We start from the raw sequence: 138,107 nt of genomic DNA, 5'->3' as shown, positions 1-138,107 counted from the left end.
AATTTTTAATATCCCATTTTGGATCTAATTCGACGGCAAGAGTATTGCCTGTACTCGTTTTAATATATATGTTTAAAGAGTTGGATATCTTGCGTTTGCCAAACCAAAATAATCGTAACATTCCGAGAAATGCGTTTTTTACGAAATTAAACCAAAAGCTCATAACTCGTACCGGTATCGTTTCGGAGCACGGTTTTAAGGTTTTGAGGTTTGGAATTTAGACATGAGACATGACGCTGCTTGCTGCGCATAGCAGAAAGCAGCCACTGCATATGCATAGTGCATGTGCAATGCATGATATGATATATGCCACTGATGCCAATAGCCAATGGGCGCGTTGCTGAACGCGGCCAATGATCTATCAAAAATTGATTCTTAAATGATCTCGTTATAATCGAAAGAAGAAAAATTTTGGATCGGATGGTATACAGTAGTTATTAAACCGGATTATAAATTATATTAAGCCGTCGGCCGTCGTGTAAACGTAGTTTTATAACGCACATGGCGATGGCGAGCATTTCGGACATTTTGGATTTGTAGGCGATTTCCGATTGGCGGTTATCACGCACTCGCTTTTCTGACTTTTCTGAGAGATGCCATCATCTATCTAGTTACTATCTCGTCGATGCCAAGACTAACCAATAACGAGGAACGAGGACGAGACGAAAACAGAGACGAGAAAAATGGAAACATCGAAAGCTAAAGCTCCAATAATGGCGTCTCCTCGACCCAAGTCACCTCGAGTGCCAGTTTCCACGAAGAAAGAGGACAAAGAGGAAAGCTTCTGGGATAAAATCGGAACGCTCGGACGGAAGAAACGTATTAAGGAAGGTACCGTCCAACTTTCGTACGTTATAACAACGCGAGACTTGCACGAACTTGGTTACGTCATTTTCCGATGAAGCTTATCTTGTATCCTTATATGGAGCGAGACCTTATATGCGGCGTATGAAGGGACGTGGAGTCGTTTGCAGTCGTTTGAAAATAGAAAAGCTTTCCATTTTAATTTCATTTTATATTTCACTTGGATCAACCACCTGTAACGTCCGTAACCGTAAAGCCCCTTGCACAATGCCAGGCAACCGTAGATTCAATTTCCATACCCTACACAGCCCTACATTGCAGCATTGTTTGTGACAAACAAATTTTTTCGATCGTCAATTCAATCATCTTTTATTATGCCGAAGAATAAAGAGTATAACTTGAAGGACTTGTGTAACAAGAACGTTACATTTTTAGTGAAAGATGTGCAGGAAGAAGGAAAATACGCGATTGATTCACCAGGGTATGCCGCTAATCCTGACATGCCACCAGAGGAATATGCTCTCGATGAGAACGAAGAACGTTCCATGATAGAGCCAAAATCTTTGGAAGACTCCAAGCTGCAAGAATTGATATTTGTTTTGATCGAATGGATCAATGACGAATTGGCCGATCAGCGAATTATCGTGAAAGATATCGTAGAAGATCTTTACGACGGACAAGTGCTGCAGAAACTTCTAGGTATGCGTATGGATATACATATATATGTACGAAAGTTCCAGAAAAGTTTGCGGTAGAATGAAAGCTGTCACTTTGTTCAACTTGGCAAAAATTCTACTTTAGAAAAGCTGACTGGGGAGAAATTGGACGTGCCTGAAGTAACTCAATCTGAGGAAGGACAGAAGCAGAAGCTCGCTGTTGTCTTGTCCGCTGCTAATCGTGTCCTAGGTCGATATCCACCTTACAAGTGGAGCGTCGAATCTATACATTCAAAGAATATCGTTGCTATTCTGCACCTGCTCGTTGGCCTAGCACGGCTCTTTCGCGCTCCCGTTAGATTGCCGGAAAGAGTTGCCGTTCAAGTAGTTGTGGTACGTAAAAAGGACGGTCAGTTGATACACAGAACGGTGAGAGAAGAACTAACGACAACGTACGACGATTTGGGAATGCGTTGCGAGCGTGATGCATTTGATACACTTTTCGATCATGCACCCGACAAATTGGCCGTTGTAAAGAAAGTAAGCTTATTAGATGGCCTTGTACTTGCAGTTTTGACTTATCATTCTTCTCACATTTTCGATATAATACATTGTTCATCATCCATCTTTTTTTCAGTCATTGGTAACATTCGTGAATAAGCATTTGAGCAAGGTACATTTGGAAGTGACCGATCTGGATACTCAATTCCACGATGGAGTCTTCTTGATTTTGCTGCTTGGTCTCTTGGAAGGTTTTTTTGTCCCACTAGGTAGCTTTCATTTGACACCAAGGACCATTGACCAAAAAGTTCATAATGTTTCATTTGCATTTGATATTATGCGAGATATTGGGCTACCGAAGCCAAAAGCTCGTCCCGAAGGTTTGTCATTTCTAGATAAATCGCTATCATTCTAATCTTACAATTTTTCCAATCTTTAAACTCAACTGGTTTTTTTTCTCTTACAGATATCGTAAATTTGGATCTGAAATCTACGCTCCGCGTGTTATATAATCTCTTTACGAAATATAAAGGGATAAATTAGTAAAAATGATGTATTTAATCGCTTTTATCGCACGTAGCTTTATGCACAAATGTTGTGTTACTAAAAGTGATAATCTAATTATCCTAACAATCGTACGTCGTGATGTGATTCTGCCATCCTTATTAAGCTGCCATTGGAGAGCTATTTATAGAAATGGATTTAATATATGGATCTCACGTGTTTAGCTATGCTTTTTACATTTCATCAAATTTTATTTTCTTCTTTGAAACCAATAAATAATCGAGAGCAAATTTTACACACACACACGCACACAAACAAAATACATGTGTTTATTTCAATTTTAGACAAACAAAAATGTAAAAAGAAACGTAAAAATGTACAGCTAGATATATACAGAGCAGAGAATAATGTATTAAAAGCTTCATGTAACCTTAAGTGCCTTTTTATATTCGTATAAAGTATATTAAGTATAATATATATATTTTATATAAATAATATTTATCACACAGTTTTTTGAATTATATAGCAATATTTATTAATAAATGTGTTACGTGTCACGTGTTTCCTTATTTATTTCGCTTATAAAGTATATGGCAGTATGCGAAAGAAAAGTCTCACGCGAGATCAATCTCTAATACACGTTAGCATCGCATATTTTCTTTTATTACATACAAGACAGAGGAGACTTAATAAAGAATTAAAAGGTGGCGAAGCAGCAGTTTAAATTTAAAAAACTAAAGAAAAATATCGGACGTGCTCAAAGTATTTGATATATATATACTTATAAGTATAAGGTATGTATAACGTGAACATCAGCCGCTCACTCCTTATTCCTTTAGACGTGTGTCAACACGATCGTACCTGCCGCCGTCGCCGTCGCCGTCGCCGTCGTTCTGAGATGATCGATCGGACACGTACGTGACAGCTGTCTATTGTCTATTGTATTCTTTTTGTCTGATGAAAACGAATAAGTATTCGGTCTCATGCACGAGACCGATGGCGCACGTCGATATTCGGGATCATTGAATATATACATATACATATATATGTATCTACATAAGATGTGGGATAAGTATACATGTATATGGAAAATGGCATCGTGAGCCAGCGCGGCGATCCTTTTAAATTAGATATTCTTTTTCCTCTGTGTCTTTTTATTCTGTCTCTTTTGTATCGATCATAACTTTGACTGTAATGACTATTCGAATCCACACGTTGGTAGCGCGCAGCGCAGCGGTAGCACGGATAGCATACCCTCTTCCAATGCTACTGTTTCCTAATAAAAATATTAAAAATTGATTACGCAATAAAATTAACACGATAATTCGATTACTCGCATCTTGCATCGTCACGTACGCTCGCTTTTCTCATACATGTGTCAAATGTGGGTGTCGCGTGTCGTAGTATAGTATTCGTGACAATCGTGACGATTGACGATACTTTGCTAAGGAGCGAAAGAAGAATATGTATCCACATTTTTGGAGGAAACACGATTTAAATTTTCAATAATTCTCGCTGCAATTAAAAGGTTTCATTTAATTCATTATTCTTCCTTGAATTTAATTTAAATAATCGCTATCATATGTCCGTATAATTTCAACTTTTAACGGTGCCGCGGTTTCGATAATTCAACAATAGATTTACATTTATTAGCAACCCGCATACGGGGCCACGGCCACGGACACGGGCGGGCGGACGGACGGACGAGGAAAAAAAGGTGTAGACTCGAATCGACGATTCGGTGATAACGTGTAATAAGGTAGTCGTTTCGTCCTGATAAGAGTCCAAGATGCAATTTCGTGGGATACGCTTCCGAAGCACGCGATGTCGCGCGACACGGACTTGGTGTCTTCACTGTCTTCAGTCGCTTCAGTCTTCTCTCGACTTTTCGCCCTTGACGATCGCTGCAAGCCAGTGGCAGGCTGCACTGCTGCAGCGGCCACAGCACAGGAGATTCGTGTGGCAATTTAAATGAGCACTCAGAGCATTCGCGTGCTTCCGTCGGGTCGGGATTACCTCTTGATTGACACGCTGTAATTGTGTTTCTCTCACAGCGCGTGCTTCCCGGCTCCCCTCCATTTAATTGTAAATCGCGTATTTAGCGCGGTGATTCGTGCACTTCAGTACTTGAGTTGGTCCTCGGTGTGCGACGTAATAACAAAATAATAGCAATGTCGACATTGTCGACTAGTGATCCGTCGGACGTGCCCGTGCCCGTGCCCGTGCCCGTGCCCGTGCCCGTGTCAACGTCAGCGTCTGACAAGTCTCTCGACGATGTCGATGTCGAGATTCCCGTTGATTCCGAGGCTCGCAAAACTAGTATATTCACGCTCTACGCAAAGATATTTCGACTTCTTCTTACGGCGCAAATACCGAATTTTAGTCTTCTCAGCGATGAGCTACGTAACAGAGAACTCGAGAAATTGATATTGCCAAGCGATGAAGAATGGCGTCACCGAGTTTATCACAGTCTCGTCGAGTTGCAAAGAGAAAGGGACTCTGAAATAACCGAGGACAGAAGGTAAGAATACATAAAAGAGTATTATACATATTATAATACATGATAGAGAGAAAGAGAGACGATAACGTGACGAAACGTCGCATACGTCGTATTATATAAAAGACAAATGTAGGTTTAATGTTTTTCCCGTTTTTCCTTTTCTTTTTGCGACGGGTAGGGTAGCTAGGGCAGATAGTAGCGTATAATACGGACAGACCAGTCGCGTGACGCGTTCGTGAAATCAATCCATAGTAGAATGTATAGAATATACGATAGATCTAACTCGATAGAGGATAGAGTGGATCGATAACTTTTGTTTGAGGATGGAAACTCCGCGCAAGACGTCGACGTCGCAAGATTGGGATTGGCGTCCCAGAGAAAAGGGGCATCTCCCGAAAGGTAGAAGAGACGAGAGCCAGGATATCGACGGTTCCTCGATAGCTATATCGGGAACTGGCGCGGGCGGCTCGATGACGGAGGCTCGCGTCGAACCAGGCTGGCGTATCAACGATCTCCTCTTGGCGGCCAAAGTTTTGCAAAATACACGACCTTCGCCGAATTATGCCAACGAGGCCGAGATGAGACGCGTCTTTGGTTTAGTATACGACGTTCTGAGATGTGAGCATTGAGCAGATCGCTCCAGATCGCGCGTCCTAATAGCCGCATCCTCCGCCGAGTATCGTGTATCTTCATTAAATAATACGTGTAATATCCGCGATCAACTTCCGTTGCAAAATTTGCAGATAAAAACATCTTGAATCGTACTCTAGAGGACGGTGGTTTTTGGTACCGAAACGGTGCTCTGAAACAACGAGAACGGGTAGTCTGGTTGTTACTGTACGATATGCAGGGAAGAAAATTTACCCGGCGCGGCCGACGTGATGGGAGCGCGATCGAAACTCGAAACAAGATATTCGAGGTTTGTTGTAATTCCTTCGTGATTCGTACCTCTTGCTACTATTTGCTGCTATCTTCCCTGATACGTATAACTTGTAAACAACATTTTTTTACTTATTTATTTATGCTGTGTGTTGTACTTTTTTATGTTTGTAATTTTATTCGCCGTAAACTAGCGAATTAAATAAATTAACATTTGCTTTTAAGTAGCTTCAAGCATGAGACAATACCGGCGTGTCGTAAAAATAATGTTTATAGGTATACCAACGCGCGAGTGCGTTGGTATAAAGAGCCGATTCGTTACACGTGCGATAATACTTTTTGCTTTTTGTGTGGCTGTTTCAGACTTTCGGATTAAAAGACATCGAGGATGCTCTTTTGAAAGCAAAGACGCATTTGGCAGCGAGCATCTCGCGCCTTCGTATCGACGGTTCTGCACTCAACCTTGGTTATTTCTATAATTTTTAACTGTAATCTGCATGACGATGTTTCTTACCATCTTAGAACAGTGCGCTTAACAGAGATCACAGAGATATCAATATTATCAATGTTTGTGAAACATTGATCGCGTCAACTATACATTAAATTAATATGTCTTTTATTTATATTCCTTTTGTATCCCTATTTTATGCATATATCCATATGACCATATACCTACTTATGTCCAGACGAACTTCTTCCGACGCACCTGCGTATCGCGGAAGGAATAAGTTGGGCCGACAAAGGCGCGATTGCTTCCGGATGGATTAACACCATGAGAGTATTCAGTAAAAACGAATTCGTTGAGGACATGTCGAAGCTAAAACTCGAGCTTTGCGACGATATCGAAGCGGCAGCGGCGGAGCTCCACGAGAACAAATATGTCTTCGATCCAATTTGCCCAAAAATGATTAATTTACACGATAAGGCGCGAGAGAAACTCGCCGTGTCCGATTTGGTTCGCGACCACCGATTCATCTTTCTGGTAAATGTAATTCTTACTTATGCGCGCGTGCACATTACACAAGTATTGTCCGCGGTGCGAATATAAGAACATCGATAGAATATCGAAGACGGGAAATTGGAGAATGGAGATTTATTTAGGAAAGATCTTTGTGCCTCGGAGCGGCTACGTTGGCGCAGGCGATACGTGTCGCGCGTCTTTGTGGTCCCGTGATTCTCACGCATTCGATCGCCCCTCGTCACACGGGCTACTTGGCGGGTCTCTTGGCTGACATCGAAGATGCTGGGAGACTCTTAGCTTTCGGTGCTGGAGATGATCGTTGCGAACACGAAGCATACCTCACAACCTTAGGCTTCACTCTGCAGCAATGTAGAATATTTTCAGAAAAGTAATACGAAAGACGGTTCTTTTTTACCGATTTACCATTACTTTTATTATTGCTATTATACTACTGTTACTGCTATTGCTGCTATTACTGCTAATACTGTTGCTGCTGCTGCTGCTGCTGTTGCTGCTGCTTTGGAAACGTTACAATTCTTTATCGTTAGATATATTTCGCCACCACCGTCCGTCGAATTGGAAAGAGCGACTGTCGTTCTAGCGACTCCCCCGTGCAGCTACACCGGCGTCCGGGACGTCGTCGATCTTGCTGTTGCTCGCGGTGGCGACACTAATTTATTAGAATCGTTAACTAGCGATACAGCGGGTGGGATCAAGCAGCCCCGCGCTCTTTTGGCCGAACAATTTTCCACGCTCAAATACGCACTAACCAGACCAAATATACAGTTTCTAATATACGAAGTGCATACGATCTTGCCGTCCGAAACTACGGAAATGATTCGACAGGTTGTGGAATATGCCAATCAATTAGCCACGGAGAAATACATTCGCGAGCATCCCGTGAGTGAGATATCTTGTACTATTTAAAATTTGACGATCGCGATCGAACACGCATGTTCCGGCTATATCGTATCTGCATAATCGAGTTATTTTATAAAGAAAACTATGCAATGAAAAGTTAACTTACACTTTGGTTGCTTTGCAGCCGAAGAGAAAGACTCTATCCAAAGATACTAGCGGAAAGACTTCAAAAATAATCAAAACCGATACGTGTAGGCAAGAACAATCGCGGGAATATTGGGAGGACCAATCGCAGACGCAACACGAACAAATGTTTTCGTGCAAGCAGGAGGACGAGGAAGATGAAAAGTTGTTAGATACTACTGATGTTGTTGTAAGATCATTCATAAACATTCATAAACGTCAACGCGTTAAATTATCGCTTATCTCACACGCACACACCCATCATCTTAGAATTTACTAATACTAGTAAAATTATCGTTAGATCCCCGATAGCGATTTGTTCGAAGTGGGAACTATCGATGAAATTTATGGCGAGAATAACGAACATACGTTAGATCCAGGCTGTTTCATCGCTGTAATCAAACGAAAGGAAATGATGCAGTTTGATTCGCTTTTCATGATCAAAGTGGCAGAATCGAAAGGACTGTTTGGTGATCCCAATAAGGAGCGAAATCCAAAGCAAAAAACTGAAATACCGCCAGCAGCGGCACCGCAGACGTCGCGAATCAGTCGCAGATGTTTCAAGCGTGTCAAAGTATGTCAAAGTTATATACTTGAGTATTTGGATACCGGCTTGTCTGCCCGGTATAAAAGAAGGTGCCGCGGACGAGATATAGATATAATTATTTTATTTATTTTTCTCGATTATACAACTGATTTACGACAATTTACAACTTGTCTCGTTGACAACTGCCACGTCGAGATACGTTGGCTCACCCCTAGTAGTCACCGGTAGTCACGATCTAATTTATATATCTTCGAATGCGCAGGTCGAAATAGATCGCGTAGCAGCGCCTACGCATGCTTGGATATTGCGAGCTACGAATAAGCATCAGTTATGTCCTCGTCACAGCCGACGCATCGTTCGAGATGAAAAGTTACTATCGATGCAAGTACGTGAAACGCGAAAGCGAGATGCGCGCCGATGGTGGCGGGATGCAATCGCCTTCCTGATCGATTCGGATAGACACCGAGACACTCGGAAGGATTCCGCTTTCCTGCAGTTTTATGCGACGCGTTCGGATCCGTTTACGCAAAAACCGCTATATCCTTCTCGCGCGAAGAAGATGACGTTGTCGAACGGCTGTCGCCGTTCTCGACAGGAGAATTTGGCAGTCAACTCCATCTAATTATATATAGTTGTAATAATTAATATTCTTAATAAATACTTTTACGATTGGAACGATGTGAAATCGAACCGGCGCGTGACCGTTAAGAGAGAATATCGTAAGCTTTTAACTTCCGTAGCAAGAGATTTATGAAGAATAAAACCCGCATATTTATATCCTAGATCTAGAAGGAAAGAGAAATAGAAATAGAAAAGACTCTGATGGTAGCTCTACTCTTTAATCAGGCGCAAGTAACTGGGACGCTTACTCTGTTGGTTCGATAAGCAAGTGTAATAGCATATATCTCCGTTGTGCATATTTTTTACTTTTTCCGTCTCTTCTTGGATATTCTCAACACCAATGGCATCGTATTCTTTAATTTCGTCACAATTTCTAATTGATACGAAAGCGAGACACTTTTGACGGCTGCTTGAGCAAGATTGTTATCGTGGAAAGATGGATTTTTCCAAGAGCTCGAAAATATGGCAAACATTGGGTCTCGCTTCATAATATCAAATGCGTATGCAACATTGCAACAACGCGATAATCGATGTCAACAAATTGATTTAAGACTATTTACATATTTACAAGACTGTGTTCATATATTAAAATATTTACAAAATACGATTGTCATTTTGCGATCAATCGCAACCATTAATATTTGCGATTTAATTTGACCAGTTATCTTGAAGAAGTGCAAGTTTTTCAAATAATTTCAAATAAACGATAAAGGCTTTCATAAAATAAACTCTTATTCGCGCTACGAATGATAAATAATAGATAGTAGCAAAGAACCAAGAAGTGTAAAGTAAGAAGAAAAGTATGTATGGTGTATGGTAAAATGTCATGTGCTGGTCATGGGAAATAAATTGATAACGATCCATAACGTTAATGATTTGAGGAGACTGACGTCGCGTGAAGCAACTTTCAAGTGTCGAAAAAATTGAGAAAATTTTTATCTTAATAACGTCGGACACGTTGAGCGTCGGACACTTGAAGCATGTATTCAATATGGGCAAAGTCAGGATTGTCATCTTGTCACCGTGGCGTCAAAATGCGATACAACTTGTTATCGCATTATCGCAACGTCACTAAAGAAGCTGCCATAGAATCGGTATTTAAATTGCGACATTTCTCTCTCCTTTTTTCGCTTCCCTCCCCTTTCCCTCCCCTTATCTCCTTTCCTCTCTTTCTCTTTCTCTGCCTTTGTAGTTGAAACTTTTTCTCAGAAATACGATCTGTATCGGCTCGATAAAGGGCCGCTCGAGAAATCGACTTTAAACTTGGAAGATGCTACATATGCGTTGAAGACAATGAACTATATACGTCGGATGGAGAACAAGGCCGCAGAGTTGTACAGACAGCGGCTCATCAATGGCTTTTTACACTTATACGTTGGTCAGGTGGATGAGAAGAATCTAAATAGCAAAACGATGTGCGCGCCGATAATTGTCGTGCGATACATAGCGAATGGAAGATAAAAATGTAATACTTGTTCTAGGAAGCTATAGCCGTAGGTCTGAAAATGGCTCTGGCCGAACAGGACACCGTTATTACAGCATACAGATGCCATGGTTTCGCCGTCGTGTTCGGTATTCCGATTCGCTCGGTTATTGCGGAACTCATGGGTCGTAAGACAGGCGCGGCCAAGGGGAAGGGCGGCTCGATGCACATGTACGCTCCGCGATTTTACGGTGGCGACGGTATTGTCGGTGGACAGGTAAGTATGCGCTCTCTCTCTCTCTCTCGCTTTTGTTACTCTTGGCTCAAATCTCACCTGGTTAAGTCTATTAATCGGCGCTTAGCGTTTACGATTAGGTACCTATCGGCACCGGGATAGCCTTGGCCCACAAGTACAATGGCACAGGCGCCGTGTCTTTTACGTTGTACGGCGACGGTGCAGCCTCGCAGGGCCAGGTTTACGAGGCTTGGAACATGGCAAAGCTGTGGAATCTGCCGGTGGTCTACATCTGCGAAAATAATAGATACGGGATGGGTACGCCCGTACATCGACACTCCGCCAACACACGGCTCTACACGCGCGGAGACCTCATCCCAGGAATAAAGGTAAATGCAGGTACCCCGTTTAACTATCCTCTGTTCTTTCATTAACGCTCCTTCGTGTCCTATAGCTAATCCCATACATTTCGCGTACAGGTCGATGGGATGAAGATCGTGGATGTGCGAGAAGCCATACGCTTTAGTAGGGATTACGCACTTAGAAATGGCCCGATTGTGCTGGAGATGGCAACTTATCGTTATTTCGGACACAGTATGAGCGACCCCGGTTACTCGTATCGTACTAGAGAAGAAATTAAAGCTGTGCAAACCGAACAAGATCCAATCACGATATTTACCAAGCTCATCGTAGAGAAAGGCCTTATGACTGAAAGAGATGTCGAGGTATGACTCGTATGACAGATATTTTCAAACTTGTGTGTGTGTGTGTGTTATGCTTGAAATTTTTATGTACGATGACGGTTGACGTAAAATGATAACTGTGCTTCAACTCCTCGTTGTATGTTCAGAACGTACGAACGTCAGTCTACAAAGAAGTCGATCAGGAAGTGGAGCAAGCCAAGGCCGATCAGTGGCCAGAAATGTCGGAAATCTCGACCAACGTTTATGCTAAACCGTTAGAGAAAATTCGTGGTAAAGTTCCTTGGGAATTACATTGAAAGGCAATTAAAAAAAAAAAGTAATTTCCTACTGTAAAGTTCTTAATTACTCCGTATGATCTCTTATACTCGTAAGATTTAAATTACTCACGTCAGGTTCGACATCGTATTATGTATTTTTGATGAAAATATATCCGGTATAACATAGAAGTAAAACCTTTTTGTGATTTTTATGATTTAACTGTGGAGAAGCAGTCTAAAACTTTTTTGAAAAAGCTGTCACACACAACAAAATACAGATAAAAAAGCATCTATCCATGTAATCCACTTCTTGATCTTTGTCGAGGAAACGTGAGCAGCTTACGTTACATGGGAGAATCCTTTCGCGCGATTTCGTGTGTCATAGGCGCACATATTTTTTATAGTTTTATATAATAAACACACGAATCATCCTTGGTCAACTATGTTTTCCTATCGATCTGCTTGCGACGCGACAAAAGTGCAATTGATTTTCCGTAGAGTTTTCAAGTTTTTGAATCGTTGAACGTATTCAACGACGCGACGCGACATCGAGATTGGCTGAGGGTGCAGAGTAGAGAGTAGAGTAGAGTGAGGCTCGCCATTTCTTTCGTCGACAGAAACGATCAATTAAAACTGGTGATCATTTTAAATGACGAGAGCGAAAGGGCACGAATGGTAGAACGGCGAATTGGCAGCAGGAGAGATGGACGCGAGCTCGATGAATGAGTCAGATCGTGAAAGAGGCGTTGGAGTCGGAGAAGCGCAGCGCGACGGAGCCAAGAGTCGCGGAGGGCGAGACGAGAGAGACGTGGCTGCACGAACGTCTCTGCGGGAGTCGCCTTACGTCGCTCGCACGTGTCACGTCGCGCTAATTGAACGTTCTAACGAGACAGTCGCTCGACGATACATGGACGATATCGCATGTCCGAGGGTCATTTACAACGCGACGCACCTTTACCTACCGACGTTCCTTTCATTTTAACTGCGGGCGCAGATACGCGGTTCCACGACACTCTTCGACTCGTGCGATTGTTTCGATAATAGACTCGAGGAACCAGCACGAATCTGCAGCAAGTAACATACTTTTTCTTTTCCGCAAATATATATATATGAAGAGTTTAGTCTCATTTCGACTTGGTTCTACGTCTCTCGTGAAACAGAGCTTGAGATTTGATTAAAGTTTAAAAAGTAAGTAAGATGATATCCTTCTCGAGCGAAAGCTACGAGGAACGGCGGATTGACCGAAAGGGCGGTGTCTGAGAGTTTGTGAGCGCAGGAAAGACGAGTGATTTAAGGTGGGACCAACGAAAGGCCGATCGTTCCAAGTTAATAAAACTCAACGGGCGACGACAAACCGCGGCCGCGTCATCGCGCAAAGCGCCGCTCGAGAAATTCCTCGCCTAAATCGCCGACGATGATCGAACTCGTGGATGACACCGTTGTTATTATTATTAATACACGCGCGCGCGCGCGTTAAATTATTGAGAGCGATAGATATATATCCTATATCGCGAGATGTATCACTTACTTATATATATATATATATACTTACACATTTTATACGAATGAAAATTTAAAGCCGTTAGTGATAAAGCGTTATCTACAATGGCTATATCTCGCGGTACATCCTGTAGGAACTAAAATACAAGGATACCGTCACTCGTTAATATCAAGCATTACCATTGCTATAAATTCTTTCGATGGAAAATTTCAGGCTTGTCCAAGTTGCCGCAATTGTTTTATAAAAGCAAACACCCGTGACCGCTGGTATAGGACAACAATATGGAAATCGACATCAACATTAACGATATATTGCGAGGTAGGTATTCCAAAGACAAAGAGACCAACTTTTGCCGAAAATATTTAAATCGCTTCACCTATTCTCTCGCGAATAAATGAATTTTGACGCCATTTTCTGTTGACATGCATCATATATGTACCCCGGCACTCCCCCGCGCCATATATGCAATTTCTCTGAACGACGAAATTCTGTTGAATTTGCACAGAAGTGATAACGTTTCTGGAATGCCTTCGCGACGCGCAGCTACCGCTTACGCTCGAGAGCCTGCGGGAAAAGCTGTTGGTACGCTCGAAAAACACCCTGACGAGCGTCACGACGATGTCATCCCCGGAACCTTACTTGGACATGAAGTCCGGCCCGAGAAGCCTATTGCTGACGAGGAGACCTATCGCCGATTCGGAGGAATACGTAGGAATGGAAGAATCTCAAAAGGGTGGCGCGGCCCCCCAGACCCATTCCGCATCTCGCGCGCACACCCATCACCAGGATTACTACGAGACCTTCGAAAACGAGAGCCAGGCCGCGAGCGCGCCGGTCGCGAATGAATATCCCGAGCAGAACGACGAGGGGCAGATGCTGATCGGAATCTACAAAAATCTATCGGCGATGCAAATTAGAAGCAAGTGTTACAAATGCGGCCCGCTCTACAGGAAGGAAGGAAAGAAATTATTTCTATCCGAAAGTCGCGCCTGCTGGATCGCGTTGGTTGGATCGCATCTGCTCGTCTATCGAAGCGAACGGCACAATCGTCCGTACGCGATCTATCCGATTCGGGGTTACATGGCCCGCCCGGCGCCGAATATGATTCCCCGTGATCGACGAAAGAGCGAATCGGCCTTTGAGATGTACAGTCCTGGAAACGAAACGTTGCAGTTTATCGCCAGGACGCCGAAGGACATGGATCAATGGATAGCGAAGATCTGCGAAGTGGGATGCAGTCGCAACGAGAGCGAAGGGAGCAGAGCGGAAGGCCGCGAGAAGAAGAGGCGTGTTACCGTTCCCGAATCCCTCCCGCTAACGGATTGTCGCAAAGGCGACGAGACCGACGAGGCCGACGAAGCAGCGCGGCATCGAGATGCAGGAAAATCAGTTGTCGACAAGTCAATGGCCAAAGTCGAATCGACGAGTAACAACAAGAACGAAGTCGGGCGAAAAGATACAGGCGAGAGAGTGCCTCCGCTACCAGCTCGAATACCGCGGAGGCTCCCCTCTTTACCTCCCGCGAACCCTCTCGCGATACCATCTTACAGAGCGACCGTCGAGGGTGACGATGACGACGACGACGATGACATTTATCATAGAATCGAAGACTTGAGGAATGAAACGCGTTATCAAAATATGGTAGTGTCGAAAAAACAGCAGGCTGATGATAGCGACGAGAGGCAGGAGGAAGCTGTCACGTACGACGACGTTCGTGCGCCTGATGAACGGAACGAGAGAAACGAGAAGGTGGAAGGGCAGATGGAAGAGGAGGACAATTCTCGCGACGCGATATCATTTCAAGAGACGTACGACGATATCGTTACACTCTCGCGAATCAACGCTACGAGCAGCGAAGCGGAACGGAGCCGCAATAACGATGCATTTACCGTCGATGGCGAGAAAGGTGAAGAATTTTACGACGACGTGGAAGTAAGCCTAGTTTTAGTGATTACAATTAACATTTTGCGAAAACGCATGTTACTCCCATCGCTCTTTTGCTCTATCATTAGTTACTCTATTAAACGATAAACTAAAACTTAATTGTCGTGAAAGTAATGCAAGCATACTATTCTTTTCTCTTTCTCTTTAGAACGATCGCGAAGAGATGAAAAGATAATCGCATTCCGAAATTAAGTAACTTTTCGTCCGTTTGTTCGATACAGAGCTTGATTCCAAACAGAAGATTGGCCAAGAATCAGATCGAAATGTCGAGCAAGCTTCAGAAAAAATCCTTTCTGGATAGAGTTTTGAGTAGAAGAGAATCTCCTGGCAAATCGGACAAGAGGCATCGCTACAAGGACAAAGTTTCATCGAATCCATCGTCACTTTTGGATACGGAAGAAATACCTACTTACGACGACGCGTCCGATTTGACGCCGACGCGGGACGTCTCAGCGAACGGAGGGATTGGGGAGGACGTGCCGGAATATACGTGTCCTCCTCCACCCAGGCCAATTTATCAAGTAAAATCTCCCGCAGGAAGCACAAGTCCTGAGCAAACTGAAGACGTTTACGACGACGTTAGCGCCTACAAAAATCATCATCAGGTAAAACGTCTGATCCCCGTACACACGGGGACGTGCATTTATTTCTTGATCAATAGCTGCTTAATTTAATTGATCTTTATATTCGGTATCTGTCTTTGATAGCAAATAATCCCGCACGCGCCAGGATTGGATATATGTGCGAGCGTAAACGAAGCTGTACATAACACGACGCGTAACACAGAATCGGAGACGAACGGCGACTCTACCCGAGAAGAGATGGAGCATTATCAGTTACCGCGAAGCGATTTGCGTGTTCGCGACGCTGTGGAGATGGAACAAAACGAACAATTGTACGACGACATAGCATTGTGGGCCGACTTTACGGCGCGACAAAGAGACATTGCCAAAAAGAGGGAGAGCGAGGATGCTAAATCAGTCTCAGTCGGTTCCGATAAGAAGGCTTGGAATCGATTTGCCGTCAACAGAAAGTCACGAGTCACGAGCGATTTTAACTGCTCTGCCGAGGCAAATAAACGAGGCGGGAACGAGGGGCTCGACGAGATGGAGGATTCGCTCGAGAGTAGTGGGTCGGTTAAAAGGAACACTTTTCAAAAGTTGATCAGCAGAATGGAAAATTCTCTCGCTAAAGTTTCCGCGAGAAGCCCGTCTTCGTTCTCGACGGCCAAGCCAAGTACATCGAGCAACAGCTCGTAAAGCTGGTCATCTATATCTATATCGTAGGTCTATCGACAAATTTGCGCGTCTCAAAAGAATATATATAGCTTTAACTAGACCACACGTCAAGATAAGCGCAGTAATATGCAAATAAGAGTACGCAAAGCAAATGTAACTTTAATAACATGTAATTATAATTCTCTCTCTCTCTCTCTCTCTCTCTCTTTCTCTCTGTTACAAGTGCTTGCTACTCTCGCTAAAGATAAGACGCGAAAAATAAAGTTTCATGAGCGGTTTCCGTATTGCGCAAGATTCCGGCTAAATTCGTTCGACCATAAAGAAATTTGTAAAACGTATTATAGTTGGTCCAGCGATGAAAAAGCGTGACGTTGAAACGCTTTTTGACACGCAAACGTGATTTGTACGCAACGGAATAAAATAAAAGACATGAAATAATTTTTTTAAACCGTCCTATTCTTTGAAATCTACCTTATTGCCCTGAGCTCTGACGTGTCCGTCCGGCGTTCTGTGGTCCGTCAGCTGTCAGCTGTCAGCGCATGGTGAAGTTAGGTGAAGGTGAAGCACTACTGTCAGGGTGTCAGGTCAGGCTGGTCGGGCACTCGACTGACTCATATACTCAAGCACTTACCTTGTACCTTCTACTGTCAACTTGAGTCTTGACTGCTTGACAGTGTCAAGTGTCACGTGTGATGTGTGATGTAATGCGTGCACGTAGCGTGCGCCGTGCGGTTGCGGTAGCGCTAGACTGTGCGTTCCAAAACTCTGCTCGGTCAACATCCGGGCCGGTCCGGGCGGAGGCCCGGAGCAAGGTTTTAGAATGCTGCACAGCTGATGCGTAAAGATGGCCGGTACCGATATCACCGATACAAACGACACGAGCGGATGCGGATAGGCCCGGGCCCGAGGCCGCAGCGTTTGACAGCGGTCGGTGTCGCATTATCTCACTGCACTGACACCGCTAGCACGTCCTGCGTCTTGCGTCCCGCAACAATACCGTAATACCGTGATAGGAAAGTGAGAGCTGAGAGCGAATCGTTTTCGATGAATGTAAGCAACGTCGCCGCGTACTCGACGATGTCAGAGGAACCTTGGTTTCGTCGGAGGTACATCGGAAAAGCGACGAGATGAGCGTGGTAAAAATAATGCGACAGCTCGCGACGATTACCTTTTCTACGATGATCCTGGCCTCGCCGTAAGACATATATATTTTCTCTCAAACAAATTAATCTTTTTCTCTCGCAATCAGTGCACCGCTAGTATTCAATCTACATTAGCTATCGCGATACACTAGCTAGTGTAGATATTACATTAGCGGACGTCGGCGTCGGTCTCTTTAATTTCTCCCCATCTTTTTATTCTTTCAAGGCGACCCTGCAGATATCGCAGACATTGCGGAATTGCGGACATTGCAGATATTGCTGCAGACCCCACAGACGTCGTATGCATCATCGCGATTAGACGATCTCGCGGAATCTGAGAATTTCTCGAGAGTGGATAGATCTCAAGAGCTTAGCTTTCCAAACGCTGAGTTGAGAGTCAGTATAATGGCTTACGAATCGCGTAACGCGAAATATTCACCGCGTGCTCCGCAGCGGCCCAACGTGACTGGATACGGTTATTCTGGCCATTCACCGCGTGCTCCGCAGCATTTCCAACAAACCGACGAAAATCAGAATGAAAACAATTTACGCGGCAGCAAGGAGCTCTGTCCGCAGATCAGCTCGCAACAGTCGTCCGGCACGCAGACCGTGCAAAAGGTGGACGCTGCGACTATGACGGACCCTCTGCAAATTGATTTTAGGCTTACTTCCGAATACCTGGCGCGTTGTTCCAGTACGTTAGGTATACCGTACGTAACCAAATACGAGGATTGTGGCTCCACGTCTACGACTACGTGTCAAGAAGTAAGACCAAAAATTGAATTTGAAATCGAACCGCAGCATATTAATGGTGAGTCAATCGTTTACTCGCTTACCTTTATTTCGTCATCAATCGCCAATTGTAATTGCATGCGGCAAGATATTTGCGGCATGATATACGTTGAAAAATCTACTTGCCTCTATCTCTGTCTCATCATCGACGCGTCTGTTTAACTCGTATAATTCTTTGCCTGTGCAAGGTATGTCGGTTTACCGTTGCCCCGAGTGTGCGTATAGATTTGACGATCGGGAGGCGCTTCACGACCATCTAGAAGATCATAAACAAAGGCCGCACATCTGTGATATTTGCGGGGCAAGCTTGAAACGAAAGGAACACTTGGATCGCCATAAGCAAGGTCATAATAAAGATAGACCGTATCAATGTAACATGTGTTGTAAAGCGTTCAAACGTAACGAGCACTTGGCGCGTCATATGATTACTCACTCAGGTAGCAAAAATCAAATTTGTACCGAGTGTGGTAAAGCTTTCTACAGAAAAGATCACTTGAAGAAACATTTGCAAAGTCATAATAGCGCTCGAGGCAAACATTTGATGAGTATTTCGCAAAGCAACCTCAACGATCAGCAGCCGAGCGACCAAGGACTGAGTAGTTTCGCTATGATGATGAGGCAATCTGGGCCTCCCCCACTTTCAATTCTACGGACATAGTTATTATTAATTACGTGCACTAGCTCATCTCCGTCTATATGAAGCAGAAAGTTTATTTTTACTATTTTACTTTAATTCATTCAGATGATTTTATTTCATAAGCTTTAATGCGAATGAGCTTTATCCGCGACATACCTAACTTTGCGAAATGATCCAAGATAATTTGTTATTGCGATATAAGACCCCATGTTCCTATAAGGGAGTATATCTTATTGCTACGTATTTTAACAATAGGTAGATAAGATTACGATAATGTTATCGATTTTGTAATATCCTTTATAATACACTGTACGTGTAGGAAGTTGTGTCTGTATATTGAGGATTGAGAATGTACCTGTTGGAGGGGGACGGGAGAGAAAGGGCAGATTTTTGTGTGAAACTTGAACAAATGGATATTAAAGCTGAAAATAATTCAGTCTGTATCAGTGACGTATTTTACACTATTGAATTATTTCGTATTTTTCCTCTTGGAAAAAACTCGAGTATCCGGTGATAAAGTTCGCTTCCGAAATACTACGATACCAATAGCTATCACAGTTTATATATTACCGCTAGAGTGTTCTAAACAGAATCGAGTTTGAGGTTTAGTCTTTATTGTTGTTTTTCGCGATATTCTTCGTTCCTTCAAGAGATAAATTAACGAACTAGGTATATTACGAGACAATAGAAATAAATCACAAAATCATATATGAAATACGTCAAATTCTTTTTCTAAACGGAGAAGAAAGGTAATGCCAATACAAATTTGGCTATATAACGCAATAACGTAGTTTCTAAAAGTTTACGACTCTGTCAGTTTCTCTTCTCCTCGTTCGCCTCAATGAGACAGACTAACTAGTTTGTTGTAACTAGACATTGTAACAATGTCTCTAATGTCGTAAATGTATAAATAAAAATCTGCAATTTTTTTACATATTTTTTTCAATCATTAAACATTTGTATCGAGTATTCGGAATAATTTGTACAATAATTTTGCGTAATGATTAATAAGAAAGCGTAATAACATAAGATCTTGGCGACTTGTAGCTGTTAACAATTGTAGAGCGCTCTGCAGCAAAGAATGGAAATATTACCCACGTGAATTTATTGATGCATATCTGTAGATAAAAGTTATCGTTATTTGAGGAAGGTGAAGAAGGTCTATCTGTTTATATAATATCGTTAAAAATAATTTCACGTTTATCAAAACTTTGTTAAATATTGTACGGTGATCCCGTCACCACTTCGCTGTCGTAATTGACGCGAACAGAATATATCTCTGAGTATACCCGAATGCAGACCGTTATTTCGCTCCAAGAGAGAAGCCATAAGATAATGTTAATTCTTCCATTTTCAGGCTCCATAAAAAGATTGCATTTGTATGAAAATTCGTAGTATTTTATTAGCATTTTCTTATTATATCGTTAAGTTGCGCTCTTGTACATTCATACATGCACGCACAGACGCGCGCGCGAAATAAGAGAACAGGATCTAAAACCCTAAAAAGGAAAGGATAGCATTAACGCAATAATCATAATTAAATTAATAAATGATTATTATATAAAAATATCTACCTCATTTATATAATACACAGTCACTGGAAATGCAAAAAACGCATACTCGAGTTGGTCGATAGTTTTATCGTCACTCTCGCGCGCAGGAACAGAAAAAATAGAAAGCGACGCAGGACAGAAAGAGGAATAGAAATAGAAGAGAGAGAGAGAGAGAGAGAGAGCCGATTTTTCTCGGGTAATGGCCCCGAATAAATCTGATGTGACTTTTCTTACAAATTTATATACATAATATATATAACAAATTGTAAGAAAAGATGTAACATATAAGGGGGATATTACATATATATATGAAGCATATTACCTAAAATATCTAAAAAATGTGCTCAAATATTGGACTTGCAGTCTCGCGATCTAAATTTATCCGCATTTAATATATATGTATTATATTATTATATATTATATACTTCAGTATGAGTTTCTCTGAATATTTCTCTTTTTTTATTACCCATGACGTTCTTTCATCTTCTGCGTCTATTCAATTTTCTCGTCTCACGGTCTTAGAATCGACAGACATCTTAAGCGTTCTATATAAAAATAAAACATTGACGTTATATCAGAAGAATCGCTTATTAGTTACACCTCTTTCTTGTTTAATACATTTGTCTTGTCCTTTTCTTTCTTTTCAGTGCCTTTACCGTGCTCGTTCGTCATGTATAAACTTTTGATTTCACATACAACGTACACAATCAGTACTTTTGTACCCTGGAAGACTGCGGTACAAGTATTCAGCCAAGAAGGTAGCAACGTGGAGAATGTAAATTGCAGAATGTAAATTGAGACGGTTTAAACAAAAAAGGATCATAAGGTGTCGATACATTTAGAGTTTAGACGAGATGTCAAGACAAAGCCATCAGGATCATTTTTAACAATTTGCCGGAAGTCCTCGAAGTCGTTTCGCGTTTATATATTCGTGCATAGTATATAAACCACTTGACCGGAGAACTCTTTCAGCATCCTCTTCTTTCCCCGTCTATCGCGTCTATCGACGCTTCTACGAACCGAGTAAGAAAATAAAGAAAATAGCATTAATGGAACGAGATGTAGATAAATAGGAAGACTCGTAGATGACAAGCAAGACGAAAAAATTTATGGAGATTATATTTAAAATTTGTTTCGAAAATACAAACTGAATCGAGCACACTCAGCAGTTCTGAATGTATCGCATTGCGAAGACTCGTTCGGCATCCTATATAATAAGATGTAAGGTATATATGTTGGAAAAAAATCATGCCGTTACTGGACAAAAAGGAATTCGTACTTCGAGGTCAGCCGGTCATTTCACTCGTACGACTTGTACACCTTGTTACGCGTCACGCATCTAATCTATATGAGAGAAATAAGAATTTGTGAGCGTTTGTACTATGTCGAGGAATTTGTATGTCTTTTCGTCAATCGCCTGTTAACATATTTGTTAAAAATTTCGTAATCACGCATACACTCGTAGCACACACTCGTAGAGCGACAAGGCGTCGATTAGATAAGCCAAAAAGACTAAACTACGGTCCGCTGAAGATTCTCCGTTAAACGCATACTTAATATAACAACGACGCGCCTGGGCTTATGCAAAATCTTCCGTTCAACGAGATGCTCTTACACTGTACACTCACATTACGCAGGTGATTTGCGCGTTCCGCGAGAAATGACTGCGTCGAAAATTCTCCGACGAATATGACATTCAATTTAATAAGAAAAAGCAGAGCAACGTACGTTTATCCCTTCAACTTTTGTTTCGCACGAACCAATTGATAAAATTACATTCGCACTTGCGATACTCGCGTCTTGTGATTAAATTCACTTCTTCTTCTTTGCTCTACCTATAGCTCAATACAAATAATTGAAAGTTTTGACATTGCATATAGAAAAATATGATTCTCATTGCTCCTCCATCTCTTCTCCTGTGGAGGCTGTGTACTTACATTCGAATACATCGAAATGGTGTCACGTTTCCTTTTAGATCTTTCCGCTACCCTTGTCGAGTAGTAGTCGGTCGTTATAACGACTGATCAATTTTCAAATAGCCGTCTTTACGCGATCTATATTGTTTAACGACATATTCGCTGTTCGTAATAAATAAATCGATAAAAAAAAAAATAGCAAATCGATATGCCAACAATAAGGAATCTTTGCAAGTATACGTACATTTGCGGCAAAAGAAGCGGAAAGAGACAAATAATGTCGAATTGGAATGTAGAATTATTCTCGCTTACAAAAGGGTACTAAAGGAAACTCGCATAGTACATCTGATAAAATGGTAAATTATCGAATAATTTAAATACAACGTAAAAGAAAAGCTATATATTATACATAATGATTCGCATCGAATGGAAATCGTTGCAGATTTGTTGTCGTTTACAGTTTTCTTATTTTTCTGCGGTTTCGCATAAAACTAGTAAGCGCGTCGCAAGAGAATCGGATCTTGTTTTCTCTATGTTGCTGCTAATCTTACTATTATTTCATTATCGTTATTATTACTAATATTATTATTGTTTTGTTATTATTATTATTATTATTATGATTATTGTTATTACTATGAGTTTTTATTATTATTATTATCATCATCATCATCATCCATCATTTATAAAATCCATATCTTCTTAATTGATCACTTCTAATCGAAATAAAGGAGAATCAAGTTTAACCGACATCTTGAATCAAAACCGAATGAACATGTCTGATACTTCATACAAATGGCATTATAATTCAGTAATTTTTTTATATTTCTACAATTTCTAGAATCAATAAACATTCGATTTGGAAAAAGATTCAGATACATTGCATTCTTTTCCTAGAGAGAAAAAGGTACATAAAGCATTTGATATAACTAAATTGTTCCTTTTGTCTCTTAAATCGGTTTTTGATTTTGTGAAAAAAATTAAGACATTCTGCGACAGGCATCGAGGTATACTTGATAAAATGAAAGACGCAACACGTATAATCCGGAATCAAGTTGTTCAGGACAATTTCTTGACAATCGTAGTCACAAAAAAAGATACGAGATAGGAAAACGAAGAAGACGGTCGCTCGAACCAACGTTATGGAGGCGGACGAGTGTACACGTAGTTCCGAGAACGGAGAGGCACAACGCGCCGCTTTTTCGATCTTAAATCTTACTATGGAAAACTATATGGGTGCGAAAAATCCAGCGCAATATAAAGGCACCGGAAAAGTATTTCTTTTCTTTTTTTGTTTCCTTTTTTTAAAATGCACACACATCAACTATTATCTCTCCTTTTTCTACAGGAACATTACTACATCTATGTAGCTCGACGAAACGATCGGTTCTATATAAAACCATAAGAATCAACTGTTCGCCTCGTCGAGAATGGGAATAGGTTCTTTTAGCTACCCTTCAAAATAGACCTTGAGCCACTCATTTGTTTGAACAGTATGTCGAAGACGTGTGTCGAACTTTGGAAATATTTTCTTCTTTCTCTCATCCGCTCTCCTTTCTCCTCTCCCTCTCTCTCTCTCATAAATCATAAAGCTATTTCTCATTATCTTTTATCATTATTTGTCCGCCTGCAAAAAAACAGGCTTACTTTCCTCAAAAGACTTGTATCGTTTTCTACGTATCGGTTCCTTATATATTCTCGATTCCTCCCACATATAGGACGCATGACAAATCTCGCGCCTTCTTCTCAAAAGCAGCATAATGACGTTAAAGGACGACATAGTGATCAAGATCAAAATGGTAGATCAAATTCTGAGACATCACTGTATCATCTTTTAACGTTGCTCTATTATCTGGATTACAAATCGATTCTCTCGGCGGCATCTTTTTCAATCATCAATCTTTACAATCCGATGGATGATCTTCAAATAAAAAAATCACTCTTCTAAGGTTCATATTACTCTCTAATTAAAACTTGGTTCTTTCTTAAGTTTTCCTTTTTCCTGTTGCTCTTGCATCTTTAGAACTGTCTTTAAGTTATAAGAAAAATTATGTGTACATCCTAAATTTTTCCCTAACATCTGCGTTAAGAAGAAAGCGCGATATTTGACACGCCTCGCGTACGATTCTAAGCTTCTCTTTCGCTGCTCCTTCGCAGATCGTGTGCGAATAATACATTTTGTATATAAACTCTTACTCACTAATTTATAATCTAAGACTAACGCTCTGCCTCGATAGTTACAAGTACGTGGCAATGAAATATCTTAATATAAATTGATCTCCTATGTACGGTTTTTAGTATACACATGTATATATACCAGTGTATGAAATAATTTCAATATATCATTATATTTGAGGTCTGACGAAACCTGAATTTTCGGTGTTTTCTAAACGTTTCATGTTAGAGATATGACGAAAAAGATCGAACAGCGCATTCGAAAGATGTTATTTATCTTGCCATCGCATACACGTAACGATGTATTTGAATATTGAATACTGTAATCAGATTACAAGAACGTATGTTTATAAATATTCTGTAAATTACAAATGTTTTAATCGACTATTTTTTTCAACAATGTTCTCACTAAAATTCGAATCAACAGACACAATTATATTCAAAATTTTTGTTTCTATAATAGTAAATCTCTAATAGTAAATTTTTTTATATTTTTCATCATATTTCTAACATTTCACGTTGCAATATGCATGTTTATACAATATATAGACACGTGTCTATCGTTACTTCAATACAACATGAACATATAAAGAAAAATAATAATAATAATTGTAATAATAACAATGATAATAATGATGATAAGAAATGATAATAATAATGACAATAATAATTTTAAAAAGTGTGTGTGTGTGTGTGTGACACGTGCGTATCTCCACGCACGCAGCAGTACCTATGGTATTACATATGGTATCTGACTACAGAACATACATCTGTTAGTATGGCAAGAAAAAATGAAGATAGATTTAAAATGGATGGCACAAATATTAATACTATAAAAATGGGAATAAGTATAAACTTAAACGCAGTTTGATAATTACAAAAGATGTTTCCTTTGTCGGGAACAATCACAGTTTATGAAGAGATTTGCGATGTGGATAAATATAAAAATTAAAAACTATCTTAAACACACTTTGTTCAAGAGACAGTGTACGCGACACCTATGTGTAGGTAAGTATTTACACACACACACTTATATATGTATGCGCGCGCGCGTGCGCGTGTGTATTACACTTATGAAATAAATCTTACATATATGTATATATATATCTATATATATAATCAGTATTCAACGAATGTAACGAATATAAGAAGTCCAACGAAAAATATGTATAAAAACAACGTAAAAAGTCATAAAAATTATAAAAGATAATTAAGCTTCCATGACAAGTGCTTAGTACTATAAGTCACAAAGGAAAATAAGAGCTCCAAGCATTTGGGCAAATATGTATGGATTTGCATGTAATATACACATACAGATCCTCCACGCAACCCATTACGCATGTACACACACGCACACACACACACACAAATTTTGAAACACAAAAATTTGAAACTATCATAAAAATATAAAATACTTTCTCAACTTTATATATAACAAAAAGTTTTTTAATAAAACAAAATATGATTTTTAATAACGAAATATTGCTATGCTTTTGCTACATTTTTATAAGACATAATCAAAAAATTTTATACTTTATATAAATAATTTTCCTTTTGTGCACTAAAAAATCAAATAGAATTCTATTTAAAATAAAACACACTGTTTTCTAATCGGTGGGTTAACTTGCAACTCACTTATAATGTGTATTAGGAATATGTAAAATTTTTATTCCTTTTACACTATTTGCACTTGTAATGTTGTTCAACAAAAAATAATAAAATATTGACAATTACTGCAAAAATCATTCATATGAATATCAATGCAATAATATAAAAGAAGAAAGTTCTCTTTCTCTCTCACACACTTACACACATTCTCTCTCTCTCTCTCTCTCATCGATTCGCTTAGTTCTTAAGTTACATCGATTTTTCATAAAAATATCTTCTTTTCTTCCTCGTCGTACACGACATATGGCAAGAATTTTTGACTTATAGTCAAATTCCTACTCTAGAATTCCTGTGGAAAATTAGTACTCTTCCCACATATGTACTTTTGTTTGTGCTATAAAAGCATAGACTATGACTGTTTTTTCATCTTTTATATATTATTAAAAAAAAGCGTTTTTTTTTTCTAAAAGATTTGCTTTATACCTCATCGATTTTCTGCTATGTTACGTTTGCGGGATGTCCAATTAATAATTAATGGAGTAAAATTTCTTCGAAACTGTCACAATATATTTGAATAAAATATCTTTTTTATCCTAAATAAAACTGTAATATGTATTTCGCGTTAATTTCATTGTTGATAATCTTACCTTAATACCGTTATACGCAAATTGACTAGAAAAAAATATATATGTATGAAAAAATCATGTTATATACCTAAAAAGAAGTTAAAAAACAAAGCTTCCGTTATGAGGAAGCAAAAAAAAATTATCCCGATAAAAATAATCTTGAATCTGCATTTTGTCTAGTTTTCAGCTAGACAAAATTATCTTTATAAAATAATATTTTATTTGCGAAATAAAATAGTGTGAAAAAAGATATGTCAGATCTAGCTTAGTTTCGAGAAAGATTTATTATAATTGGACATCTTGCATAGTTGCGCAAAATGTTACCCCTTGATTATATAGCATTACTGCGACGAGAACGTTACTGACAATGAAAATTACAGGACGTGTATAACAAATCGTCAAGTCAGGAATAAATTAAGACCTGAAGAAGGAACGACATCACTCCCCTCCCGCCCCTTCCCCTTCACTATTATACTGACGAGACGAAACAAGAGCAAGTTTTGAAGCACACAAAGCAACGCAAATATGTTTATATAAAATTTATTCAATTCAAATCATAGGTCAGTCTCAGAGCTACTCCTCATTCTCATCCTTATCATCACTGTCGTCGTCGACGACGACAATCATAGTGGGTGACAATCGATTAGCGTCTTAGTGTTACCTCTTCGCCGAGGTCTTCTCCTCGTCTCAGAAATCTTTAACGTGTCCCAAAAAGCTGAGCTCGTGCGACTGATAATGACCAGATGCAGCAAGGGGGGTGACGCTCGATTGATGCGCTACGTTTACCGCTGTTAAATGATGATGATGTAGCGAATGATGCGACGTGTGAGTATGAAGAATATTATTTGGGTGGGAAACCTGGAAGTTCCCTGGTGGCGGGGCTCAGGACAGGAGGGGACCCGGATGTCCACCCGGAAGAACAGACGACGCCGAGACGGTTGTGGTTTGCATACTCGAAACGTTATTTTGTTGTTGATTCTGTTGCGTGCCTGTAGAAATCGAAAATCATATTGATTTTGACACGATACGAGAAGAAGAAGAGGGAAGAGTTATCAATGGATTGTTAAGCTCGCGCATTTAATATCTCGCACATAATATACTTCTTACCAGCGTTTTGACTCAGCTCAGCCTTCACTCTTCTCGCAATGTGACTCCTGGTATGTTTTCGTAAATGATCCTTCCGATAAAATCCTTTGCCGCATTCGGTGCACACATGTCGCTTCTCCCCAGAATGTATTACAAAATGTAGAGTTAATTGTTCCTTTCTTTTAAAAGCTTTCAAGCAAACAGTGCAAACGTAAGGTCGCTCAGGATTGTGGCTCTGTTTATGACGCGTAAGATGGTCTTTTCGTTTCAAGCCAGCACCACATATGTCACAAACAAATCTTCTCTCTAAAGTGTGACCTAGAAGGTGCTGCTCCAACAATTCTCGTTCTGGATACGCCATGTGGCATTCCGGGCAACAATACAACGTCGAACCGTCCAACGCTGTGGTCAGGCGAATTTCGCCAGGCTTCGGACGTGGCTTCTTTTCTTTCGGCGTCTTCTTCTTTTTCTTCTTTTTATTATTCGGCGACATCATTATATTGGGCGTTGTCGTAGTCGCCACAGCTACCGAAGTCGTTTGCGCCATCTCCGACTCCTTTTTGATACTTTCGGCAGAATATTTAAGAAAATGGTGTAAACTCAATGGCAGAGTGCTGGCTGGTAAATGGCTGAGATAATCGGCCACGGTGGAACCAGGAGTCGCGAGCGACTGCCACGTTGCGGGCATAGTAGCTGGCGTTTGAGTATGAGCATGCTGTTGGTGATGTTGGTGCATCGTGTAATCCTGCTGAGCGCCATTCGTGGTAGTCTCTCCGTTACGCTGTTGCTCCTCAGCCTTCTTTTCCTTGGTCTTGTCCTTGTCTTGAAGAAGGTTGCAAACATCTTGTTGATTTATCGTTTCCGTGGATTGCTGAGACAGAAGAATATGTGTGTACAGAAAAAATTTTCAAGCTCCCGTCTCTCTCTCGTAGCGACAAATTAAACATTTAACATTGTTCATCACCGACCGTGTCCCTTCCGTTTCATTCTTAACGATTTTGAAATTACAAAAATTTGCTGAGCTCTACGTGACGGAAGGAGAAAGATATGATTGCAAGTAGTTATCTCTTCATGTAAACTGCTAAAGAATGACATGTGAAAAGTATTTGTTAAATTTCTCTAATCGTGCAAGCCTGTTTTATCTCTACGATACGCGCGATCTCTAATCACGTTTATCGATTTCTCGCAACATTTATGGCGAGAAATGTAAACGCTAAAGACAAAGAAGAAAGAGCCGTGCGCGCGTGGTGTGGTTAGGCTAGAAAATACTCAAGTACATTTGTTGAAGAAGGATCGTAAAAGAGTGCTGAGGTTTACCTGATGATACGATCGTTTCTCTTGCATTCCAGGCGAGTTGGTTGGTCGTTGTTGAACCGACTGGGCTTGAGAGTACGGTACATTCGGATAATGGTGAACATTACTGTTAGGATAGCTAGTCTTATTGTTCATCATCACTTGCGATTGAGCGGATTGTACGCCGTTGTTTTCGGGACGGTATTTTCCCACAACCGGCACTCCGATCGGAGGCTGGTTGGGAAAATGATTGGCGTAACGCGCGCCCGCACCGCTGGAACTGTCGGTCGCGAATTGATGGATACTCGGTATAGTGCTAGGGAAGTGACCTCCAAACGGCGGGAAATTCATTGCAGACCGTAAGCGGACGTCGTGTACCTAGAAAGGAAGAAAACGAATAAGCGTCTTCTGAACGAGCAAAATTTTCGGAGGATACGAGAACGTCAAGGTTACTCCATGCCAAGGAGATGTATAGCCTTGAGCGAAGGGCGAGAGAGGTAAACGCGCGTGAAACCGATAAGTTTCTCGTTTTGCGAGCGAGAGAGCGAGCTGAGAGAGGCCGTCGACAGCCGCGTTCCAGCGACCGCATGCCGATGCTACGTGCTACGGCATCGGCTTCTCGGCTCGCTCACTGGCACAACTCCCGAATCTGGTTTATGTAAAGACGCGACGGCGGCAGCGGCGGCGACGACAACGGCGATGGTGGTGACGACACGACGACACGACGATATGACGACGACAATGACGACGACGCACCGACGACGCCGATACCGACACCGACGTCGACATCGCCGCCGCCGCTGACGACGACGACGACGACAACACCGAGCAACGCCCGGCGTTATATTTACTCACAACGATGTCCCTCTCCCCATGTTTCCTCGCCGTACCGGATCCTTTCCTCGGAGGGGGATCTCCGTGATAGAGACGAGAGTGCGAGTGCGGGGGCAGATTTTTCTCGCGCGCAAGAGGACACGCCAGAGAGAGACAGAGTCAGAGAAAGAGAGCGGGAAGGAGACAGCGAGAATGAGAGACAGATTAGACAGAAGCGCGTCGGTAGACACGTATCATCACGCGCGATTCACGCCACACTCGCCACACTGACGAATACCGGAATACGCGGCGGCCGGCGGCGGCGGCGGCAGCCAGCAGACGGGTTGGCTCGTACCCAAGCTTACCCGCCACCTGAACGCTGACACTTGATGGCTTGTGCCAACCTGACGAACGATCGTCGACCGTCGACCGGTGACCAAGGTGACTCGCGGCGTCGGCGTCGCGCGGCCAAGGACGTTCCGGGCTCACCACAGTCACCACCCGTCTCGTTCGCGCAACGTAGCCTACCGAGCCACACTCGAGAACATGCCGACGAAAAAAAAAAGATGCGACTAAAAAAGCCGCCGACGGAAGATAGCCGTGGAAGATGGGGTGTCGGTAGGGGCGCGCGCGCGCGCGCGCGAGGGGAGGAGAAGCCGATTGTCAAGGGGACGGAGTACACGCGTAGGGACGCCACTGCCACCCTTCCCCTTCCCTTCTTCGCCACTCTACACTCTACTCTCTACTCCAACAGTCCAACTCACCCCACCCCATCCCATCCGATACTTAGTCGATACGCAGCGTGGGGCCGTGGGGCCATCACCGTACCAAACTCGAGAGAAAATGGCCGTGCGTGTGACTCGCAGTCGCGCGCACCACGCGCCTAGCCGAAATGTGAAAGACACAGAAATGTCGCTTACCATTCGGTAACTTGCGACCCTCGGTCGAGCTTGCCCGGCGTGCTTTTTTCACGCGACCGGCTGTCACCGGAAAAGCTCCCTCGTTGTACGATGTATAGTTGACACCTGTCCCTCAAGCCGGTGCCCCCATCCCACCCATCCGCCCTCTACTGTACCAGCCTCTTAACTATTTTTTCTCTCCCGAGTCTCCCGACGCGATGCGACGCGACGCACCGCGACGCACCGCGACGCGCCGCGTCGCGCTGCGCCGTATCATGGTATTCGTAGCGAAAATACCCGAATCGAGCTATGAGAATCGGGATTTTAACTTGAAACTTTCCGCCGACATGCCATTACATTCCCCCTCCCCCTTCGACCGACTTACCCTTATTTCATATATATATATACACACACATGCGATATGTATTTCTACACGACACATCGACGAAACTATTTTCAAAAAAATTGCTTTTGAAAGGGAAACGTACGTGAATCTCACTATAGAGAGGCGAGAATAGTTTTGTATTAAATGTATGTTTTATTTCAGTTTTCTCCTCCAATATTTATGTAAGTAACAATGAAAATGACTTATATACTATTTATCCTAACTACGATAATGATATATATATGTATATATATATATATATATCTATATATAATATTATGATAATAAAATAATAATATTTCTTGTACAGTTATACCCATTGCCTTTAATTGTGATACTTACAAATAAAAAGTTTTCCGATGTATACATATATACCTTTATCAAAAAGCTTTGTCAGGTGAATCACGATTGATCGATTTGGTTAACATTCGAGGATTTATATGCTTTCTTGTATCTTTTTACAACTCTTTCACATCTCTCGTCGCGTACCATATGCGGCCAAATGAGGAGACGTAGGAGCCGAAAGTACCTCGCACTTGACCGTAACGATCGATGAGTTTTCGTTTCGTGAAACGATAAATCCTTTGTCGATCGCGGAATAATTATCTATAAATAGATTGTAGAAACGTCGATTTCGGAGCAGCATGCTTTATCGCGCAAATGCGTTTCCGTACGTAATTATTCCCGTCGTTTCCGAAAAAGTGAATTGAAACGTTATGATTTCCTCATATGTGATTCTTCCACCATCTCGTTATTCGTACAGCACGTTTGATCGTCACCAACACTTTGCGCCTTTACACAAAGACAACATATGCAATGATCTAAATTATAAAAAAATGTAAGCATGCTTCCGTCAATATATTTCTACAAAATACAAATTGGACTTGACGATTTACCGGCAGATTCCCTTATAATGTCACGATTGTATTGTATGAGAGGAAATAAATAATAAGATTCACCTCGCGCATACGACACGTACCAATACGACGTCTCCTTCCTCAGGGATGAAAAGTCGCGCATGTATTTACAAACTCTGTTCCATGCCGTATTTGTTTACGCCTCAATTCTTTCATTACGTATTTTATCATCATCGTCGTAAAAGCAAATTATTATTACTATTATTTTTATTATTATTATTATTAGCCCAGAACTCGATCGCCTTATTATCTCGGGCGAATCCAGTTCGCGCTTTCAAAAATATATATTTTTGCTTTTGTGTGTATATTTATTTATATATTTATATATATATATATATCTATTTATATATTTATATAAACTTCATATTTATCTCTAACTTGCGTCATGGAACTGAATCAGCGACAAAAACATCTTGTTCAAGACGAGCGGCGACTATCGCTTCTTTCTCTTTTACGTACGCTACAACGTGTATGTAAAAGAGAAACTCGTGTACACGAACTTTGTTGTCACTTTAGCTCGGCGCGCTTTACAGGATAATTATTATAAACACGTACGCGAGCTTATTGTGCCGTGATTAAAGGTGGATTAAGCCGATGGCGCGAGGATTTCATAATCCCAACAAATCGGTTTTGTGTCGATGGACAGGGACGTACATCTTAAAGAAATGGAGGCGGCGTTTTAAATGCCTTTGAAAGAGGCTGCGAAGTAATCAACTAGCCAACGAAACTTTCGTCCGATAACATGAATTTGCCTATCGAATTTGCAAAATTCAATCAGCGAGTACGCTGTGTCGCGTACGACCTCTGGCGTGCTGATGATTGAAACGAAAGTACCGCCCAAGTTGATTCGGGGCGGTATGCTGTTGCTAATGCTGCTGCTGCTGTTGCGGCTGCTGCTGCTGTTGCTGTGGCTGCTGCTGCTGCTGCGATTGCTGCTGCTGCTGCTGCGACTGCTGCTGTTGTTGCTGCTGTTGCTGTTGATGATGAAGCATAGTCATAGCTCCAGTTTCAGCCGCTGTAGGCAAAACTACGGTAGACTGCTCACTAACGGATATCTGATGAATCTGCGCCTGAGAACCTTGTCCCACTTGTATTTGAATTTGCTGCAACTCGGGCACCGAGGACTGTTGTTGCATTTGTTCCACTTGTTGCTGTTGGTCCGCCTGTTGTTGATTCTGCGTCGTATCACTCGTATTCAATGGATCCTCCTTAGCACGCTTAGTAAGGTGAGATCTCGCGTGCTTTCTAAGATGATCTTTCCGATAGAACGCTTTGCCGCATTCGGTGCAAACTTCGGTCTTTTGTCCAGAGTGTATAACAAAATGAAGATTCAAGTGTTCTTTTCGTTTAAAGCCCTTCATGCAAACGGAACAAATAAAAGGCCTGTCAGGATTGTGACCTAATTTGTGCCGCTCCAAATGTTCCTTCCGTTTAAGACCAGCGCCGCAAATGTCGCATATAAATCTCCTCTCTATTTTGTGCCCGATCAGATGCTGTTCCAAACTTTCCTTCTCAGGGTACGCCATATTACATTGAGGACAGCAAAATAGGGTCGTGCCATCGAGAGCGGTAACTATGCTTACTTGTCCTGGTTTTGGTTTCTTCGGTTTTGGTGGTTTCTTTTTGTATTTCTTTTTTCGCTTCGGTTTCGCTCCTGCCTCCTGTTCTTCGACAACGTCGGGAATGATGGCCGTTTCTCCTCCGGCGACTGTAATCTGCACAGCTTGCTCTCCCGAAGCTGTGCTTCCGGAAGCGTCGAGACCATCCGCGCCAAGGGGACTCGATTCAATGGTAGCTTCCCTTTTAATAGTTTCCGCCGAAAACTTGAGAAAGTGTTGCAGACTAAGGGGTAAAGTACTTGTAGGCAGTCTAGAGAGATAATCCGCGACCGTGGATCCTGGAGCAGCGAGGCTCTGCCAGCTGGCAGGCATAGAAGTAATGAACTCTTCCCCGCTCTGATTACCTTGACTCTTGACACTGCCTCGTTTGATAAGGGCCACGGGGGTCGTACCCTCCTTCACGTCCTCCTTGGACTCCTCTATGCTTTCTCGCAGAATCAAGTCCTGAGGAATCTGGGCGACCACGGTCAAACCTTCGGGCGCTCCCGGAAGTTGCACCGTCTGCTGAATCGTCTGTTGAGACGTAGTGGTCACAGCGGTGGATGTGCTTTGTGTCGTTTGATCGGATCTGCAATCAAGTATCGGACACGCGGATTAAGTTGATCGCTTTGTGCAAGATACGCAAGATGATGTTCGGTGTGCGTCGATGTACTTACGTTTGCGTAGTCGCTACGGTGTTTTGCGGTTGCACTTGAATTTGGACACCGTCCGCGCCTTGCTGGCTGTAGGCAACAGTGAGAACGGTGGCTGCTCCCTGCGGGAACTGACTCAAGGATATCGGTGCCAAATGATACTTTGGCTGATCGCCGCTATTTCCGCTTTGAGACACGCTAGGATTGACCACTTGTATCTGGACAGTTTGCTGTTGCTGCGTGCCATCTTTCCCCGGGACGGTGATGGGCAAGGTAATAATCTGCTGTTGTTGATTATTACCGCTTTGGGCCACGGCGAAACCATTCGGATCGACCGGCCTCAAATAATGAACACCACCTTCACCGCCAGATAATACTCCGACCACCTGTCCTCCAGTGGTAAGGTTCTGCGCGAATTTCGCTGTGGCAAATTGATGAACGGTGCCGGTCGGCAGCGAGCCGGTGAATCCAGGGAAAGGTGTAAAATTCATTTTCGAAACGCGTACGCCTGTAACAGAGAGGAGATTCATTCTTGTTATTTAGCAGGTTGTGTGTGTGGTTACAAAGTTTATTTATCTCTAAAAACTCTTCAACGCGACATTGATCTATTTCTAAGAAAAGGCTCCAACAATCACCATTACGATGCTACTCTTGAGATGATGCAAACGCGAGAGATTACGAGAGAATCGAGTTTGGAGGTTAAAAAGACGCTATCCTCTCTCTCTCTCTCTCTCTCATTAGAAATACGGACAGCTCCAAAATTAACGAATTTTTGTAAAACCATTAGCGCGTACATTTACGTTACAATACACGTTCAATGGACACACGCGCGTGTATATAAAATATTGTGCGAGGTGTACGAGGAAGATTGTGTGTTTAATTACAGCGTGTAAGATCGTTTCCTATAAGTAAGTAATTAAGAACGAATAATTAAGAACGTCAGTTTTTAAGTGACAACCGAGATGTGCGTTTGTAACGGAGAAATGTCTATATTATATATCACATACGTGCTAAGATCGGTGCGCGTTTATCTACTAACGCAACAGGTCTCTGTGGTATCCCCGTCGCGTTTATGGTGCAAGAGATTATCGAAAAGACATGTTCCACTCGAGTCCCACGCGAACGTAATTATTGGAGAAATCTCACAATGTGGAAGGTATCGAAACTCAACCTATATAGATAGAGACGTTCATCCTTTTAAGACCCTTTCGCGTATGGCGATAACAAGAGTGTAATACTCGAGTCACCATCTCCCTCGTCCGCTTCAATTAACAATATAATAATAAAATCAAGACAGACAGCAAAGTGTCGCGCGCGCGCGCAATGAGAGCGAGATTTTTCTCGTTTCTGTCCCGGTCTCGTGCGCCGCGCCTCCATGCACGTGCGTCCATGCGCGAAAAAGTTGGCACCTTATTCCTGCGACTGTAACCGGGACTTGCGAGCTAACCTAACTGAACGTAACTTTCCCATTCTCGCCCCGTGTACTTGTCGCTTTTGCGACAAAATCAAAACTCGACATTCGAGCGAGTGGCGGCAAGACAGAATAGCGGCGCGACGTTTCCGACTCCGGACCGGACCGGAGCCTTGGCGATCGCGTTCCGCGTGCACGAGGGTGGGGTGAGGGCTCCCCCACTTCACCCCCTCCCCCTACCTAAAAGGGATCCGGGAGCAGGGAGGATAGTCGTCAAAGTGGCCCAGGATCCCACCCCACTCCACAGCGCGGCGACGGGCGACGGTGCCCCTACGGGGTAGGAGCGCGATGAGGGTAGAGGAGGGGGAGGTACCATAGGTGGGAACCTGCCGCGAAATAGAGCTCGAGACTCGGTTTCTCTTCCTCCCGCGCGCGCGTTACCACGACTCGACGTAGCGCGTATCGCGAGAATGGGACGAGAAAGAAGGCGAGCTAACAAGGGTAGGGGAACGTCAAGAAAGAAGGGAGTCGAACCTCGGCACGCCGACATTCCCCGGGGAAGGGGAACGCGAAAATGTCAGGGGGCGAAGGTATACCCGTAGCGGGTGGCCAGATGCAGCGCGCGCCAGACGACGTGGGGCACGGATGACAATGATAACGATACTCGAGGCAACGGGAATCCCTACCCCCAGGTACAAGGAACGTTCATAGGATCCGAAGCCGATGACGGAAGGGGAGAGAGAGAGGGAGGGAGAGGTTATAAGATATCGGCGAGCATGGGGGAATCCACCGTCCGTCCGCGTACGCGCGCGTACACCTCTTCCGAGGGCCAAGAGTGTTGCTCCGAAGGGAATAGATAATTAGAGAGAAATAATCCTCGGGTGACGTACGACGGGGCGGCGTCCGGCGACGAAGGGAGGGAGGCGCTACGCTTCACTCGCCGTCGACACCACGCGTGACGCGACGTGTTTTTCGTTGTACGCGGAATGGCGTACGCGACTGATCGGACGGCTCCGTTGTCGCTCGTGCTGACGCTAGACGCTCTCGCAAGACGCGCATGTCGTAATGGCGCACCGCGTCTCCTAAGGTTAGCCGAGGCTAAGTTTATCCTCGTCTCTCGCGACCCGACCGCGACGATCGCTCTCTCTCTCTCTCTCTCTCCTTCCCTCTCACACTCGAACGTGTCCGCTGCGCTAGTCTCTCCGTCTTTTATCTCTCGAATGCTCCGCAAAAGACGCGTACCACGTATCGCACGTATGCGGTACATACGTGGGTTTTTTTTTTCGCAAGAATCGCCTCGACGAGTTTAGGGCGTTTAGGCCTGTCTCTCGATATTACTGCTGCGCGTGGGGCGCTGCACGCCAAACGGATCAGCGACTGTTGCGCAACGACGACGTCCCGTCCCGTCCCGCATCGTTTCCTTTCCGCCTCGCTCCCAGCTCCAAGCTGCGACATTACGACGCGCGACTATCGCGAAGAGCGCTGAGAGTTGAGAACGGGTCTCTCGACAGCACGCGAGCCCGTCGCGACCGTTGCGAGGGAAAACTTGGATGAGTTCGCCTCTCCGGCCCGGCCGCGTCGGACAACGGCCGACGGCCGACGCGCGACGGCGTCGTCGGCGAATGGCTCAAAGCGTGAGCGTGGCTGGTCTATACGCCCGCCATGTTGTAAGAAAAAATGTTTCACGCGCCACGTAAGAGCGCGTGAGAATGAGACGTGCGCGACGCGCTCTTTTTACTTTTTACATTTCCCTCTCTGCTTCTCTCCCGCTCTATGCACATCGCGAAATCCCTTCTTCTAACGCGCGCGGAGAGTAGAGTACTCTTCTCTCGTGCCTGGTGCCTCTCCCTCCCTTCCTCGTTCCCCTGAGCGCGTCGTTTGCCTTCGCGCCGTACCCGGGGCCAAGGACGGAAATAGGAAAGAGATCGACGACGAGACGCGGCACGCGGCGAAAGACGCGTCAGCTGACGGAGAGCAGGGCAGAGGCGAAACGACCGAGGTACACGGGCAGGGCTGTTGTTTACACCCCCACTTCGATGGGTTAGAGGCAGCGAGATGCCACGGAGGGGCCTCCGAGACCTCGACGAACACCCACCACCACGCACGTTCCAACCCCACCAGCCTCTCAACCACTGTCCGCACCTCCAACCACCCCACCAAAGCCAGCTCAAGCCAAGCCGTGAGCCACGACGAGGGCCCCGCGACGATTTTAGTGTCTTGGGGTGGGTGCTCTCTGTGGCCACCGTTTCGCGGTTTCTCTCGTGCATGGGTCTCGTCGTCGTCCGTCCGTCGTTCGTCCGTCGTTCGTCGTCGTTGTCGTTGTCGTTATCGGGAGTCGAGTGCGACATGGCACCCGCGCCGCGGGGCGGTACCGTCGACCGGAACGTCCGTCGCATCGGGAGGACGATCGAGCCAGAGATATAAAGATAGATGTGTGTGCATATATATAATGTGTACATATATATGTATATATTTATATATGATATATATATATATGTATATGTATGTATAGGGGGAGGAGGGGAGAGAGAGAAAAGAGAGAGTGGAGAGAGAGAGGACACGCATATGGTCATTATATCGGCAAAAATGTATACATGTAATAAATGTACTGCATACGGCGTCTAATGTAGAAGAAAGATTGCGAGCGGGCGTGTTCAAGGTGCGAAAAGTATACGCGTCTGTGCTAGTCGGCTTTGTTCTACTTACTCGTAAGTACAGGCAGGTAGATGAGCGGGCGGACGAGCAGCCGCGACTCTCCGTGCACGCTCGGCTCAACGTACCGCTGTTACTGTCGCTGCCTTCGTTCTCCGTACCTCCACCTAGTACGGGAATTGTCCGTCTGGCTGCCTCGCGCCTCGCCGCTCGCGTGCGTCGTCGTTCCCAATCCTCAGCGCAGCGGCAACGACTTTCTCATTTCAACGTGAACACGCCGACCGACCGACGTATCGCCGCGGCTGTCGCTGCGATGCACACGTCATACATATGCGTAGAGACGTCGGGACGGACGCGCGCGCGTCTCTAACGGAAGCTCGAGGAGAGCTCGAGAGTGACTCCGCGATAAATTCGCGCTCGCACACTGCTGCGCTCGCTCGCTCTCGTTCTCTCTCTCTCTCGCTCGTTCACTCGCGCACTCTTTCTCACTCACTCACTCCCTCTCTCTCTCTCTCTCTCTCTCTTTCTATAGCGCGCGACGAGCGACGAGCTCTCGCTGAACGGAGACGCGCACACGCTTCGTTTCCGGGTTTACGACAACCAACCGCGATCGAATATGGCTCGGCCCTCCTCGGTCGGTAGGTAGGTAGACGAGCGTGGACCTCGTTCGAGCCGGCCAACGGGAACAAATTCGCGAACTAACGGTACATAGCTGCCTGACGCCACTACGACCGACCACGACTGGTGGACACTGAGGTGGCCACGCGTAAACTCCGCGAGCCGCGAACGTCAAGCCGTCAAGCGCCACTCGTCCGGAAAGTCCGAGTAATCCGAATAGTCCGAATAGTCCGACGGAATCGCGCTGGCGCGCAACGGTCTCTGCACTTTGCACAGTCCGCACGTCTGCACGCGCGACGCTTAGATTAACGACGCGCCTTGACGCGACGCCCTCGCCACGATCTCACGTCCAGCGTCCAGGCGCGTTCCGCCTGGCATTTAGCGCCTAGCGTACGACGTCTATGCGCGATCTCTCTCGGAGCTCAGATCCACAGATCCTTGTCTCGCGATCGACAAGACACGCGGGGGAACGCGCTCCCTATATAACCGCTGTTAATATTTCAGCGGTTAAAATATTAACTATGGCGGCGGTTTACGTGCAGAGTACGTTGCGAGTGCAATGGTAGGGTGGGAAGATTAGAACGTAGCGCTTGCGCGTACGCACTTGCCGATCGAGTGCTCCCGCGGCGTAAGAAACCAGCTGAAAGCCTTTATTCGCGAACAACGCGCCGCCGCGCCGCCAGATTTTCGCGCCGGATTATCTCACACGTCTACCTAAACACGTCCGTCCGTCACGCCGTTAAATCCTTTTCGACACTCTGTCATGCGTACTCTACATTGCTCAATATTGCTCACGCGACTGCTTACGGGAATACGGGAACGCCGAACGGAAACGGAGCGGAGCGGAGCGAAGCGGCTCGACCCGCGCGCACCTAGCGGCCTACGGACCTACCGCCTACCGCGGACACCGGAGGTCCCGGAGGTTAAGTCGTTGAGCGGAGAATTGGAGACCCGACCCGACATTGACCGTCCTGTCATCTTCCCTCCTTTATTCTCGAACGCGCGCATTTTTACGAAATGTTTATGAAACCACGATTCAACCGCGGGTCTGACGATCCTCGCGATCCTTCCTCCTGCTAACGTCCACGCGAAGGCATCCCTCTCGACATGTACTGCCGATCAGAGAGACTTTGGTTGAGTCTCCCGTCTCTGTACTCCCATCTCTCATAACGCGTGTAAAGACTGTAAAGATGCCTCGCGGTAAACTCCACTCTACGCTTTATTGCGCTTTCTGACAATGAAGTGAAGAAAATAATGTAACAACCAATAGGATGCGTGTGTATGTGTGATGAATGAGAGAAGTAACAGCGTACAAATAAAGGAATGCTACAACTTTTACGATGTCGTGTTAATGATTCGTGTACTCTCATTTACATAAAATTTTATCCACTATTAGAAGATGCTTAAAATTCTAAAGATTGTATAATATATTGAATCTTGAATCTTACATTTATCGCTGCCTCTTAGAAAAGTTTTATATATCGATTTTATTGCCGCAACATGGGACACTTTTTAACATTATCCGAGTGCGTGACCGGGAAAGGATAATGAAAAGAGAAAAGGAACGTGAAACGTGTCAAGTATATCACATAGGAGAATGACAAAAGAAACAGGGAGACGAGCTGGCTAAATCTCGGGAGGACGAGTCCGTTTCGCGAGCCAAATGGAACGTGCGCGTTTCAATCAATACAAATCCGGTCTCCTCTGCACGCGTTCCATGTACAAGGAAAAGAGCAATTTATTGCTCTCGTAATAAAAAGGATTCTCCGTCGCACCTAAATCTGGTCTATAATCACTGGTAAAGTTGCTTTGGCTGGAACCACAGCTGCCTCTGGGCGATGACGTTTGAGACACCTCCGAGCAGCTTGGAGACGACATGAACATGCCACTTTCCCACGCAGTCTCCATGCTCTCCACCGTATTCCCTGCCACTGTATTCAAACCATTGATATGAAGATTGTTGATCCGTTTGCTCAATGGCATAAATTCGCTAGATTCTTCTTCTATGTTGCGACGTCTCTTCCTAAACGATCCAAATGAAAAATGATGATAAAAGCTAACAACACACGACGCTGTTACAGACAGCAGTATTAAACCTACATTTTATAGCTTTGTCGTACTTTTATACTTTTGTGTGCACGCGCCTGTACATATCATATATCAACGTATAATAAAAGCGTTACGTCACCTCGTAAACATTTCAACAACGGACCAACCTGTTCGTCCGTGTCATGGTGTTGTCGGCGTTGTCGCGTTAGTCCGATCTCCACGAGGACTTGACAACTTTAACAAATATATTTTCTCAGCCGATACATGTTGCGATCCTGGTCGACGTTGCTTGTGATATTCCGCGTTCACGTGTATTTCAAAGTTTCCACTACAAAATTTATAATAAAACTATAAACTACAGATGCTTCGGCAAACAAAATGACTTTTGATCGATCCTTAGATCCTTAGATGTAACGAATGACAAAGATCCGAAATCAGAGATAAATCGAAAAACTAACCTCCTTTTCGAAACGCCAGTCGTCAAGAACGTCGCAACGTGTCAACATTGTGGAAACAATTGACTGTACACAACGGATAGAGGGCGGTAGGTTTAACACAGTCTCTTTAAAGCTATATCCACACAACTTGCATAAGCCCATAAACATAAGCATAAGGAAATAGACCACGCCGTTTCTTTATGCATATGGTTATGCACCTATGCAAATAGTAGCGGTTAAATGAGACATATTGCACGTGGCTATTACCGCGTTGGAACCTTCACAAATTTAATATTTAAATGTCGCATGTTATAAGACGACGACTCTTGTTCCGCTGAATCTGGGGGCCTATTAATGCTAGGTCTACAATGCGAGTCGTAAAGTCGTGAGTCGTAAGAACTGACCAATCACAATCGAATTTGAGGAGAATAATCGACTGTGATTGGTCAATTCTTACGACTCACGACTTTACGACTCGCATTGTAGATCTATCATTAGCCATAATTGTAAGGCCGTAAGAAAATAAACCAATCACAGTCGATTGGTTTATTCTCCTCGCGCTCGAGAATAATCGAGTGTGCGTGGTCTATTTTCTTATGGCCTTACGATTACAACCAACAATAAGGGCCGATATCACAGTCTCCGCGTAAACTCACTCTTCGTCTCTTTCTAGATGAGGGACAGTTAGAAAGAGATGCAGAGTGAGTTTAATCGGAGGATCACGTTGGTCGGAGACTGTGATATCGGCCCTAAAACTTTATGTTACGTGCAATGGCTTTTACGGTTCTTGAAACGAGGTAAAAATTACAAAAGTGAGAGAATTCACTAGAGTATCTACGGTTTCATTGGTCGAAATCTAGTAAATCTGTTCACTTTTCGCATTTTTATCTCGTTTCAAGATACACCACGTAATAGGCCCCCTGTTCTTAATCCGATTAGCTGATCCCGTTCCTATTGCCTGTTGCCCGGCCTTATGCAAGGGTTTTTAGTCTTTTGTTACATCCATCGGGGTCTAGTAATTAATCGTCAGTTTGCTTATCGTTTCTTTTTCATTGACAATGTGATCACTAGCGCAATCTTACGGCTAATATTACAGGTCAGACTCGCGGACACCTGAGCGATTACGAGCAATTACGAGTGACATGCACGTCCGTGGAACGAAATGCAGTATAATATGCTCTATCTTTAGTGAGGGATGGATAAGTGTTACGTACGAAATGACCAGAATTCAAAGATTCGCAAATGTATTCAGATAGTATCTCTTGTTATTCGCAGTTATACATATTATACGTGCTAGTTTACATTCGTTGATTCCGTCGTATAGCAACTTGCACGTAGGATAATACAAATTGGTCGAAAAAAGGAATTCACACGGAAACCCTGACACATATTCGTATATGGAGAGATATTGGAGCATGTTCTGTATTTAGTTGGATAGCTTCTGTGTTGGTTGGACGGTACCAAGAGTAGTTACACGACAAAGGAAATCTAATAGCAAATTCAGTTGGACGCACACTATTATAGTGCGAACTCGGTGCGCGTACAAATCGATGTAAAGAGAGATGCGTGTTTACTGTTTAATATATAAATATATAAACACAGGTTAAACCGCGAAATCCTCATCAATAGACTTTAATTGTGTATTATTTTTTGGAAAAATATGTATTTTATTATTCGAGATATTTGCATTTCACTTTACGAATGGTCGAGTTGTAATAATCGTAGCTGACAATGACATAAAATTGCACGCACACCGAAATTATGTGTACATCTTTTATATATCTAGCAAAAGTTCATAGCTCAATCGCATCGACCAAGTCAAGCGGGATAAGTGCGTTGCTTCTTATTGTTAGTGGAACGAAATGATCAGATCGTAAAATGATATCATAAATAAACGGATAAACTGATTTTTGCCTGTGTGCCTGTCGTATGAAGCAAACGGTTTCATACGAAATGATACTTATATTTAGTTATAGAGTATAGTATATGTATGCGATGAGAATTTGCGCTTTTTTAATGTATTAAATCGCAAAGTCATTAAACTAAACGAATCGCTCCACGTGCATCGCGCGTTGCGCGCAAGCCTCTTGACGCGAGCCTACGTATTGCCTAACAAAGTAGCAAATAAAGATACCGCAGTAGCACGAATAAAAGAATCGCATAAAAATCCTATTTAGGCTTTATCACGAAGGATACCGACATCCGGAGGATATCGCCCTGGCGTAACATCCCGCCACAGGAAGGAAAAACTATATATGCTTTGTTTTATCTCGGACTTGAAACCAACGGGGACGTTGCATATTCTTCAAGAATCTCCGTTATTCCGTTATTTAAAATTGATGCTTAATATAATGTTTTATTTGAAACTTTCTCTACAATTCTTTTAACATCTTTAATAATAAACAATTGACAACCAAATCCATGATCAATAACGTCGAGTAGTATATGAAATGTTTACAGTCGATATGAATTAAAAGTACTTTTCAACTTTATCAAATAATGTGACCGTGGCAAAATTCGGTCATTGTCAAAATGTGATTTTATTGATCAAAATCTAAATTTACCCTTCGAACCAATATTAATAAATATCATTATATCAAATATATATTCTTTCTCGAGATTTCTCGAGAAAATGAAATAAATTTCGTTAAAATAAAGTTGGATATTTTCTCACTGAATAAACTAATCTATAGTAATTTGAAAATAGATTTATATTAACTTTTACGATTCCTCCCGAGGCTTTTTGTTTGTCACTTCTTAATTTACACTTACAAAGGGGGGGGAGGGAGGGGAAGCAAAAATAGGAACGCTTGCGTTCACGCGACGCGCTACAGCCAACCTTGTGAAACGTGCGTGTACGTGGCCTTGATTTCTGAAGCCGTGAAAACATTTGCCGTCGCCTCGGGTTTAATTAAACCAAGCCACCAAGTCAGTGACTTTATTGGCGCGGCCAATTTCTCCTCGATGATGTGGGAAATGAAATAAGTTTCTCATTACACTTATTGTTTCTTGTCAGATTAACGTGAAAAGAGAGGAAGGAGGTAATAATATAAACCGTGCGAGATGTGAAAATCGTGGCATTCTGATATTATTATTGATTGAAAAAAGCAAAAGACGCGATATCCGCGGCGTTAAGTTACGAAATATGATTCCGAGATTTTATGTCAGGTTACATCGACGTGATCATACTTGGATTTTATTATTCGAAATGGTAAAACTATAATTTAAGTATTTATAAGAGCATCTCTTAGAGCGCGAAATAGGCAAGGGTACGGTCTCTGTGAAAGCTTGAGAGTCTTGATAGTTGATTGAATTAGGTCTGGAATCATTTATAAAATCGACTACGAGCCGAGGGATGAAGGATGAAGCTACTTGATACATTTTCGATGCGCAACAGCGCCATAGATGAGTGTTTTGTTCTATGTTCTATGAATCTCTAACATGGGGGTTTATCGCGCGTTCAGTGCACCTCCCTCGCTTTGGGCGTGGTGCCCACTGCAGACGTTTCTCATCGATTTCTACACGACCGGCAAACACCATAGAGCTTGGACAAGACGCCCTTCGAATATCTCCTATAATATAATATTGCAAATTTATGAAAATTTATCGTAATATGTAGTTGTCTGTCGACTACAAGGTTACTTTTCTATAAATTGACAAACGATAATCGTGATGGTAACTATTAACTATAATTTTCAAGACATTGAAATACTCGGCACTGTGTGGAGTGTGCCGCCTTACATCATCGTTTTGCATTCCTCTCGGGATGCCCGTGTATATAACGGGAAGACAGGTGTCACGACGGGAGCAGGTTTTCTTCTGGGTCGATTACCCCTGCGATGGCCCCCTTCGTTGCGATCTAAATCCAAGTACCAATCTACTTACTTTTTCGTATCTGCGAGAGAGTAATCGTTCGTCGAGAAATCATCCAAGAGATTATTAATTCGTCAAGGAACTTGTGCTCTCGAGCAAGTTAATGCAGCTAACGATTTCTTCCTTCTGTTTAAACGTTTCTGACGAAAATGACGATAAAGCAAAACGGAAAGAGACACATAAATTTGCGTATAGTATATAAGATATACTATATTTCCTGATTTTGGCCCAACGAGTACCGCGTTCCTTGTGTCAGGGTGTCACACGAAAATCAAAGGCTCGATATTCCGTTTCTTTGTTTTGGACTCAACGCACGTATGCGGCTTTCTGACGATTCACTCGTTATTGCGTAATGCAGCGCGTCCGTAATCTATTCAACATTTACTATCAATTTCCCAACTAGAAATATTTATCGAAAATGGTGAAAAAGTCATAGAAATCTCTCGTTACGCTCCTGTTCGCTATTGTCATTCCTCTCCCTCTCGTTCGCCGGCTTGACGCGCCGCCACCGCGCGCCGATCCGGCGCTTAACCGCCTCGACCGAATCTTTTCTCGCGAGACGTGCACATTAGGTCTATATCTATTCTCATTCCTTCCATCGTGCTATTTGCTTATCTCTATCTGACTTGATTTTAATCACATGACATGCAAAATACATATCATACTTTTCGTAGCGATTACCCACTATAGTTCCAACATTATAAAGAGCTTTTTTGGGGATACAACAGTTGCATAAAATTACACTTATTGTTAGAGAGAATAACATTGAGTCGATCTCTCTAGGCTCTCTTTCAATCTCTCGTTTCAAGTTGTCTTTTTCATTGAGTCGAAAGCGATAAACGTTTCGAGTATGATTCGTTTTTTGAGCAAACAGCGAAAAGCATGTTGGTATTTATAAAAAACTATCCGTTGCCTTTCTACGCACCGTCGCAAGTCTCAATATCTGGCCTACTTTTCGTTACGTGCATCGAGAACGCTGCGTTGACCTAATCTCTGCAAAATCGATGCAAATTTATGTCTGCTCGGCATTCGCGATACAGACATTTGCGAATTTGCAATCAAAAATGTTAGATTGCAAAATGTTCAATTTGTAAATAGCGGAAGAAACGGTTGATAATGACGGAATATAAACAGTAAGGAAGATACAACCGTTTTTGGCTAGAGGCTACACCGACAAAGAAACTGAAAGAAACATGCACACATATATACACATAGAGAGTTCATTGAGTTACGAAGCCATGACCGCGTTTCGAATCCTTGACTGTTTCGCGCGAGCTCGTTGATCGCGCAGTCTCCGAAAGGAGTCAAGAACATGGCTGATAACGTATGCGAGAGCACATTCGCTTGTCAATTGTCTATCGATTTTAGGTCGTGTAAACAAGGTTGAATCTTAAGAATCGAAAACGTTATCCAAACGAAATTTTGAGCTCGTCGACTTTGCGCGCTATCCGATCGCGCTATCATTGAGGCTTTGTTTGTTATATCAAAAAGATAACGATTTAGAATCTAGAATCTGGATTGATAAGACGGACCAAATATGGTTATACTACATATCCAAGAGAGCTTTCCAGTGAAGAATACGCTGTAGCGTCTTTATCTCCTCTCCCCCCCCCCTCTCCACGACTCTTGTCACAAACTCTCTCTCTCTCTCTCTCTCTCTCGCGCGCGCGCGCGCGTTCGTCCTGTGTATAGCGAGCGAGATTAAATTACTCGCTCCAAAATATAAATTACGATATTGAAACTAATATTCTTATCTACATACCTGCACCTACGATTCTTAAACAATTTCGATATATTAATGGGACGTTTTTTATGATAAGCACGAATTATTGAGAAAGACGGCGCGGCGTAACGTTCCACTCGTATGACGCGACATGAGGCGACGAGAAGCAAGACGAAGCGATGTGGGGCTGACGATGACTAATCCATGCGAATGTGTCATGTTGCAAAAACGAATGGGGATATATCTGTGATCGAACGATCGCGTCTGATTCTTTCTCTTACGAGCAGGCATATAAATATTTACTCGCTTTCCATTAATGATCCGAACCCTTAAATCAACTATGCAGGACTATGCAGGATGATCGGAACACTTGGTAGGATAAGTTGGTAGCTCGGATATTTATTATTTATATCTGATTTTTTTTCATGTTACATGAAATTAATTAGCATTGAATATAGCGCAGTCGAATATCATCGCACGCACGGTTGAGATGCCTCGCGTACATATCAAACGATGACGTTAATCGAGTGTACGACGGTACTGTTACGAGATTATATCGGATAGAATCGTTCATCAAGGATCACGTTAAAATCTTGTGCTACATTTTGCACACACACACACACACACAATCGACATTGTTTTCAAATCGTTAAATATTTCGTAATACAAAAAGTGCTTTCGCTATATTTCTTTTTATCGCTAGTTTACGTATATACACGCGAGCGCGCGCGCGCATTTTGACGGCATTGCGAAACAGCAAAGATGGAATGAAATATTGTTATCTCATGATACCAGTACCGATGCCGGTGCAATATACCCGTCTATTCCCCTCCCCCCACGTTCGGTACATCATTTAACAATTAAAAAGTTTCAATTTTTTCGCAGACAATACCAACTTTTCGCTAAAGTTGTCGTTGCGAGTCACGACGCGTCTCGTTGCATCGAATTTCCAAGTATAATACGCTAGCTCAAGTTGTAGGTATCCATCTCGTTTACTCATCCAAAATGACGTGGCCCGATCATGAGTCGTTTCAATCACGGCGATAACTCGCGCGGAGACGCGCGTCGCGTCCGCCAAGGAGAACGCTGATGACGATGACTCGCGGTAACATATCGCGCGACTTACAACTCGAGCTAGGTCCTTACGCGGCGAGTCTCCCAAGACCTTGGCGCGTGATCTTATACGGTGGACAAGGTCGAGATATCTCGGGGTCTCAGGTCATTGGGTCTTTAGGACGCACCAACGCACGTAACAGGGTTACGTACTTATTTTATTCAAAGAGAAACGTATCGGATTAATCGAGATCTCGGATCTCGGATGAGATTGTCGATAGTGTCGAAACGTCGCGTGCTACACGTCATCTGCTCATTTAGCGGACTCGATTAAATTAATAATTAATACATAGGCAGAGTAATCATAATCGTATCACGTCGATCGTCGATCGTCGATCGCGTCACGAAACTGCTATACTACGTTATTTAATAAATGACTCGAGCGTACGCGGGCGTGACATCCTAACAGCGTTCCTCGAAGCACGCGGCCGGTTATCTCGTCTGGATGAATCATCGCTCATCGCGAGCCCACGAGTGTTAAATGGAAATGTATGGAAAATCTAGCGATTCGACGATCTATCGGCGAATGTATCGCCGAAAGTATCCGTTTTTTCACACGTCCGTTGACCGTTGTACGGCCGGTCACGTGCTCGGCTGCGCGACGAGACCGCGAGACGAGACCGCCAGACCGGAGTACCGGAGAAGAAGCGTATCGATTTTACCCGAGGCTCTCTCTCTCTCTCTTCCTCCCACGTAGCCGGACGGAAGAACCTCGCATCGCACCGCGTAGTCTATATTATACAGTGTCCGTCTTGGTCTGTATTCGTCCGTAATTCGTATATATCAACCGGTCCGTATTATATCGACACCGACAGATGAGAGAGCGTATGACGTGGCAAAAGAGTGCAACGCACTCGCATCTCGCATCCTGCACTTGAATCTACCTTTGCCCATCGCCACGTAGCACCTTTCATCTCTCGTTTTTTACGCTACTCGTACTCGGTTCATTAACGCTGCCCTTTTCTCTCTTTCTCGCGAATCGATGCTTGAATTTTATGTCGGTTTGCGTTTGCATTAATCATCTACCATAAAGCGCTTCGTGCACGTAGCGAATTTAACAAATCTTTCTGGCAGACGCGGCTGGTTGCGCGCGGCTGGCATAACGCCGATATATAACACGACCGTCGCGTCTGAATATGATTAGTTTTCCCCTATTCTGGATATACCGAGAATGTATTCTATTTTGTCTTTCTCTCTAAACGCGCTTTTATAATAATCTATTTGGAAATATTTCAAGGGAATACTATCGCCTCTCAACATACGTATAAATGTCACGTACTCGTATATGTACATATGTACGCATGTACGCACGAGTTCGCAGGCAGGTAGCTGCGACAGTTAATCTTAAAGCGAGTCTTTACGCTAGTATTAGTATATGTTTCCAAGAGACACGCTCTCCGCATCGTACGATTTCAAACGGCATTTGGAGAATCTAGCCGCTAGCCGGCCGACGGACCAATCGGCGCGTTGCTTTCGTTTTATGCCCATATATGGCAAGAGCTGTGACGCCGCACGGTGGGAGAAGCTGGATGGACGAGTCGATTGCACGACGAGGGGTATCACGGTAGATTGGCATGTATGTACATACATACGTTCATACGTACCGTATTACCGTATATACCGTATACCGTATGTCCCGAGACGCGATCGAATATCAATACGAAATGCGAATGCGACTGCGACAGCGACAGCGTGTCGAGCGAATACTCGATCGTTTCTCGCGTACCTAATCGCGAATCTCATGCTCGCCAGGATAAACGCAAAAGGGGATGCTTTAGATTCGGATAATATAGTCTAGGAAATGTCGAGAGTCGAGTCGGTAAAAATATCAGAGAGTCAGACGTGTCGGACGTTGCATACGTTGCATGTTGCATGCCGACCACACCTTTGGACGAGTCCACGCGACGTGACGTGCGCGGAGCGGAGCGGAGCGGCGCGCGCGATACCGGCTCACGGCTCACGCTTGTTCGGCCGGACGATCTCGCTCACAGCTTACAGCGTTCGCGGTGCTGCACGGTGTTCGTTCTCTTGCCCCTGGCATATTCGATCAGCACTCTCCTCCGATCCGAGATTCGATCGCTCATAAACACTGTTTTTAACAGCGTGCTAAGAAAGAGGTAAGTACCAGCTATTTCGGTAGCCGGTCACGTCGCATCGCTGCGTTACTTTTTCTTTAAACGGAAACCGTAGACGCGTTCTCGGGTGGGTGGGTGCCGCAACGTTGTTTAGTTTTAACGTGGAAAACGCAGAGAGTATCGCTTCGAATGCAACGAGCGCGTGGTCAAACTGGTGGTCGACGTGGTCAAATCGATTCGCTCTTTTCTTAGATCTTCCGCGCCGCGCTTCCTAGTTCGTGCCGGCTTTCTCGTCTACGAGTCGCAGGTCGCAGTCGCGTAACGTCGAAACACTCGACAGGTTGTCGATGTCAAGTGGTTATAGACGTGGGTACATATATAACGCCACAGGCAGCGAGGCAGGTGGTTGCGTCGCGGCAGGATGGCGATGGCAATGGCGATGCCTTATTAATAGCAACGACGACGCGCGGTAGCGTTCGTTACTAACCTACGACGCTCACGACAGATGTTCGCTCCTGCCTCTCGGCAACGTAAAATTTTATACGCATATTTGTACATATGTGCTTGATCGAATCGATCGATTCACCGCGAGATTGAAGCGCCGGAAGAGATCGCGGTAAGGATGACTCAGCCCAGTGAAATCGTCAAACGAATATTAGCAGACCGGACTGATTGACTCGCGCGCGCTCGATTTTACATATTCGATCGTGAGATCCGCAGAGTTTGACGATTAATTTAACGGATGCGTTCACACCGATAGGCGTAACGTGGAATCGCTCCGCGCTGCTCCGCGCTGCTCCGCGCTCGTCACCGACCGGCTCGTCGTCGCGCCGCGTTGCTCGTTGCGCCGGATGACGCGTGGCGAGGAGGTGAGGTGAAGTGAGGTAGTGACGTGGGGGGGGGGGGACGAGACAACGGGTCGAGTCGGGCGGGGCGGGGGGGGGGGAAGCTGCGGAAACCCCTCTGTGTCAGAGTACTTCCATATATGGTAAAGAAAGCTAGGATTGGTCGAGGGTGTCCCACCCTTGTTGGCCGAGTGTCGACTTGTCGAGCGGTGGGGCCGAGGAACAACGTACGTATCTGTTCATATAATACACCGCGAGCCGATCGTTGACTACACTCTGCGTTTGGTGCTGGATCGTTCGACGGTGCGGCAGTGTCGCTGCTTGAAACTTCTGTACATAACTTGAATTTTTTTACACGAAACGTAAGTCGAAGCGCAAGGTGTAGCCGATTAGCACGTTAATCGCAACGAAGAAACGGGAAGGGCTCGACGAGAAAGTGCGCGCGACGACAATACTGCCGGATATCGTACCAAGTGCAAACGACAAAAACGTGGTGAATGTGCGTTTCACGCGGGTGGTGCGCGTGGGCTTAAAGCGCTTCGAAAGTATTTCGATGTGAAGAGACGTTTATTCGTGGATTCGCGTGGTATAACGCGTAGGTCGCTGCACCGTCAAAAATGCGTCGTGAAAGAAAATCCAAGGATGTACGCGTGTTCGATGCAGCGATAGAAACCGGCTCTAAATTTCTAAACGTTCAAGTTTTGAAAAATGTCACGTTTGATCGAGACGACGCAGGTGGTTTGCCGTTCGTCTCGTCGGCGTCGGCTGCCGTGAAAGGGCGGAGTGGAGGGGCACGGTAGGGTGGGGCACAGGGCAGGGTGCGGTCCCGATGATTAACGATAACGTTGCTCTCGCATCTCGCCTCTCGCATCTGCTTGTTGCCTCGCCATGTCGATTTTGATTATGCTGTACACTTGTATGTACGTTCGATTCTTAAAGCCGGGCGTAATCGCGCTACGAGTTGCGGGCTCGGTTGCCGGTTGGGGTTACGATTAATGGTTGTAGGTTGTAGATTGACCGATCGGAGCAAAGCAGCTTGCCGGCTGATTAAACTCATGTAATATACGGTCTTTACGAAGCGTACTTACCTTTATTGGCGTCTCTCGACGCCACATCTTAAACGTGTTTCAAGAGCGAGTCGTACTACTCGTACTGACCACCGGCTTTCTTCGATATATATATACTTTTTCGTTAGCCTTTCAACGAAAACGAGTTTCTGGGTTTTTTTTTTTCTTTCTTTCTTTCTCGAAAAGCGATGCACGCCGAGATTGCACGTGCCGCATGCTTCTTCGACCGTCGGAAATATCTCTGAAGCGCGATAAAACGGGGCAAAGAGTATAACGTTATAGCCGTATTTTAATTTGACGTTCGTTATTTTATTGATTCGATGTAGGTATGACTGACGACTCGCGAGAAAAAAAAGAAAGGTATTCGCTTCCGTACGCTTGTAACGCTATACGTGTACGTTTTCCTTTGCAGATAACGCAAGAGAGCAAACATGTGCGACGAAGAAGTTGCCGCGCTCGTGGTCGACAATGGATCCGGTATGTGCAAGGCTGGCTTCGCCGGGGACGACGCTCCCCGCGCCGTCTTCCCCTCGATCGTCGGCAGGCCGCGGCACCAGGGTGTCATGGTTGGTATGGGACAGAAGGATTCTTACGTCGGTGACGAGGCCCAATCCAAGAGAGGTATCCTAACGCTCAAGTACCCGATCGAGCACGGTATCGTTACCAACTGGGACGACATGGAGAAGATCTGGCATCACACGTTCTATAACGAGCTGCGAGTAGCACCGGAGGAACATCCGGTTCTTCTCACCGAGGCACCCTTGAATCCCAAGGCTAATCGCGAAAAGATGACACAGATCATGTTCGAGACGTTCAACACTCCCGCCATGTACGTGGCGATCCAGGCCGTCCTGTCGCTGTACGCTTCTGGCCGTACCACCGGTATCGTGTTGGACTCGGGCGATGGCGTCTCCCATACCGTACCGATCTACGAGGGATACGCTCTGCCGCACGCTATCCTCCGCTTGGATCTGGCCGGCCGCGACTTGACCGATTATCTCATGAAGATCCTCACCGAGAGAGGATATTCCTTCACGACCACGGCCGAACGAGAAATTGTTCGCGACATCAAGGAGAAACTTTGCTACGTTGCGCTGGACTTTGAGCAGGAAATGGCCACAGCAGCCTCTTCCTCCAGTTTGGAGAAGAGCTACGAGCTTCCCGACGGTCAAGTCATCACCATAGGTAACGAACGATTCCGTTGCCCCGAGGCTCTCTTCCAACCCTCGTTCCTAGGAATGGAAGCTTGCGGCATTCACGAGACCACGTACAACTCGATCATGAAGTGCGACGTCGACATCCGCAAGGACCTGTACGCCAACACCGTTTTGTCTGGCGGTACCACCATGTACCCCGGCATAGCCGATAGGATGCAAAAGGAGATCACTGCCTTAGCTCCGTCTACCATGAAGATTAAGATTATCGCCCCACCCGAGAGGAAGTACTCCGTATGGATCGGTGGATCGATTCTCGCCTCGCTCTCCACTTTCCAACAGATGTGGATCTCGAAGCAGGAGTACGACGAGTCCGGACCCTCCATCGTCCACAGGAAGTGCTTCTAAATGCGTTCTCGATCGCAATATTATCATTCCCCGATCCCTGAGACTTTGAGAAATGAGAGAGAGAGAGACAGAGAGAGAGAGAAAGAGAGAGGCTTTTGTCTCGTTTCGCAGGCGGACGTAACATCAACTTCCGCGACGATTGTCCTTTGGTTTCTCCGGGGCCAAAGGTAGCTTCTTTCAATTCGGATGTACGTGTTTAAGATACGCGAGTGAGGTAAACGCGTCCGATTAAACGAGAGGAGAGAGAGTGAGTGAGAGAGGGGGGGGAGGGAGGGAGAGGAGCTTACGATGTATCTCGCCCTTCTCCCGCGATTGTTCCTCGGTCTCGGCGGCAACCCAATATAAATCGACGGCTCGTTCTTGCTCGTTTAAACGCGATCATTTTCCATCGTTTTTCATCGATTCGATATAACGATCTTAAACATTGTGCCCCGATTCCCAAATACCTTTTTCTACCTTGTCTTATATCGAGTCCTTTGTATAATATATTTCAACAACTTTGTGTCTAGCAAGTCGGTAGCACGTAGCTAAACATTCCTCGCGAGACACATCCTTCTCTCGATGCGAGAGCAGAACGCTTCTTTTCCGTTAGACTCGTCACTCCCCCGTAAACGTCGTACGCGTAAACCTCGATTGCCACTTTTCTTCAAGAATTCGAGCAAGAAACGGTTACGCGGATAACTCCGAGGTTTTTGTTTCGCGGGAAAGATCGTCGGTTACTCTTCCCGCGGACAGAGACGACGGACACACGATGGCAATCAACGTCGATGCATTCCGATCAATGTGTGATGTTTTTAAGAGATGCTTGCGTCAAAGCTCAACATACGTTGTACGTCATTCCGCGCAGAGAGACAAGCCTCCGACTTCTTACCTGTTTTCTATTATAATTTGCCTATCGTTGAGGGAAAAAATATGGCTTTTGTCTTCTTTCTTTTTCTTTTTTCTTTTTTTTTTACACGATGGGGTAAACCGCTGATCCGGAAAGGTCTTACCAACGTTCGCTCAAACAAACGGAAAAAAGGCACCACGGTTTCGACCCCGTAAGCGTAGCCAAAGTATTATAATTTATTCCCATTGTATTGCGCAAGACATTCACACACACGTACACATCTTAAAGACTACTTTAGACTTATGGGATTATAAAATAAAAGTCTGAAAAACACATGTGATTGTGATTTGTGTCTCTTTTGAATTTTTCCCCGTTCGTCCTCACTCTCTTAGACATTTCGACCCTTTGAAACTAGTATATATATTGACTGCTAATTATATAAACTCCCGTATCCTCGTATTATCTTTTCCTCGTTCAATATGTTGCTCTTTGCACATTTTTCATATTGATATACACGCGCGCACACACATATACATATATATGCATGTATACATTCTTGTGATGGTGTAATGCAAATTGAAATTTTATTCTCTCTTCCTCTGAACTGTCGGAAGACCGTGGTATTGTATGTATACTTGGAATTATCGAAGCTCACTATCAGTTTGCTTAGAAAAAGTTCTTTTTCCCTTTTTTGATCGCTTATAACTCGAAAGTTATCTGAACATTGATATTTTTGCTAAAGAAAGATCACAAATTGGGGAGATTGAGACACCTTATAACAAATTATATTAAGCGAGCCTGTAAAGAACCTTGCCTGTTTATATAAATTTGAAATTCCGAGTTTCAGAATTATTTAATAAAAAACGGAAAGAGACAAAAGTGTAAAAAGTTATATATACATATAGATATAATAGATTAAGTGAAAGACTGTAGCTTACAGTTTCACGGAAAAGAAACGAGGGAATAATGAAAAACTAAAAATAATGGAATAAAATAATCGCGAGTCGAGATCTAACAATAAGCTTGTTCCATCATCAGGTGCAGCATGGTTTTTTCGTCTCTTGAAAGTAGTGAAAATTTAAATTGGAATATGATTATTCAATTATATCAACGATTATCGATCATTTAAGCGAAAATACAGGCGTGTCACGATCGGTCAATTTAGCAACGTCGTTCGTTAACGACGTGTCTTTTATTCTGCCATCGGATATTTCGATGATTGGTGCTCCGTGCTTGCTCCGCAACGAAAACTCGATGATGAAAATTTTCAACTGAACTCAGTTGAAAGTTTGAAAGGGAGAAAATTCTCTTGTTAAGCGCATACTATACGCACATACATATATATTTATTATTTATTTGATTGATTTGGGGAATGAAGCATGTGGGTGCCGCATGTCAGCATTTTCGTGTCAAGCCCGGCCTACTCGCAGTTCGCGAAACGCAAGATACACGCACACATGTCAATATAACCTCTATACACAGAGAGGTTAGATTGACATGTGACTGTGCGTGTCTTGCGTTTCGCGAACTGCGAATTATGTAGACCGGGTTCACCGGGCTTTACAGTCGCGTCATCGTCGTCATCGTCAACGCAAAAGTATGAAACGTTCAATCGGTGATTATCCTTTTTTTCCGTTTGTCCGTGCGATTCGCATTCGCACGTGTGACTGTGAGAGAGAGGAGACGAGACGAGAGGCGACGCGACGCGAGTGACGCGACGCAACACCCTCTAAAATCGCAATCAGATACGTTCTGCGAGTTTAGAGTTTAGAGCTGGCTCGACTCGAGAGAGATGCCCGAACAGAACGTTGGCGATCAGTATCCAACATGGGTAAGGATTAAGGAAAAGTCGGGCTTGAATCGTCTCCGTGCTCCGTTTCGCGATTGACAGCTCGCCAATTTATCGACCATAACCTCAGTTAACCTAACGTAAGTAAACAGTGGATTTGATGGTTCGTTCAAAGGGATCTCATCTCCATCGTAGGTCGGGCTCGTGTACGTCTTCAATCTCATCGTTGGAACAGGCGCTTTGACTTTACCCGCTGTATTCAGTCGAGCAGGATGGGCACTTGGATTAAGCGTTATTTTAGTGTTAGCGTTTATCAGGTACATACGCAGGAGCAACTTTTTCCATCGTTTACATCCAAAGTTGTTTCGTCTCACGCCTCTGAATTTCTTCTTTCGTATAGTTTCATCACGGTTACATTTGTCATAGAAGCAATGGCATCTGCCAATGCTATTGTTACGTGGAGGCATATCCAGCATCGAAAACGAGTAAGTGTTTTCCTTCTTTTACTTGCTAGCTTTCTATAAAAGACAGTCGTTTGACGAGCGTTCTACAGAGACAATTTTAGAAAGATGCAGGTAAAGGTAATGGCAAGGTAACGATAGCTAAAGACACATTTGATTGGCAATATGTGCATGGCGCAGCATCACCTTGTAATACTGCAAATTGAAATACTTTTCAGGTCTTACGGACAGTAGGTGAATCTGGTCCTTCCAATTCAGATTCGGAGGACACTCCGTTGGTAGCTTCTCTCTCGACTAGTCCAGATCGTTTGGATATGACTTGTAGATATTATGTGATTCGGGATAAAATAGAGATGGGCCAGATGGCATCCATTTTTTTCAATAGATTTGGCACTACCCTATTCTACTTGTGTTTCGCCATATATCTGTATGGAGATTTAAGCATTTACGGTGCAGCGGTCGCAAAGTCAATAGCCGATGTCGCCTGCACTTATTTGCCAAAAAATCTTACGTGCAACGACACTATACCAGATACTGAGCTTTGCTGGGAAGGTCCTGCGTTTAATCGACTGGATGCATATAGAATATTCCTGGTACGTCTCTGGTTTGTAGAAAAATTTCACTGCTTTTAATATTCACACACGCACATATTTTGGCACTTTCAATTTTGCGAGAGTAAAGCGTCAAAGTGACTATTAGTGATATTGATTGTTGCGCTGTTTCTATTTTCAGACCATGTTTGTATTATTATTGGGCCCGTTTGTATTTTTCAACGTCCAAAAGACCAAGTATCTTCAACTACTGACTTCTGTAATGCGATGGCTCGCATTCACTATAATGATCGTGTACGCTTTAAAAAATCTCTTTGTGCACGGCGCTCGTGGCGATCCACCTGTCGCGAGTTTAGCCGGTAAGCTATAAGATTGACTAATGAATACATCGTTTATTTACATGATTGCTAAATACACTGCTAAAAAAATTTAGGGCATCACCTTTTGTCAGTAAATTATTGCCTATTTTTTTAACTGTAATTACTCAGCGAATAATTAACGTAAAAAAAGTTTAAGAAAAAGGTTTTACAGGGCAAACTCTCTACTATAAAGTGCTTTTATTCAATTTTCATTCAGGTTAATACTCAAAAGTATATAATCACAGTTTAAAAATTGGCAAAAATTTACTGACAAAAAGTGATCCGGGTGATCCCTTAATTCTTTTGAGCAATGTAGATTAATGCCATTAGATTATAATAAATTACAATTGCGAATAAGTCAAGTAATACTGTTAATCTCCATTTTAGGGATTCCCAGTCTTTTCGGTGCTGGCGTTTACTCCTTCATGTGTCATCATTCATTACCGGCTTTGGTAGCGCCAATAGCGAACAAGTCTAAACTAAATCGATTTCTAGCTCTCGATTACACCCTAATCGCTCTCTTTTATTTATTATTGGCTCTAACTGGCATCTTTGCCTTTGAGCGTTTGGATGATCTTTATACCTTGGATTTCGGACCACGCGGTTTGGGTGATTGTTCCAAGAGTGACAATATTTTTATGCTCCTTATGGAATATTTCCTAGCACTTTTCCCAGTATTTACTCTGAGTACCAGTTTTCCCATTATAGCGATTACCCTCCGAAATAATTTGCAATCACTTTTTTTAAAAGAGGATACATTTTACACTTTATGTCTTCAGAAACTCGTCTTCCCCATCTTGGCAGTAGTACCGCCGTACCTGATCGCGATGACTACCAAAGATCTATCGATATTAGTTGGTATCACAGGCTCGTACGCTGGAGCAGGAATACAGTATTTAATACCTACGTTCCTGGTTTATTACGCCAGGAAAAAGACCAACAAGGTCATCGGCCTCGGGGTTATTAATAAATTCGCAAGTCCCTTCTCGGGCAGGTGTTGGTTAACTTTCGTTGTGGTATGGGCTATTACTTGTATGATTTTAGTGTCGGTCAATTTCATACAAGTGCATTTGCAATCTTGGATCAGTCAATAACAAAATGAAAATTATATATTTATATCGTAATCGAAAGAGATTTTGATTTTTGTACTGTAGGCTCTATCAGAGACAAAATATGCAGGATGTTTATGAAAGGCGACACTATGTATCTTCATTGATACGTTACAAAACTTATCAACAGCAAAACGATGTATGGATCAGTGAATGGACCGCAGAATCACGCAGAATTATTAAAGCAGCAATTGGTCGATCGATATTATCGATTGTATCGGGGTATTGAACCCCGCACGCGAACCGAATAACGACGACTAAATAAGCACGGGATGAGAGCGATGATGCTGTACTGTAACGTGACTGATTCGTGAGCCTGTGGAATCTTCCCCAACATGAGATACCGATAAGTGTAAGGTGTAAGGTGATCGTTATTTGTGGCAGGATACACTCATACGTACGTGTGACAAACCGACAATACTTCGGTAAAAGTCAAATATCGAATAAGTTTAATATTGGGGATATAGCAATGTAGAGATCTGTAGAAAAAAAATGTTTATCTTTATACGTACATATATTTTACTTTTGTAGAGTCGTCCCGGGAGTCGCCGGGACAGATATGCGTGATTTCTTTATCGTATGGAGATTCTATACTAACGAACTGCGTCTTTATATTTAAACTTTTTTTTTTATACGTTAGGGTAATCCCTCATGTTTGTGTATTTATAATAAAATAATGTGTGGTAGCGACGATAGCAAAGGTATGATATTACGATGTTTTTTTTTTTTTAAGATTATATTTTTGTACAAGATACGTATGAAACTGCCAAAAAGGTATTTGCAGCATGTCCGCCACATCTGTGTACCTGTGCAAGTGTAGTGTACAATGAAGAATATTGCGGGTGTTATATGTATATATTCCAAAAGCAATTAAAACGGATAATAATAAATAGTTGATTATACAAGTCTCTCTATCGATTTATTCGCACCAATACGCACACACACACGCACACGCGCGCGCATTTCTACATTCTTACATTTATTTGAAATCGAGATCTGCGTAGCACAGACCTTAACACAGATATATTTCTCTTCAAGATTTCAACGATACCAGATAGCACGATTAAAGCGCGATAAAAGCTATTTTCGACAAAATTTAATGTCCCTGATCGAGTAAATTAGCGTGGAATACATTACATTGCCCTTGTTACATAGGCACAGTATCTGTAAAATCTTGAATATTATGAAGCAATGTTATTTTTACGTATATCTGTGTGACAACGGATTACAGTAATATTATTAAAATAAACAAAGGATGAATCTCGATACTCTTATTCATTTAGAATTGCTCGGTGAAGTTGTAATTGTGCACTTGGTAAAAAATTACATGTTTGATCAATTTTCAGTAATAAAAACAAAAATTTGGCGCGTTGCAATCACTGTAAAAGAAAATTTAAAAAAGTTGTACTGTTCTTGCTGTTTTTTACGTATGTGGAATTACCTCATACGCGTACGAGAATGTGTCGTATGTGTACGAACGTAAGTGAACACTTTGGAGTGAGAATACATGTTATTGATTTATACCCTGCACGATTCGGGTACATATTTACAATAAATAGCATTTTCGTGCACTTGTACGATTTGATTTCTCTTTTTGCTTTCTAGCGGATTTCTCTTTTTGCTTTCGAGCTCCCTACTAGATTGCAAGCTGGTAGGTATCGCAGTGAGATTAGATGACACACATCTCCCTACTCCAACACTGGGTACATTCGAACATTAGCTTGTACTATTATAATTATCCTTTTCTTTCATTCGTCAGTCTTTAACATTGCGAATACTCCAGATGTTTATCTGTTGATATACAACGTTGTCAAAGTCTCGTAAATTTACTTTTTAACTGACAGTGAACTTGATTTGAAATTAGATTTTGAGATATGTCTTCGTGTCTCGGCATTAGCTTAAATCACGAGATAACAATGTGTAACGTATAACATAGGTAATTAACACGAGCGATATATTCTTGTCTCACTTTTTCTTTTTGGTCAATTGAAAAAGTGCTCGAATAGCTTATACAAGAACAAAGATGCATATCACGTATCGTCGCATGTGTAACAACCGAATTTAATCGCATGTAGATCTCAGAGAGCATAATGACTAGACTCGATACATTTTGTAAATGTTAATTTTTGCAGGAAATCCTTCATAGACTGTTGATCAGAGTTTATTGTGAAAAAATCCGTGTAAAGAGATCAAAGACTTATTTAATCTAACAATTCGACGAAACGAGTTAATTCGTATGTCAAGTAATACTGATGAGCTCTCTCTCTCTCTTTTTCTCTCCCCTCCCTTCTTTCTACAAATTAGACTAGGTTACTCGTAATTATTTAAATAAGGACAGTGTGTATCCTCGTGACCCACGCACTCTATTACCGGATCGTGCGCGCTGTCCCACATTCCTGGACCACATTGTCGGCATAGTCCGGCCAATGTGCAAGGTAAGCGCACAAGCTGACGGAAATGATGAAGCAGGCCACGTGCCTTTCGAAGTATAACGTTTCCGTCCATGTACATGGCCAATGAACTGAAATGCAACAACATTTCGTCCGTTCGGAGATCTTGGGCGATTACGTCGTCCGCGTAAACGCACATTATAGCGAGGCAAAGAAATAAGTGGAAATGATCTGTTAAGTAATTGACCCAGCAGGCTTCCCACATGAGTAACGCTGTCTCGGTCGGAAATTCTCTTTTCAAGCATCTGCAACAAGAGAAAAGTAAGCTATATATATATATATAAAGCTATATGAAGTCTACAAGTGTAGTTTCTGCTGTTACGCATATATTGTATGTGTGTGCACACACAGTTGTACGACTACGTACAAGAGTATCCACCGATGACAAAATAAAAGTTCCAAGGCATCCGCGTGATTTTGAAGATGCGCATAAAAATCTGGTACCATAATTCTTACTAATTCTCGAAGATAACAGAGATTTCTGTCCATATCTGTATCGGTCGGAGTGCACACGGCTACCGATCTTTGCATCAAACCCGCGAAACACCAGAAGGCCTCGATTTCAGAGTTGAGTTCGGCTAGTAATGGAGCTAGGAGATCGGACATTCCTTGAGTGTAACCCAAGCGGCAATTGTATACCGCGTAGTTGAGTAAAATGTTCCTGCGTGAAAAAACGGGAGAAAAGGAGAAAATGACAATAAGTAATGACACACGTGATACGATCCACGCAATATTGTAAATTCGGGGATAGGGGAAGAGAGAGGCACTCTGGAGCAACTCGTCTCGATACTCACTTCATTACTTCGACGTTGGGATTACCCTCACCGGCGTAATACGGGTTAGCTCTATCCGTGCGGACAACATCTTTCTCCACTATGCACACCACGTTTCGCCAGAAATGCTCGGCTTGCTCCGGATTCATACTCAGTCTGCGCTTCTGTATCTCCTCGTACTCTTGCCGCCTAATGGCGTCGATCTGCTCTCTATCGTCGTACGTGCTTTGATAAGAATAACAGTGCAATAGGAAGGGCCAAACGATCTTTCGTAGTGCCGGTTCCAAACCCCCGAAAAATATTCCCTTACGAAGAGCAAGGTCATCCTCCACCTGGCCCCGTTCATTCAACAAATCTTTCCAAGCTAACGACGTGATCATCGGCACTTGACCTTCCTCGGGATGCAACTCGTCCCGGCTTACTTCCGGCCGGCATACCATAAAATGCCTGCGCAACGTACAACATATACGCGTCACGGTTGTATCGCAACGCGACGTAAATATCACGACATAAATCGTTATGCGACAGAGAAAGCGAAAATGCGCGATGCAATTTTTTGTATTTTATGCAATTTATCCAGATCTAATTATGCCTGACCTGTACGGCAGAGTCTCCTCCGTATCCGTGCTTAAACGCGGATAAAGCAATTGATGCCATTGATGTAGAGTGGCGGCTAGCCGATCTAAGCCGCCGTGATGGAAATGCAAGATCTTGTACTGGCTCTCTCTGCTCGCCACGACCAGCTGACCGCAGGTGCAAGCAGGATCGGCGAAAAACAGCCTCAAGGATCGCATCTCGCTGAGATCCACCGAGAATCTTCTACATCGATGCGCTCTACGTAGCGTCACTGGTGACGCGGTCGCGCTCTCGGGAAAGACAAGATTGTGCTGTAGCGCTAAGAGCTCCGGAGACCTCATCCACGATGGCATTTCTTCCGCTACAATACAAATAACAACGTCATTGCCTAGTATCATTAATCATACGCGAATATGGGTCGGCTGATGGCCGAGTTATATTCAAAAATCGTTTCTACGTACTGTCGGTAGGTACCGAGATTGACAAGCTACACGTCGACGTTAACGACAAGCTGCGACTCTTGACGCTCGTATCGTCGCGAAGCGAGAAGCGTGGCTCCTCGTCGATGCTCCTGGCGTCGTTGTTAAAGTCCCGCTCCTTCTCATTGCTCGAACCTACTGACGCCGGATTCGGACGTTTCTCGGCCTCGATCTCGGTCTCGGTCTCGGTCTCGACAGTCTTGGCATTTTCATCGTCGTGACCAATCGTGCCTGGGTCTCGACGGCGTAGAAAATTATAGCCGTAACGGTAGCCGGAACCGGAGCAGACGCGTTCACAGTCTCCGCAGTCGACGGGCTCCTTCGCCTCCAAGCACACATCTAGTTTTCCATTTCCGTTATCGTTCTCGCCGTCGTTTTCATTTTCATTCTCGTTCTCATTTTCATTCTCCAGCTCGTGTCTCACGTCCGAAACGTTGAGGGAATCGCCGCAGCGTGTCTTGTCGGAGATTCGGGAACGCGGAGAGATTGGATCGTCGTCACGATGCGCGGTAGCGTTCCTGGCACTCAGATTCTCCAACGCGGTGGGATGCTTGCGCAATGTGCTGTTGGGTATCCAACTTAGGTGCAAAGTCGGCAAATTCGAATTTTTGTTCAGCTTGCAAGTTATAGTCATATATCCAGGATGATGCACCACGTCGGCGTGCTGTCTCATTAACGTAGGAGGGTGCACGCAGACGTTGTTTTTGCAGAACAATGCCTCACCGTCCTGATAAATGACGCGACGGTTGTCTTGGCCGCATTCGCCAAGAATGTAGCTGCTCGCTTTTCTCAAAATGTTTGGGAGAGGCATCGTCGTTGTCGACGTCGTCGAGAGATTACTGACAATTACTCCGTTACGCCGTTAGTTTTTGCTGTAAAAAAAAAAGAGACACGTGAGCAAGAAAAACGCTCTCAGTTGATGAATTTTGTATTCTGAAAAACCCAAGTGTTGGTTAAAATTTAGTAAAATTTAGTTATTTACACTTACTCGCGAGATTCGACTCTTTTGCCTCTGCTAGAGTTCCAGACAGTCCGGAGTCCGGTCCGGCCGGGCTATCCTCGTTCACGAGATTCTGAAATCGCGGGCCATATCGACGTTGCAATCGAACGGAGCCACGCGGCGATGAACGTAGGACGGAGGGTGAGCATAATCGAATAAAAAGCACCGGATCTCTCGGATGGACTCGCCTCAGAGAGTCCACGATGAACCGACTTGTAGTCTCCTTTCTGCTCCTTCCGCCTTCCGCGTAGCGATACACGCGTGCTTATACTTACGCACGCGACGGCGTTATCGCCTCGATTAGCCTCATTACATACGGGGGAACGTCGACAATGCGTATTTGCATCGTGGTAACGTGCGCATCCCGTTGCCGAGTTCTGAATTCTATTCTACGATAACGTAGCCGTGTACTTCGGCCCCGAATCGTAAGACTTTGCCATTCTTCACCGAAGGGGATGGGTATTCTCGAAAACTCCCGATATCTCGATCGAATTAGTACCGCTGAAACATTTTCTCGTGCTGCATAAGTAAAATTGAGATCATCCGCACCAGCAATCAACGTCTCTGCTTCTAAATCGCTGATGTTCAAGCGTCACTGCTTAGTGCGCGAGCGCCGTCGCCGTCGCCGTCGCCGTCGGCGCCGCTTGGCTTGGCCGCTACCGCGCAAGTACGTCGATGTCGATGAAATCCGCTAAAATCTGCAGACGCAGATTTACTTGCTTCTCTACAAGTTTTCCATTTCGGCTTGATCTTCCAACATGCATACACATCTGATTATACGACGATGGGAACAAAGAGCTTAGCTCAGCAACGGATGTATACGAGAAACGCGGGGGGGTATCCTCCTTATCCTAGATCAATACTTGTGTTTGATCGTGGAACCTACCGCCCCTCCTACTACTCGACCCGCTGACATTTCGCTACATTTCTCTCTCATAAGCCTCATAGGCCATTTTTATCGATTCTTCACCGTTTTCATAATTAATACCGTAACGCACAAAACTGTGCACATCACACGTGTTTCGCGTTTATTCATCTTTGATCGAGATAACTTTTCTCCCATATACATATAACTTCTTTCTCTCTCTCTCTCTTTTTTTAATTCAAAGCTAATCTATCAAGTCACATCAATTGTAGAATTATAACGAATCTCAATCATTTTATTTCATTAATTCAGAAAATTTTTTAATTACGTAAATTTTATTGGTTTGATGTATTTATAATGTAATTTTTCAAGTAATGTAAATGCACGATATAGTTTTGTGTCAACACTTGTTCGAAAGAGAGAAAGAAAGAGAGGGAACGGGAGGGAGGGGGGGGGGGAGGAGAAAGAGAGAAAATATATACCAAACGTATCATGGAAAAACAACCACCCGTGATCCATCGTTTCCATGCTGTATGCTGCAACGCCTACAACGATTGGCAAAATTAGCAAAGTTCATAGTTAAAGAGTATCTTGTGATCGTTGCTAAGAACCAGTCCTGACTTAGGTCCGCGTTTAAGATACGATATCGTAGAATATGCTGAAAAATGAAAGTCCTCTTGCAGATAACCGTTTATCAGCAAATGCCCTACGATAGCTTCCGCGGTTTCTCTCGCAAAGTTTGGCACGGGCACGTTAGATACTCGTAACGACGAGGCGCCTTTACCGTACCAAGCGTCTATGAGCTTCAATGCGGTTAATCGTACTTGGTTTTGCACGGCTTTAGTCATAATTTGATACACGTGTCTGCAATATCGCACTATGTCCATCTGCTTTCTAACGTTAGGTTTTCTACAATGATCACACATCTCGGCGCAGTCGTCTTCTTTCCAATTTTCTTCAAAGTGCGTCGCTATTAAACTCCGTCTACAGGACGTTTGATCCAAGCAATACGCCACTACCTTGTACAAGTTCTGCAGCCCGACTTTATCTTGAAATACCATGGTACTCAATTTAAATACGTCCGCTAATCTATAGAGCACGAGACACACCGACTTCTTGCCATCTCTTCCCGCTCGACCACTTTCTTGATAAAAATTCTCCATCGACTTTGAAACGCAATGATGAATCACGAATCGCACGTCCGGCTTGTCGATGCCCAATCCGAAAGCGATAGTGGCGACTACCGCTTGATACTTGCCCGACATCCATTTCGAATAGACTTCTGACCGGTAGTCGGCTTCGAGCATCGCGTGGTAGCATCCGACTTTGATACCTCTGTCTCTCAAATCGGTCGTCAATTGTTCCGCATCTTTAATCGTAGTCGTGTAAATTATACCTGACTTGCCGCTAAATCGATTCTTCAACAGATTCTCTATCATCGCGAGGCACGCCTCTTTGTCCGCCGGTTTGCGACGAACCTCGTAATATAGATTGGGCCTATTGAACGAGGCTCGTAAAACTAGACAACCACTGATGTCCAGCATTTTCTGCACGTCTACAATGATCTTAGCCGGAGCCGTCGCGGTGAGACCTAGAATCGGTATTCCTGGGAACATGGATTTTAGTACTCCCAAAAACTTGTAGTCGGGCCTGAAATCGTGACCCCACTGACTGCAACAATGTACCTCGTCGATCGCAAACCGTTCTAGATGCCCCAATTCGTATGCTTTTTGCAGCTTGCTCATGAAGCGATTGGACTTGGCCATGTATTCCGGCGTCACGTAAATCAGTTTGAGAGGGGAGCTTTTATCCACCAGGGCCGTCATAATCGTCTTGACGCTCTCCTTATCAGCCTTTGCGCACAGCATGTTGGCCTTTATATCGAGTTTACGCAATCCGTGCAGCTGATCCTCCATCAAAGATATCAATGGTGAAACAACCACTGTTACACCTTTACTGATCACAGCCGGCAATTGGTAACATAAACTCTTACCACCGCCCGTAGGCATGATCAATATAACATCTTCCTTGGACATGATCGCGTTCATAGTCGGTAACTGCAACTCTCGTAGTTTCTCTATCTCGAATACGTCCTTTAACGCTTTCGCGAGCCTTGCGGACCAAGCAAAGTCTTCATTGCCCCAATTTCTCTTAGACAGAGAAAAACTTTTCTTTAAAAGAGCATCGTCCCGCAACTTGTCTTTGCGTTGCGTCAACAACTTTTTACGATCTTGCAACTTCTGCAGCTCGTTCTCAACTTGTTGTAGCTCGTAATCAATGGCAGCTATCTCGTCGTCCTCCGTAGCTGAAATTTTTCCGACAAGTTCTTAGTACTCGTAATTCTCATTGACAAAAAATTAAGCTAAATAAACGACTCTATACTCTATTTTGCTGAAACTACCGCTAGAAAGTGGCAGTACTTATCCTGCCTGCCGATCCAGGCGAGTCGCGAGTCTCGAGATTGAATTAAATTAATTAACAACGTTTTTCCATACTCGTGACCGCAATGAGTTTAGTACGTTCTTCTCTTGCAAATTGCAAAAGTAAAGAATGGAGAATGAAATTTTACAATTGTTACAATATCTACGATATATTATATAGAACCAACCTTGACATTCATTCTCGCATTCCTCGTCGTCCAGCGTAATAATCATGTCTCTTGTCGTGTCGCTATTAGACATTTCGATCGATTATATCTCCTCCCGTTGAATATCGAGAATTACGAAATATAATGAATCGTGAAGGCACAACTGTATTTGTGAACATGAAACGATTATTATTAAGTATAGCTTGGCTATGATAGGTGTATATGATGTATCGTATGTATGTATACATATTTTTACGTTACACGTGTGTGAGATCCTAACCTACAAACCTAACTACGCGATCATTGGCCTGCACCGGTCTCGTGCGGCGTGCCCGTTTGTATGTAGTACCTACCCTCCAACTGTAAACTGATAACAGTGATAACTACCGCAACACGCATCCGATGATACCTTGGTTGGTGGGATAGTATTTAGCGCATAGGTGCTGGCTGTTATCAGCTGTACTACATACATATGTATACGTATCGACCGATCGACAACAAGGCGGCTGCTAGGTAGTGAGTATGGGGAATGATCAGCTGTTTTTTATCAGCTCCATCGCGCACGACTCTCTCTATTCTTCCACGATATATCTTGTCAGGACTGGTTAGTTGTTATACATAGATATGTCAGCAGGCAAGTAGAAAATAGCAATTAGCGAGGGGCGAGAAGCTTTGTATGCACAAAATAAATGAAACACAGAGTTTTTTCTTATTTTTGCTTTTGTCATCATGTTTCGTCAAGTTGCACTACGTGTGTGCCCAACATGGCTCGAGAATAAACTCACGTCTATGTATTTCAGGGGTACGTTTTATACATTTGTCCGTTCGCAATATATCGTTATTATCTTGTTATATCGCGCTATCATTCATAGCTCTCTCTATCTATCGCTGTGTCATTCTCGCCACCAGTGGTTACTCCAGCCTTACATCGCCGCGTTATACATCGTTGATTTCTTTAATTTATCTATCTCTACCACTTATTTCTCATTCTACATCTTAATCATTAATATTAATATTTTCACACTTACTAGAGCACGTTGTAGAATGTAGATAAATCACGCTTGCCGTTCAAAAGAATCGCGCGTATAATTGATATATACTAATACTACTTACATATTTAAGTTACACTTTGTACTTTTCTTTAAACGTTTCAGCAAAGAGCGTTTCTTTCAACGGCAGATCGCACAGTCTAAGCGCAACGGTGGATCATTCCAACATGAAAGTACAAATATTACCAGCGCTTCAAGACAATTATATGTACTTGGTACGTATGCTGCTGTTTATCTTAAAACGTTCCTACGATCATCCAACCAGCCTGAATAATGTCGAGAAATGTATATACACAATTCTTTATACATCACCTCCTGTATCTTACGCAGGCAAGATGTATAACTCTAAAAAATGTTTGAAAAATACCTTTCTCTTACTTCCTCCTTTAATATTGTTATAATTTTTGTTTGGAACTTTGTGTAAGATTATCGATGAAGCAACGAAGGAGGCTGCCGTCGTAGATCCTGTCGATCCAGAAGCCGTAATTACAGCCGTTCGACAAAATGATGTCAAACTGACAAAGGTTTTAACTACTCATCATCATTGGGATCATGCTGGAGGAAATGCTAAACTATCGAAAAGCTTCGCTGATCTCGCGATATATGGCGGGGATGATAGAATAGAAGCCATTAATTGTAAAATTACGCACAACGATACGTTCAACATTGGCAATCTGTCGGTCAAGTGTCTCGCGACACCTTGCCATACGCGTGGGCACGTTTGTTACTACATTACGGGAGAAGGAGAAGGAGAAGGAGAAGGAGAACATCCACCATCCGTGTTCACAGGTAAAGCTAAAGAGAGTATGACAAAGAGAAAATACTCAAATAGCAAGTATACTAAATATAATAAACAGATGTTTAACCCATTTAAAAGGAGATACGCTCTTCGCTGGAGGCTGTGGGAGATTTTTCGAGGGTACCGCAAATCAAATGTATAAGGCACTCGTCGAAATTCTAGGCTCTTTACCTGAAGAGACGGTAGGTAGGTTACTCGAGCCAAATTACAATGGGCCAACGTGGTTCTCAAACGTTTATACCTTGCAGAAGGTGTATTGCGGACACGAATATACAGCCAACAACCTCAAGTTCGGCTTACACGTGGAACCCGAGAATCTGGCAATTCGACAAAAATTAGATTTGGTCCATACTCAACGTGCTAATAATCTTCCAACAGTGCCTAGCACTATTAAAGACGAAAAGCTGACAAATCCGTTTATGAGAGTGCACGAATCGTCCGTCATGAAACACGCGCAACAAAATGATCCCGTTCAGACAATGTCGTACCTAAGACGCGAAAAGGACAACTTTAAAGCTTGATTCTCGACAAAACGTCTTCCTTTTTATATTTATCAAGTATTTACATTGCTGATATCGATATGAATTTAAAATGTAAAACATACAGAAGGTGGCTAAATGAATATCGAACGTCTGTCACGCTCGCACGTATGATATAATATAACGCATCCTATAATTATATCCTTAAATAAAAAAAAATATATACCCATAGACTTTTTGCTTATTCTTTTCTCATTAAAATTTGTCGCTTATTCAATTTTCTGAATTCCAATTAGAATTTTACTTCTCTTATGTTCACGATACTGTACAACCCTATCACTGCGTCAAAATTTCCAAGTTATCTCAACTTCTTGGTCTCACATTGTCTATTTGTATCAATCGATATACGTATTTACTGGTACATTCGCGATAGACGTACTCGCGAATCGAGAGGAGATACGCGAGGCTACCTATAAACGGCCATAAAAGTGGTTCCTCTAATTTTACTATCGTGCCAGCCTTACAAAGCTCTGATCACAAGAAGGATAAATCCTTCGTAATCTATATCCATTACAGCTAAATATTACGTTATATTTAGTGACATTTGACATGGCGCATCTTCAGTCTTCTTATTATATATTTGCATCTCGGCAACATATTTCTCCTTGGATCTCTCATACATGTCGTAATATACCTGAAACGCGATACAAGGTATCAACAATGTACTTGACAATAGCGGAAAGTGAGAATGCAAAATATATATCAAAGTCAATATCAGTCAAGTACATAACGTTAAATTTTACTTTTTTATCCTCAGAGCTGAGAGACTTCCAAGTGGTTGCGAGTTGCCTAGTAAGTTCTTGTTTACTAGGCTCCGGTTCTCCAGCTAAACGTTCCATCACACGAGGTCTTTGCTCTTGACAAAATTGAAAGAAAGGATTAGCGGGTCTCTTCGGTGCGTTTGGATCAGCTTTCGTGCCCTTTCTCTTCGTTCCTTTTCTGGGTTTCTCCTCTTTAGCATTGTGAGAGGTACCTTTCCCTCCTTTCTCTGACTTTGGAGTCGTTTGAAACACACTGTTCTCTTCGAGCACACCCATCGGAGCTTCCCGCCAACGATCTCCATGTCGATCCAATCGATCGATCAAGAATCTACGATCAATAACACAGACGATGAAAACATGCGGATTCTTTGACCATTGAACAAACTAATCTAACTTAACCTGCCTGCGAAACTAACTTTTTCTCTTTCCTTGTTCGTCGAAGGAGCTTCCTTACTTTCTGGATTCTGTAGACCAATCTTTCATTTTCCTATCGTTTAAAGAATACTATGTAGTTTGAAGAAAAAAGTAAATAAAAACCGTCGATAATGACTTCGTTCCAGAAGGGAGAGACTTAACCTGTTGTAAGACTTCGCATCTCTCCAACAGTAATTGGTATTTTCTCTTGTAAATATCAAGCTCTTCTGGCTCCACATCATATTCGGACTCATCGGACATCGTAAATATGAAATAATTTACAACGAAACACGCGCGTAAGAGAAACGAAGAGAGAAAAACCAGTTATAGTTAACTACAAACACTTTACACCGTAATATAAACACCACATAATTGGGTGCATGGTGCATGCAGAGATGCAGAGCGGAAAATAACCATTTCAAGGCGCTCCTGCCATGGTGCAATAAAGGAAAGGTGTGCTGGCTGGCCATGTTGATATATCAGCCAATCAGCGTTTTGCCTGAGACAAAGTCCCTAGATATTAGAGAACTCACATTGAAGGAAACCATCTGATTGGCTAACTAAATCACGTGGTTTAACGCCATATTGTTTCTTACTACTACAAAATATAGCTGCACTGCACCGTAGCGCCGTACGCCGCCGCGCCGTAGGAACTCTAGCGAGAGCGGCCGAAGGCGCCTGAAGCCCGAACGTGATTCGGCCGGATTCGGGGGCTCCCGGCAGTCCCGGCTCGACTCGTCGCGCGGCGCGCGCGCAAGTAATTTGAAGTAATACGTTAGTCGTTGAACGTCGGTACGAGTGGCGGGTCGCGGCGAGACGTTGTCGCTCGTGTAATTTTTCTTTCTCGTGTTCTCGCGAACGAAAAGAAATCCTCCGGTTACAGAGTGTGTGTGTGTGTGTGTGTGTGTGTGTGTGTGTGTGGTGTGTGTGTTGCAAGCTGAATATGTACGCCGAATATTCTGTATTCTGTTTCTTCTTGTGTCGACTGATGGATGGATGGATGGATGGATGGATGGCCGAAATGAACGCCCGTACGTATCACCCTCCTGCTTCCTCCTGGCTGTGATTTGACGGGTCTTCTGCAATGTGCCGTGATCGGTAAGTGAATTGTGCATGAGAGACAAATGATTCGAAGCGCGATACATCTGAATCTTTAATAGATCGTTGTCTCGCGTGTCGCAGTGAGACGATAACCTTGGAATTCGTGTCGTGTGTCTCTTGCCTCCGTTTCGATTTCTACTTCGAATGAGTGGCTGCGTTCTGCCGATACTCCGCTAGCCTAGCAATCGTGAGCAGTCGCTCGTTTCCTCTCCTTTGACCCAATGGATTAAAAGGAGAGGAAACGAGCGATTGCTCACGATTGCTAGGCTAGCGGAGTATCGTCAGAACGCAGCCAGTGAATCGCGTGGAAAGACGCTTCTTGTCGCGATCGTGAACGACGCGTGCGGGACAAGTTCTTGCCTCGAAATTCCTGTTATACTTAATAAATCGAAAGTTGATTGAGTGCATTTCCTGTGTTTAAGTATTATAAATTTTGAAGAAAAAGTAAGATCGTATAATAAAAATGAATACGTGCATATACTGCACCTGGAACATACAACAATGAACATCTGTGTTGTGAGCCGTGTTGTCATTACGTACCTATACTTATTGTAAATTTTTCTTTCGATTTTTACCCAAAACAGAAATGTGGCTTTTTATTTCTCGTTGTAGACATTTTATCGTGTATTAATTTATACAATTCTTGTGCGCATCTGTTTTGAAATAAATTTTCCTTTAACTTTTTTATCTTCCTCGAATCTATACACATTTTATTATTATTATTCTCCACATTTTCCATATTCTTCACGTTGGTGATTGATTGAGTCTTTTGAATATACTTTTGCATTATACTTTTTGCAAGTCTGGACGGTCTGGACAGATCTTTAATTCCATTGCTTTAAAAGATACTTATTCTACTTATTTCACATATAAGCGCCAAAACTATTAGAGATTCACACTTATTTAGAGTAAAACGATATCGATGAAGTAAATGATATCTGATTTACAAGTAAAAAATATATTATGATTGATATTAAAGACAAATCTTGTAAAATTACTCTTATATATTCTTTAGAAATTTTTTATGTGACAAGATCCGCGATTTTTCCGTGATTTTTCAAGAAAGATAGAAAAAACGAACAACGATCGATTTATATAATGTATCGGACACAAAATTAATTGCCCTTTAAATCAGATTAATTTTGTGAATTTATAAATAGATTTAACAACATAAAAATTTCGAATGGCCACATAGTTCTTATTAAAAAAAAAAGTAAAGTTGAATTGAATCTCAAGTTTTCAGCAACAGTGAGCAGCAGTTTAGTAATTTCCTAGAAATGTTTGGCTCACTTCCGGCGCAAATTTTTTTTGCTCGAAATTCGAGCTTCAGTATTGGCTGTATAGGACCAATTTCACGAGTAGCAAAAATTTGCACCGGAAGTGAGCCAAACATTTCTAGGAAATTACTAAACTGCTGCTCGCTGCTGCCTGCTGCATTTCACTGCCCATGAAAATCTGTTGTGCAATTGTTGTGTCTGCTGAACGCGCCCAATGTAGTTGCGTTCAAAAAACACAACTGTGCGACCCTTGAGGCTAATATTCGTCTGTGATTGGTATAAAGTCTTCAATTCAATCAGATCCACATTGTAAGTTCTAGTTTTAAATTGTTGCTTTTGACAGTTAAATATTGCTGGAAAAGCTAAAACGCGTTTTAGCTTTCCTTTCATATTTCACCTTATATTCGATACCATTATTATCATTCAATACATTTGGTATATGTATGTATGCAATAAGAACTGAGTTTACCTACCTACAGATCTATTTGTAATAAAAAATTTAATAAAATAAACGCATAGACAATTTATTAAATTTATAATGGACTATATTTAAATAACTGTTATACTTATAAAGATTCGAGGAAGATAAAATAAAATACTTTAAGTTAAAGGAAAATTTATTTCAAAACAGATGCGACACAAGAATTGTATAAATTAATACACGATAAAATGTCTACAACGAGAAATAAAAAGCCACATTTCTGTTTTGGGTAAAAATCGAAAGAAAAATTTACAATAAGTATAGGTACGTAATGACAACACGGCTCACAACACAGATGTTCATTGTTGTATGTTCCAGGTGCAGTATAATGCAATATGTGAATGACGTATTTCTTTTTATATTCATTTTTATTACACGATCTTACTTTTTCTTCAAAATTAATACTTAAACACAGGAAATGCACTCAATCAACTTTCGATTTATAAAGTAACAGGAATTTCGAGGCAAGAACTTTGTCCCACGCTCTCTTGCTATATTATAATAATTATAAATATATACAATCCCAAAATAATACAATAATTAATATAATACAAACGCATTGCGCGCAATCGCATAACGTATGCAACAATTATCGATATACAACGTATTGATATTACGCATGTTACTAATACATAAAACGTAACATAAAAAATAAAAATACTAACAATAGCACTTAGACTGTAAGATTCTTCGTTTTCCAAGAATATTGTTCAGATCTGTGTATATATATATGTATATGGAACTGTACTCGCATCATGTTATAATCTTCATATCTGGTTTAGTGCGACATACATTATAATATATAATAAAATATATAGCTATCGGTAGATAAGATAATAAAAGCTTAATACATTAAAATATAATTTTTTGTTAACAATTTGCAATTTTATGAAAAAATTCTGTGAATATTCATTTTTTATAAATTTTCTTTATATACGGTATATAAGAATAATATAAAAGGCGTCGTTGTTTAAAAAATTGTAGTTTTATAAATATTTCTTGAATTTTGCAATAGTCATGTTTACTTTTAAATGTCTGCTCCTCGGATTCAAATCTACATTCTAATTAGAATGTGATAATGCTAAGTATAAAATGGAAGATCAAAAATGCTTGAAATTTTCAATTTTCTAGCACTTGATATGAACTAGTAAGTTTTATTAGGAAAATTGTGTGACGTGTATCGTGTAGATGATTTTGAATTTATATTAAAGAAGGTGCGGAGTCTTTGGCTCTTTGTTACTTTTCCATACAGCTGTAAACTATAATCAACCGCCTCTGTTACAGTCGAATCTCCACATTCCTAATATCTCCGTATTCTTAGTATCTCTTTCTGCATTGTTTTCTTTTATTATTTCATATTTGTTACCTGTATTCATATGTAACCATACATGTAATCATATATAGAGTAAAAGACCCAACAATTTAATTCTTTGCACATGCATATTAAAGTAAGATCCGAGAGAAAGTGTTAAGAATAGGAAGTTTGGTCCCGACATGTTAAGAATACAGAGATTCGACTGTATATATTATTAATCAGGTAATTATTGAGCCAATCGTTTTAGAGGATCCAACTTTAGTAGCCAATATTTGCAGTATTGGCTCTTAAAATATAAAAGATATAAAATAAAGCTCATTTGCTGGATAAGCCATTTCAATTAATCAGTTATATATAATTGATTGCAAAAACTGTTTCTTTTTTTTGTTTGGTATGTATATGCAACAGAAAGAAGAAAACTCAGATTAAAGTAACAGGTTCTTTTTTTCCGGAATATTAAAAGTTTTTGGACTAGTAATGTGTGGTAGTCTGTATAGATTATTTTATATAGATTATTTCAATGTGTGAGATTATTTTTAAAAAATTTGAAAAAATAAGATTCTCGGTCTACTGCGCTCTTTACACTATCTATTCTATAATATACGTATATCGTATAACGTAATGCTTTTATCTCATCATAAGATTCTCCCCTTGCACTGCGTGAATTGTAGTATAACTGTGTACATCTCATTGTCAGTTAAAAATAATTTTATGCATCTTTCGATTTGTATGGCAGTGTCTCAGAGTTTATCTGTGCTCGGCTTGCCATATATTTTTCTCATTAATGTTTTCTGCGTATTACAACGAGATAACTAGATACGATTCAGTGAAATCTCCGGCCTACAATCTACAATCAATCAATCAAGATAAAAGAAACTGAAAACTCTCGTCAAATTATAAAATTCTGTGTCGAGTTGTCACGTAGATGTTAAATATCACGTTAAACGTATCGTTCTTGAAATTTCGTAAATTTGTTACGATCGCTCGAAATTGTCTTGGAAAATCTCTCACTTTCGCGAAGGTGTCATTACCGATTCTTATTATCGTCATTATCGGTGGTTTTCTGATCGACTTTCTCTGCTTTGGAACCTTTGGTGAATCCCTCGCTCTTTATCGGACAGTTCAAACTTTTGAGAAAGTTTCCCAGATGTGCAGCGGCTATGGGATTGTTCGCCCATTCAGTTGAAGGAAAAACTGCTAGCAAACTTTTTTGCATCAATTGTTTCGCGATTTCACTTGCTTCCGATTTGTTGTTGGCAATCTTATTCTTGTCGTTAGTAGCGGTCGAATCGTCGACGGGGTTGTCGTCTGGATTCACAGTCGATTCCGAGGCTTTTGCCGTGTCCGGCGACGTCTGGACGTCCATCGGCATTTCCCGATCCGTTAAGGTTGAGCCCTTGCTCGTCGTCCCCGAATTCTCTACTGTGATCGAACTGGAATCCGGACTATCTGGCGATTTGCTGCACATCACCTCAGAGCTGATGCTCTTTGTCTGACCAGGCGTCACGGTGTTACTTTCGTTCGAATCATTACTGTTGATATTAGTATCACTGTTGTTAGCACTATCTTCATTCCTCACGTTTATACCACCATTGCCACCTGGAGGCGGTGACGGTGAAGCCGTTGACGATACGATATTAGGACTCATTGCTTCGCGATGTAGTTGCTCCTGCAGCTGCTGTTGCACCGAATTATCAGTATTGATCGTTTCGTTCCTGGACTCGGCATTCAAATCTCTAATTGTTTCATTGGTGACTCGATCATTATTCTTCACGCATTCGTTTCGCGACAAGAACCTATTATTTGTGCTTTCGACACTCAAGGAGAATCTCTTTTGGACATGACAAGTTTCATCCGTGGTTTCGTTGTTACGAAGAGCTAGAGACTTGGTCGGGTCAACCGGGACTGTTCGGTTGATACTGTTTGTGGATTTTTCGATGGGTTGTTGCTTGTTAATAGGAACCGCTAAAGGTGCCACGGAAGATCTCGCGGGCTTAATGGGTGCACACTGTGCGGCCAGGTGACTTTTCCCCGGTATGCTACTAATATTGGAATTAGTGTTGTCACCGCTTCCAATCGCGGATATTGTTCCACTTTCTGTAGCAGATCGCGGTGGTAATCTCAACCGTGCTGTATCCATCTGCTGAAACTGCTGAAGATTCGGCGCCTGTTGAAGAGCGTAGATAGGTAGGCTCGGGAAGATATTTGAGAAATCCGAGCTTGATCGGTTGATGCTACCGAAAGACGGTGCATAGACAGGTGTACGCGATGGCGATGGCGATGGTGGTAACGGGCAATCGTTGACGCGATGAGCGGCGGGTGTCAGAGAGCCCGGTGGTGCTCGGTAATATCTATGACCACCCATGAGCGTCACTACTTGACCTTGGTCGGAGATACCTCCCGGTTGCATACTATCTCTACCTGCTGTAACTTTATTAGTTTTATTAAGTTTCGGCACCGGCTGTGGAATTCTCAGAGGATGTATGTCCATCTTTCTATTGCCTCCGCTCAAGTCCAGAATATCCCTAGATGATTCGTGTTCTTTTTTCCGTTTGGCAGCTAATGTCGTCGTACGTTGTTGATTCGCTGTCTCACCCCGATCGGTCATCACCGTGGACATCGTCTGCTTTGTCACCGGCGCTGCTGTTGCCGTTGATTTAGCTTTCGACGGAGTAGTTGGCATTTTGATTTGTCCAGTCTTCAGAGCTTTCCACACGCGTGGATCGACTGAACGGTCGTTCAGCGTGATATTGGGGTTTACTTTGCCCAACACGGCCTTCCGACTATTGTCGTTGGAGTCGTTAGGTTCGACGAATTGTCCGGAAGATCCTGGAGATTTAGGCGAGGTCAGTGTTATGCTCAAACTCGCCGGAATATTCAAACCGTAGTTATAGCCCAGCAAATCTCTAGTGTCGTTCGAAAGCAATGGACCAGTCGATGCTTTAGTATTATTCACGTTGGACACGCGGCTCGACCCGGCATCGTAATCTCCTACCGTATTGATCGCTCTGGAACTTATAGGAACTACATGCTCTGTGGAAGAAGTACGCGATAGTTTATTAACAGCAGAATTATATGAGGAATTTTGTTTCTTGTTAATTTCTTGTCTCTGCACAACCTGTGATGTTTTTCGACGCTTGAGATCAGCAATCGGTACACCCGGAGGACACTTCCTCTTAACTGCTCCAGCTGGAACAATTGGCGGATCGCTGGAGAAGGTGTACACATCTGCTTTGGCAGCATGGTTGCTGCTCGCGATGTTCATGCTGTTTGGACTCGTTCCTGAATTACCCGCGTGTCCATCTGCGTCGTCGGTTTTGTGTGTGTATGTTCGTGAGTTGGCAGGTATTCCAGAAACGCGTTTTGTAATTATATTTGTCGTGGTGGTATTATTATTCGCGTTCGAGCCGGTGTTTTCAATGTTATTCTTCTTCTTGACTTCGTCAGAGTCTCTCTTAGAAGATTCTTCCATCTTCGGTATCGCATTATTTTTTTGAAAAGATTTAACGGTGCTCATCGCAACGTTAATGTCTCGAACGGGAGATTTCAGCTTGCTATCGTCCATTGATGGTTCTCTAGCGGTCAATTGAAAACCCTGTAGAAATTGTTTCTTGTCCTGCTGCTCCGCCGGTTTTTTCAATACGGTTTTTGGCATTGTAACGCTGGTAGTGGGAGAGGTTTTCTCAGGTGTTGAAGATCGATCCACGAAGGTTACTTTACGCCGTTGTTTTTCTTGTTTATTCGGCAATGTCGGACTAGTCGTGGTAAGTTTGTCCTTGTCCTGTTGCTGTTGTATTTGCTGGATCATTAACGCACTCGACGGCTGCGCCGTGTTTTTCTCCATTTGGCCGCAACGCAACAGAATATTGCTGATGACTTTTGGTTTTTTCGCGCTACTATTCTGCGGTGGCGAACACTGCTTCAACGTTATCTTTACACCATTAGAATTCACGACACTAAATTCGGGATTAGGACTCGTAGGGCTCTTGACGTCTGTTACGGCAGCAGTGGGCGGACTTTTCATTACCTCGTATCTTCCGTCCGGATTCTTCAGTATCTTAATTGGACTCTTTATCTGCTTGTTCGAATCGTTACATGTCGTCGAAAGGGACGTGTTTGTTCCTGATGGGAGAGATGCATTCGTTGTTGTGGTTAGCGTTCTTGTGACGTTTGTCGTTAACGTCGACGACGTTGCGGACGTAGTCGTCCTTGACACCGTCGTTTCGTCTGCTTCGTCTTTCTCGATTATTGTCATTTGCTTGCGATTCACGGGCGATATTATCCCGTCATTGGCAATCTTGTTTAAATCTTTTGCCGATACTGTCGCCTCAACATTGTCGCTCGCAGGTTTAATCTCTAATCTAGAAGTTTCCAAATGGTTAACGGATTTACTCTCTAGATTGCTGTCGTTATGCGCCTCCTTCGGTGGCAAGCAGTCCCGAGCTCCGAGTCCCGGAGTCGATGGTCTTTGATGCAACGGTGCTTCGAGTCTTTGTTCCTCTTGTGCCACTCGATAGAAAAACCTCATCGGTGCAATCTGCGAGAAATTTAAGTAGAAAAATTATTTTATATGTATAAAAAAATATTAATTATAGAACAATATAGTTATAACAGACACGTGCTACAAGAATATAATCTAGTTTATAATGCTTGTTGTCAACATTGACCAAATTTAATCTACTAATTATTTCGCGAAAATCGAAAAGATAGATATCTGAATAACAAATTAATGAGATGATACGAACCCTTTTCCACGCATAGATATAAGCGACGTCCATGAGAGTCCAATTTTCGGGAAGTGTCGCGCGTCGATGACAAATCTCGATGGTATATCTCGTTACGTCAACGCTGTATTTCATCGCTATAAATTTCTTCAGGTGTGCCACACTTACTAGAGCCGGACACTTTAGATACCTTCTGCTATCAATATTACCGTTGCAATTACCGTTATTATCGTTATTACTGTTGGCATTGTTCGAGTTGTTTGTATCCATGTCGCTGGTACTCAATATAGTCAACGGATCTGCTCCCGGCGGTAAATACTCCAAACTCAAACTCACTTGATCCTCTGGATTAAATATTAAACGTCCGCTTACATCCTCGCCGCGTTGCTCCGGCGTTGCCGAGTTGGCTAATTATTTAAAAATCAAGATTTAATATATTTAGAATGTCGTTTACAATCTAAGCGTAAACCGCCTTGAAACGAATTGACCAATTACCATGTTCGGGATGCTTCTTGTAAAATTCTCTCCTTTTCAGCATTTCCTTGTGGTATAACCCGGGTACCAATTTATATACGATCTCTTGTAACGTCTTGTCAGCTCTGCAAAGAGATCGTGGTCTTAAATAACATTCAAATATAATAATTTAATCGTCCATTATTATTATTACTATATAATAAAAGTACAAATAAATAACGTAAGTTGCCGTACAAATGATCAAAAAACTATGATCGTACTTGATATTCGGCTTCGCCTTGTTGATCGCATGTTTGCACGATGGACAGTGTGCTGCAGTACTGAGATACTTCAAGATGCAACTTCTACAAACTGAATGAACAAAATATAGCATATTAATCATCGCCGTTGATCAAATAGAAAAATTCTGAGCAAATCTCGATTTTACTTACAGGAGTGTAAACACTCTACTACGGTTGTGGCATCTATAAGGTAGCCCCGGCATAGTAGACACATTAGATGTGGATTAATATCACATAAGAGTGTCCTTTTGCCGATACCAGCCATTTCTTCCTCGTACAAATGAATCGTAAAACATAAAATCTGTAAAGATAAACGCAATTATTTAAAATATATAAATATACGCAATTTCTTAATTCTAGCTAGACTTTCATGTTACAGGAAAATAATGTGTACATCGATAGCGTCAATAAAAGGTATAACTTGCGCAAAGGATTTTTCGTCCGTCACAATTACTGATTACACGTAAGAAGAAAAAGTCGAATATATTATTAAATAAATAACGTACGAAACTACATAAATCAATATTATACATTGCATATAATATTTTTTTGAAAGATGGATAAAATACAGCATTGTAATATCGCATCAACTGAAAACGATGAGAAACATGGTCTCTTTCGTTGGCATTCGTGTCGGAATATTTTCTCGGTGCTCCGAAAATGTTGGAAATCTTCCCTGCAACAGCTGTATTCGCAACTCAGGTTTTGATACATCATTATGTGCCTAGCTAAATTTTCCAAAGGTTTCTCATTTCTCAGGTGGCTCAGGTAGCTATTGCTATACTAATCCCGTTGTCCCCGTTGTTGCTCGGCATCACCAATCCCCCCCGCTCAAGCCCGCCTGTATACACGGTACGCGGCACTATACGGGTAGGTACGCGTGTTCCCTATTCCCTATTCCCGTCTCTGTTTAAAATCGTCCTTTCCATGCTTTTTCCGCTCACGGCGCTCGACGGCCCGACGCCGACGGCGCGGTTAAACCGCCAAACGTCCCTTGCATCGCGGTGTACATTTGCGTGCGTCTGTGTGTACGCCCGTCGAATATACCTGACGGTATTGATCGAATATCGCGGTATTTTGCGGCCCGACGATAAGCTCGACTCACCTAGTTATCGCATAACATTCGTTGGTTACGCCAAGAATTTCGATCTTTCTCTTTCTTCTCTTTCAATGGCATACAAGTTGAAAGTTGCGTACCGTCGTACTGACGAGTGCTGACGAGCAACACGCGCGTCATCGCGTAAACGCGAACACGTGTGTCGTGTATCGTGCGTCGCCAAAGAGAACAGATTCCGCCATTTACATTACATCGAGACGCGTCTTTTTGTTGTAGCTTGTAGCGTCGCGTCCCATATCTCCATCCTTTTCCCGTTTCCATTTATGAAAATAACTGACTTATTATTGTTAGTCTAATTGTAAAAGTAAATTGCATCTGCTATCGCAGATAACTATGATCGGAGGATGCGTATGGTTTATGTTTTACGTTTACGGGACTAAAGAGAGATCAAGGCATGTAAATAGCATCGCAAGAAAAAGGCACGAGTTCTTCGGGATTTTCGGCAAGGAATGGAATAATTCGTCCGATCATCGATTTATCTTTATACGACGACGTTTTATCCCAGTCGTTTTATCGTTAATTAATCGAATTACCCGAATTACCGTGCTCCCGAAGAGTGTCTTGGGTATATATCGCGTTCTGCGCGATGTCTAGTACGATACTACGTCTATTTATACCGAACTGCTCCAAGAGAAGACGAGCAAAATTCTCACCACGGCAAACGAAACGCGGGAATGCGAAAGCGCAGACTGACTCCGAAACTGAATATATATACATCTCAAGTAATATCTCAGATAATATTAATAACATGTCATAATAGGCAATGCATAATACAAATAATAAAGCACAGAGAATGTTTTTAGTTTTCGCATAGATTAATCCCGTAATCCGTGAGAAATTTTGTAAATGGTAAAAGAGAGAGAGCGAGAGAGATATGACACGCGATTATCTTTACACATAAATTACTTTTATAAACATTGTTAAAGCCGAGAGGCACAGTTCGAGGATTAAAGAATCTATCGCATCTTTTACCATCTCTTATTCGTTGTACGTTATAATCTTTATATTTTCGATAGCGATATTATATTTTAAATTTTGTGATCACGTCGAGTATCATAAAACATATCTGGATACATTTAAAAATGATACTGATAAACATCATTCTGGATATTCTGGATTTGGAAAACGATTGCGAGTGAAAATTGTCCAAGTATATTACAGTTGCGACATAGTACAGTTCCATCGACGCCACAGCATTTCAGCTCCTTGTAATAAAACTAAGCTACACGTAATTCTCGGTAAAAGAATCATCTCGAAATTCGCCACGTCCGCGTAACGCGTAACGCGATAAACGAAGGGAAAAGACACACACGTGCTTCGGAAATTAGCGCGTGCTAGGAGCATCTCCCGCTCCCGCATCTCCGTGTCATCTCCACAACGCGTTACGCCGCACAAAAAAAAACGAACGCAAAAGCGAACGCTGAAGGCGGCCTTTGTGTTCTTCTCAAAGCATTGGATAATGCTCAAAGTAACGAGGCATTTTTTTTCCTTCTTTCTATCTGTCCTGTCGCGTGACACTGCCCTATAATACTAATCAATTAATGAATGACGAATTCTATTGATGCGACGAACCCCGCGGCTTCGTCTTTATTTTTTAATAGCTTTCCCATATCGAATTCTTGTTTCTTATCGGACTAAACATTTCATCTTGATATTTTCAACGATATTTTATTATTTTTATCATCGCTACGTGACAATGTTCAGAATTAGTTTAGGCGAATTAGACGAGAGAAAGCAATGAGATTCGCGTAAAGAAATGCAACGTAATGAGCAATTCTCAGTTTTAATTCGTTTAATTCGCGCGTTAGAAGAAAGGATCACAAATCGCTCGTGAAGCATCGTCTTGGCATTAGGCGGCCCGTGGTACTAACATTTGCGAAAAGTATGGGGCGTCCGACGACCCTCCTTATCCTAGAAGCCAAACCAACGTTCGCAATCACCTAGCGACACCAAAGAGACAGAGGCCACGAAAAACGGACGTCGAGGGGAGCAATTTGTGTGTGTGTGTGTGTGTGTGTGTGTAACTTTCCTTTATTAACGACGGGAAGAAAAGATTTTCCCATAGCAACAATTCGTGATCGTAAACGAGAGATCGATCGAATATATTTGAGGATCGTCTTCGTGACGTGGTTTAATAGATCAAGCATCCATCGAATGGATACCGTGAGTTTTGTTTGTACTGCAGAATTGCAGATATTAATAATAAGACATGACAGATACAGCAATCAAGTAACTGTAATTAAGCAAGTTGCTCGTCGACATAGAGACGAGCGAGTCGTATTCTTGCGGATACAAACGTATACAAACGTGTTTAAAATTTTTTCTATATAAATTGCCTCCTAAGATTTTGAAATAAGGATTTTATGATAAACTACGATGACCTTGAGGTAATTTTATTTTTGTTTAAACATTCAACAATTTATCTGCAAGTTTTCTTACAACTCTTAAACTTGGCTAATACAAAGTAATTTTAAAAATGTTCCCTAAAATTGCTTTATTTTTGGAAAATACAAATCTTATGGTTCCTCAAGAGCTATTTTGTTGTCTGAATTATAAGAAATCACAATGAAACATTTTCACACGAAAATAATTCATTTATTAATATCTATTATATCCTCGAAATAAGAAATTAGCTTTTACTTTACTTTCTGCAGTTATTCGCGTACAACTGATAATCCCATAAGGGGCAGAATGTTAAGCAAAGTTTCTAAAACCTGTTTACTGGATCTAGAATCTTAATCAAGTTTGCTATTTTACTCGCATTAATAATAGAAATGTATTCGCTGAATACATCCAACTTGGGGAAATTTTTTGGGAATTCTTATCGAGTACTTTTCTATCGAATTAGAATTAAGTATTAGAAAATGCAAGTTATATCTGATCACGTCTCTGATGACGTGATGGACCTGATGGTCAATTACGCATTAATAATAACGCATCATACCAGCGATGCTTATTCCAGTCCAGGTTCCAGGGTTGTCTACCGAACCGCGACCCGCGACCGCGACGAGTGAATCTCGTGCGATTTCGTCCAAGACGAGGCAACGAGAACGAGAGGCGGAATGAGAAAATGCGTAAATACGAGGATATGCGCCGGAAAGAGAAGGGTGGCCGCCGGCCGGTGGAGGAGAAGCTGGGATGCGCGCGCGTGTGTGTGTGTGTGTGTGTGTGTGTGTGTGTGTATGCGTGAAAAAAGAGAAAAGAGAGAAGAGAGAAGGGAGAAGGAAAGAGATACAGAGAGAAAGGAGAATACGCGGGATACAACAGAAAACAGACCAAGAGAACACCGTTCGTACGTTCGTCCGGTCTGTGATCCGTACTCCGTCCGTCTGCCCGTCCCGTTGCTCCATCTCCCGGCAGTCCCGGCACAAACGCAAATGCTCTCTCTGTATTGTGCGATTGCACCGTCAACCGGCGGCGCATCGCGCATGTGTGAGTGCAGGCTACGACTCTGCTTTGTGACTTTGTGTGCGCGTGCACGTGTACGTGTACATGTATGTGACGCGCGTGAGTCCAGGGTGTATCGATATACATACTTACTTACGTGCGAGCACGCGAGAATGTGAGCCTAATACCAGCGGAGGCAGCGGAGGCAAGGAAGAACGCTACGTGCTCCCAGCGCACGGGTGAATCTACGCGCGCTCGCGTGGATCAACGGCGACGCGTTTTTCGTTTCGTGCGACACAATGATGTCGACAACTCCACAACGTACGTACGAAGCGCTACAGTCGACGCGACGGTCAGAAACGATGTCTCGGCTTCTCGGGCTCTTCCTACGTTTTCTCTCTCTCTCTCTCTCTGTTTCTTTCTCTCTCTCTCTTTCTCTTTGTCCCTCTCGTTCCCCCCACCCCCTTTAGCGGTCTCTCTTTGTGCAGGGTGGCCAGCCTATGATGTCGCGTGGTGCGGCGCGATCTCGCCGTTCGCCGAGCGCGTCATTCTCGAGCCAACCGACCGCGATCCGGCCAATGTCCCATGTTCGCGCCGGTTCGCGCGTCGTCGGCGTCGCGAGGCGACCGTCTTGGAAATGACGACGAGAGACGCTGACTAGAGCGGTTTCTCGAATATGAGGAAATTGCGGCTGACGCAGGACACAGGGCGGTCACGAAGTTACGGCTGCCGATGGGCAGCGCCGCGCGGCGCGCTTGCCAACTAACGGCACGACCCGCAGCCACGAACACGAACTCTCTCAACTGCTCTCAACTCAACGCGCGACGACGACAGGCGAGAACTGAGGAAGGAGCGCGCGCAACAGTACGTTCCACCGACGGCGTCTCATACCGGACTAAATGGGAGTGGAGTGGAGCGGAGCGGGAGATGCCCTTTTCCCCTCTTTCCCCCATCCTTTCCGACCCTTCTGATCCGCTCTCCCCCTATCCTACCCATCCATTCGTCCGCTCGCGCTCGCTCTCTTGCTATGGCTCTCTTCTCTCGCTCGTCTCTCTTGTCCTTCTTCGCGACCCTCGCGTCCGACGCGACCAGCTCTCTATCTCTACATTCTCTACCGATTCTACCGAGTGCCGCCGGTTCGTTTGCTCGTCTCTCTCTCTCTCTCTCTCTCTCTCTCTCTCTCTCTCTCTCCTCTTATTCTCTCTCTTCTTATTCTCTCTCTCCTCTCCTCTTCTCGTCATCCCTCGTCGTCGTGCGGCGTGCGGGTGCTCGCTCGTTCCCCCTTCATTTTTCTCCCACTACCTCTAGTTGTACCTCCTCGCTTGCCCTTCCTTCTCCCTGCTCCTCTCTCTTTGACCGGATAGTACATACGTATGTTGTACCTCGCACTAACACAGCGACGTTGAATTGCCCCTCTCGCCGCTTACGGTGGCACCGAGTCCCCTTCCCGCGTTGGTCGTTCTCAGCTGGGGTTACAACTACAGGACTATCAACTCCCTTTCCCTCCCTCCTCCGATCCCTTCGTCCTTTTGGTCCCGTCCGCCCCGTCCGCCTCGCTCGTCTCGCTCGTCTCGTTCGTTTCGCGTTCGCCCTCTGTCGCGCAGATTTCTCTCGGTTCTACCGTTTCTCTTTCCCTCTTCCCTGCGATGAGCCGTGAGCTTGCGAAGGGAGGGTATAGCCCTTGTCTTCCCCTTTTTTCCGTCTTTTTATCTTCTTCGCTTTCCCTTTCTCCTCTCCCTTTTCTTCTTCGTGGAAGCTTCTCTCAGCCTCCCCTCCCTGAACCTCTCGATCATTCTTTATCTCGCAACTCTGACCACCTCTCTCTCTCTCTCTCTTCCTCTCTTCTCTCTCTTCTCTCTCTCTGCCCCCTTTCTCTCTTTCACGCGTCTCCATTCGTTTCGCTATTCTTGCCCGAAAAAAAGGTCTCCCCACTTCCAACCTTTTCTCTCTTGCCTCTTTCTTCACGCTTATTTCCCTGCCTACTCCATAATCGCCTCTTCCTCGCTCGTTTTCTTCTCGCTTTCATTTCCCTTCTCTTCCTGCCTCTACTCTCTCTCCGCCCCTTTCTTCTTTCCATTCCCTCTCTTCTGTTTCTTGATTGATTGATGGATACAGCGAGAATCGAGACAGCTCCGCGACGCGACGTACGATCATCGTTTTCTGTAATCTCCACCGGTAAAGCGTCCACCTGACGCCTACAGGTCAGACGAGACGTCGAAAAGAAAGTTATCTCACCTATCCGAATGCAATGGCGATTCCAAATCGAATAAATCACGTTATCTTTATTCTACAAGGAAGAATTATTTATCTCTCGAGTGTGTAACGTAAGATATGTCGAAAGTTCGAATGTAAGTACACATACATATCAAGTTGTAACGTGTAAGTATATATCGTGATAATGGGTCTCGTACTTGTATTTGCTGCAATGTGTATAAGTAACGACGCAGATAAATGTCACGTTATGCTCGAGCAAAAAGTATCTAACGCAATGTTAGAACTAGAAACTAGAGTATATACATGCGCACTAAGAAAACTGTGATAACTGCATGCATGACGCGCGCAAAAAGCATACGAGCTATATTCTATATACAAGTAAGGTTGCGAATTGTATGGCGCATATTTGTGCGGCATATTTAGACGAGAAGAAAGATCTTTTACCGCAGAGAATTTAACAATTCGTTTCTTTATCGAGACATTATTTTAAATTGAACCTTATATCGCACAAAATATAACATGCTCGTTTAACGGAAAACATTAAAGTGATATTATATAGGTTAAATGTTTGAAACTACAAGCCTCAATATATTTATTCAAAAATGTGCGTACAAATATCAGTCGCCGTTCTTTTATATTTATAAGTAATTTTAGTAAATGAGAACCACTGGCTCGTTCTTTCCAAGGTGTAGAGGTCTCAAATTAAGAAAAATGGCGGCAGTTTTAATGGAGAGGTACTGATGGGTAAAGAATGGCGCAACACTAAAATCGGTACATTTATCCCAAGATAAATTTAGCTTTAAAGTGAAATATAAATATAAATAGAAATAGAAAACCTTGATTTTCACGTTGTTTGAACGCTTTCATATGATTGCATTCAACACTGCCATATTATTAGTCGCATGATCAATATGATGTATAAATGACGCAAATATTAAAATGAAAATTTATTTCGTAACTCTTAAAAAAATTACTAATATAAAAAAAAAATTCTCACTTATTTACACACTGACGTATAATCTTCTAACCATGCACTTTCGTGTCCCAACGCGATTTTGACTGTTTGCCGTTTCGAGAGTAAATGAACTAGGGCTTTGAAATTTCTACCTGATGTTCCCTACTATAACAACTTTTTTGAGGGGTGGGAGGGATTATCTCACGGCCATTGGTTTTCCGGAACGAACGACCGTTAGGAACGCGTGGGACACGAAAGGGCATGGCTGGAGGGATTAGGGTTAATGTAATATATAAAAAGTTAGAATATAAAACGCAATTTAATGCTTAATTCGGCAGCTTCGCTAATTTAACAGTTGATGACAATGACAATGTTATGCCAATTTTATTGCGTCATTACGTCATTACATTAGAACACGATCTAATACGGATGTAGATCTGAAAATGTATATACATACAAAATATAACGTGCCGATATTCGTGTCAGTCGAAATATAAAGAAAACACATACGAATGTGCGTGAAACGAGTATATTTGCAGATTAATGCGTTCCGATATCTAAGATCCTCAATGCGAGTCTTCGTGTGCAAGTGAACGGTAGAGATCTCCGTGCACATGAGGCTGCCGTCGCTATTTGCGCTTGCGCCGTCCGAATATTCCCGTATATTTCGCCAGAACGGTGTCCGGTGTCCTCTTCCTCCTCTTGAGGAGGATCTCGTGAATCTTGCGAATACATCTCGTGAATCTAACGGCATATTGTCCAAGTACGCAATCGAGATCGATCGCATCAACGATCAACGCTCAGATATTGCACCTTTTGATCAAGTGTAAACTATCTTTGCTCGGAGGAGGGGAAGGGAATGGGGGCGTCACAGATATAGTTGAAAAAAAATTAAGTATATACAATCAAACGCAATCATACGCGATTTTAATACTTTTTTTGTTGCTAACATGTCGCATTATTTGTAACATTATTTTTTCATTAAAATCAAGGATTGTGTCAACTTAGCATAGAGATGTACAAAGAAAAATGGGGAAATAAAAAACATAAATGTAGTTCTCGCGTGTAATTTAGTGCTACTAATTAGTCACTCAATTTTCAAATTTTTACTGCTCCACTTTAATCTTGGAAAACTATTTTGAAATCATTCAATATCGAAACCTACATCGGTGCGTATAATATGTAAAATGCTATGTAGATGTTACTTTGTCAAACATCTTGATAACTTTTTAATTTTAACGCTTTATATTTTGTATCCCACACATAGCTTTTATCTCATTAAATTTAATTTTTAAATAATCTATCGAATTTAATATTTGATATTAAAGATATAATCGACAATTTATTTAGCATTATTGTTACTTTGCGAATGTAGTAGATCTTATGCGAAACACGATTTGATGTTATCGCATACGCGCGTAAGAAAGTAGAGTATTGAAACAAAGTAAACGAGGGAAACAAATAATTGTATAATCGGAATAAATAGACGTAAATAGAAAGAATGATACGAGAGAATTTGAATCGACGAGTCAAGTTATGTTATCATGTAATGGGAAACTAGACAATAGATTTTTAAACGGAGCAGCGAAACAAGCGGTTTTGACCGGCGTAATGGAGATCCAAACACGAATAAAGTGCGTAAGTAGATTAACTAAAACGAGATGAAATAACAGTTATCTCAGTTGCTCAATATTTGTCTCTCATTACGCTGTAGAACCCTACGTTTGTGTATCTATATTTTTATGAATTTCAACATTTAAAATTCTCCTGAAAAAAATTTGCTCGTTAGGTTTCGTTATATTTTTAACTGCTTAGCTGCAACTGCTGTTTGTTCGAAAGCGATTCTTATTATTTTTTTTTAGAGTGCAGTAATGTGAATGACAAGTCTTTGTTTACATCGCTATAGGTCTCGCATTCCTCAATCGTATCTCGTAAACTTATTGTTAGATTTAGAAATGAGTATTTTATTGCCGGTTCATTAAAAAATGTTGTCCTCTATGAGGAAGCAAAATAACAATATGTTATTTAACTTAAGGTATTAATTTAAATTTTATTTTTTAATATTTAACAGTACATGCTCAACGATAAATCATTGAAATAAGAAGCGACTGGTTTGATTTTTACGCAGTGTACGATTTGCTAAAATTGTCTAGAAAAACTTCGCTGCGTACAGAGAGAAATATAAAAAATCACATAGAATTTTACGGTCTACTCTACAACTATGATCGAAATATCCAGTGGTCTGCTTCGGACGCTTTCCGTTGGTTTTTAATTACAACAGTCGCACTATACTGGGGAAACTACAATCAAATCCCGCCCCACTACAATATGCGACCTTCCAATCACGAGTCACCCTCGGTTGTTGGCTGAAGACCGGCTTACCCCTCCCTCTCCTCCATTCCTTTACGATCAGAGAACGTGCGAAAATATTCGTGGCATGGTGCGTGCCCTTTCTTGCCTCATTCTCCCTCCCTCTCTCTCTCTCTCTTTCTTTTCCTTTCCGTCCTTCGTCGTCCCTGAAGGGTAATCATTTTCAAAGCTCTCGCTTTGGGAAGCTGCCTTAGCTGCCTTCGAACCGTGCTCCTCGCTCTCTCTCCCTACCACGAAGCTCTATACTCTATACGGATGGTCGGTCGTCACCGAGGAGCGAGGAACGACCAACGACGTAGCGAATGAGACGCTACGTAGACGGGGGCTCGGGGGCACGCAAAGCGAGATCTCTCTCCTCGCCTCGTGGCCCTTTCTCTAAGCACGGCCCGTTCCGCGAATCATCGTCCCCTTCATCGCGCGTGTAACCTGTATAGGTGATGATGCGTGGGCGGCTCCATCCGGCCGGAGTATATCCGTGCCTCCCTGCGCGCGTGTGCGTGCGTATCCGCGCGCGCGCGCGCGCGCACGTATATACACGCGCACGCCGGCACTCGCCACTCGTAGTCCTCGCAGGTCGCAGGGAGTCTGCGCCGCGCGATATCGGTCGATAGAAACGCTTTTGGGAAACGCTCCACGTGTTTCGCCGGTTTCGCGGCGAAGAAAGCGGGGGAGTCGACTCGCGCTCGCGCGCGCACCTCGACCTCGACTACTTCCTTTTTTCGTATCGCCAGGATCTTACGCGGTCTAGGAAACGAATTGGGAATTCAATCCAAGAGATGAATTCGACCGAATCTGCATTTCGGATCGACAAACTGCCGTCGACTCGAAGCAACGCGACGCGCCGCAAATCAACTCGACGAGTGATCTCGCCGAGCGCGAGCGCCCGAGGGCGGTAGCAAGGACGCGAGAGCGTATCGATTCATCGTGTCCTGCCACCGATTTTAGGACATTCGCGCCGCGACTCCGCCTCGCTCGACTCTCTTCACTCCTGTTCGGCCTGATGCTCCTGGTAGCCTGTTCCTCGGCCCTCGACCAGGGAGACGATATTAGAGCGCGTGGCCGGCGTGGTGGATAGGAAGATGCGTTTGCGAAAGTTGCGAGTCGTTTTATTCTTTATTGTAAGCGTGTTTCAAATGACGACACGAACAACACATATATTATGTGTATAGATTTAGAAAAAAAAAAAAAAAATATATATATATATAACGCTTCTTATTTTATCGATCCCTTTCTACTCGAAGTGTTCAATATGTTTTTCTGTTGTTAGGTAATATTATTGATCGAGTTAGTAATGAACACAAGATAAATTATGTTACCAGCCTTATGTAGACATATAAAACCGTTCAAATAAAAACTTTTAGCATTATTTGTTATAGACATACATGTTTCGGCATATTTTAATATTACCAGATCACACTAATTGTAATTGTAATTGTATAATAAGTCATATTAATTTATAGGTTCTACATTCTTCTGTTTTTGTCTGGTGGATTTCAGCTTCGTTTCGACTCATTGTCAGCTTAAGACTCAACGCGATTGTTCGATCGGCCCGACCAGAAACGGATCAATAATCATTTTCATTCAGGTTCGAGCAAGAATTATTATAATATGGAAATGTTGTTCCACACCGCAAATAAATTTCATCGATTTATCGATTTCGTCGTTTAATTTTTTTAACATCTTTCATTTTCTGCACGATATTAGACGAGACTCGGCGATCAGGATTAGCGACTAGACGCGAACGAATTGACTGTTAAAGGGCCGTTAACGTTGCGACGAAGAACGAGAACGAGATCGAATATCAGGATCGTTTCGTCGGTCGTATCAAAGCCCAGTTCGCCTACGCGTAAACCGCGTTCGTAGTTGCCCGCCGCGCTGCGTCGCGCCGTTTCGATAAGAACGTTGTAGTAGCCTGTACGTCTTCCAATCCAAGAGGGGAAGGGAAAGCGAACGGGGCTCTCGCACTCGCATTCCCCGGAGCCAGAGCCCAGAGCCCCTCCTGATGCGAGAGTACATTATTCATTCTCTACTACATCCGCAGGCAGGACGAAGGGTGCGCCGCGTGTGTGTGCGCGCGCGCGCGCGTACACACGTGTGCGTGCGTGCGTGTGTGAGGGCGATCCGGTGGCGCGGACGGGATAGGGATAGGGGGGAAGGTCGAGGTGGAAGAAGAAGACCTCCACGTCGTCGTGGTGGTGGAGAGTGGTGGCGAAAAGGGTGGCGGCATTACAGTCATGCCGCTCGTCCCGCGTGGCGGGGGAGAGACAGAAAAAAAACGAAATCCCGAGGATTGCCCGCCAATGGGACGAAACGAGACGGAGCGCGAGCGAACGAGAGAGAGGAATAGTTTACGCGCGAATGTCCCTTACACACGATGAGGATGTCGCCGCGTTCTTGCAATTTCCAAATCTAGAACCCTATTCGTCGTAAGGTTCGTTTGCCGAAGGGACTTGGAGTATTAGAATACAATAGAACTCCTCTATTCTGGAATAGCGCGCCGTTTATTCTGTAAAATGCTCTCTAGCTAGAAATTCGTCATGTGAATTTCAGAACTGTTTCAGAATAAATTGATCGACGATTCTAAACTAGAAAAGGGTCTTATTGTACCTGAAATTCCACAAAACATAAACGGCATAAAGGTGATGTCCCACAAGCATTTATTCGTTCCGCATTTTACTTCGTTGAAGTTAAAATTTTCAAAACTTTCCTTCAAACAAGAATATATTTCTCGAGAAAAAAGCTTCAATTTGCGGTTGGGTTTCGATTTTCGTGTCATCGTAGGTCTGTTATCGAATACTTAAGATATACCTGGGATAAAAATTGAGAAACATCATATGAATAACTTATTGGTAAGACTGAATTAATTACTTTATGCGATAAAAAGATCCTTAACGTAACTGTAACTGATAAACGTTGGCATTTCAACGTCGCAACCCTGAGAAGAGTTTCACGTGTAAATTCGTCGTTATTGGCTGTAGATTCGGCTGTCAAGCGTTTCGATAGAAACGTCACTGACGCCACCCACTGATTCAACCGCGGTCGCAGGTCGCAGGTCGCAGATCGCAGATCGCAGATCGCAGTCAAGTTTTATCAAGGGTGCGGATCGCGTTATCGCATTGTGTAACCGCGCCTCGTTCTCGCCCCGAGCGCGCTCAGCCCTCTTCACTTCCGACGCACTTCCCCGGGGAGGCCACAGCCAATCAGCGGCCGAGGCCTGTGTGGCTGCAGGCTGACTCTCTCGCGTCTAATGTAGGTTGCCGAAGGTAAGGATCGGTGTACCTTCCTCCTCCGCCTATGATAGCATAGGCCTTCCACTTGAAGCGTATAATTGAAATCATCCTCTTAGCTAACTGCTGATAATCCGGCGAAAGGGCGAGAGGGGGGGGAGGAGGTTATCCTTATGGATATCGTCTAGAATTCCACGATCTCGGTCGACCTGCAACGAGCTCCCTAACTTTTTATAAAACTTAAAAAATGTCGGCGATCGGTCGTCGACAATGACACAGGCTCATTCAGTCATATCCCAACTGTTAATCAGCGGTCGGGAGAACAATCACTTTTTGCAATACAAATTAAGAGCAAACTCGATAACCTTTTCAAAGAATTGTAAAATGTCATCAGCTTTACAATTCACATATATTGTCCACGATTCGTGGATCAGCCGAAAGGTTACGAGTAATAACACATCACTGCGAGCAATTACTTTTTCTATCATACTTATTATATAAATAAGTACGATAGTTTTTGTCGGAAGTCATGAAATATTGACAGACTTTTATTATAAAGATATCTTCTCGTTAGTCACGATAAACGAATAAATAATTGTAAATGAATTGTTTTCGCTCTAATAGTCTAATGTAACGAGCCTAAAAAGAAAAAATAAATTGAGTTAAACACGAGTGCTAACTGCATGCAAAACTGAAACAATCCGCGTATTTTTATCAAGGAACTCTATTATCAGAGATAACAAAAAAATCCGCAGAATATTTTTATTAACTAACGATACGAATACACGAATATTCGCTGATAAACGAATATTAAGCGATGGATTTAGGATTACTCAAGTAGTAGGTGCACTTGTAACATATAACTCCGCATTCCAAGCTTGACTCGCCATTTTCACGCTCGGTCCCACACACATTGCACAAGTCAAGTTTCTACGAAGTTTCTACGAACTTTCTATTCTTACGGTATTAGTTTCAATGCCAAAGATGCAAAGAAAAATTGCTTAAAATTAAGAGTTTATTTAATTTTTTTACGGGGTATTCAACGCGTGATACGGATATTCGATTATGCTATTGTTACGAAACGATGGAGTCTTAAAAAGTGGAGGCGAGGAAGCTGATTATATTTCCGTTAATTTCTATTTTATTGTTTTATTATACCGAAAAGAATATCACTGGCACGGTAAAACTGAGGAAACGACTTTCTGTTATATCTAAAATTCTAAATAATATGACAAATGTTTGCTTTCCTCGTGATACCTGATGATATTATCATAATCTTACCTCCACGAAAATTTTTTGCATTACTGAATATGTAGGTATAATAAAAATTGAATTTATACGGAAATATATTGAAATTAATTATCGGATTTGATAATAATCTGATTTTTTTTTAAACAAGAAATTATAACAATTAATATAGTAATTTCTTAACGAGGGAGCATATTCACCACATGTATATAGTTGACTTACCGTTGTAAACTTGTATCTGCGGGAGAAATATATCGTGTATCACACTATACCTAAGGCAAGGATGAGTAAATTGATAAACCACATGCGTAGGATATTATACACTTTATATTTCGTTTACGAGCAAGTCCTACAACGTACAATACGATATGACTTCCGAATAGCTTTGCTGAAACAATAGGTTAGATGGAGTAGCTAATAAATACGCGCAACAATTATACTGCCTTTCATCCATTCGGCACCTTTCTTAACCTTTCGTCGAATTAAATAAGACAATTTCTCTCTCTCGTTCTCGTTAATACCGAAGATCGCATCGCGCGGTATATTCGTTTCGACAATTAAAACACTCGAACGATCGCAACAATATTAAAGATATATTATATTATACTATACATATACACGCGCTCGCACATCGTAAAAACCGATTTCCGTGCGTCGATCATTTTTGTCATCAATTTTGATTTTAGGAGCTGTTAGTACCGTTCTCGGTTTTTTAAATGCTTGGCCGTTTCAAGTATATAATAGGTATAACAATTTAATTTGTGCACCATGCTACAATATTTGTCAGTGTGCACATTAAACGTATACGTTGCGCACATTACTAATGAGAAATCCGAATTAGTATCTTCACTTTCATCTGTATTAATTAATGTAAGAGTGAATATTTTTCAGTATTGGTTATTTATATGAGCTCTCTCGCTACTTATGCGTATAAGGAAAAATAGCGACATGCATTTTAATGTTATTAAACGGTAATGAATATCGGTTTATGGACATCGAATTAATAAACACCAATTAACAGCTATACTTGAATATGAATAAAAGTAAACCTTATATTATCCAATTATTTGTTATAAAATTTTGTTGTAATATTAACGTTATCTGAAAATATTAGCACGAGTAGTCAACTTGTTGCTAACAACAAAAATTCTCCTCTACTTAATAAATATTAAATAAATTTATTAAATAAGATAGTTAAATAACAATAACTTAACGTAAAAATCTTAATTTCACATAAGTGCTTAAAAAAATTTGCAATATAATAATATAAATATGTAATATCTTTTAAATATACCGTAACTACTAGACGACAGGATGACAGGTAAAACAATTTATACGGCAAACATAAACGAATATGCACGCTGTTTCTCGCTGCGATTTGGCATAGAATAATTATTACCGTCGCGATTACACTATATAGTTAATAGTTAATACTAGGCAATTCGAGCGCGGATGAATCCGTTCGAATAGAATACTGTAAATACCGTAATATGACACGCTTGCTATTCGCGATAATACGATTGGTAATAATAAGAATGAATTACAATCGTGGAGGAGTCTCTGAGATTCTTGGTTCTCGCAAACGGAGCCATTTCTCGAGCCAATACTTTCATGCGTCCCCGTACACATCGTTCGAGAATCGAGATCGTCGCGTCGCGGTCGTTATGTTAATGACGTAGATCCCCGTCTTCGATAAGACTCGCCAAACTGATTCTTCAACACACTTATTGTTAACATGAAAAGAAGATAGGAAGTAATCGTGTATCGACTATCGCGACTGACGATGAATCATAACGATTCTCAAATTCTTATCGTACCGTGAATATCCATGAGATCTCGAAGAGATGCGTAAACCTATAACGAATATCGGCATTGTTTTTACAAATATCGGTACTGTTTGTCTGTTTATCGTAATGATCATTAAATAAGACCATGTTGCATTGTGACATCGAAAATAAGGAAACGCAAGAATTTCTTACGAAAGAAATCCTATTAAATGCAAATAGTGATATATAAAAAAACGGATATACCTCCATCAGTTACGATATATCCGTTTTCTTATATATCACTATTTGCATTTGATAGGATTTGTGTTATTATTATATCGAAAACTGTCTTGTAGTTGTCTTTGATAAAAAGTCGTATAATAGCCTCAATAATAAATTATAATAAAAAAATCATACGTTTTTTATGTCTTCTGTTTTTCTCGGGAAATACGTGTTAACTAGAACGCACCAATTCTAAAATTGTCAGTTTTACATTAATTCACGTTATTGATAAGTATAAAATTTCGATAGGGATATGGATCTCGTTCCTGTGTTTTTCTTTCGATGGAATTTGATATCTTTCGGATAATAAACGCGTGTTCTCTCGATCACTAAAAAACGCGCACAATAGAAAAATAGCTTTGAGAAATCTATTGGGTCCCTCTTGTGTATGTGTGTGTGTGTTGAATTTGCTGTGAATAATCAAAGTGAAAATTATAACCATGGCTTTTTTCCTTCTGTTCGCAAAAGTGGCAGTTTTGATTTAATTCTTTCTTCTTTTTTACGTTATCGAAAGCGTCCTATTATGTCGGTCCGACGACAAATGTATAACGCAACGATTAATTGACGTGATCTCGTTACGGGGAATCAAAGATCGAGCTAGTTAACGAAAGTCTTGACTTTCTTTCTTTCTGACTTTTTTTGCGTTTTTAATCCTTCTGTCTGTTCTTTTTTAATCTTACGTTTTCTTATTATGTTAATTTGCTCATTAGCGTTCTTTCTGAATTTTCCTATCAATTTTCTGTCGATTTTCATCGATTCTACTTCTTTCTAAGAAATCTAATTTTTGTTGATGACGATGTGTATATGTTTTACGTCTTCGTCATCCCTTACATTCAATATTTCTCCGTTAATATTTTTCATATCGGAAGTGAATATTCATTTGTCTACATTGTTGTTGTGAAACTTATTTAATGTTAATGTCACTGTGTTCATTGCACTTTTAGTTTAATCTTCCGTATTAAATGATTTCTTTTAAAAGTAAATTTGGTTTGCATTATTGATTATTTTTTAACGTTATTATCACTGCATGATGCGATAAGGAGACGTAAAAAAATACACAAAAATATTAAGTATTTATAACAATAAAAAAGTTGAAGAAATGTGGGAAAAAATAATTAAATTTGTCCTCTAAAATTCGTAGGAATAAATAACTATTTAAATTTACATTATTTGGCATTTAAATCTGTTGCTTATTATCATTCTCCGCTATAATTATATATTAATATTCGTTAAGCCCTATTTCAATACCGGTTTGAATATACTTGGTCGCATGGCATTCATGTTTTAACACAGTTCTGTTCCGTTCTGTGTATTATAAACTACACTATTAGGAAACTACGCTATTAATCGAAAGTCGCTTCATGCATTGATTTCATTCGAGTACAGGAGCCGGTTTTCTATAAACATCTCAAGTCTCCTTCACAAATGGAGTAAACCGTTACGATTTCACTGGATCAATGGACAGGTTCCACGCGACAACCTGTAAATCTGAACTTATAGATTTCTTTTACGAAAATTATACGCATATGTTTACTAATATTGGTACCCGTTATTAATTGACTTTGCGATCAATTACGTCAAAACCAAGATTATTTCTACAAAAACTCTAGCAATTCGAAGTATCCAAATTAAATAAAATTAGACGACAGATACAAAAGCGCACGTGTTGGTAAAAAATGTTAAATTTGCACTTTGCGTTTTGTGTTTTGGCACATTGACACTAATGCAAATAGGAGAAATATTGCAATATTGGATGTGGGGTTTCCTGCAAGTGATTGTATAATATATATCTATATATATATATATCCATCTACGCGATACATATAATAGTACGTATAATTGCACGGTATCGAAGCATTTGACAAATGCGGATTTTTTATCTCGATTAACTCTTCAAAATACATATATCGAAATATGTTATTGTGACTGTTAAAAACCATCTTTCAAGCGTTAGTTTTGCGTGGAACGGCCTTGAAAATTACGATTTAAACGACAAGGAAAAGTAATCGTTTAAGGAAAAAGACCACTTTGAACAATTTCTTATTGAATACGTATTTTTATTTTTCAAAACGCAATTATAGTTTGTTTCTATGGACTTGCTATGCATTTTTTAATGCGTCTGTTATGTCAGAGGGATTACATCGACTGGATCTTATATCTTAAGCGCGTGTAGAAGTAAAACCGGCTTTTACGAATGCTCTCGCATTTTGTCGTTCGCTGTAGTTCGTACTTTGGAATATTATGCGTACAAATAGAATATTTTTAATGGTTATTTAGATCAATCTCTCAGTGCCAGGATTAAATTTGAAAAGCTTACGCTATCTACCACCTGATGCTATATTTTGCGATTGGTCATTTTTCCCCTCAAGTTTATATTCGAGATTATTCTATAATTTATGATCCAGTGATTTCCTTCTATAATATATGTATAACCATCTATTCAAGATACTGACATCTATTCCTTGTTATCAATATCACGTATTCCATACACATATGTATATGAGAAGTATATAGAAGCAAAACTCATATTTTCAATTTCTTCAAAATTTTCTATGAAATTTAAGGGTTCATCGCGCAAATATAGATTTGAATAACTCTGGTAACACAAACGTTTTATTTTTTATATTAAATTAGAAATGCTAAACGCTTATGTGACGCTCGTTATTTCTAATTCAATAACGAGAGAAAAATTGAGAATACCAACTTCGCTTCTGTACATCAAATACAAACGCTGCGAATTATCTTAATACATGCAGGAATTACAAGACGTATTAACATCGCTCGAATCCAGAAAAATAAGACTGGTTAAAAAAAGTTTTATTGTTCCAAATGGCATGGAATTTGTCATTTTTCCGCCAGTTTAAGGCCTATGCGCTTGCCAGTCAGAAGATACGCACTGCTTTTTTGGTCATCGTCGCACAATGGCGCGCGCGCGTTAACGATACTTCTACAATCTGATTTCGCAACAAGTTTTTTTTTAATTCCGCAAAAAATGTGCCGTTATAAAAACATCTCGTCTCCCGGATGTCTATATATGCTACGGAGTCTCTTCAAGGAATCACAAATCACGCACACGCAATTCATACGTGTCCGTACGAATACTCTCTACTTACCTTTTATGTTTCGGCGCCGCTAATTCGCCGAGTGATATATATATATATATATATATATATATTACGTTAAATGATAACTACATTGCACTAATACATTGCACACGTTCTCGGGCGTTCTCTTTGGCATCTCTACAAATTATTACAATATATTTTGCTAATCGCAAGTTCTGAAAGAGAGAGAGGGAAAAATCGCACCCAATGCGGTAGGCCCGTGCCGTACACTCGAGAAAAATGAAAAACTTGTATACGAGTTCGAGTCTCGGCTAGATTTCCTGAGAATAAAGTCGACGTGTAACACAGACGAACGTGATCGGATTCCGCTTGCAATTGCGTTAGATTGTTTATTATTTACATCTTTGGGAGCATTCAAACACCTGTTACATACACATCTCATCATAATTGATTCTAAATGTTTCCAATGTTTCCTCAAACAAACAAACTTGTCAAAAGCGTCATACATATATACACACACGCATGCACAATTAAATCAATACACATTAAAGTAACTAAAATAATTCAACAGTGATAAACAATAATACTCTATAATAATACGTAAAACATCACGAGGAACTTTTCTGGTCAACTAAAATGCATTCTTCTTCTGTGATAAGGATATTTGCTAAATTGTAAACATGATATAAGACTTTTTTAATAAAAGTGCAAGTAACAAAAATTCAAAAATATAGATACGTTCAGCTTCCTACTGATGACTCGAAGAGATCTAGTCGATTTTATAACAAATATTAAACTTACTATAGAAATCTTTGAGTACTCGAACCCGCAGTTCATTTTCCGCGAACTCCCGGAGTCCTCGCACAGTCCTAAAGAAGGAACAACGGATGACTATATCTGTCATGCGTTTCGCTGCAATCATTCCTATCCATTCACCGATTACTACATCTCGATCCAACATATTACATATATATATAACTATATCGTCTCCATTGAATATTGGATACTTTATCGGACGCCACGAATTTTCCTCACGAGAGTCCGTTTGTCAAATCGATTCGCCAGCAACCATAAGAGTTATAGACCGCGACACAGTGCACAGGTCAGGCGTATAGTATTACAGTCATTTTGATATATCTAGGTAACAATAATCCGACCAATAGTCGGCGATTTCTCCTCCCTTTCCCTCTGGGAAAACAAGACGCACCGACAGTGATAATCAGATCGAAAGTAATATATATAACTTGTGCGCTTTTACATAATTAAAAACGTCGTCTGATGAATGCATCGACAACGATCGTTGTTTATTTCGAGTAAAATAACTCTGAATATTATATTTGATTTTTGCCAATATATATAATAGTAAAATCTTTCATCGCGCTTAGGAAAATTCCAATTGAATTTGAATATTAAATATGAAAGTTCGCGAAATACGTGTATTTCGGTCGTACAGAAATTCCGTGTGTCGATGTCAAAGTTTAACGACCGATTTACACTATTTACAGGAAAATAGTAAGTAGGAAAGAGAAAGAGAGAGAGAGGGGGGGAGAGGCAGGGGAAATGATAGATAGATAAATTATATTAAAGATAAAAGACACACACACACACATTTATGGCGACTTCTGAACGACGTTGAAATAACTGCGTTGAAGTAACTTTTGATTACGATATTGCGAGACGACGACAGCTTGGGGATTCGGAATGTGGCGGACGCCGAGATTGGGCTTGATTTTCATACCGAAACCGGAGATGCGATGATGCGGCTGCGGTATGCGCAGAGCGACCTTACTACTGGCGGTGTTTGCGTTCGCGGCGGCCAATGCCAGCGAATCTATCGCCGGATTCTTTTCGATCAGACAAGTGCTCATTGTCAGACGTGACACCGCGGCATCCGAGAGGGTCCTCAGATTCGATTCCTGCTGTCCTTTGCCGCGCTGTGGCTCCAATTCCTTAGATTTACGGAAAAGGCTGCCGGCGGCGCTAATTGTGGATCGCGCTGGCAGCTTTGATGATGGCAACGATGGTAAGGACGATATCGAGGACAATGATGCCGAGGAGGAAGATGAGGAAGAAGAGGAAGAGGAGGAGGAGGAAGAAGAGGAGGAGGAGGAGGATGGCAAGGAGGAAGAGGACGAGGAAGATGGAAGAGTGGATTGACCGTTGTCGGGTAATGTAGCAGACAGGTCGAGGACGTTGTCATTGACGGTGGTGGTGCCGCCGCCGCCGCCGCCGCCGCTACCGCCGCTGCTGCTGCCGCCACCGCCGCTACCACTGCTGAGATCCAATGGCGTTTCATACTTGGAAGTGATGTTCGACACTATCACGCTGGTTGCAGCAAAACCGGAAGGTTTTGCGACGCGCAGAGGCGTCAATGGCGGTGGTTCCTTCTTTTTCGGCGTGATAGACGCGACCGTGGCGGCCGCGGGTGCGACAGGCGTGGGTGTGGTATTAAGAATGGACGTCAAAATTGGCGTCTTAATGACGGACGACGTCAGTTCCTCCTTCGTGGACATAATAGTCTTGAGCGCGTCGCGCATCTGCTTCTCCGCCAGCAAGCTTCGCACGCGATTCGCCTTGCTTTCGCGTAACTGCTTCTCCAGCTTCTCGCGGTCTAGACTATCCGCCTTGTCAGCGCCGCTCTGCGCGCGTTGCTTCGCCATTCTCTCACCGGCTTCGTTAACAGCTATCAGGCCCAGTCGTCGCAGAATCTCCTCATCTTTCTTCGGTCTCTCTGGTTCGTCGCTGCTCTCCGATATTTTCGTCAATTCCTCCGTCTCCTTGCTAGTCATCTTTTCCGCCGCGATGCACTTGTACTCCTTGGACTTGGTTTCCTCGTTTTTGCCGATGATCTGCGCGACATGCACGACCTCGTCGGGAATGCTGTCGATGATCTGCTCGATCGTTTCTTCCACGTCTATCACGGCGCAATCCTTGGACATGATTTCCTCCCGAGCTAGCGGACTCGCTGTCGATCGCTGCTGAGCGATCGTCTTGATCTTGTCGCGTCTAACCGCTCGCATCTGCAACAGTTTCTCCTTCGTTCGACTGTTCGCACCGATGCCTCCGCTCCCACCTCCACCGCTGCCTGTCGCTCCAGACGTAATCCTCGGAGGACACGGCGTCAGGCGGACCTTGAGTTTTAGGAGATCCTCGCGCGGCGTCGTAGTGATCTCCGCGATCACTCGCTTGTTTCGCCGTTTGCGCCGCTTCCGATGCTCCAACCTTGCCATATCCTTGTTCTTCTTACTCTCCGGCGACTGATGACGATTGCTCGTCGACAGTTCGGTGGTCGACGGGGGGTCCGGGGCACGCATAACGGGCGTCACCTCGCAGCGCGGCTTTTTCGATTGCATCTCTTTGTCGCGGACATCGACGCTCGTCGTCTCGAGAGCACGGGGTGGCTCCGCACCGCGAGCTTCTTGCTCGCGACTAGGCTTGGGACTCGGCGGTGGGGTCGGTGGTCGCTGTATATTTTCGATCGCCGGCGGGACATCCTTAGTCGCGTCGTCCTTGTACGAGGAAACTTTCGAGATCGAAGCCGCCTCTTCCTTTCGCAATACCCGGTAGAACAGTCTCATTGGCGCCTCCTGCAACAGACGGGCCATCGCGCCGCCTTTCATAACGCGCATCGCACCGCACCGGCTCGCGGCTGGCTGGCCAGGCTATATAGGCTCGGTCATAGCAAACACGACAATTTACAGCTACTGCTTACTTATTTTATTCGCAAAGAATTTCCCGAGAGTACTTCCTTGTTCGGTTAATATTTTCGAGCATAATTCGACGATTAAACTATCGAACGATTGAACGGTGAAATATCAAAACGTTGCTGCTAAGATAGCACGCGATATCAATAGCATGAGACGCAATAGCTCTTTAGAACATAGAATGCTAATGGAAATGTTAAGGCGAATAAAAATGCAATAAATAAAATTTCCTTAACATTAATCCTTAAGTATACTAGTAGTGGCAAGTTACGCACAGATACGTGTTAACAAATATTTTTCTCCTATAAGACAGACTTGATATTAAATTCTGAAAATTCAAATATCGAATAATAACAAATCGTACGTAATATAACATTTATTTCCTGTAATGCCCGTATCAGATTGCGGATTAGGATTGAGATTGGATTGAAATTTGACCAATCAGAGCAAAGTTTACTAAACTTGAGATCAGTTTTCTCTGTTCTGGTTGATTAAATTTCAATCCAATCTCAATCCCAATTCGTAGTCTGATACGGACTTAACGTTTCTTTTCTGCAGCTTTCTAAAAGCGAAAAGAATATGGAAAGAAGAGAAAAATTATTTGGATCAAATCAATTGGAGAATACTCAAGGGTTAATACAGACTCGATTTGTATGTATGATATGAAAACGATCGATCGACCGCGGTATACGTCAAGCCGGACCATTAAACTCACCCTCTTCCATCGAAATATGCAAGCGAGGTCCAGAAGCGTCCAAGAGGGATTGAGCGGGCGCATGCTTTCCCCGTCGGGGTGTTGCGCCTCGTCCATCTGGTACAAAATTTCTATCCTATTATTGACACCGTTGACGGTCGCGTTAGCCTCTTCCCATCCTCTCTTCAGCATCAGCAGTCTCACCAGATGACGCACTGTCACGGCGGCCGAACACTTGAGATATCTCGTACTTCCGCCACTACTCACGTCCCCTGCCGATACCTCGTTCGCACGATTCGACGAGTCGCTTCCTTCATTCGCCTCCTTCAGCGTCCCGTCTTCCGTGTGCTCCAGCTCTCGCAAACTCAGACTGACGAGATCCTCCAGAGTGAGTTCGAGGGCGCCCACGGGCGACAGCAACGGCGGGCATTGCGGATTCACCAGACGGAAGTGGCGTCTACGTTCGAGCTCCGACCGGAAGAGACCGGGCACCGCGAGATATACCAGCCGTTGGAGCCGCGTATCCGGCAAGAGCGGCGGCGACGCCGCGACGCTACACACGGGGCACGCGCGGGCGCCGCTACTCAGACGCCGAACGATGCAACCTCTGCAAACTGACGATCCGCGTTTGCGACGTGAGACGTGAGACGTGAGGAAAGAACGGCCGCGGTGCGGCGTCTCAAAATTATATTTCGATATACATATATAATTAGATCGATTCGAACATGACATCACGACATTCAAGACAAGAATTATTATACAAGAAAAAAAGAACACTGACTTTCCCAGATTTAAAAAGAATGTTAAAAGAACATGACTTGTGTGCAGACTGCAGTGTATGTTTATAGGGCGAGGGTAATGCAAAATGAATTAATCTTGGTATCAGTTGCAAGCTACAAAATATGCCCTCCAATTTAAGAAAAGCATTGACTTAAAAGTTCTGAAAATATTATAACAATCCCGAAGAAAAATTCTTTACATTTGCTTTTTATACAAGTAGTATCTGAAGTATCAAATAGAATTATGTCCTTAACATTGGATTTTTGTTTTACAATTACAGCAACGCGACCGCTCGATGGTTAACGACAAGCAATGATGATCATGTTGAAGAAAATACTAACAGGAGTGCAGACATTCCACAAGAGTCGTAGCATCTATGAGGTAGCCTCTGCACAGCGGACACACGATATGTTCGTTTAAGTCTTTGACTAGCGGCTTTTCCCTCTCCTTTGCTTCCATGTTGTTAATCTGTGCTGAAACAGCTGTGCCAATCGATTGTTAATCTATTGAAAACAACAGCTGCCAATACAGCTACGAGATATTAACGTGCGTGTTCGATAATTAATTTTTAATATTCAATTCTGTTGTTAAAAAGAATGTCTTATCCTCGATTTTATCTAATGTCACAATTATATAATATATTAACGCGCAATGGAAACTATTTTTAATCAATTTCTTATATAAACAAAAATTATTTTACTTTCCACAAGCAACGCAAAGTAATACACGACTTTTTTCAACGTCAAATAGAACAAAAATCAAATACACATAAATTAGAAATTAGATTCTTTGAAACAACAAAATTTAGATTTAAAAAAGTAGATTTATGAAACTCGAAACACGATTCCGAGACAAAGCTATAGTGACAGTCTACGTGACAGCGTAATGTAAGAATCGCTACGACGCGCATCGTCGGCGATAAGACGTGTGATAATCAGCAGCGCAGTTTGCTGCCGGTGCAAACACGCGTAGCATAGCATCGCATAGCAACGCGTCCGTTCGCGGTGCGGCGGGTTCCCGGTTCCCGTTGCAGCAGCACCACACGAGCGCTGACGAGTGACGCGGCGCGGCGCGGCGCGACGCGGGGGCCGTTTGCTCGTGACGAACGGCACGCGATTTTCATGTGCATCGGCGCACAATGCCGACGTGCGTGGATAAATGTCCCTCGCGAGAGATCTCGGGGGGAAACGTGCCGACGCCGACGCCGACGCCGACGCCGACGTATGGCCGAGACTTTAAGGTCTATCTCTTAAAGGGGATGGTTTCTCTACTCTCTCTCCTTTTTTATCTCTTTCTCTCTCTCTCTCTTCCTCTTTGTCTGTCGCGCGCATCCAAGAACCAGCGTGATACTTTCGAGCCGGTAAACACGTCGAGCGTCGAGTCCGACGACTCGGCGGCCTATACGGCACTCGGCAGTATACAGTATACATAGGGTGTATAGGTATAGGTGTAAGTGCGTGTCGCTGTGTACAGCGAGTTTCGTTGGCGCGATCCGTTTGTGCGACCTGCTCGGCATCGGCATCGGTGACGAGAATAGCTAAAAGCCCTATAGCGCGTAAAAGAATGTAAGCTAGAAGACATCAGTAATCACAATCGACCATTCTCCTCGACGCGGCGACGCGACGTAAGCTATCGTTCTCGCTCAGGAACGCTCTTCAATGCTCGCCAATCGCCAATGATTGCGATTGGTCGAATCGCTTACTGCTTACTGCTTTTGTATTGTTTTGTTTTGTTTGTACCTGCTAAAGTAAGAGTGCTATTGACACTTTTACCTCTCCAAAATGTGTGTAATTAAATTGCCCTGACCGAACGAAAAAAATAAAGCAATGAAAAGTAACGAGAACTTGCTCGAATTAAAATACGTATGAATATAAGAAATTAATTTTTACTACCAATTAATTAACAGAATTAATATTTAACAAGTACGAATAAAATTATGTTTCGTAATGTTCGTACCCTGAACAATATAATCATATTCTTGTGTGTAAAGATATGGTCATATACGAAATATATAAATATTTTATTAGCACGTACTCTCTCTCTCTCTCTCTCTCTCTCTCTCTCTCTCTCTCTCTCGGATATCGTCATTAAAATTATATGACGAAACGATATCGAAAGTAGTGCAAACAATTGTTAACTGTAAGCGAAGAAAAGTTGCGTAATTATCTATATATATGTATATATGTAATATCTCTGCTTACGCGTCAACTTCAAAAACTGCATCTATAGTTATCTTAAATAATTAAATAGAGAGGAAATTGATTTCTATCGTTTCTTGGTTTCTTTTCTTCATTTTTTGTACCTTGATATTTTCACACATGAGACTCTAAGAAACTACGTTTTTCGTTATTTCTTTTTTCAGTCTGAGATCAGAGATGTATAAGCATCGTCGCTAAATGCAACAATTAACTTTCATCGCGTGCCTTTTGCGCAAGCTCGAGAAATGCAATTTGGCAAGCCACGACCATTTGTGTGTGCTCGAATGCTTGAAAAATAGTTTCGGTGGAATAGTAAGAGGCTATGCCGACTGGCCACCGTGGTGCTGGTGGTATATAATGGGCCACGATGGGTTAATGAACTTTCGAAAACGAAAGTCGACCACCACCTGTGCCCTGTTGGTACAACTTTGGCACCGGCGTACGAATCCGTGCGAAAGCGACTCCAGTCTGTGAATGATCCGCCAAGGCTGGACGCGCGAGGGAAGGGACGAACATCTCTCCTCTTTCCCTCGCTCCTCTTACCGTGAGGGAGGGGGGGGGGAGAAAGAGAGGACACGGGTGCCAAGTCCAGAAAACGTTCCTCGCATCACTCGCATGCCGTGACTCGTCGGAAATCGAGTCACGTGTCATCGCTCGCGCCGGATAAACAAACTTGCGAGGTCAGACGAATTCGGATCGATCCTCGAGACTTTGGTGTTGCCAATCGCGAAAGAAACGATTCGTTTGAATAACGCGCATTCTACGATATCGATATTTCTTTCGAAAAAGAACGGATGGCCGGTCGAGAAATTCTGGCTTCTCATTCAATGTACCCTGATCCGGATCGAAGATGTTTTAAAGCCCATATATATTTGAAAATTAAGTGACATACGCGAGTCAAGAAACAAATGCTAAATATTTCACGCGACTGCTTTTATTAGAGAAGAAATGATATTATACAATACGATATATATGTGAGAAATTATATGACATAAAAATGGTAAAACTATATATTTATGTATATTTATAATACATATTCAAAATTCTTGTTCCGGTACTACGTAGGTATGTTGAATGACGTCAAACGTATGTTGAATGACGTCAAACGAGGAAATATGAGAAAATGGACAACTCTCCTACGATATCGAATAAATTTTTTGCATTTTATATTTGGATACGAAATAAATTGTGTCTAAATAAAGCGGGGATGTAAGGAATTGGTTAATACTCTCTGCGCGCAAAACATAATACTTTTATTGTTAGCTTTGCGAAATTGCGACGTTAATATACAGATGGCTTCACGTAAAATAAAATTAACTTAAGACAGAAATAAAATGTATTTGATTTTTGTGCGTCATTATGATTATATTTTAAACATAGTAATACTTTTATTTGGCCACGAGAAAAGCGCGCAAAATGCAAGACGGCATTGCGATAAAAAATAAAATAAAATTGCGATTGTAGATATTCTTGAAAATCTGCAGACATTTTATCGAGCAAACACGAATATCGGACAAAAAGCATGTACAAGATACATCCTATTTCCGATACCGAATGGCTATTCACCCATGTAAAATTCCATAAAATTAAAGTAGCTGTTGTTTACGTTTGCGTGCGCGCTGTTAATTGCGTTTTCTCTTTTAATACGAAGTTTTTAAATGAGCGAAATACCAGATATCAATTCTCTCCACCCTTTTCCATGGCACATCGGTTTTTATCGCATTAAGTACCTATGTCCTTGCAACCTTGCAACATGACAAGTAAATTAACGCGATAATCATGGGAGATACATCCACATTACCTACTGCACCTACGCTATCTTTTATCCTATTTTCTTACTACGAGAGATACCGCGGTCCCGATTCCCGATTCCCGATTCCCGATTCCCGATCGCGACTAACGCATACACATCTAGGCGCACTCGAGACGTCTTATCACATCACTCGTAAAGATCCAAAAGTGACGTCTGACAAGAGTGACAAGAGTCGTCTGCAGAGATTCGAGGTCACGAGGGTGCCCTGTCAGGTGGGAGACCTTTGCCTTTTATTCGGGCTATTACCATGACCCCTACTACTGTTACCGAGCAGCACCACCACACGACAAGTATATACAGTATACACGATAGTATAGGTATACCGCATATACCGAATTGGAACCGTACGGCGCGGCGTGTCACTCCGATGCATGCACGCACCGTTCTGCAGGGTGAGAGAGAAGACAGAGAGAGAAAGAGATAAAGAGATAAAAAAAAGAGTAACGTATAAAGCAGCAGTAGGAGCGGCAGCAGCTTACCAGCAGCGTGATAGAGGCGATCGTCGTCGTCGTCGTCGTCGTCGTAATCGTCGCCGTTCCCGGCGATGGAACGTAGCGGCGGCGGACGTGGCAACGACGGTGCGACGGCGGTGGCGGCGGTGGTGGCAGCAGCGGTAGCCGCGACAGCGGCCGCTGCGAGGAGGTGGCAACGCTGCTCCGTCGGTCCGGTCGGTCGGCGTGCAACGGCGCCTCGGCTCCGGCCCCGGCCTCGGCCCCGGCCCAGGACCCAGCTCCAACTCGGGCCCCAGCCCCGGCCCCGGCCCCGGCCCCGACCGCGGCCCCGGCCACGGCCCCGGCCCCGGCCACGGCACCGAGGCGTCCGATAGCGCTCGTCGCTCGTAATCGTCGCTCCCAGCGTCGATTCTCCTTTCCGTATCGCTCGAGGTGCGCGAGCGCCGCGAGCGCGAGTCGTCGAGTCTTTCGCGACTCCGGACAGATAAGCGACGCGCGGCGATAGCAGCCACGTAACATCACGTCCCCGCGCTGGCCGTCATGGCTAGTGACGTAACGACCGTATGCATGCGTGTTGCGCGTCGCGCACCAGTCGTTGTCGCGTCGTGTCGTGTCGACTGTCACCGTCGTCCGTCCCCGTCGACCCCGTCCCGTCCTCCCGTCGTCGATCGACGCGCGCGCGTCTTCGTTCTTCGTTTCGCTCCGACCAACTCCGACCTCGATCGCGCCGCGTCGCGCCACGCAGCGCCGCGCGGTATTTCTCGTCGCTACTCCGCTATTCGGTTCGCTTGGTTCGCTATCCTCGTCCTCTAGTCACCCACCGTTGATCGACCGGCCGAACCGAAGGGCACGTGCGCGCGAGAGAGAGAGAGGGAGAGAGAGAGAAAGGGAGACTCTCCATTTCCCCTCTCGAGTTTCCTACCCCGTCTGTCCCCTCCACCACCCTTTTCCCCGTACGCGACTTTCGCGCGAGATCGACGCGCCGCGCCGCGATGTTGCTATGGCCTGTGCCTACTCCGACCGTCTCGTTGCTTGTAATACGACTTATGATTATCACGATTGATGATTATCAGCAGAGAGAAAGAAGGAAAAAGAGAGAATAAAATAAGAGAGAAAGCGTGTGCAGAGGCGGTTGAGCTGATAGCGGATGATAGTCACCGCGGTATTTCGATACCTACGTGATTAGGAGAATGACGTGACACCGTAGACCGTACGCAGTACGGAAAGCGGAAAGCAGAAAGAGAAGCAGAGAAGGTGCCCCATATCGACCCCGCCTAAACCCCGCCTCGCTGCGACGGAACCGCACGAGCGACGCCGAGCGTCGCCGAGCGTCGACGGTCGACGGGCGTCACGGGCGTCGGTGGATACGTTTCCGTCTCCCGAGCCGACGCTACCGGCTACAGCAGCTATCGGGCTACAGGCTACGCTCCTTTCGGCGATTCTCGATTCTCGCTCCGTTTCGCTCTCATCTTATTCATGCAGCTTTATCAATTATCATGTTATTCGTCTTTCTCTATTACCCTCCCTTCCTCCCTCTCTCTCTCTCTCTCTCTCTCTCTCTTATCTACCTTTATCCCCCGCACTCCGCAGACGGTCGCCGTTCTGTACTTATGTTCCTGTTCTACGCAGAAATCGCGCGTTATGTTTTCCGTGGCTTCGCGATTGTCGTTCGATATCGAATATCGAGCCATGGCATCCATCTCCATGAAAGATCTCTTTGGTTTTTTGAATTGCGATGCATCCGTCGTATCAAACGAAATAATTTAGATAATCTATCGTTTACAGTTGTGTAGCGCACGGATAACGTATAAACACATAATATGTAATCGACACAAATACTTTGAGAAATGCCTTGGAAAGCAAGGTGTGTAGCACATTTTACTGATTAAAGATATTTAGAACATTTGACGTCTGACTTGAAACATTTGTTCCTTAAAAATAATTTATAAGATTAAATTGTTTTTTTTTTCTTTACCCTTCGCATGCGCGTATATGTATTAATTTAAAAATTGTTCAATGTTTAACGTCGATACTGTTAATACGTTCGTTATCTTAATTTTGCGTTTCGATAATTAACACAACACAGTATATATCAAAGAAATCTTGATAAACATTTGATTTAGTTTTTATTCTTTTGTATGTTTTATTAGTATAATGTTTAAAACAAAAATGAAATAACGTGTTAAAAATTTAACATAATGCAGCCAACGTACTACGATAGTTGCGTTATTAAAGAGAAATGCGCGATAATAAAGATCGCAAATGTAAAGCGATCACGTACGATCATATTAACGTGCATCAGCGCCATTCGATAATTAGCAGAAACTCGGCCGCGTTGCGTGCAAACACTGCAAACAAATGTAGGACGGATGCCCATGCATAGCCGATCATTATTCGAGTTCTGAACTGGTACTCGATATGTTTGCAGCGATATATGCGGTATATTTTACCGTGTGTTAACGATATATTTGTCGGTATTTTAAAGCTGCAGCCACGTTGAATTCTGACGTCAGAAACGAGAAATTATATGAATATTTTTTCCTTGAACATCGAAATAAAACCTTTTTCACATATATCAGTCGCAGCGCGGCTCATGAATATAGATTAGATGAAAATAGCTAATCTATTTATGATATGTATAAAATATACATGTTATACAGATATAGTTTCATCCTAGTGCATTTATCATTCGCAATATTCGCATTTTATCGTAAAGCCATGTAATAGATATTAAATTTCGATAAGCGCATAAATTTATGCGTTCAAATCACGATCTTCCGTGGTTCAAATATTAATATATATATTTATAACTTCATGTGTATTCCTTCGACTATCAGCCATTTGTTCAAGCATGTTTTTATCATTTTCTTGTAAATATTAATCTTATGTTTTCTTGTATTACAGTTTCGATAAACTGCAATAATTGATAACCTTGACTGAAGATGACGAGATACATAAATGTTGAAATAATAGTGACTCATTATCGCGAATCCTAAAAGTATAATAGGTATATAAAAATAACGAAATATCTGCATTATAAACGATACTTTTTTTTAACTTAACAAAAATGCTTTCAACTGAATTTATATCCTTCCAGAGTATGTAAGGTACTCTGTATTCTCTCTTGCTCGTAAATTCTACTTTGCTTACGGATTTATTTTTTCTCAATTGTTTGTTACTCTATCATTTGCTAAAGAATTTTGGGTTATATGTATAGACGGCGTCATTAATCCCTTCCACCTGAAGCATAGTATACATGTAACGTGCACTATAGAAATCCCCACAGAACACAGCTAGGAAGGCATTAATGACGCCGTCTGTATACATACAGAGTGTGAGGTAATAAGCGGATCACTGTTCGTGATGGGGCAGGTAGAGCGGGTAAAACTTAATAGAAAAGTTCTTTACCATTTTGTAGGTTTTTCAATAATTAATAAGAAATTAATAAAGATTAAAGATACGCGAATCAGAGGATGCGTCCGTGCGATTCGACGAGAAGGAGCAACCCTCTCTATGTATTATATATTATAGGTATATCTGCCCACGAGCAGTGATCCGCTTATTACACGACACTCTGTATATGTGCATCTGTATGTGTACATGAGATGTACGAATATCCACGGTATGTTAAATTCGGATCCACTGACAATGAGTCTAAATAATGACAGAGCGAACCAATCATTCGTGATGCGGTATAAACGATAAGCATCAACTCTCATATAGGCTACGTTACAGTAAATATATATGTGTATATATATATATATATATATATATATATATATATATATATATATAACATATATTTAAAGTATATAATTTATGTATATTTCTGTTGAATAGACTATAGTGTTACATTATAATTAATTTTTTCTCTCAAGAAAATGCGATAAATGCTTTAGATATCTGCCTTTTTAAATTTTTAGCTGAATAACTACGTTGAAAACATTTTCGTTGCATATGAAACAGATGTAAAAAGGAATGTCTGTAAAAAGAAGTAAAGAAGAAGATTGAAAGAAAATACAAAGAATTCAAAAAGAGCACAGCGTATTTTTCGACTATATATTCGCACACCATCTTCTCTTTCCCTCTCCCTACTATTATTCAGATAATGACGCGAGTTTTATGGCAAGAAGCTAATTCGCGTCATAGAAGGTAGAAGCCGAAGCAGTCGCGTCACGTAGAAACAGAGAGGGGTGCGTCGGATTGCGCGGTTGTGTGCGTATAGATATAGATGAAAGACGGAGCATGGAGAGAAGAAGAGGGGATGAAAAGGAACGTCAGAGCCAGAATGTAGTGGCTGATCGATCGTTCGCGATAGCGTCGACAGCGTCGTGGCCGAAGCCGTCGGAGGCCGGAGGCCGGAGTAGGTTGCCCGTTGCCGGCCAAAGGCCAAACGCCGAACGAGCCGCGGCTCGAGCGCGCGCGCGTCGCATCATTCGGGCGGATACGAGTCCGACTACTCCGACCTATGGGCGGATAGGTGGGAGCGACTAAGAACGTTAAAATGGCGCTTGACTCCGTCCACCGGGTCCGACCGGGCCGTCCGGGGCCGCCTATTTGACGACGCGCAGCTGCAACTCCGCCCGCCGCGTGCGCGAACGGCGCGGCGATGCGACGCGCAACTTTCTCGCGTCCGTCGCGTCGGCACTCGGCACGTATTACGTATTACGTTAATTACGTTAATTACGTATCTGCCGAGGATTAGAACAGCCTTTGCACGAATTGCACCATTGCACGGTCCTCGAGGGCATCGAATTCGGATGCGGACACAATAGCGCTATTAACTGCATGACTCTAATTAGCGCTATTGTGTCATTCTATCTGTATTGTTTTACAATTTACACCTATTGAACGATAAAGATAAAATGACGCAATAGCGCTAATAGCACGCTCCGCGAACGCATTCTTTGTATCAAATTACGCGATCATCAACTGTCGAAGATTCGAAATTATTGCGCCGTGTTTGCGCATATATTGATGTGTATAGTACTATAATATGTATATTGGAAATTGGAAATCGAGGATCAACGTGAACGAAGTCTTATTTGTCGCAATTATTCTTATTTCCAATGCCCAATCGCAAAAATGTTACGACCTAGTTTTTAGTACAGTCTTTTTTTAGTGCGCAACGATGTCACATGCGGAGAAAGTTACCGATTGCGTCATTTTATCTTTATCGTTCAATAGGTGTAAATTGTAAAACAATACAGATAGAATGACACAATATGGCAATTTTAAAAGCATGCATAGGGCGATTTTCTTTATAAGAGGGAACCTTCTCGATTCTTCTTATTCAGATTATCGCAATGGCTTGCAACGGCTTTGTCCTCGATGTTTACCGAGATTAATGCAATTAATATTGATTTATAGTAGACGTAATCTCGTTATATAACAAAAAAAGAGGAAGATAGACATATAGAAACGTACTCATTATTCCTGGTTTATGAATTAGATTTAAGCGGTTAGGAATGAGAAATGGCAAAGTTTAGAATAATGAGAAATATATCAAAGGAGTATATGACGAAGAAAAAGTTTTAAATAGACGGAGGAATGAATATCTGGCGTGTTTTATTATCATTTATGATTTTCTAATAAATATAACGATATTCCAAAAAAACGGCAAATGATCGATAATATAATAAGATATTAGATTCGAAATAGTCCCAGATAGCAAAACGTAGCAATAATGGGACCTTTTGGCAATAAGCTGTTGCTGGAAAAATGTAACGAATATTGAATGAGAACCCCTCCCTCCCCGTTGCTTGAAACAAATTCAATACTACTGCTGAACATTTGCGGACGCAGCATTAACATTTTATTTGCGCAAACGCTCGTCACGAGTTTACGTATATGCAATACATATTTCGTAAATATGACAGGCGTTTTGCTATCTGGATCGTTTTTGTGAAAATATTATTGGTTAATTACTAAGTTTAAAAATAGATTTAAATAGGAAGGATCATTTTGTGTGAATAATTTAGAGATAACTTCCGATTGACTTAAAAATAAGCTTCACAAGAAAGATCATATCGCGCGAATACTGGTTCTATTATAATTTATAATATGTATAGTATGCAATATTTTTTGTTTCACTACTTTTGGTACTTTTAAATAATTGAAATGATAGTGCATATTGCAATGAAGCGATAGCCGATGTAATTATTTTATTACGAGTTAGAATAACGTTTGTTTTGCATATTTAGGTGCATTTAAGTACTTTTAAGATGAAAATCGAACATTAACCTCTAAAAGAGCAGGGTTCCAACTTCCATTCTCTGAGGATAGATAGTCAGTTTTCTTAATCCTTAGGAAGAGAGACAGTCCTTGAATGATTTTACTCCTTAGTTTCTCTGACAATGAACAATTATGAAATTACATCGGTAATAGTTTCTTTTTGTTTTCGTAGAGGAAAATCACGTTTTGATGGAAGGAAATGCGAAATAAACATTCATGCGAGACGTGAAACTTTAATGCTCGATAATGTATCTTACACGTTACTTTGTATGTGATATATATATTTATTAAATTAGAGGGGATAATTTAGTAGCACATCCTGCCGGGCCAACTCGAGCAGCATAGGATCATCGAAGAACTTGTTGATGGACACGTCCTCGGACAGTCCCTTGCGTCTTCGCGTTTTCAGCATGAACTCTCTGGCCAGATGGGTGGCTGGCTGCGGTTCCAACGGCCTGATGGTGATGCTTTTGTCCAGGGGATCTCCGGGCACGATCTGCCAATGATGAAAAACGGACAGGCAAAACGCTTGACCTTGAGTGTGCGTTCGTAGATCTGTCTCGAAGCCGAAACTGTCGATCGCTGGTATGAAGGCCTTGATCGTATACAACGGACTGCCCGGAACCGGGGCATCCTGCGTCACGTGACCTCGCCTTTTCGCCAGAACGGTATAAACGGCGGACACGCAGTCCGCGGGCGCTTGTACCTCGACAAACAGATACGGCTCCATCAGTCGCGGAGTCGCCATGAGGAAAGCGGAATACGCGACACGTCGAGCAGTAGGGATGATTTGACCACCTGAGGGCACAAAATCAAATATGTGTGGTGCAAATTATAAAAATTATTATTTTTAGCAAACTTTTATCGATTTACTTCAACTTTTATGTTACATTCCAATTAATATAGCGATATATTGTATATGTTAATAAAATTACCTCCTCTATGCAACGGCTCCTGTGCGATGACTGCATCAAGAATTTTGAACTTGACATTCCGGATCGGCTCTTCACATAACGGACCTTCGCGAGTTCCCCATTGGAAGCCTTGGATGATAGCATCACGGGCGCTGTTCAACAATGTTTTATCTACTTCGGAAGGCAGAGTGTCGTCCACTAAAATGTTGGGTCCCGTAGAGTCGGGACCGAATGCCCATATACTTCGCGCTGCTAATAAATCCCAATCATATTTTGTTTGGAAAAACTCTCCAAGTCTCTTTCTGGAAAAAAAAATGAAATAGAAATAAAATAATGATAAAATGATAAAAATTTAATGTCATTTTTAATGTTGTGGATATTAATTGTATTTTATTATGTGAAGATTTTCCCTAATAAAAATATGATTGATACAAAATTTTAAAAGAGAAGTTTCTAACGCTTAAGTCTCTTTGGTAACTTTTAGGTATAATGGACTTTCTATATGGCTACTTACTTGTTCCAAGTAATACGGACATGTTCGGCTTCTATGTCTTCGGCGAGACCCCTCTCAAGCGGTTCTGCTATCATCGTCAATTTGTTCCGTTTATTTGGCGTTTCAGCAAAGCATTTGAGGGAACTGGTTTCCACGACAGTTTCCGCGAAGGCGACCACCGGATCGGCCACCTTTATGTCGATCTCGGAATACATGCGACGCAGATCATGCATCGCGCAGTCGAGATAAAGTTCACCGGTTCCCAGCACGACATGCTCGCCGCTTTCCTCCACTCGCGTACCCAGTAGCGGATAGCTCTTGTTTACCTTTCGCAAACCGTCCAACATCTTCGGCAACTCGGATGGATTGACCGGTTCGACGGCAATTTTGATAACACTCTGCGTATTAAACTTGAGTGGCCGAAAGATGTGCAATTCTTCCGAGTTATTTAGATCCGTGATGGTGCTAGTCTTTACGATCGGCCGATCGATACCTTCTATGAGGACCCAGTTGCCCGCAGGCACGCGACTCAACTCTATCGAGTAACGCGCCTCGCTGATCCACAATCTGCCCACTGTGAGAACGCGCGAGTCCTCCTCGTCTGTGCGTGAATACGCTTCACCTAATACGCGAACGCGTTGTCCTGCTTCCAATGTACCGGACATTACTCTGCCAAGAACTACAAATAGGGTACAATCCTCGGTTGGATACATCTTTGTACTATGGATCATTAGTCTTCCCTACAAAAATATTAATTTCTCATAAAAAATATCCAATATAATCCAATATAAAATAGGTAAAATTTATAATATCTATTAGAAAGAATTTCGAAGCCTTGATATAGCATTTTGTAATTAGTTTCCTCTATTTATTAGAAAACTAATTAAATGTAATTAAAATTTTATTTTTTAATCCCTCTTATTAATAAAATATCTTCATTACAATTGATGTTACTGATGTGATTAAATTACTCAAGTTAAGCAGTAACGTGTGACGGTGAAATTAAAATACTAACGTCGGGATCGCAGTTAACCATGTCTTGCGTGAGAGGCGAATCCATCGGGCCAGTATAGACGTGCTGTACTTTAGTAGGTGCGTGTGCTTGCGGGCTTGGTACATGAGTGACACACATATCCACTAATCCGCACATATCTCCTAAGAATCTCGTGCAGACAAGTCTCAGCAATGGTCGTATATTCATTTTCATCTCCTCGGATGTCAATCGTATTCCGAGTTCGTCCAAAACTGTGAACGAAACGTGTGTAATAATTATCTGTCCAAGTAACAAGTTATAACAAATAAGAAAAAGGAAGAATGGGATTTACCATCGGGTAATGTTGTGTCTACATCACCGACGACTTGCGCGAATATCTTATACAGAGGTTCCAGGATAAATTCAATAAAACTTCGCTGCGCAGTATTATGCGGCGGTTTCTTAGTAAACTTCCGTGTTTTAGGGTTGAAATAAATATCACCCCAGAGTCGTTTGGCGAATTCGTTGGCATTAAGTCCAGGATAGTTCCTAGTGTAGAGCGCGGCAAATGATTTCAAAGTAAAGCACACATTATATTCGGAACTAGCAAAACAAACATTTCCTACGGCAGGCGAAACAAAGCCAGGGTTCTCGGTATCCGAAGAGTACAATGCTATTAGCCCGTTGATCTCCTCAATAATATGCCGTAATTTGTAGTAAGCGTCCAAGGGTGGTAGTTTCAACTCCAATACCAAACGATCAATCTTATTTATGCAAACTGTCAAAGCGAGTTTTTCCTGAATCGCGTGCTTCAGCAGACGTTCGGTGTTGAGCATCACGCCCTCCGCCGCGTCAACGATCAATATCGCGCCGTCCGACAATCGGATTGCAGCTGTCGCTTCGTCAGAGAAATTCACGTGGCCCGGTGTATCAAATATATTTAAAAGATATGATTTAGATTTAACATCTTGCAGCAAGAGAGTAACGGGAGTAGCTTTCGTGGAGACGCCTCTTTGTTGCTCGGTAAATAATGTATCTGTGTATCTGATAACATATAAATAAAAATTACATTTTGTTTTTACGATTGGTTTAATAAGTAAAAGTTGGGCCGTTTCTAGAGCGATACCTCAATGGTTTCTCATCGGTTGTGCTGTGTATATAAGGATGCGTTTGTTGTACCAAGCAATCGACTAAGGTAGTTTTGCCATGATGAAGATGTCCCAGCAAAACTACATTTCTAATAAGATGCGGCGCATCCATCATATCTGCTAAAAATTCAATGCTATACGTCGTTTCAGGCAACTGTTGCTGTTTTATTTGAAACTTTGCTTTTCTAGTAGGTGCTATTAGTGGTTTATCTAACGGTTGGGCATCTTCTTCTTGCACAAGCGTTTCTACCTAAAAGTATTTATATAAAAAATATATATCTAACGAGCTTGAGAGAGAATAAAACAATTTATTGTATTCTTGAAAATAGTAAAACAAGAGAACAGAAATATTTATATTTTAATTGGTACCATAAAACAGAAATGTGAATATATATTGTAACAATAAGTTATATCAACATTTCATAGTTTTAAATTATAAAAATTTATATTAATCAATAGCTTGTTATACCTCAGGTCCATACACCTCTAGGGCACTGGGATAATATCGCTTATCTTCGTGCAATACAACCGCCATAGAAGAGCCTTGGTCCACTTGCTCTCGTGACTCATCCTTGTCTTCTTCCATTTCTTCATCCGATCGTTCTCTATCCTCGGTGTCATCGCCAACATTGCTATATTCATTTTCATCCTCGCTCTCCGACGCCAGATCAGGACCAATATAATTTCCAAACTCATCGTATAAATCCGTGTCCATTTTGATATTTTGAAATTTGGTTTTCAATATTTAAAGAAATAATATTTCCTGCAAAATGTTTAATTTAAACTTTTCAAATTTATTTCTTCGTCGTTTTAATTTTTATATAAATTCTATTAAACACATTTTCTTACATGGAACGTAACCTAACCTAACTTAAAATTATGTTATACTTGATGTATGTGCACACTCGCAACTCACGATGTACACATTTGTTCATTAAACGTGTCACTATATTTTTTATCACTATTATTAACATACAAATATATAAGATGATTAATTTACTGAATTATACGCGTTTCACCCGGCATAACCTACAAGCATACAAGTAAACAAGTACACATTTTAAAACATTCTGAAATCAGTAAAATTTGATTCACACTAATGGCCAACTAAAAGGTTATAATCTTGAAAAAAGTACTAAAAGTAACTAAAATTAATACATTACGTTTTATTAATGTTTAATGCATCAATTATATTTTTAATATCACGATATCATAATTAAAGTACATATTTAGATATTTAAAGTAATATTTGGAGTGTTTTTGAATACGAAATTGAAAATATGTCCAAATCGCTGGTTGGACAAATGTCGGTAAAGTTGGTATTGCCTCGTCGCAGCGACTCGCGACAGTCGCGACACACTGCAGAGTGCAGACTGCACTGACTGCACGCAGAGTGCAGCCCGCAGCCCGCAGCGCGCTTCACGTCGATGACGCACGACCGGCACGACGCACAACGTGAAGTGAGCTGTGTGGTGTGCCGTGAATACTTGACGGTCGTGACGCGTGAGTGCGAAAGTGTATGTGTGCATATATGATTTCGCTACACACTACACACTTTTGCATATGCACGCGCATGACATACGCGCGCGCGCGAGCGCGTGGCTATATTTGCGCACGGTACTCGGGTCGGGACTCTCGGGAGTCGGGGGAGTCGGGTACTTGCGGACTGACAGCTGCCAGCACGACTAGCACGAGTAGTAGGAGTAAGCAGAAGTGGCGGATCATGTAAGGTGAGCAAAGGTGAGTTTCGTTATGGTAATTCAACGTTGCGTGAAACAATTAATCGCATCTGATCGCATCTCTCACCGTTGCGCGTGAACCGTGAACTGTGAATCGCCACAAAACTTGTAAGCGTCTGTTGTCTGTTGACGAGGACACAAGTTCGCGAGATTGGCACACTCGTTACGCCGACGATGCCGCGTTTTGTCGTTCTCGACTTTTATGCGTAAATAACCGCGTTAGCGTATTCCTTACAATATTGGATATTTTCGTGCATTTTTGGGTTTACGTTCACATTCTCGCAGGTCAGGTTCCCTAAAAGCTTTGGTCGTTACAGGATCTTCCGTGTCGAACGAGACAACTCGCCAACCTACGAGCGATTGCACTGCCAAAGAGACACGTTAGAAGAGTTGACAGGATAGGTAGACGCAGGAGCGGGCGGAAAAGGAGTAGACGATCGAGAGGCGGAATGACACGTCCTCCAAACAATGAAAACCTTATGACCTTTAAACTGGTCGTAGTTGGAGATGGAGGTGTCGGCAAGAGCGCACTCACGATACAGTATTTTCAGAAACTCTTTGTCGCAGACTACGATCCAACTATTGAGGATAGTTATATTCAACACGCGGAGGTAGACAAACAGTGGTGTATCTTGGATGGTAAATGCTTTTATATCTCTGCTACAGATACTTGATTGTTTTCTTTATCGTCAATGTATTATATATATTAAATTATTTTTATATTTCTTCAAAATTATATTATTACCAAATAAAAAATGTTTAACAACTAGAAACTTATGTAATATAATGAAGGAGGCATGTTGATGCATTGTCAGAAATATGGAACGTTAAAAATGACTTTTCTAACGACGAATGAATATTTATGTGTTATTGCAGTGTTAGATACAGCTGGTCAGGAAGAATTTAGTGCTATGCGTGAACAATATATGCGGAAAGGTGATGGATTTCTTTTGGTATATTCTGTGACTGATAAACAATCGTATCAAAACATCGTCAATTTTCATACTCAAATTCTACGAGTGAAAGATAGAGATATTTATCCTATGTTATTGGTGGCTAACAAAGTCGATCTGGTGCATTTGAGAAAAGTCACGGAGGAACAGGGAAGAGAATTGGCTCATCGTTTGGGCATACCTTATATCGAAACTTCTGCCAAAGATCCACCACTGAATGTAGACGCGGCGTTTCACGAGGTAAAAATAATAAAAGAGACGATTATTAAATTATTTCCGTTTATGTTATTTCGTTTATGTTGTATAAATATTTACAATATATTTATTATTTAAGGTTGTTCGCATTATCAGAAATCAACCCCCGGCCGAATTGGAGAAAAATCAAAAAAAGCGACGACGTTCGAAAAAGTGTAACATTTTATAAGTTTTCAAGAGAAACTACGCACATGCGCAAGAAGACCAAAAACCATGGTGCTGTATCGTAATCGTGCAATGCCTTTGCTTCTGGAAAAGTACATCCTTGTTTAGAAAATTCATCAGAGAGAATAATTTTTCTTCAAGTATTCTATAGGTATCTATGACTTTTTTGTTCTTTATTATATCATAGCATTAATGAGTGCTATGAAGTATCTTTTCTTTTATACCTTGTGGATATAATATTTATGGAGAGTAGATATCAGAAAGTGCCAATGAAAAACAAGAAGGCTCTGACGCCAATGCTACGCAAATTAAATTAGAAGATTTTTTAAATCTAATTTAGGATTCATTTATCACGATATTTGTGGCAAAAAGTAAGCATTGGAAACATTGACTGTCCATTCTCCGCATGATATAATGAGACCACATCTATATCCATGTGTGCGTGTACACATCAAATTTTCTACCATTGAAAAGAATATATATATATGAAATTGAGCGTTTTTTATTGCACAATACATAATATTACAAGTTTTTTACTTCTTCGGATATAAGAGAAATCCTTGTCATAAAATGACTACAATCATTTCGTCGATATCGAGCTCACTTTTCAAATAGCTGTTATAGCTTTAAGTGGCTTTATTAATTACACAATATTGTTTTCCTACAAAAATTATTTCTATTTTTTGCTACATATATATCTTTATATATATATAGAGCAATGTTGAGACTGATTTTGATTGTTTAAATTGACAGAGATATTTAATTTGAAGGATGGCATTATTATACTAATTACATTTATTATTACAAGAAGTATGTATCTTATATTTATAATTGTTTGTTATCATCAATTATTAATATTGATAGAATAATTTAGATGTCAAATAATTAATTATGGTGCCACTTAATGAATCTAAGAATTCTTGTTGTATTTATGCGCCAAGAATGTTTGAATATTATTTTTAATTCTTTCACATTGCTCATAGCATAATACATGTATTAGGTGCGTTTAATGTTGAATTCTACTTATAATTGACTATATAATCGTTTGAGTGACTTATTATTTTTTGATACATTTTTCAATAAATTCACGCTTTATATTTCCTTATATGTTCACGTATATCGGATCTTTTTATATATATACTAAAAGAATAATGCCATGGCCTACATTAGTGTTTAAATGTAAAAGAGAATCTATATTAGTTTATACATTTAAGAAAGCACCTTTACATGTGTGCGCGTTTGTATAAGCTAAAAAATTGATGTTATATGTTGAAATGACACTCAATATAGAGATTACCTATTTATCAAGCTTGTGAAAAATTTCGACACTACGGTCTTTTACACTTGTCTCTTATACACAGGTCGCGCATGTATAATCTAATCTAACTTCTAATTGCGAAAAGGCTAAGAGACTTCGCGTGATCATATTTTTTACACACGCATATCTTTGCACATAAACTACGATACTTTCTCTTGTGTTGCGATATAATCGAATTCGCACGCTATGATTTCGATGTAAAATTATAAACTTTCTACTCATTTTATCTATGTATAACGCTATATAAACGCTTCTCTTATGGATGGACATGCTATATTCGACATGCTACATCAGCATGATACATTATTATGATTATATACTATACACGCAAGATCATAGCACGTAAGAATTCTGCTATTATGCAAAATCTCATTATATTCGCACATATAACTTAATTGATATGTCACATAGTTTTTGGGTACTGGTATTACGTACTCTATAAATTTCTATTGTTGCTATTAACTATCGCAATCTGCCATAAAAAATGACATCACGCATCGACATTGATTTTATCACGCAACACTGTTTTACTGTTTTTCATCGTATAATAATTTTATTCAGAGAACTTAAAAAATACTGTTTGAAACAATCAGAGGATTACTTTGGCAATTACCTGGCAGGTATCTGACAAATTTTTTTTTTATAAATTTAAGTAGTACAAAAGTACATATTAAATATGTACTTTTTTAGTTTTTTTATAATGTACAAAAAGTTAGCCGAAAAAGTGTTTCCTTAATTACTTTGAACATTGCAGTATTTACGTTTAATTATAAATGTAAAAATATATCGCTTAATTGTCCATACTGATAAACGCTGTTTAAAACTATTTGAGTCTGAGCGTAAAAGCACGAAAAAATATATGCAGGATAGCTCAATTTTAAATGCCGTAATTTAATTTCACCGATATTATTAATCGTAGAAAAAAATTGACACAAAATTTATAATAAAGCACCTCATTTTCTTTCAAAATCCTAAATCTTTACTCGAAATATCTTTTGTTAAATTCATAATGTCGGTGAAACATAATAATGAGTTATTTAAAAATCAAGCCGTCTTTGTAACAGACTTATAAGTGTGTATTTATTTATATTAAGTATATACGTAATATGTGTATATTTAAGATTAAAAACAGGGCATCTTATCGCGAATGTATGCATCTCCTAGTAATATATCATTTTAAAGCTAAAGTAAAAAAGGAAGAACTTGTAACCCTCAAACTTTTACAGCCCTGTTGTGCGAAACATGATATATTTTATGATATCTGAACTATGCACAAAAACTCATTTTTATTATGACCGTGAGGATATTTCGATCGTTATTCTTGCAACGGAAACGGTTGTCAAACTAAAGGCGTTTAATCAGTATATCGGATGAAGTTACAAGAGGTCGAGGTTGCGCCATACTCGCGCGTGTCTCGTTTGAAATTTTAGATACTCAAGCTTTTTAGCGTTCCTCGGATACTCGGATACTCACGTGTCATATGATCTGTAATAAAGCTACGTCATTTTATATCGCCGTCCATGGAGGAGTGCATAAAGGCAAGGAACGTGCAGGGTCGTGTCCAAGCGTGGGCGGATGAGGCCCACTTACGCACGTGAGCGAGGCCAAAAATGGAAATTTGAAAGCGCGATACAGGGCATCTTTATAACAATAGAAACGCGATTCGAGTATACTTGAGCATACATATAGATAGTGTATATACATATAGATATAATAAATGATAAAAAGGGGTTTATGTAAACTGTAATTAAGGCGTCAGGCTGTTATTTGCCGATAAGTCGAATAGTACAGCTACAAAATGCAAAATTGTTTTAGCGATTATATATAATATCTATTTTATATGGAAATTATATATAATATATCTATTTTATATGCTTTACGTTACGCTATACATACTTTAAAACGTTATTTTAGCCGATAAACTTATTTATTTTACGAATCTGTAATTTAATTAATCTGTCAAGTAAAATATGCATTAACTGATAATCAATCGAAAAAAGCTAATAGCAAAAATTCTTGTAAGAAAATATTTCTGTCGAAACGGAAGTATTCCTATATATCTCGCAGTTTATGTTTATCACGCTTCATAAACGATTCTATTTATTGTTTTATTTTACATATGTAATATTATTGTTAGAAAATTTTGATTCATTATCACTTAAAAATGAAGGACAGTTGCGGCAGTTGAGAGATTGAAGTTAGAGAAACGTTCGCGAAATATACACATATAGTGCACATTTAACCAATAATCATTCGCGTCGCGAAATAACAAAAGAAAAAAGAGTCACATTCAGGGTGAGAAATCGATAATATGTTCACAACACGCTTCTAGAAGTTAAAGAAAATTATCTATGAAATAGTCAATATATTGAACCATTGTGATATTGAAAATACGAAAAAGATTCTAGTGAATGTATGCAGAAGGTTGTGAGAGTCGTCATCGAAAGGCCAGCCGTGAGGACGACGGCTGATTTCTCATTTCGATAATATTTAGGGACATTATTTCTTAAGAGTTCATCTTTGTCGTTCGCCAAATTTACTACTAACATTCGTCGCGTCTGCACAAATAGTAACGTATCATTATTGTGTAAATTCTTGCAGAAGGAAATTATAGAATAATGTACACGAGAACGATGATACATGTAGTAAGAAAAAGAAAGAGAGAGCGAGAGCAAGAGAGAGAGAGAGAGAGAGAGAGAGAGAGAGAGAGAGAGAGAGAGAGAGAGAGAGAGAGAGAGAGAGAGAGAGAGAGAGAGTGTAATTAATATTAAACGTGAGCAGTGTGATTTTGCAACATACCGTTCTTGTTATATATTTATACATATAACAAGAGAAAGAGAGAGGTACGAGAATTTATATATTTTGAAAAAATGAACAAAGCGAGAATTTTCTCTCCATTTCGCTCTGCGAATATATACTTACACATATATACTTGTGTACTGCGAAAAATATGTGAAAATGTATATCCTGTTATACATTATATTATATGTTACATATGTATGATTTTTCGTATAAAATATAATATATGTATATATTATAAGCGCATATGCGTGTGTGCAGGTATACATATACGCATATGTATACGCATGTGAATGCGTGCAACTATTTTTTTGTTGATGCGTGTGTGCGAGTGTTTGTTCGTACGTGTTTGCGCATAAGCGTGTCACTAACCATGCCAGTCTGTATGTATGACGTACATTGGATATTAAATTATAACTCGTGTTTACAACAATGTTTCCCTTACTATGTATTCTATTCTATTTTAAGCTGCATGACCGAGTAAAGAGCGCGATTGAACCTGCTTCAGTGAGCGTGAATGGTGTCGCGAGTACAAACGAGTAATATAATACATATACATCGACGAATACGTTCCAACTCTTTTCAATATATAAAAAAAAAAGTTGGTTACCCTCGTTCATGCTCGTTGTAAATGTTCGTTCGTGATCGTTCATCCTTGCTGATCTGAGTATATATCCTTATGCGCAGTCTTGCGAAATTTGTCTTGGTGTCGGTAAAGGTAAAGTAAAAGTAAAGTAAAGTAAAGTAAACTTCACGTATCAACTTGTCAAAAACTGGGAAGAACTAAAATTTATAAAGAATAACTTGACTAGAAAAAGATTTATGCGCCAATAAATTTAGAAACATCTCTCGCGGATCTTTCGTGAAATACAGTAGCTCTTGTGCAATTTCACACACAATATTATTTTATTTTGTCACGCGTAAATTTATAATAATTATTGGAATATCTTTTACGGATTAATAAAACATTCCAAAGTATATTGTAATTTATAATATTAAAATGTAGTTCAGATAGTAACTTGTAAGACTCTAGTGGGTGTATCACGGATATATTTTTTTAGGAATTTTCCAAAAGGAACGTGCAGCCGGTTCTTGGGGAGCTTGGCAGGTCTATATAGAAGATAAGTAAGCAGGTAAATAAGTAAGTGCACTCGACGAACACTGGGTCTTTCGACCCAATAGCAGAATATGCGAAATAAATGAAGGAAAAGAAGATATGTCCAAGTATTTTATTTTAATAAAAGAGAGAAAAATAAGATGACAATAGCTGTATTTATATTCTAAAACGCTTTCTTCTGTAAAAATAAGAAAACCGATACTTGGTTGTCAACGACTTAAAACTTAAAATATATTGATAATTCTTTTAGAGGTTTGACATTTTAGTTGTATAAATTTTGCAGAAAAGGCTGTCATAGCTTTTTTCTTTTTCTCGAACAAGTAGTGAAAGTTTTGAACTCGAGTGAACATTATTGAGAAGTTGATTTTGCAAAATATCGTCTGTTTCTTTTAAAAAGACAATATTTTTGTAGAAGAATTTAAAGAATCATAAGTTACAACTTAAAATAAAACGTAGAATACACACACGTTAAAGTGCATATTATATTTTGACACAATGTTTCATAACTTTAGTAATAATAGTCGAGCTTATAAAGAAAAGTAAAACCCATATTTATAGTCGCATTTCTATAATATTGAAGAACCCAACTGAAATCAGTGTAAAGATACAATATAAAAATATAGTCGATTGGCCTATTTATAATTTTATACAGTATATTTGATATCATTTTCCCGAATCCCGGTGATCTATTTTTAAAATAAATATAATAATTCATTCACCTCATAGTTGTTCAGTCGTCGTTTGATGCCTCTCAAACTTCCACCTCCTCGATAATATTGTATGTACAACACAAACACTCGCAAAAACTAAAACGATCGCCTGCAATTTGCACGGCACTTAGAATATTAACCGCACGCGACCTTAATTATTTTATCGCGTCGAAACACGATTATAGAAATTATGCGAAAAAGATCCGACATTCTGTGATTCGCTTTATGATATCCGCGAATATCGCAAATTAGCGCGATAAACAAAATCTCAAATAGTAGAGGTTTTTAACGATTCGCATAACGTATAACGTCTATATTGTAAACTGTTTAATATGAAAGAATTAAGATTATTTAACATATTTTTTCTCGTTGATCTCAAACTTGTGTTTAGAAAAAGAATCTCCTCAGAAAGCGCACGACGCGACGCCATGAAACCGCATACATCATATATGATTGACCGTTATAATGTAAATCGAGCCATTATGATATTCTGTACTTAGCATTCGAATCGTTACAGCTATATATACACATACGATAGCACATTGATATATTACGCAAATCTCAATGCGTTTCGATTAGATGGAGAGTATCTGGGAAACTTGAAGCAAACTACATCTTAAAATCGCTTTCCGATCGATCCCCGATATTTTATTGCCTTGTACGATATATATTTTGGATTCTGTTAAGTAACCCACGCAATTATACAATTCATTTAGTACAGTAATGTATACAACAGCAATTATTATACAATTACAAACGCGATTTATAATAATTATAATAATTAAATTCTGTGCTATTTAGAATCGTGACGCCTACAGCCGTGTGAAAATTCAAGTGCGATCAGCACCCGCTTAGAGTGCTGATCGCTTGATAAATACCACTCGACCATGATACGAGCATACGAGCAGCAAGCGTTGCGGTGCATGCGTACCTATGCAATTGGCCAATAAACGCCGCTGCGCCATTAGAGAAAAGCACCCCGCTAAGTTTAGAGTACCGAGCACACGACCGTTTTCGAGGGTCACGTGCGAGGGTAACGGGTAACTGCGAATGTCATTGCCGTCGCAGATAGTCACGGCAAAGCTCCATCGATACGCAAAATTGCCCAGTGTTTTCCATTCAGAAACGCAAGTCGACGCAGAGTAAACAAAAGTCGATTTTTAGCCTCTCTCTCTCTCTCTCTCTTTCATCTCTCTTATGTCTGCATTCTATTTAATTTATGTCACTACATATTCTCTTTCGATCGAATTTCGTTAACTATTTGTAAGCTGATTCGCGACGGTGCGGAAGTAATCGTAAATAAGTTAAAAACAAAAACATTTGCAAAAACTCTGTCTTTCTCTTTTCCCGATATATGTGTATATATTAAGAACAAAGTTATTTATATCGATTGTTGCTGTAAATTCTAAGCTCTTTATGACACGTTAAATCCTTAGCTGGTATCACTCGGTCCTGCAAACTGCTTGTGCCAGTTCAAATATGTCTAGTCCCTTATACCTGCACTCGTTCTCGAGTAGAGATGTGTACCTTCGTGCTTAGCTTTGCTGAATGTGATGTGATAATGTGATGAGAAATGGAGATTAAATAGAAGCGGTCTATGCAACCGCTAGTACCAGCTTTCCACAGGCACAAGGAAGAGAGGAGTTAAACGTATGATACCAATTATAAGGAATAGTTTCGTCATGTTTAATTAATAATTTAATTAATATTTTGTGAAAGGATAAGACAAACTTGGGATGACGAGCGAAAGATGCCGAGATATAAAAAAGATAATAGAAGTTTAAAGAATAATAAATGTTACGGCCCATCAATAAACGAGAATAAATATATGTCAAATATACATATTGAAATATTTTCTTCCCGTTTTGTCGCAAGTATGTTTTTATAAAATAGATTTATAAAAATATGGTAGTTTTCTCTAGCACGTATGATTCATATAAATAAACACGAGAATAGAAATTATAAAAGATGTAGAGATTGATGTCACTGTCACGAAGAATCATCTTTTTTATTTAAATCCTCTTTTTTGGCAGGTGACGTTAACTGATTGTGAGGTTAAATGTCGTCCTAAATAACACCTGACGATTATTTTACTAATATCTTTCAAATCTGAAAGCAGATTCGTGTCAGGAGAAACGCTTTTAGAAATACGGAATTTTTAAAATATTGATCGTGAAAGCATTCCGGACGTTCATTGTGGTATTGGTTATAATTCGCATGCGCATGTTTAAAATTATATGTAAATCGAGGTAACTTTAACGATTAGTCAATCGCGATGCGAGCGAGATGCGACAAATGCGGAAAATTGTTTCACGTCGTTAGAACAATAATGTCGTCCCGCATCTACGTGTCTCTCTTCGCGTCGTATCTTGATTTCTCTCTAGTCAACTCGACACATATCGCGTCGACGAGATATCAAGATGGAATATCGGAAAAATATGTCCAACTTGACGTATTGCGTTTCCGACAATTATTATTCCATTTTTATTTCCGCGTGTCTCTCAGGCACGTGTGCGCATTTGCATAAAAAAGGGCAAAAAGTGGGTCACTACCACACAGTGAATTAAAGAGAGAGAGAGAGAGAGGGGGGTGGGGATGGGGAGTGAGACTCGCAACCGCGTTGTCCGTTGGGGAAATGCCTTAACAAAAAGTCTAATATTTACTCTCTCTTTTTCTCTCTGTAAGCGCGGGCGTTCCGTATCGCATCACCGTTCATAGACGTCTTTCTTAACAATAGCCGAGATTGTCGGCATACGGCGTTAGTGATGCCTCATCGTGATATCAAGCGCGATAAAAGTTTTCATCTCTCGGGTAGCCGAAAGAATGCGGCGGATTTAAACGCGGCGGGTTTCATCGTCTTGACTTTATTCCGACATTACGTGTACTTATACCAGAAACGTTATCTGCAGGTGCGCCATATTTCACGGTTTTATATCAACGAGCGGGTTTTATCGTTTTATGCGTTTTCATTAATAATCAAGGAATACCGAAACAGATTATAGAACATTCTTCACAATCTCGTATTAATTTCGCGAAATAACGTTCAGGAATAAAATACAAACTGTAGCTCGCATATAATTATATAATATTCTTTCTTTTTATATATTTTTATGTGTATAAATGTAATATATATATATAGATATACACATTTTTTGTTTGATTTTAAATATAAGAATTAAAGGAAACGCAAAATGCATGAGAATAGATGGAAAAAACGTGGTCCCTGCGACGTTGCAGTTGAAAAAGATAAAGAGATAAATTCTTTTGAATCAAACTGTCATATATTTATCAAAATATCGAAATCTTTCGTCCCGACATCTAGATAATTTATCGTTCTGTTTTCCCTGTTTTAGTATCTTAAAATAGTTTAGCAATTATATAAATCATATAATTATGAAGAAAAGTATCGAGATTCTTCACATATCGACAAAGATAGAGAGAGAGAGAGAGAGTATATCGGTATTTCTATTAATATTTATGTCGATATAAGGTGTGCGTGTGTGTGTGTGTGTGCGTCGATCTGACGGCGGCGGCGCTCGACGCGGGCTGTCACCGACGAAGCGTGGTTTAACGACGCTTTCGCGGCTCGTAGCCACGATCCGTTTTTGATTTTAAATTCGCATGGGTCGCGCGCACACATATGTATGTATGTACATACGTATGTACGCGTAGATACATTCATGCCATAAAACACAGATTCTCAAACGTCGCGCCGCGCGCCGGCCGGCTGGCTAGCTGGACGCTCGACGGACGGTTGGCCGCCGCCGAGCCGCCGCCGCGCGCCGTAGCGCCGCCGCGTCGGAGAAGTACGAAATTCGGCGTGCGCGCGCAGCCAGTCTGGCCAGAGTGGCCAGTTACACGGTAGTCGGCACAGTTCGGAGCTCGGAGCACGCTTGCTCCGCGCTCCACTCTCTTCCTCGCCGTTTTCCCTCCCCGTGGCCCGTGCTCGCTTCGGTCATCCCTTCTCCTCTCTTTCGCCCGCGCCGCGCCGCGCCGCGTCGCTCCGTGTCGAAGCCGAAGCAGGAGGCAGGAGGCAGGAGGCAGGAGGCAGGAGCAGAGTCGGTCAATACTCCGGGCAACGCGGCGGTGAGAGCACGACGGTCGCGTACGCACGCCGCTCGCGCTCCACGTCGTCGAGGGACGTCGTTTCCTTCGCCTCGCGTTTTCTCTCTCTCTCTCTCTCTCTCTCTCTCTCTCACTCTCTCTCACTCTCTCTATCTCTTTTTGTCTCTGTCCCTTACGCTTTCGTCTGGCGCGCGCGCGTAATCTCGCCAAGTACGCGCCGATCGTCTCGTCGTCTCGGTCGTCGTAGCGTTTGTCTGTCCCACTCCGGAGTCCGGCGCGCATCGCGGGCGCCGGCACTGGCGGCACCGCGGCACTGTGCATCAACGTCTCGCCTCTCCGTATCCTCATCCTCGCACGCGTAGAGATACTCCGTATCCAACGGACGACACATTCGACGTAACGCGTACGTACGTATACCCGCACATATACGTACGTGCCCACGCGGCCACCGCGGACGGCGGACGGCGGACGAACGAGAGTGCGTACGTCCACGTAATTCGTATATATATTCACGCACGCGTAAGACGCGCGCGTCGCGCGTCGTGGGTGCGTGCGAGGACTGCGAGGAGGCGGCGCGCGCGACCATCGACAGCGTCCTCGTCGTTCGTCTCGTTCGTTCGAGAACGTTATTGCGAGAAATCGCGTCATATCGTAACGTGCGAGTATACCATGTGAAACAGGAACATTGGAGCGCACAGGCAGGACAGATCTCACAGATCCGGATCCCGAGACACGAAACTCGAGACACGAGTGAAGTTGGGTGAGAGACGACTCGCGCGCGCGCCCGTCGTTCCGAGGATTTTTCAGTGATTCGCGCGCCTTACTGCACAGTGCACGGCACTTGCGCCACTTATACTGCGCGAATCGGTTGGGGTGTCGTGTCGCGTCGCGTCGCGTCTTCGCCGCGGAATCGGAAGAGGAAGGAGTGTAATTCCGAGTGTCAAGATCAGCGATGCATCTCGCCGCGTGATGGACAGGCGAGCCTTCCCAGCCAGCGGCGGCCGTGGCAGCGGCAGCGGCTTCTTCTCGACCGGCAGACTCATGGATACGTGGATAATCTTCCTGTTCGTCGCCATTGCCGGTAAGTCTTGCACACCCTAATAGCTTGACTAGCTTCTCGCCATTCCGTTTCGTATTACTTGTATGTACGTCGCGTTTCTGCCCACGGAGAGAGAGAGAGAGAGAGAACGGGATTTTCTCTCTCTCTCTCTCTCTCTCGTGTCTTTTATGTACAAGACTGCCGAAAACTCCTTGTCATTTAAACGTTTTACGATCTCCTGACATTATTCTGGTGTATCTATTTTTTGAATAATAGTATGACGTAGGAGCTTAATACGCGGGATTTTCATAAGTATAATATAGCTCCGATTCATTGTCAGCTTTTATTTTCGAACGCTATGCACGTGTCTCCGTAGACTGTATCGCAGAGTTAGAGCAGTTTACGTGACCTAATATCAAGTACGTTGTTTACGTTTACACATAATAAAACACGTCGTCACTGATATGATTATACTTATAACGTTCGCGGATTGTAAATCTTTTAGAGACCATCTTTCGTGAGTTAATTCCGCTTGGCCGTTTACTCTCGCGAATTACAAATCAGCTTGTTCTGATTAGATCAAAACCCATCTAGTGACACATTTATCAAAACTTATTGTTAGATTTTATATAGTTTTCCATCTAAAAATGAACTTTTGATCGTAGCCACGTTTCAACACGTTGATTCTCGCGCTTTGCAATCTTGTTTGAGAATCAATCTACTAATCATAGACTTCATAGGAGTATAATCATGCTCTATACATTAAAGTAAGAAAAAAATCAATTAAAATACGAAAAAAGCAAAACTTTTATTCGAATAAAATTATGAAAAGCTTGTACACATTGCACATTGCACACACATAGTGTGTTATAAATATAAGAAACCTCAGCTGTTTTTTTTCTTTGGAGATTTGATATTCTTATAATTGAAAAGGTCTTTCAAATGTAGTTTTATATTGTAGCGTTAAAATCTCGAATCGATACTTGTAATGGTGGATAACACGTATAACAAAATTTGCGCGATCCTGGCTGATTACTCGAAGCATACGAAACTGTGTCGAGTTTTAATTGTCGTAATTTTATGCGAGATTTTTCCAATGGAAGATACGAGCGTCGTTAACGTAAAAATACCTCAGCGGAGAAGGTATTTCTCTCTTTTTCGTGCGCGTTTAATCGTTATCGCCGATGTTGCTCGTTTATGCGTAGACAAGCCACAGAGTACGTATATTATCGCTTCAACCCACAGAGATGACTGATCCGCGCAGTCATTTGGACTTAACGGATCCGAGCTCGATTCATTTGCGGACTCACACATACATTTACGTATTATTTATATATACCCGCGAGTACGCATGTTTTTATAAGTAATAGTTGCAATAGATATTTAAGGAAAAGTAAAAGCAAGATTAAGCTACGTCAAAGATAATAAAAAGAATAAGAATTAGCTGCATATACGTGCATGTGATATAGATAGAGCAGAATAGCGATGCACATTATTTATTTTTTTAAAATATTCTTTAGTAAAAAAATATTGTTTTATCTATAGAGTTTGGATGGTAGACAACGTAATTCGGATTGTAGCGGTATAGCAGTGCAGATTTAAGATAATATTACCTAAATCTAAATAGCTGAGCAACAGACAGCTATTGCTATCTACTGTTGTTACTCGCGGTGGAAGGAGAGATATTTTGAGATGTAGAAATAATAGATAGACTCAGGTGCACCGGATTCAACGTGTTAACTTTATAGTAACAAACTCAATGTATTTATCCAAAAAGTATGAAAAATTAAATTTTTTAAAAATCTCTTTGGGTTATTGCGAGAGGAAAGCATAGCGAAGGGATTCCACGAGAGAATATCTCGTGACCTAATTTACTTCGCTATTATTATCCCTGCTAACTTCCAATCTGTTCGTCAGGCATGTAGCATAAAATAGGATTGATGGCTTCGTCATTTTTTTCGTAGGATCAATAATTCAGATACTTTCTAAAACATGTATGCATAGAGAGCTTAGCACCCTTGGTTGTTGTCCCATCCATCGTGATTCGACGATATGCACTTGCATTTCGCTTTGTTCGCTACGTTGATGCGCATTACGTATGCAGCACGTGCGAAACGACGAATATGTGCGAGTGCGTGATGGCGTGATGGCGTCGCGGCACGTCGAATCATGTCGTGTCGTGTCGCGTCGCGTCGTATCGTTAACATTGTCCTGAACGCGTTTCTTTCAAGAGAACGACGGAAAGCGAATGGCAAGCGAAAAAAGGATCTTACTTCCGTTACTGATCTTTGACCCGCGGCTTCCCGAGGTTTTAAGTTGTAAGATCGCAGCTGATTAATTAACGTTTTGATAACCGTTTATGCCCGCGGCGGCCTTTTCAAGAATATAATATCGTAGCATCTCTAAATATTATTTGTCTAGAATTACATTTTAATGGTATTGTTATAGATATAGATAGAGATATACGTATATGCGTTGCGTTTGCGAATGTACAAATGCAATAATAAACGTCCCCGCAGGCACATTATATATACGAGTAACTATTCAGTGAAAATAGAAATTATATAGAAATTATTAAATGGAGATGTAACCTGCAGCAAGAAAGTTATATTACATTATCGAGGAAGTGAATTAGTAGTTATACCAATAAAACCGGATAATTACTCCATGGAAATTGTAACCTTTTTTAGTGATTATGCAGAAAAGTTTTTTTTACTTGTAACATTTCTTTTCCTATTAATGAGATGATATTGTAATGTGATTATTAAGTATGTAATGTGAGTATTCTCGCTCGCTCGTTCCACTTTCAGTCAAACGCATCATAAAATATTCAGAAACGTTATAATTGTCGTAATACAATCAATTTTTAAGTTTTGCATCTCCGTTATATATAAAGAGCAGTAAAAAAATATATATTCTGTAATATCGATGCTATCGGCGGCATTTGTCCTGGATATATACATATACGTGAACAAAACTCTGCTTTTCGCCGTAGGCTCAGCTCATGCATAACTTATACGGTCGTCATTGTGAAAAGTGAGTGGGCAAACATTTCCGATACTCCTCGGAATCAGATAATACTAGAAACTATTACTAATACTAGAAAAAATTCTAAAGGCGTTTTATTTTGCGTGTACATACATTTACAGATAAATCCGAGTTAACATATCACAATTTTTATTTTTGTAAAGATTTACATAGCTGTTTTGAATTATATGAAAAGTAACGAGTTACGCAATTTTCAAAGTTTTGAAACATCCGGAAAAATCCAATACTATGTAGTTTACTTACGTACACATTAATCGCTAATATTATAGTTGATATTCAAGATTTTATAAGTTTTTGTACACGTGATTGAAATGATCGTACCGAATTTAATGAGCAAAAAATTCGCGTTTTATCACATATGATGATACAAATGAAAAACATACCTCTTTTGAATATTCATTTTGAATATCATCGATTTTAGTTGTATAATATTTTAAGGCATGTCTCTTGCTTGCCTCGATGAAATATGGAAATGTGTATTTTATAAATTTAAATCTAAGAAATTCTTTTTAGACAAAAAATTTTAGATTTATTTTTTTTTAGATTTATTTATTTATTTATTTTCGTATCGAGACGATGCCGACGCGACGAAACGATGTCTCATAGAGAATTACATAGGCGGGATGCATATATTACATACTAATTGTAAGAATTCTTTTTCACATATTAAAGACCGATATATTGATGTAACATTGCGTGAAATTTTTGCCTTATCTATATATGGGGGAAAAGTTTCGGACCTGAGCAATTTAACATTTAAAAAATATATTGAAATTATTATATTTGTATTTGTATTTCGAAATAAGTACTCGCGCATTACATAATATTGTATCTTTCGTATCTCAACCGTAACGCTGAGATACAATAATCGTTAAGAGGTTTAATAAAAAGACTGCAGACAATGGAAAACTATTGCTTTCGATTACAAGTAGCGAGCGATTCCCTCGTTAAAATCCTTGACTTATCTTCCTGCTGTCCTTTACGGGCA

At 41.8% G+C, this 138,107-nt stretch overlaps 19 protein-coding genes across 47 annotated transcripts in view; 9 read left to right on the top strand and 10 right to left on the bottom strand.

Moving 5' to 3' along the window:
- Park (E3 ubiquitin-protein ligase parkin) overlaps positions 1 to 284 on the bottom strand; it is a 2,907-nt gene extending 2,623 nt beyond the window's left edge. Inside the window, exon 1 of the mRNA XM_071782843.1 lies at positions 1 to 284. This exon is cut by the window's left edge and continues 95 nt beyond it. Within this exon, the coding sequence (XP_071638944.1) occupies positions 1 to 163 (163 nt within the window). The 5' untranslated portion in view covers positions 164 to 284.
- A 345-nt stretch (positions 285 to 629) lies between these two features.
- Positions 630 to 2,785, top strand: Parvin (beta-parvin). Its single transcript, XM_071782870.1, has 5 exons — positions 630 to 831; positions 1,240 to 1,503; positions 1,606 to 2,000; positions 2,098 to 2,341; positions 2,428 to 2,785. The coding sequence occupies exons 1-5, from the start codon at positions 684 to 686 to the stop codon at positions 2,502 to 2,504; spliced, it is 1,128 nt and encodes a 375-aa protein (XP_071638971.1). The 5' UTR covers positions 630 to 683; the 3' UTR covers positions 2,505 to 2,785.
- Positions 2,786 to 4,313: 1,528 nt separating this feature from the next.
- On the top strand, positions 4,314 to 12,036 carry LOC139815727 (uncharacterized). Of its 2 annotated transcripts, XM_071782827.1 has the most exons (15): positions 4,314 to 4,986; positions 5,288 to 5,583; positions 5,709 to 5,884; positions 6,208 to 6,310; positions 6,531 to 6,826; positions 6,946 to 7,193; positions 7,354 to 7,705; positions 7,851 to 8,039; positions 8,151 to 8,423; positions 8,659 to 8,781; positions 10,227 to 10,400; positions 10,499 to 10,717; positions 10,816 to 11,064; positions 11,155 to 11,400; positions 11,526 to 12,036. In XM_071782827.1, exons 1-15 carry the CDS (start codon positions 4,637 to 4,639, stop codon positions 11,673 to 11,675), a joined length of 3,444 nt encoding a protein of 1,147 aa, XP_071638928.1. In that variant the 5' UTR covers positions 4,314 to 4,636; the 3' UTR covers positions 11,676 to 12,036. The 2 variants fall into 2 exon arrangements, 1 of the variants encoding a protein (XP_071638928.1); XR_011732818.1 differs by lacking the exon at positions 11,526 to 12,036 and having other exon boundaries at positions 10,803 to 11,064; positions 11,155 to 11,293.
- Positions 12,037 to 12,482: 446 nt separating this feature from the next.
- On the top strand, positions 12,483 to 16,767 carry LOC139815732 (uncharacterized). 2 transcript variants are annotated; one of them, XM_071782834.1, is made up of 5 exons: positions 12,483 to 12,706; positions 13,351 to 13,455; positions 13,643 to 15,069; positions 15,303 to 15,686; positions 15,789 to 16,767. In XM_071782834.1, exons 2-5 carry the CDS (start codon positions 13,419 to 13,421, stop codon positions 16,338 to 16,340), a joined length of 2,400 nt encoding a protein of 799 aa, XP_071638935.1. In that variant the 5' UTR covers positions 12,483 to 12,706; positions 13,351 to 13,418; the 3' UTR covers positions 16,341 to 16,767. The 2 variants fall into 2 exon arrangements, with proteins under 2 accessions (XP_071638935.1, XP_071638936.1); XM_071782835.1 differs by having other exon boundaries at positions 12,483 to 12,710.
- A 389-nt stretch (positions 16,768 to 17,156) lies between these two features.
- Positions 17,157 to 21,015, top strand: LOC139815749 (uncharacterized). The gene is made up of 3 exons (XM_071782880.1): positions 17,157 to 17,514; positions 17,688 to 18,272; positions 18,442 to 21,015. Exons 2-3 carry the CDS (start codon positions 17,867 to 17,869, stop codon positions 18,909 to 18,911), a joined length of 876 nt encoding a protein of 291 aa, XP_071638981.1. The 5' UTR covers positions 17,157 to 17,514; positions 17,688 to 17,866; the 3' UTR covers positions 18,912 to 21,015.
- Positions 21,016 to 21,545: 530 nt separating this feature from the next.
- LOC139815741 (uncharacterized) lies at positions 21,546 to 31,114 on the bottom strand. Of its 8 annotated transcripts, none has more exons than XM_071782853.1 (4): positions 30,878 to 31,114; positions 29,169 to 29,522; positions 27,873 to 28,722; positions 21,546 to 27,754 (listed from the first exon to the last, which is right to left on the bottom strand). In XM_071782853.1, the coding sequence occupies exons 1-4, from the start codon at positions 30,878 to 30,880 to the stop codon at positions 27,648 to 27,650; spliced, it is 1,314 nt and encodes a 437-aa protein (XP_071638954.1). In that variant the 5' UTR covers positions 30,881 to 31,114; the 3' UTR covers positions 21,546 to 27,647. The 8 variants fall into 8 exon arrangements, with proteins under 8 accessions (XP_071638954.1, XP_071638953.1, XP_071638959.1 ...); XM_071782852.1 differs by lacking the exon at positions 30,878 to 31,114 and adding an exon at positions 30,722 to 30,751; XM_071782858.1 differs by lacking the exon at positions 30,878 to 31,114 and adding an exon at positions 30,313 to 30,662.
- A 1,347-nt stretch (positions 31,115 to 32,461) lies between these two features.
- Positions 32,462 to 38,238, bottom strand: LOC139815733 (uncharacterized). Its single transcript, XM_071782837.1, has 3 exons — positions 37,916 to 38,238; positions 34,434 to 34,917; positions 32,462 to 34,345 (listed from the first exon to the last, which is right to left on the bottom strand). The coding sequence occupies exons 1-3, from the start codon at positions 38,214 to 38,216 to the stop codon at positions 33,025 to 33,027; spliced, it is 2,106 nt and encodes a 701-aa protein (XP_071638938.1). The 5' UTR covers positions 38,217 to 38,238; the 3' UTR covers positions 32,462 to 33,024.
- A 2,195-nt stretch (positions 38,239 to 40,433) lies between these two features.
- Positions 40,434 to 41,735, bottom strand: LOC139815756 (uncharacterized). Of its 2 annotated transcripts, none has more exons than XM_071782895.1 (3): positions 41,598 to 41,735; positions 41,279 to 41,467; positions 40,434 to 41,113 (listed from the first exon to the last, which is right to left on the bottom strand). In XM_071782895.1, the coding sequence occupies exons 2-3, from the start codon at positions 41,287 to 41,289 to the stop codon at positions 40,774 to 40,776; spliced, it is 351 nt and encodes a 116-aa protein (XP_071638996.1). In that variant the 5' UTR covers positions 41,290 to 41,467; positions 41,598 to 41,735; the 3' UTR covers positions 40,434 to 40,773. The 2 variants fall into 2 exon arrangements, with proteins under 2 accessions (XP_071638996.1, XP_071638995.1); XM_071782894.1 differs by having other exon boundaries at positions 41,307 to 41,467.
- An 8,498-nt stretch (positions 41,736 to 50,233) lies between these two features.
- Positions 50,234 to 54,996, top strand: LOC139816693 (actin related protein 1). Of its 2 annotated transcripts, none has more exons than XM_071784355.1 (2): positions 50,234 to 50,402; positions 52,685 to 54,996. In XM_071784355.1, exon 2 carries the CDS (start codon positions 52,704 to 52,706, stop codon positions 53,832 to 53,834), a length of 1,131 nt encoding a protein of 376 aa, XP_071640456.1. In that variant the 5' UTR covers positions 50,234 to 50,402; positions 52,685 to 52,703; the 3' UTR covers positions 53,835 to 54,996. The 2 variants fall into 2 exon arrangements, with proteins under 2 accessions (XP_071640456.1, XP_071640457.1); XM_071784356.1 differs by lacking the exon at positions 50,234 to 50,402 and adding an exon at positions 51,408 to 51,567.
- Positions 54,997 to 56,160: 1,164 nt separating this feature from the next.
- On the top strand, positions 56,161 to 59,840 carry LOC139816691 (transmembrane protein 104 homolog). Of its 4 annotated transcripts, XM_071784354.1 has the most exons (8): positions 56,161 to 56,494; positions 56,648 to 56,769; positions 56,853 to 56,937; positions 57,132 to 57,506; positions 57,646 to 57,823; positions 58,211 to 58,432; positions 58,603 to 58,839; positions 58,978 to 59,840. In XM_071784354.1, exons 1-7 carry the CDS (start codon positions 56,456 to 56,458, stop codon positions 58,788 to 58,790), a joined length of 1,209 nt encoding a protein of 402 aa, XP_071640455.1. In that variant the 5' UTR covers positions 56,161 to 56,455; the 3' UTR covers positions 58,791 to 58,839; positions 58,978 to 59,840. The 4 variants fall into 4 exon arrangements, with proteins under 4 accessions (XP_071640455.1, XP_071640454.1, XP_071640452.1 ...); XM_071784353.1 differs by having other exon boundaries at positions 58,603 to 59,840; XM_071784352.1 differs by having other exon boundaries at positions 56,162 to 56,494; positions 58,211 to 58,839.
- Positions 59,826 to 65,131, bottom strand: Tbc1d16 (TBC1 domain family member 16). Its single transcript, XM_071784349.1, has 6 exons — positions 64,199 to 65,131; positions 63,193 to 64,082; positions 62,753 to 63,092; positions 62,177 to 62,602; positions 61,750 to 62,043; positions 59,826 to 61,627 (listed from the first exon to the last, which is right to left on the bottom strand). The coding sequence occupies exons 2-6, from the start codon at positions 64,019 to 64,021 to the stop codon at positions 61,243 to 61,245; spliced, it is 2,274 nt and encodes a 757-aa protein (XP_071640450.1). The 5' UTR covers positions 64,022 to 64,082; positions 64,199 to 65,131; the 3' UTR covers positions 59,826 to 61,242.
- Positions 64,452 to 67,825, bottom strand: LOC139816690 (ATP-dependent DNA helicase Q1). Its single transcript, XM_071784350.1, has 2 exons — positions 67,684 to 67,825; positions 64,452 to 67,380 (listed from the first exon to the last, which is right to left on the bottom strand). Exons 1-2 carry the CDS (start codon positions 67,754 to 67,756, stop codon positions 65,639 to 65,641), a joined length of 1,815 nt encoding a protein of 604 aa, XP_071640451.1. The 5' UTR covers positions 67,757 to 67,825; the 3' UTR covers positions 64,452 to 65,638.
- Positions 67,826 to 68,036: 211 nt separating this feature from the next.
- LOC139816694 (hydroxyacylglutathione hydrolase, mitochondrial-like) lies at positions 68,037 to 70,222 on the top strand. Of its 5 annotated transcripts, none has more exons than XM_071784361.1 (5): positions 68,037 to 68,178; positions 68,817 to 68,926; positions 69,137 to 69,500; positions 69,589 to 69,692; positions 69,759 to 70,222. In XM_071784361.1, the coding sequence occupies exons 2-5, from the start codon at positions 68,879 to 68,881 to the stop codon at positions 70,029 to 70,031; spliced, it is 789 nt and encodes a 262-aa protein (XP_071640462.1). In that variant the 5' UTR covers positions 68,037 to 68,178; positions 68,817 to 68,878; the 3' UTR covers positions 70,032 to 70,222. The 5 variants fall into 5 exon arrangements, with proteins under 5 accessions (XP_071640462.1, XP_071640463.1, XP_071640458.1 ...); XM_071784362.1 differs by having other exon boundaries at positions 68,125 to 68,266; positions 69,589 to 69,696; positions 69,759 to 69,998; XM_071784357.1 differs by having other exon boundaries at positions 68,129 to 68,266.
- Positions 70,032 to 71,611, bottom strand: LOC139816695 (uncharacterized). Its single transcript, XM_071784363.1, has 4 exons — positions 71,387 to 71,611; positions 71,227 to 71,297; positions 70,793 to 71,138; positions 70,032 to 70,683 (listed from the first exon to the last, which is right to left on the bottom strand). The coding sequence occupies exons 1-4, from the start codon at positions 71,483 to 71,485 to the stop codon at positions 70,573 to 70,575; spliced, it is 627 nt and encodes a 208-aa protein (XP_071640464.1). The 5' UTR covers positions 71,486 to 71,611; the 3' UTR covers positions 70,032 to 70,572.
- Positions 71,612 to 74,432: 2,821 nt separating this feature from the next.
- LOC139816878 (uncharacterized) lies at positions 74,433 to 85,899 on the bottom strand. Of its 5 annotated transcripts, XM_071784680.1 has the most exons (7): positions 84,939 to 84,953; positions 81,983 to 82,239; positions 81,028 to 81,178; positions 80,857 to 80,947; positions 80,618 to 80,721; positions 80,144 to 80,529; positions 74,433 to 79,935 (listed from the first exon to the last, which is right to left on the bottom strand). In XM_071784680.1, the coding sequence occupies exons 3-7, from the start codon at positions 81,140 to 81,142 to the stop codon at positions 76,426 to 76,428; spliced, it is 4,206 nt and encodes a 1,401-aa protein (XP_071640781.1). In that variant the 5' UTR covers positions 81,143 to 81,178; positions 81,983 to 82,239; positions 84,939 to 84,953; the 3' UTR covers positions 74,433 to 76,425. The 5 variants fall into 5 exon arrangements, with proteins under 5 accessions (XP_071640781.1, XP_071640778.1, XP_071640779.1 ...); XM_071784677.1 differs by lacking the exons at positions 81,983 to 82,239; positions 84,939 to 84,953 and adding an exon at positions 85,535 to 85,899; XM_071784678.1 differs by lacking the exons at positions 81,983 to 82,239; positions 84,939 to 84,953 and adding an exon at positions 85,539 to 85,899.
- A 9,805-nt stretch (positions 85,900 to 95,704) lies between these two features.
- Positions 95,705 to 110,306, bottom strand: LOC139816879 (uncharacterized). The gene is made up of 4 exons (XM_071784681.1): positions 110,177 to 110,306; positions 106,028 to 106,168; positions 104,928 to 105,520; positions 95,705 to 104,095 (listed from the first exon to the last, which is right to left on the bottom strand). The coding sequence occupies exons 2-4, from the start codon at positions 106,143 to 106,145 to the stop codon at positions 102,119 to 102,121; spliced, it is 2,688 nt and encodes an 895-aa protein (XP_071640782.1). The 5' UTR covers positions 106,146 to 106,168; positions 110,177 to 110,306; the 3' UTR covers positions 95,705 to 102,118.
- Positions 110,307 to 116,596: 6,290 nt separating this feature from the next.
- Positions 116,597 to 120,980, bottom strand: LOC139816485 (116 kDa U5 small nuclear ribonucleoprotein component). 2 transcript variants are annotated; one of them, XM_071784001.1, is made up of 8 exons: positions 120,761 to 120,980; positions 120,381 to 120,674; positions 119,890 to 120,161; positions 119,116 to 119,807; positions 118,806 to 119,035; positions 117,812 to 118,530; positions 117,319 to 117,599; positions 116,597 to 117,181 (listed from the first exon to the last, which is right to left on the bottom strand). In XM_071784001.1, the coding sequence occupies exons 2-8, from the start codon at positions 120,624 to 120,626 to the stop codon at positions 116,676 to 116,678; spliced, it is 2,946 nt and encodes a 981-aa protein (XP_071640102.1). In that variant the 5' UTR covers positions 120,627 to 120,674; positions 120,761 to 120,980; the 3' UTR covers positions 116,597 to 116,675. The 2 variants fall into 2 exon arrangements, with proteins under 2 accessions (XP_071640102.1, XP_071640103.1); XM_071784002.1 differs by having other exon boundaries at positions 120,778 to 120,980.
- A 367-nt stretch (positions 120,981 to 121,347) lies between these two features.
- On the top strand, positions 121,348 to 130,807 carry LOC139816486 (ras-related protein M-Ras). Of its 6 annotated transcripts, none has more exons than XR_011733026.1 (5): positions 121,348 to 121,651; positions 121,968 to 122,289; positions 122,527 to 122,843; positions 122,938 to 123,174; positions 128,202 to 130,807. XR_011733026.1 is itself a non-coding variant. In XM_071784004.1 (4 exons), exons 2-4 carry the CDS (start codon positions 122,100 to 122,102, stop codon positions 123,025 to 123,027), a joined length of 597 nt encoding a protein of 198 aa, XP_071640105.1. In that variant the 5' UTR covers positions 121,348 to 121,641; positions 121,968 to 122,099; the 3' UTR covers positions 123,028 to 127,097. The 6 variants fall into 6 exon arrangements, 4 of the variants coding, with proteins under 4 accessions (XP_071640105.1, XP_071640104.1, XP_071640106.1 ...); XR_011733027.1 differs by lacking the exon at positions 128,202 to 130,807 and adding an exon at positions 123,777 to 127,097; XM_071784004.1 differs by lacking the exon at positions 128,202 to 130,807 and having other exon boundaries at positions 121,348 to 121,641; positions 122,938 to 127,097.
- Positions 130,808 to 133,209: 2,402 nt separating this feature from the next.
- Positions 133,210 to 138,107, top strand: part of Dtn (transmembrane protein 132C dtn) — a 101,364-nt gene continuing 96,466 nt past the window's right edge. Inside the window, exon 1 of the mRNA XM_071784000.1 lies at positions 133,210 to 134,113. Within this exon, the coding sequence (XP_071640101.1) occupies positions 134,002 to 134,113 (112 nt within the window). The 5' untranslated portion in view covers positions 133,210 to 134,001. The remainder of the gene's footprint in view (positions 134,114 to 138,107) is intronic.

The sequence above is a fragment of the Temnothorax longispinosus genome, chromosome 7 (genome assembly GCF_030848805.1).
Source record: "Temnothorax longispinosus isolate EJ_2023e chromosome 7, Tlon_JGU_v1, whole genome shotgun sequence".
Classification (NCBI taxonomy): domain Eukaryota; kingdom Metazoa; phylum Arthropoda; class Insecta; order Hymenoptera; family Formicidae; genus Temnothorax; species Temnothorax longispinosus.
The sequence above is the reverse complement of the archived record's forward strand: the minus strand, read 5'-3'. Positions and strand labels throughout refer to the sequence as shown.

Excerpts from the sequence above, each read along its gene's own strand:
- Tbc1d16 (XM_071784349.1), bottom strand. The coding sequence starts at position 64,021 with ATGCCTCTCCCAAACATTTTGAGAAAAGCGAGCAGCTACATTCTTGGC. Across the intron at positions 63,093-63,192 it reads AATCTCGGTACCTACCGACA|CGGAAGAAATGCCATCGTGG; the intron begins GTACGTAGAAAC and ends TTTGTATTGTAG. Across the intron at positions 62,044-62,176 it reads CCCAACGTCGAAGTAATGAA|GAACATTTTACTCAACTACG; the intron begins GTGAGTATCGAG and ends TTTTTCACGCAG.
- LOC139816485 (XM_071784001.1), bottom strand. The coding sequence starts at position 120,626 with ATGGACACGGATTTATACGATGAGTTTGGAAATTATATTGGTCCTGAT. Across the intron at positions 120,162-120,380 it reads TAGAGGTGTATGGACCTGAG|GTAGAAACGCTTGTGCAAGA; the intron begins GTATAACAAGCT and ends AAATACTTTTAG. Across the intron at positions 117,600-117,811 it reads GTCCGTATTACTTGGAACAA|AAAGAGACTTGGAGAGTTTT; the intron begins GTAAGTAGCCAT and ends TTTTTTTTCCAG.
- LOC139816693 (XM_071784355.1), top strand. The coding sequence starts at position 52,704 with ATGTGCGACGAAGAAGTTGCCGCGCTCGTGGTCGACAATGGATCCGGT.
- LOC139815727 (XM_071782827.1), top strand. The coding sequence starts at position 4,637 with ATGTCGACATTGTCGACTAGTGATCCGTCGGACGTGCCCGTGCCCGTG. Across the intron at positions 7,194-7,353 it reads TGTAGAATATTTTCAGAAAA|ATATATTTCGCCACCACCGT; the intron begins GTAATACGAAAG and ends CTTTATCGTTAG. Across the intron at positions 7,706-7,850 it reads AATACATTCGCGAGCATCCC|CCGAAGAGAAAGACTCTATC; the intron begins GTGAGTGAGATA and ends GTTGCTTTGCAG.
- LOC139816879 (XM_071784681.1), bottom strand. The coding sequence starts at position 106,145 with ATGGAAGCAAAGGAGAGGGAAAAGCCGCTAGTCAAAGACTTAAACGAA. Across the intron at positions 105,521-106,027 it reads TGTGGAATGTCTGCACTCCT|TTTGCAGAGGTTGCATCGTT; the intron begins GTTAGTATTTTC and ends GCGGATCGTCAG. Across the intron at positions 104,096-104,927 it reads GCATATTTCGATGGAAGAGG|GAGGCGCCAATGAGACTGTT; the intron begins GTGAGTTTAATG and ends CGTCTGTTGCAG.
- LOC139815732 (XM_071782834.1), top strand. The coding sequence starts at position 13,419 with ATGGAAATCGACATCAACATTAACGATATATTGCGAG. Across the intron at positions 13,456-13,642 it reads CATTAACGATATATTGCGAG|AAGTGATAACGTTTCTGGAA; the intron begins GTAGGTATTCCA and ends GAATTTGCACAG. Across the intron at positions 15,070-15,302 it reads AATTTTACGACGACGTGGAA|AGCTTGATTCCAAACAGAAG; the intron begins GTAAGCCTAGTT and ends TGTTCGATACAG.
- LOC139815741 (XM_071782851.1), bottom strand. The coding sequence starts at position 29,733 with ATGCGGTCGCTGGAACGCGGCTGTCGACGGCCTCTCTCAGCTCGCTCT. Across the intron at positions 28,723-29,168 it reads AGAAACGATCGTATCATCAG|CAATCCACGGAAACGATAAA; the intron begins GTAAACCTCAGC and ends CTTCTGTCTCAG. Across the intron at positions 27,755-27,872 it reads TGAGCTGAGTCAAAACGCTG|GCACGCAACAGAATCAACAA; the intron begins GTAAGAAGTATA and ends CGATTTCTACAG.
- LOC139816691 (XM_071784351.1), top strand. The coding sequence starts at position 56,456 with ATGCCCGAACAGAACGTTGGCGATCAGTATCCAACATGG. Across the intron at positions 57,507-57,645 it reads ATGCATATAGAATATTCCTG|ACCATGTTTGTATTATTATT; the intron begins GTACGTCTCTGG and ends TTCTATTTTCAG. Across the intron at positions 57,824-58,210 it reads ACCTGTCGCGAGTTTAGCCG|GGATTCCCAGTCTTTTCGGT; the intron begins GTAAGCTATAAG and ends TCTCCATTTTAG.
- LOC139816694 (XM_071784357.1), top strand. The coding sequence starts at position 68,185 with ATGGGGAATGATCAGCTGTTTTTTATCAGCTCCATCGCGCACGACTCT. Across the intron at positions 68,267-68,816 it reads GATATATCTTGTCAGGACTG|CAAAGAGCGTTTCTTTCAAC; the intron begins GTTAGTTGTTAT and ends TAAACGTTTCAG. Across the intron at positions 69,501-69,588 it reads TCCACCATCCGTGTTCACAG|GAGATACGCTCTTCGCTGGA; the intron begins GTAAAGCTAAAG and ends CCCATTTAAAAG.
- LOC139816695 (XM_071784363.1), bottom strand. The coding sequence starts at position 71,485 with ATGTCCGATGAGTCCGAATATGATGTGGAGCCAGAAGAGCTTGATATT. Across the intron at positions 71,139-71,226 it reads CGAACAAGGAAAGAGAAAAA|ATTCTTGATCGATCGATTGG; the intron begins GTTAGTTTCGCA and ends TATTGATCGTAG. Across the intron at positions 70,684-70,792 it reads TCAGCTCTGAGGATAAAAAA|GTATATTACGACATGTATGA; the intron begins GTAAAATTTAAC and ends ATCGCGTTTCAG.
- LOC139816486 (XM_071784004.1), top strand. The coding sequence starts at position 122,100 with ATGACACGTCCTCCAAACAATGAAAACCTTATGACCTTTAAACTGGTC. Across the intron at positions 122,290-122,526 it reads ACAGTGGTGTATCTTGGATG|TGTTAGATACAGCTGGTCAG; the intron begins GTAAATGCTTTT and ends GTGTTATTGCAG. Across the intron at positions 122,844-122,937 it reads TAGACGCGGCGTTTCACGAG|GTTGTTCGCATTATCAGAAA; the intron begins GTAAAAATAATA and ends TTATTATTTAAG.
- LOC139815733 (XM_071782837.1), bottom strand. The coding sequence starts at position 38,216 with ATGCGACGGACGTTCCGGTCGACGGTACCGCCCCGCGGCGCGGGTGCC. Across the intron at positions 34,918-37,915 it reads GGGTTGGAACGTGCGTGGTG|GCGTACGCGTTTCGAAAATG; the intron begins GTGGGTGTTCGT and ends TCTCTGTTACAG. Across the intron at positions 34,346-34,433 it reads ACCGTAGCGACTACGCAAAC|ATCCGATCAAACGACACAAA; the intron begins GTAAGTACATCG and ends ACTTGATTGCAG.
- Parvin (XM_071782870.1), top strand. The coding sequence starts at position 684 with ATGGAAACATCGAAAGCTAAAGCTCCAATAATGGCGTCTCCTCGACCC. Across the intron at positions 832-1,239 it reads GAAGAAACGTATTAAGGAAG|TGAAAGATGTGCAGGAAGAA; the intron begins GTACCGTCCAAC and ends TTACATTTTTAG. Across the intron at positions 2,342-2,427 it reads GCCAAAAGCTCGTCCCGAAG|ATATCGTAAATTTGGATCTG; the intron begins GTTTGTCATTTC and ends TTTCTCTTACAG.
- LOC139816878 (XM_071784676.1), bottom strand. The coding sequence starts at position 81,464 with ATGCGATATTACAATGCTGTATTTTATCCATCTTTCAAAAAAATATTA. Across the intron at positions 80,530-80,617 it reads CAAGAAGCATCCCGAACATG|CCAACTCGGCAACGCCGGAG; the intron begins GTAATTGGTCAA and ends TTAAATAATTAG. Across the intron at positions 79,936-80,143 it reads ATATCTATGCGTGGAAAAGG|ATTGCACCGATGAGGTTTTT; the intron begins GTTCGTATCATC and ends AATTTCTCGCAG.
- LOC139815749 (XM_071782880.1), top strand. The coding sequence starts at position 17,867 with ATGGCTTACGAATCGCGTAACGCGAAATATTCACCGCGTGCTCCGCAG. Across the intron at positions 18,273-18,441 it reads CGAACCGCAGCATATTAATG|GTATGTCGGTTTACCGTTGC; the intron begins GTGAGTCAATCG and ends TGCCTGTGCAAG.
- LOC139816690 (XM_071784350.1), bottom strand. The coding sequence starts at position 67,756 with ATGTCTAATAGCGACACGACAAGAGACATGATTATTACGCTGGACGAC. Across the intron at positions 67,381-67,683 it reads ATGCGAGAATGAATGTCAAG|CTACGGAGGACGACGAGATA; the intron begins GTTGGTTCTATA and ends GAAAAATTTCAG.